Source organism: Pteropus medius, unplaced genomic scaffold, assembly GCF_902729225.1.
Source record: "Pteropus medius unplaced genomic scaffold, Ma_sr-lr_union100, whole genome shotgun sequence".
NCBI lineage: Eukaryota > Metazoa > Chordata > Mammalia > Chiroptera > Pteropodidae > Pteropus > Pteropus medius.
This window is the reverse complement of record NW_024350319.1, coordinates 10758153-10902331: the sequence shown is the minus strand read 5'-3', so window position 1 is coordinate 10902331 and position 144179 is coordinate 10758153. Positions and strand designations below refer to the sequence as shown.

Here is a 144179-nt window from a genome sequence, read left to right as displayed (position 1 = left end):
TCTTGAAGCAAAATTCGAAGTATATTTTAACAAAGATAGACAAAAATAAAAGCTATAACAACAAAAAAATAAGACTACTAACCAGCTGACTTTGAAATGAAATTATCCTATATTCTCTGGGTGGGCCTAATGTAATCACAGGGTCCTTACAGATAGAAGAGGGAAGCAGAAGAGAAAGAATCAGAGAGATGTCACAACAGTAATGACTCAACCTGACGTTGCTTGCTTTGAAGATAGAAGGGGGTCACAAGCTAAAAAAAAGGAAAATGCCAGCAGCCCCTGGAAACTGGAAAAGACAAGGAAACTGATTCTCTCCCAGAGCCTTCAAAAAGGAATACAGTCCTGCTAAAATACAGTCCTTGATTTTAGCCCGGTGAAACACATTAGACTTCTAATCTACAGAGCTCTAAAACAATAAAGTTATATTGTGTTAAGCTGCTAAATTGATGGTACTTTGTTACAGAAAGAACAGAAAACTAATACACTTCTTCTTGTGTTTCTTGTTCAGAGTCATGTCACCTCCACTCTGGTCTCTGGGAGCTGATGCTTATCCTCCCACATGCACTCCCCTCCCTGTCAACCACAGACATGATATATCTATACGCCATCACCCAGAAGCAAAGCTACGAAACGGATAGAACACTCAAATGAGACTTGATCAAAATTTGAGGAATGACAGTAGCATTTACCTTAACAGCATACCATAACTCACAAACTATCTTCTACTACATAAATATGTTGTGTTTATTAAATGACATAATGGATGTTAAGTGCTATACAGTCCAGCCCAGAGAAAGCAGTCAACAAATATCAGCTGTTACTGTTGCGGCGATTGTTGTTTGTAATTTTGTAGGGAAGCAGGGAAGCTTTGGCCATAAGCACCTGAGAAAGCTATAGCTATCATTTGATCATTTTGAGACAAACAAAGGAGATAGGGCTGGATTTGGATGGAGATGATACAGAGTGTGGAAAGGGAGAGGGCTGCAACACTAAAGACGACAGTAGTGACATAAGCCTTCACACTAGGAAACAGATCAAATGGAAACTTAGTGCATGAAACATAAAGCACAAGTCAACTGTTCTTTCACAGGTCTTTTTAGTAACTCGCATTTTCATATAATAGGTATCAGAGCATCATGATAGAAACAGACCTAGAGAAGAAAGATGCAAAGAAAAATACTTTAACAACAACAATAGCTAGCATTTATTGAACACTCATTTTGTGCCAAACTATGTGCTAAGTACTTTATAAATAACATGAGTTACTTTTGGTCGACTATTAAAATTAAGAAAACATTTAAATGGAAAGCATTCCTCAATGCCCACAGTTATGTATCAATGTGTTATTTTAACTCCCTTTTAGGCTATGCCTGAAATGCTTAGAAACAAGGCTAATTATATCTACTAAGAACAACTTTAGGCTAAGGTTTATCTTACAGGTCATTTCACAATTTTTTCAGTGGAGATGGAAATCCATAAGCCTAACAATGTTGCTTAGAAACTGCAAATCAGCGTAGACTCGCACCTTAAAAGGACATTAGCACTACAACAATCTGACAAGTTCTGCAAAGACATAGTCCAGCACACTTTGGATAAGTGGATCAGGGCTAAAGCCTTCTCTAAAATCTCCCTCTAAATTCCAACCTTTAGCTTCCTTTAGGTGGTAGAGCAGTCCCAAAATAACCATCTCCTAAGGTGAAATTTACAGTATAAACAGTAATGAAAAAACAAGAATGTTATATAATTATAACAAAATTAAGAAAGGCTGAGGACAATGAGAAGAACTTTATTGAGCTATGTTCAGGCAGAAAAAAACAGTGGTGGGATCGCTTGAGGGTAGACGGTATATGCTCATTTGTTTCATAAATTTGCATATAGATATTAAGTCCCAGGTACTTTAGGTGGTGAGAATACAGTGATAAATTAGACACTGCCTCTGCTCTCAAGGAACTTACATTTTAATATGGTAAAGGGGCATAAGATAAAACAAATGTAAATTGAATTATTCATCTACTATTTTGTTTCTATAAAATAAAAAATGGGCTTTGTTCTGCATCAGGACTGTCACATCCAACAGCTCGTCTAAAAAAAAACTATTCAGCATCTGGTTGCAGATGGGGCAAGTGCATTAAATCTTGTTTTGTATCACAGAATATATTCTACTACGTCCAGGTATTTCAATCAGAAGAGGACATTTAACAGGAGGGAAGCTCATCTGTAAACCATCTGCAAAAACTAAAGCTAAAAGATTCATATAAAATGACAAAGGAGCAAAAAGGAAGTCACCCTGTCAAGGAAACAAACAATAATCAAGGAAAAGCAATAAGTAAATATAAATCTGGCACAGAAAGACAGAAAGGTAATAGAGGATGTAAAAAGACACATCTAAAAACTTTAACTTCTGGTCAAGATGGAGAAATAGGGACTAGATTTACCCTCCCATTTGAAAAACCTAAAAACCCAGACAGACATATTAAATAATAGTTTTCCAGATACTGGACATCAGGCAATGAGGGCCACTAATCCCTAAAAGATAGTAAAAAACAAATGAACAGATAAATAATCCAATTTAAAAATGGGCAAAGGACCTGAATAGGCATGTTTCCAAAGAAGATATTCGAATGGCTAACAGGTACATGAAAGGATGTTCAACATCACTAAATATTAGAGAAATGAACATTAAGACCAAAATGAGGTATCACTTCATACCTGTTCAGATGGCTATCATCAAAAAGAGATTACAAATGCTGGCAAGGATATGGAGAAAAAGGAACCCTTATACATTGTTGGTGGGAATATAATTGGTAGAGCCACTATGGAAAACAGTATGGAGTTTCCTCAAAAAATCAAAAGTAGAATTACCAAATGATCTAGCAATTCTGCTTCTGTATATACATCCGAAGGAAACAAAATCACTATCCTGAAGAGATAGCTACGCCCCCATGTTCATTGCAACATTATTTACAATAGCCAAGACATAGATACTACCTAAGTGTCCAACAACGAATGAATGGATAAAGAAAATGTCACACTGCACACACACACACACACACACACACACACACACACACACACACACAGAGGAATTCAGCCATAAAATAAGGAAATCTTGCTATTTTTCACAACATATATGGCTCTTGAGTGCAGACAAAGACATGTACTGTATGATACCACTTGTACGAGGAATATAGAAAACCCAAACTCATAGAAATAGATATCACATTGGTAGTTGTCAGAGGCAGGGGCTGGGGAAATAGGTGACTGTGGTCAAAAGGTACAGACTTCCAGTTATAAGATAAATAAGTTCTAGGGATGTACAGCATGGTGACTATAGTTAACAATGGTGTATTATATATTTGAAAGTAGCAAGAGAATAGATCTTAAAAAATCTACTGGAAAAAAAATTATGTGTGGTGAGGAATGTTAACTAAACTTTTTGTGGTAATCATTTCACAATATATACATTTATTAAATCATTGTGTTTTACACCTTAACTTATACAATGTTATATGTCAATTATATCTAAAAAACTGAGAAAAAAAGATTTTAATAGACACTTGCAGAAAAGAAGATATATAAATGGTAAGCAAGCACATAAAAAGATGTTCGACATCATTAGTCATTAGAGAAATGCAAATTAAAATGGAATGTAAAAGAACTACACTAAAATAATTAAAAATTAAAATGCTGACCATGCCAAGAGATGTAACTCTTATACTTTGCTGGTGAGAATGTTAAATGGTATAACCACTCTGGAAACATTTTGGCAGTTTTATAAAAAGTTAAGATTACACCAACTACATCATCCAGCCATTCCACTCCTAGCTATTTACCCAAGAGAAATAAAAGCCTGTGTTCATACTCTCTCAGTTGCGAATATTCAACTCTGCCCTTGCAGCACAAAAGTGGCCATAGACTATACGTACACAAATGAGCTCAAGTATGTTCCAATAAAATTTTATTTATGAGCAAAAAGAAAAGCCTATGTTCATATATACAAAGACTTGTACACAAGTGTTCATAATACCTTTATTTGTAATGGTCAAAATCTCAAACAATCCAAATGTCCATCAACAGTTGAATGGATAAACAAAGTGTGGAATAACCATGAAATGGAATAGTACTCAGCAGTAAAAAATAAAGTGTTGATACACACAATATCATGGATAGATTTCAAAATACTTATCCTGAGTGATAATAGTTGCGGGGTGGGGAGTACATACCATGATTCTATATATAAAAGTCTAGAAAATATAAACCAATCTACAGAGAACAGATGGGACAAGGAAAGGTGAGGGGGTAGGCAGAGAGGAGAAGAGAAAAGGGATTAAAAAAAAGACAAAAGAAACTTTTTGGGGATGATAAATATGTCATTGTCTTGAGTGTGATAATGGTTTAAGGTATAACATGTCAAAAGTCATTTATTTGTATCCTTATATATGTATAGCTTATTGTATGTTAGTTATACTCCAATAAAGCTGGTTTATTAAAAGAAAAGAAAAAAAACAGTGAGTCACAGATCACAGTCAAAATCGACTAAGTCAAAAACTGATGTGAAACTAAGCAGAAGATTTACAAATTCCTTCTACTTAGGTCCTGCTCACAGACACCAGCCTCCATGAAACCCACTTCTCTGTTCTATGAGCTCCCTTTCTTCCTCACTGCTACCTATGCCCTTACAATAAGGCTTTTGTCAGTCTAGAATTAACCTGATGGGCTGTTTCTTAAAACCAAAAACCCAAACTAAAAAGTTATTTGATATGGAGCTAGAAGGTCAAGGTAGGTGGGCACATTGTAAGAGGTATAATTTAAAAAGTTGATTTAAAGGAATTCATATTTCTAAGCCTAAATGAATTCCTGTCCCAGAAGGCAAGAACTTGCAACTCTGATTGAGAAGTATACTGTTATTTGATATTCAATAAATGTTTGTTGACTAATGCAGATCTCTGAAGAATCAGTTTGAAGTGAGAAAGGATCAAAAGATAAGAGACAGGGAAATAATATCTTGAATTTGAAAAAGATAGCTCTGTAACTTTCAAATCATGAATTTGACATCAATTTCAGAAAGAATTCGGGAAGACACAAAATAAAGAAGCATCATGAGTACACTCAAAAGAAAGCAATTGTCACTAAAAGCCAATATAGAGAAGTTATAGCAAGTCATACTACTCTGAAATCATTTCCTTTATGACAGAATTTACATTCTGGAATATCAAAGTGTCTTTCTCTTCCATTAAATATTGGCTTTTCTCCAGAAATCTGTCCTTAGCACTGAGTGGAGTTGCTAATTTGATAAGATGTAAACCTGGAGCTTCTAAGAAGAAATATTTGGAGAGAGCTTTCCTGGGAGTGAAGAAAACACAAAGGAAAACAGAGCTAAGCAACAAAGAGAGTTCAGATGATATTTGAGGCCCTGGATCTCTAGCTCTACGTAGAAGTGGACCTACTTCTGACTTTTTAGTTGTTATTCAGTATACCTCCTACCCTTACCTACTTACTGACTTACTTTACTTACCTACTTATGTATTTATGTATTTATTCATCATGGTAAACCGATTTGAGCTGGATCTTTTGTAATCTGCAACCAAGAGTCCTTGCTAATACAAACATTGAGCATATTGCCTTATTAAAATTGATTTCTCTGCACTTCATTTTATGAGACTCGATTAGGAGTGCTGTGAAACACTTTGGCCACTAACTTCTTAAAACTACACTGTGAAGTTGCATTTTATCCAAAGCAGGGTGATCAAGAGGGTGAAGATTCTCAAAACTAAGCTAGATAAGAAACTTGAGTATGTTTACCCTGCAGAAGAGAAGACATGATGGGCATCTTCAAATATTTGAAAGGTTCTCATGTATAAAAGTGAATAGATTTGTTCTGGAGTGCCAGAAGGTAAAATTTAAAGAAAGGTAGATTTAGCTCATCTGTGCTCATTTTTGCACTCAATTCATTTTTACTTATCCGTGAAAAACATTGAAGAAAATGTACATCACTCCAATCCTTTCCAAATATAAGATTCAGATTCTATGATATATTCAATATATTCTATTACATATTCCTCTGATTACTTTTACAGGTAAAAATATCCCTGGACCTGGGGTGGCTCCATGTGCTAAAGCAGTCGTTAGCACATCTGCTTTACACTCAGAAGGTCCTGAGTTCGTGCCCTGGGTGCACCTGGCCCTGGGTGCACTCCATGAGCGTGTGGGAGGAGATGTCCGCCTTCAGAGATACAGATCTTAAGGGGAAATGGCAACATCCATAGGTCAGGGGTGGAAGTGGGGGCGTGGGGGAATTAAAGAGGGTGAAAAAAATATCCCTGGACAAAATTCAACAGACATTTAGTGAGTGTTCCCTATGTGCCAGGAACCTTTTGCCTTTATACATATTCCTTACATCATTCCATCCCTGATAATATGGCATCTCTGCGAGGCTTAAATCATTTTAATGCTACCACTCTTTCATATAATTGATAAAGACGCCCTACTTTTCTTCTTGTTAAAAGTAAAATAAGTTTTGAAAATAAAATGTAGCTTCTGATTAATTTACATTCCAGATTTGGGAAAAGTTTCAAATAACTCCTCAATCAGTCCACGATCCAATTTCCCCTAATGTGTAACTGGGCATCCTAGAATCTAATGTCAGATATTGCCAACTGCACACCCAACAGTTATTCTTTCTTGCTAAGAGAATCCTGATTTGATTTGATCAACAATGTGTTCAGCCTCAATGGGTGAATTATACATCCATTCTATAAAATTTTTTTTGAGTACCTTCTATGTGCCAAACACTCAAGACTCTAAGGATACAAGTGAGAAAGGAGACAATCTCCTATCCTTTTAAAGTTTCTATTCTATTAGAGAAAGACAGATCAGAAACAATAAATAGAATATCTAAGTAAACTATATAGTTTATTAGAAGATCAATGGCATTATGAGAAAAAAAAAAAAGCAGAGTAAAGGGAATGGAAGAGCCAGTGGTAAAGGAGAGGAGCAGATTGCAATATTAAATCGAGTGGTCAGAATAGGCTTTACCAAGAAGGTGAGGTTTGAGCAAAGACTTGAAATAGATGCAAGAGAGACCCATGCTGATATCAAAAAGAAAAGCATTCCAGATACAGGGTACAGCTAGAGCAAAGGCCCTGAAGTAGAAGCATACCTGACATATCAGAGGTCTAGCAAAACGGCTGGTATGACTGGAGTGGAGTGCGCATAGAGGAAAGCAGTTGCTGACAAGGTCAGAGAAGTCACAAGGGTCCAGAGGAAGTAAGACCTTATAGACATAGTGAAGTCTTAGGTTTTACTTTCAGTGAAATGGGGACCCTTCAATGAGTTTTGAACAGAGGAGTGACATATATAACTTCAATTTTGAAAGGATCGCTCTGACTACCATGTTGAGAATAGACTGTAGAGTGGCTAGTATAGATACAGAAAGACCAATTTAGAAGCGATCACAGTGACCTGAGAGAAAGATGATGGTGTTTTGTACCAGAATGGTAGCAGTAGCAGTCATTAGTTGGGGTTAGATTCTGGATATGTGTTGGAGGTAGAGCCAACAGGATTTGCTTGTGGATTGGTTGCAGAGTATGAAAAAGAAATTTTTAGCCTGACCAACTAGAAGAATGAAGTAGCCCTCAACTGAGAAGAAGGCTGAGGGTGAAGCAGATTTATAAAGGAGCAGCAAGAGTTCACTTTTAGACATAAATTAAGTGAGAGATCTGGGCTGGAAATATAAGTGTGGGCATCATTATCATATAGCTGGTGTTTTAAAGCACAGAACTGGATGAGATCTCCAAGGGTAATTGTAGATACAGAAGAGAAGAGAATCAAGGACTAAAAGAGCTCAGGGAGAAGAAAAGGAACCACCAAGGGAAACCGAGAAGAAACAATTAACGAAGTTAGTCTCCCTGCTTCCCATTTATACATATTAACATATTTAACAACATGACAACCCTGAGAATTAGGTATTATCATAATTCCTGTTTTATAGATGAGAAAACTGAGGTACAGAGAATTTAAATTATCCAACTATTAATTGTAGAGCCAGAAATGAAACCCTGGCCTTCTGGGTCCAGAGACTAGGCTCTTAAACATTATATTAAACTGTTGACACTAAGGGGTAGACACACTGCCAGAAAGATGTACAGACATTTTCCCATCACATCCTTCCCTCCATCTTGACTGACCAATCACCCAGACCAGTGACCGAGCAGACAAGAGGCAAATCTCCAGAGAAGCACATGTCCCATTGGGGCAAGGCAGGGGTAGGGAAGAGGTTTCAAGAAGAAAGAGGGCCCAAATGAAGGAGGGAGGAAAAGTATCTAGAACAAAGAACTCATTCTCTTTAAGAAGCTGGGCAAGCCAAATCAAGCAGATCAGCCATTCTAGAGTTGGACCAATACCCTGGCTGGAAGATAAGACCTGGACCCAAAGGAAAGTATTGTATGTTTGCCTTTTTCTCAAAGATTTTTATATGATTGGCAAAACTAACTTTGTTAATAATAGGCAGTAAGACACCCCCTCCTACAAAAGAGCACTCCTGTGGTTACATGAAGAATGTGGTCATGCAGGAAACTCGGCAGATCAGGACATTTTGCCCCAAACCTGCTAGTTTCAGCCTCCTCATAACACTAACAGGGAGCTTTTTGAGTTGTCATGTGTCATGTCTCATACAGTTATTTTACCTCCCAAGAGATATTTTTCTCAAGAGGAAAAAAAAGCCTAAAACAAAAGTTGGGTTTTGTTTTTCTGCCAAGGTTGGTTCCTCAAATGCAAAGCACAAATTTGTTCAGCCAAGAGGACAAAAAATAACTTAAAAAAAAAAAGTCCCTGGAAAAGCTCAATTCCTTGGGTAAATTAGGTCAGATTTTTTGAAACCTAACATACAGAAGATGGGCTATTGAAAGATTCAATAACTCTTTCACATTCAGGCCCAGTAATGATGCCCTGAGAGTAAATAAGCCCTTCAGGGAAAGTCAATCACTAGGGCTTCCTTGCAAAAAAGAAATCTGCTCTTTATTGATTTCAAATATTGTCCTAAAATAGAATTCATACCAAACTGTAACCTACCATAACACATACAACTTTTTAACAAAACAACATAATTCCCTGACACAAAGGAGAAAGAAAAAGAATGGAATTTATAATAAAATAGGCTTAGGCACAGCTATATCAGAAGACTAGTGAAGCAGTCAGTGCATCTATATGTGGAATTCTTAGGAATTTGACTTCTACCAGCATAGACCGATTTGAGTTTGTTGTAATGGTGATTCCAATGCCAGAAGCAGCCTGGTTGTTGGTGGTAATGATTTTCCAAAATGGGGAACAACTCTTTGTAAAGCATATTCTTTCTTTAATTTATACACTTGTTATAATCGTGAAAACTTCAGCCTATTTTTAAACTATGCAAAAAAAAAAAAAAAAGATTACGTTTATATGTAAAATGTTATTAGGCTCTCCACTTATAATTATAAACAAGATTTTCACCTACCTGAGTGACTGGTGAGGCATTCAAAAGTTATTCAGAACATCAAATAATTCTTCTGTATGTAGGATTGTCTTCCAAGGTACAACTTTCTCGCATCCCTAGCCCTTGCCCATTAAATGCCTACAGCATCCCCTCAGACAACCAAAATATCCCCATTTTCTAAAATGCCCTCTAGGGGACAGCATCATTCCTATTAGTGATAAGGCATATTTTTATCCATGTGCTTACGAAAAAAAAAGCATATTTTAAAAGAAATCTCAATTTAAAATTCAGTTTTTAGGCTTAGCTTTGACTTTAGTATCATCTGCGTCAGAAGAGTGGAAACATGTCTGAGTTTTGGAATCATTCCTGGGTTTAAACCTCGATTTAAACCACTAACTGCCTAGGTGACCTTGGGCAAGCCCTTAACCTCTCTAATCACCACTTTTTCCATCAGGGAGAAAATGATGTCTTTATAGCAGGACCACAAGTTTAATTCGCGCCCAACTCAGTAATGTTTTAATTGTCTATAAACTAATCTGGCATTTCTCCCAGGCTCCCATTCACTAGTTAATAGGGAAAGAATTAACTATATATCCGATGCAATTTAAATTTAATCCAATCTGATCATTTAAACAACCCTTTGGGCAATGTTTAGAATCTCTAGGAGAAAAAACTGTTTAGGCTTTCAGCAGGGCAGTTGCACAGCCTTCTGCATTTAAAGGGTCCCCACACCTGGTATAATATTCTGTTGTCACAGTGTTAAAATTCTTGATTTTTGAACAAGGGGCTTGGTTTTTTCACTTTGCATTGGACTCAGAAAATTATGTAACTAATGCTGGCCCTCAGACAGTTGCCTCCTTCCCCTGCTTCTCTCCGGAAGATATCTGGATATCTGAGGAGAAGGGTATTGATGGGTCCTCATGACACTGAGAGAAGGACCTCTCAGCCTCATGCAGATCACCATCATGCATTGGGAAGTTAATACCAGTCTCAAGACAATAACTATTATTCACCGGGGGCTTCTTGCTTGGTCAGGAAATACCTCTGTGTGTCTCAGCCTCACCCTTGCTATGCTGGCTGCAGACCGTGGAGTGAGTATTCTGTCCATTACCCTGTCTATGGGCCTGGTAGTCTTCCCTGTTTTATCAAGACGGAGTGTGCAGATAGTGGCTTAGAAGGCCCACTGGCTATTGCCACACTATCCATAAAACATGAGAATGAGAAGCAGCACAGGAAGACAGAATCACAAGCTCTTCTCTGTCCTTCGTGCATGGCTAAGTTGTTGTGGTCATGCCCCCAAGTTGGTACAGGCAACCAGGATAAGAGATGAGCTTTCAGGGCCTCCGCTTTGGAAATGGGCAATATCTTCCCTCTTTATACTTAGTATTACTCTCATTTTTATAACACAACTCATTTCTAAGTCATGGGAGAAAATTCCAGATCTTCTGCCTGTGATCAAGACCCTGTTCACCCTGCCAACAAAACTGATAGGGAAAAAAAATAAAAGAAAGCACATACTAACCATCATTGGCATCGTAAGCACAGCCATAAATACAGCCTATACAAGACAAAATATAATTAACCCTTTTTTACCTATTTCCAGAGCTTTAGAAAATATAGGTGATTAAGAAGAGCAGACTATATAAATATATGTGTGTTCATATGAAAAATGCTACATAAGAGTCTTCTTCATTTATGAATATATACAGCAGTGGGATCATTTTGAATGAATGCTTCATATTCAATTTTATAGACATAACTTTCTATTGATCCCATAGTTTTGGATATCCAAATTTTATTTGCTATTATTTCTTGGGAGTTCAGGAACCTTAGTTCAATACTTATTGAACTAATAGAGAGGAGTCAGAGAGATGGAAATCAAAATATCAGCCTTACTTTTGATAAAAGTTGGACATGGATCAGGTCTGCAGCCCAATGACATGGTAGCTGGAATTAAAAAGAGCTCACCAGACAGACACAGGCAGAACTGGAAAATTCCAGGCCTCCCAATGAAGGGGAGCCTTCCCCATGAAAGCTTCACTTGGCAGGACACTGATGACAGCACATGCTCGCTGTAGGAAGACAGTCCCCAAAAAGTGAGAACGAAGGTGGCAGAGCCCTGACTTCCCAACCAGTTACTCCTTTTCCCCTGGAGAGAAGTGTGTGGTGGGAGGAGGGCTGGAAATATTACAGAAGTGGCTCTCCTTCCACACAGAAACCAGGCAAAAGAAAGTTACCCACTCAATGCCATTTTTAAAACAAGGTTGCCATGAATATGCTTAAATTTACACCTTTCTACATGTGTCCTATTATTTTCTTAGAACAAATTTCTGGAAGTGGGATTCCTAAGTCAATAAGCATTTCTAAACCTTTTCACACATACTACTAAATTACAGAGAAAAACAATATAGATTTACACTCCCAACAGCCATGGATGAAAGTGTCTACTTCTTCACACCCTTTGCTACTGTGATAGATTCAAATGATATCTCATTAATGTTTTGGTTTGCATTTCTTTATTGGTAAGGTTAAAAATTTTCCATATATTTATTGGCCATTTTTTTTCTTATTTTCTGACTCCCTTGAGATGTCCTTTGCCCATTCCTCTAGTGAGGTTTTCATAATATTCTTATTCATTTGTAAGATGCAAAAATATTTAAGCAATTCATTCTTCTTAATCTTATAATTACAATGCATTGAGTGTCAGTTAGAATCATAAGCCTAACAAAGCATGATACTGATGTTGAGAATGATTATTTCCATATTTATTACAAATGTTATTTATAACAAAGCAAGAACCTATTTAAAAAGAAACAGATTTTTGGAAAAGGTCAATATCTGTAGCCCACAGAAGACCTTAGACTTAATATCCTTTTATATTAAGCCTATGCACTGATATTTTTATTCCAAATTTTAAGAAACTTGATAATTACTGGTCCAGAAATTTCTAATATGAAAAAAGAAAAATCCTTACAGATGTGCTTTATTTCAACATATTCAGTACATGGAAATCTGAAATTTTGGTGGGGGAGAAAGTCAGAGTAATTATTTGTTCTCTTTATTAGAAAGATCTCTAGAAATTTCAGGTATAAACTATTGACTGAGGCAAGGTACACTGTTAAAAATGATTGAACTCATACATTCATTATAGAATGAATAGAATAGATAGTTCCTAGGCTATTGATCCAGAGTTTGCCAAGGATAGCTACTTTATATTTTTAGGTATTACAACTGACCACTGACAAACAGAATACTCTTTAAAGAATGGATTATTCAATAATATTTTTGTAAGAGGTCTTAAAGTAATGGATATTGAATAAATGCTAGTAAATGATGCCTTGACCAAAATGGCTATAGTCATTCTTTCTATTAAAAGAATTTCCATTTTTAACAGAAACATGTATACCTTAAAATCCACCAAAGCATTAAACTCCAAATTTCTAGAATTCCTATTATGAATTATCTCTAAATCTCTCCACTATCTTTATATGTCTTCAGAAATATAACAATGCCTATTTGAGCCCTCATCATGCATGCATCACTATTTATTAATTCAATAAACATTTTTAAGAGCCTGCTTACAAACATTCTTAAGAACTTAGTCTGAGCTACATTAGGAACTAAGATTACAAAGACAAGTGAAACAGTTCCTACCTCCAAGGAAAATATGATCTAAAGTCTATGGTCTATCAGGGGAAATAGTCTATAGCTTATATAGTGGAGGAGATGGGAAAGTCACTGAAAAATAGAATTCACTGTGATATAACCACTGACTGCTAAGACAATCCAAGGGAGCAGCTACTAACTGAGGCTGAGGGAATCAGAGGCTTCTAGGAGGAAGTGGTGAGTCACTGAGTCCTAGAGAATGAGCAGGATCTTGCCAGGGGGAGTAAAAACAGGTAATTTAGGGGGTGGCTCCATAGTGTAGTGGTTAGCACATCTGCTTTGCAAGCAGAAGTTCCTGGGTTTGTACCCCAGGTAGAGCCACGTGCCAGACCCCCCAGGTGCGCCAGTTCTTCCAAGTAGCCGGGTGTGCCAGGCCCCCGTGTAGCTGCAAGCGTGTGGGAGGGGACTCCCCGCCTTCGGAGATCTAGTTCTTAAGGGGAAATGGCAACATCCATGGGTCATGGGTGGAAGGGGAGGGAAGCAGGGGATTAAAGAGGGGAAAAAAAATTTTAAGAATTTTTTAAAAAGGTAATTCAGGCATGTATAAAGGCACAGAGGCAGAATGGGTCATGACATGGCGACTTACTACAAGGAGTTTTGTTTAGCAGAAGTATAAATTGGGGGTGGGGGATGGACAATGGTGAGAGATTATACAACAGAAGGAATAATATTTCAAAATTCATTATTGGAAATTTAGCATGTTCCAGTCAATATAGTAAGTCCTTGACATCTCAATGAATGCTGACAAAAATTGATGAGGAAAGAACTATTCTTACCCCACTCTCCCATCTCACAGTTAAAGAAACAGAAGCCCAGTGAGATTAAATGACTTGCCTAAGATCATATATTTTGCAGGTGGCTAAAATATATTCCAACTTGGAAATTCTAATTCTAGATCCCAGGGTCATCTTCTAATCATGAATGAATTACATGCTATGCTAAGGAATTTGAACTTTACCTTCAAGGCCATGGAAGGCCAAGAAGGATTTTAGGCAGGAGAATGACATGGTCGGTTTTGCCTTTTAAAAGAATAACCCAAGTTACTGGGTGGAGAAAATGAGTGTAGATCTGAACTGGAACTACTATGTACAGTTCTGCATGTTGTATCCTGTACAACTCCAGAGAGTGCCGTTAAATGTGGTCTGTGAATGGCAACCCTGCAATTGTGCAGGGCACAACCTACATGTTTATACTTAATGTAGCTGCAAGTCACATAGGAAGCTATTACAGCAATTCAGACGTAAAATGTATGAAAGGTGGAACGAAAGAAGGACAATGACAGAGAAGAAAAGGAGTCCTAAGCAGAGATAATGATGTAGGATATACAAGAGTTGATGGCTGACTGGATGAAGATGGCACTGAAGAGAGAGCAGTCAAAGAAAAAGTGAGTCTTTTGTGTCAGTCTAAGTTTAAACTACATTTTAGAATCCCCTTTCCAATTTGGCTCTAGGTTAGATTGAGAAAAGAGAAATTTGCACAAGTTTTGCAAAGTGAAGTAAAGCAGCAGCTATTATGTTCTGAAGATCATCGGGGTTAAAAGTGAGGAGAGATAGACGCAGAGATGCCAGCCTGTGCCAGTCTATCCTCACTCTTCCCCACTCTGCACCCTATTTCTCCTCTTCTGGCTCTTCTTCCCATCTTCCTGCCCTGCTGACCAACAGCAACCTACTACCATATGTCTGACTGCAAATGCACAGGCAATAGCTAGGACCAGATCGCAGCCATCCATAGGCCTTGACACCATCCCTGTTTGTGGTCCCCGTCAGCAGATTCCCCATAAGCTCTCACTTGTCCACCATGCAAGTGCTTCAGGAGGGCTACTTAGTGACTTCTCTGATTTTCAAACTCTCTTCCTGGACCCCCTACTTCTCCAGCTTCAGTTTTTTATCCCAGCAGGCTTCTTTGTAGCAGTTGAAAAGATGAGTCTAAAATTCATATAAGACTGTAAAGGTCCTATAATAGTCGAAACAGCTTTGAAAAAGAACAAAGGTGGAAAACTTGCACCATTTGATTTCAAGACTTATTATAAAGAAATCTATAACAGATTTGTAAAAATGTACACCCAAATTATACAAAGACCAAATATCTGGTAAAATTGTTGCCTGAGATAACTTGGAAAGCAGGCCAGGTGCCTAATGAATCTATAGCTCTGGGGGAAATGGTTGGCAAGAGAATAACTGTCAGCTTGCTTTTACTTTGTACTTCAGGCAAAGTATTATAGGAAATGAGCTCAGGAAATAATTGGCTAGTTTGCTAGCAGAAATGAAGGTCCAGAAATTGGAGGCCTGACTAGGAGAGCTGTTCAAAACAAAAGTTATTAGACCCTAAATTTTAAAAGACAATTTTAAAATTGTCTTTAAATGTCAAATTATAACGTATACCTGAAAATTATATAATTGTATTAACCAATGTTACCCCAATAAACAATTAAAAAATAATTTAAAAAAAAAACACCCTAACTTTACTGCTGCCATTTGGTCAACCAAAGTTACCTGTAGTGGTATTTGAGTGTGATGGCTCTGAATGAAGTGGCAAGACAGTGTCTCCTGCTGTCCCTACCACCACTGTGAGGCCTCTAACCACTCACCATCATGGGAGGAAACAGCCATAACTCAAAGATATTTGTATCAGAGAAGTATTCAAGAGCTATACCAGTCCTCCAAGAACTGTTGACAGTGAAGCTACAGCCTCACAACATGGGCATTAAAAAAGATGGTTGGGAGAACGGTCTTGCCTTCATTCTGAAGATATTTATATTCAGATAAACTCCATGCCTAAAAGATGTGCGGAAAATCTAAACTCCAGAATTATATGGAATTTCTCTTGGAACTGGATTTTCACAACAGATGTGTATGCAAAAAAAAAAAAAAAAAAAGGCATTGTAAACCGGGTTTTGTAAGAGAAAGGTGTTCAGAGATTCAGTGCTCTTGGTTACTGGTATTCTTAGCAAGATCTTCTGTTCTCTTACATTCTTTTACTTTATTATAGTTTAATCTTTTAAAATCCTACCTTGGGTCATTTGAGCTTCCAGGAAGTACTTTAGATTATTAGAATTAGACTTCATTTTGAAATTCCTTTCCATAGGCTCAAAATGCTTTATTTTATTGGTGCCTTCTCTCATCAGGCCTTTTAAATCCAAGGGTTACTGGTATATGGTTTTAGAAGAATTATATCGGTGTCACTGAATTTTGTTCCCATTCCAGTTTGGTCTGTTACCTTTTAGCTATAGGGAATTCAGTAATATAACTAGATAAATTCTTGCATTATCACTGGCTTTATTTTATCTCATTTTAAAGCTTTTGGGTTATGCTTGTTTGTTTGTTTGTTTGTTTGTTCATCTAAGAACTTTTGGAGAAGTTTTATGAATTTTTTACACAATCACTTTATGGAGTGACTTGTTCAGATGTGGATGACATTTGTTCAATATGTCTAACTGAATTTCAGACTTTTCTTCTCATCTATAATATATCTCAGCATATATTTTCCAGAGAGTGCATTACCTTATGATTTTAACAGAGAGAAAACATGTCTACTGTGCAGAACTGTGATTTAAGACCATACAAATATATGGAAAGATGGGGCTACTTCATCACACTTTCAAATATAATTAAGTCCTATAAATTATTAAGAGCACAAAACATTAATTTCATTGGATTGCAATGACTATTACTAAAGCATTAGAATAGATTTCAGTACTAAAAATTAAGAAAAAGTTTTCCTTAGGATACTAGAAGATTTAAATGTATATTTCGATTTTTTAATTAAATGAGAAACAAGTGATTTTTAAAATACATAAGTAATAGTCAATCTAATGTGTATGTGAACATTTTTTCTATCCTAATTACTTGCCACTTAATTGCAGTATACAATTGTAAATGTGTTTTTTCTTTTTAATGTCACCAAAAACAGCAACTACTTAATGTGCTACTAAGATTCCTCCTGTGATACCTGCCCCAGTTCCAGCGAGGTGGGTTCTCTCCCTTCTCTGAAGTCCCATCATCTCTCCCCTGTCCTTCAGGAAGTTACCACTCTGTTTTGCATCTTAGCTATTTTCTGACTTCCTGGTCTTGTCCAATCTCCACTCTAAACTGTGAGCTACTGAAGACCAGAAACACGTCTACTCCGTTTTACAGATCCAGTGCCATCTATAACACCTCGTATGTACATAGTGGATGTTCGATAAGTATTTTCTGAATGTTAGAATTTTACACCCACTCCCTGGGAATGCTGACTCTATACACACCAGTAGTCCAGTAGTCATTACACTCTGGTCCAGAGCTTTGGGTGATGTATGATGTTTTCTTATGGGAGAAGAGCAATTTTTAAAGAGGATTCAGCGATAATAAACAGGGAAAATAAAATAGTGCTATACCCTGGCTCCAAATAGCACCTAGTTGTATCACAAAAACTAGGACTGTCCAGTGAGCCAATATCTTTGCTTACTGATTAGAAGAAATTAAAACCCAATTTCTCCAAGTTGTCTTAACCGCAAAACAATCTTTTACAGAAGAAACTCAATTAACTTTTAAAATGTCATATCAGCATTTTCTCTTTCAAACAATCCAGTGAGGAGAAAATGGGCAGTTGCCTGCCTTTCTAATATCAATACCATTAGCAAACGGTATTGAAATCAGGGCAGGTGGGTGGGGAGGAAATATTGACTATCTGCAATGTTCTCACATTGGTGCTGTAAGAGAGCTGAAAGCTGAAACATGGGGACGAATCAGCATTATTCAGTATGGAATGGTCAAAGCCAAAAGTAGAAAATAATCAATGCCTATAAAATATTGAAGTATACTAAATGTGTTTACTAAAATCTGGAGCATAATAAAGGAGATATGTGCTTAAAGTTTAAGTGGGAACAGATTTAGTGTAAATAGAAGTGTAATTTAGTGTAAGCGGGGTAAACTTTAGGCTTTTGGTAACTTAAGAGACAAGTGCAGATAAGAATGAAAATATAAATAAATCAAGCTTTGCACAGTGGCAGTATCAAGCCAATGACATTTATTCAAGGTACGATTATTGGTAATTGAAAATATAAATAAATCAATAGATAATATCTTCATAGTTTATTGATAGTAGAGAGATTTTTGTGGAAGTGGTCCCCAACCTGTTGGGTTCTGGGGCATGTTTGTCACTGTAATTACTATAAGAAGACTTTAAAAACATATACAATGTAAGCCTTGTCTGTGGATTGAATAAATATCATGCCTAACACATATACTACTGTTTGATGCAGATAAACAGATACTTTACTGATGAGTAAATGTCAGACAGGTTAGGGAAGCCAAGCAGACTGATCTAGTAGGGACATATGTGGGAAGAGCTGTCAGAGGGAAGGAGAGGACTCTACTGTCAGGGAGACACATCGTCAGTGGGAGGGGTCGTAGCAAGAGCATAGGTTTTGAAAGGCACTGAGCAGGAAAGAGAGATGAGTATAGCCGGCAAGAGGGCACAGGTTATGTGGTAAGCAATGGAACCTCTCAGATCTTTAGGGAAATGACCACATTCATAAAATTCTATGTATGGTTAAATTTTTTATAGGAATTGGTTAGGAGGCTGAGTTTCTGGATTTGACCCAGGGCTTACCCGAAACAGCAAAAATGTGGGAGTAAAGGGAATCATGAGGAATTAAAGAGTAGGAAACTCAAGGAAACATGAGCAACATATTGTCTGTTACAGACCCTGGAAATGGAGGTCTAGCCTAATTTGATCTGATCTTGAGGAACTTGGGGAGCTTTGGCAAAATCTGGGTTTCTTATATAAATTCACTTAAAAGTGTTCCTGAATCCTTAAAAGCTTTTTTCATTATGTGTCTCCTCAGTTGATAGAATCATGCAACAATGAAAAAAGTTTTACATTAAAAAAATCAATTGTGATACTACAAAAGTTCAGAACTATTATTTTCAGAACATTGCCTGTTACGATTAATGTCAAGAGGAACAAGAAATTTTTAGCTTCATCAGAGAGAAAAGGCTGAGCTAGGTCCACTGCAGAACTCTAAAATGCCACATAGGCTGCCATTTTTTCTGAGACCACATCACAGCCCATGGGTGAATGGGAATGCTGGTCACAGGAAGGCCCAGAATAGGTGAAAAGTCAGAGCTTTCATCAAAGCTTCTACTTTCTTTCCCTTGCTCTAGCTCATTTAATCATCAGAACAACCCCATATGGAAATTAATATTATTATCTCAATATTAAAGATTAAGAAACTGAGGCACAGAATTGACCAAGGTAATGGTAAGTAGAAGAGCCACAGTCCAAAACAATTTATTTGACTGTAAAGCCTATGAGCATAACGATTAACAAATCAATTAACCAACTACTTACTGAGCATCTAGAGCAAAGTATTAAAATAAAGACATTACTACCTAATGTTACATACATTACTGTATCACTCAGGGTTCTCCTAAGAAACAGAACCAATAGGATGTATGTATATGTGTATGTATGTATATATGTGTATGTGTATACATATATATAAAAGAGATTTATTATAGGATTTGGCTAATGAATATATTCAGTGTAGATTGGCAGGCTTAAGACTCAGGAGAGCTGACAGTGCAGTTCCAGTCTGAAGGCCAGCAGGTGCAGGCCCAGGAAAGCTGATGGTACAGTCAAAATCTGAAGGCAGTCTGCTGGAGACTTTTTCTCTTACCCAAGGAAGGGTCAGTCTTTTTGTTCTGTTCACGCTTTCAACAGATTGGATGAGGCCACCCACATTATAGAGGGCAATCAGCTTTACTCTACCTATTCAAATGTTAATCTCATCCAAAACTCCCTTGCAGAAACACCCATAATGATGTTTGACCCAATATCTGGGCATCCTGTGGCCCAGTCAAGTTGACCCAACAAATGAACTATTACAATTACATTTAAAAATGAACCTTTCTCTCAACACTTTATCCTTATAGTAACTTTATAATTTATATATTTTACCAGTCTGGCACTTAATAGAAGTACATTTTAGTCTCAAATACTTAAGAACCACAGCTTCTTTATAGCATTTAGGATATCATTTATACTTCTATCTCTTATTTTTAAACTTTAAATTAGATTTTAAATGTAGACTTCTACTTACTATATCCTCAGGGAACTCTTAAACCTACTAAGACATAAATTAAGCTCCTTTCTGATAAAAATCTTACTTAAATTTATTAGTTTTCACATTTACCGTATAGGTAAAGACAAGAAAAAAATGTCTGAATCAGAGTAATGAGTACTGAGGAGGCAGAAATGACAACTTAAATCAGGTGGTGAGAAACATTAATGAAATTACAAAAAGGAGTTAATAGAATGCCTGGTAAAAAAAAAAAGAAAGCAAACTTTAGAACTATGAGAATGGTATCTAGAACCAACGATGAGGTCCTACCTTCCCATCCAGAGCTAAGGGTTAGTGTTGGGCTTAGGACTAGGTCTCAGTGTTTAGGGTTCTCTGAGGGCAGGAATCACACCTTTATTTACCCCATATGCAGTATAATACAGGCCTTACATAACACGTGCTCAATAATTTTTTTATTATTTTTATTTATGCCTACAGCACCTGGTCTCCCATCCAAGTCTTAACCAGGCCCAATCCTGCTTAGCTTCTGAGATCAGACATTGGGCTTGTTCAGGGTGGCATGGCCATAGACCATGGACCATGGCTCCACTGGGGCATGAACCCAGAACCTTCTGCGTGTAAAGCAGACATGCTAACCGCTACACGTCCAACTCAATAATTTTTTGAAGTTTAAAAAGAATGGATATTTGGATAAAAGTAATTTAGCAGAAGGGAATAGAAGGAAAAGAAACTTATGTGCTATCCAGGCATGTGGCATGGCCTTGTTACAGGATTACTGGGTACTGAGGCCGATTGCAAGACCTCTTTAGATCATCAAATAAATAATGTTTACATGAAGGCAAGTTCCCAAGGCCTGATATGCTTGCTTAGTTCAGACAAAATATTATGTTCTGTATGACAATAGAAGATATCAAAAATTAGTTATTTAAGAACCCTCACTCCAACCACCTGGCTATTTTTTTTTTTAAAGGCTAATCACTTTTCTAGGTTAATTAGCGAGAAAGAAGGTTTATTCCTAATTCTCCTTTTCTAATCTTTCTTCTTACCACCTTCAAATATTTGGGCTGTTTTTCAACTTGAAAAATCCTTTTTGAAACACATATAGGTGTGCACACACATGCTCGTACACACACACAAACACAGATTTATATTAATCTCAGTTTCGATTAGAAATGCAAATTCAGCTTCACTTTATGTGTTGTGTTATGGGGAATTCTGATGCAGAGGTCAGACACTCCTTTAAAGCCACAGAATTCTTACATAGGTATACATACAGCAATTCAAAACCTTTTCTTTTCATAAAGCACATTTTCTAGGAAGAAACCCCAAAGTTTCATAACCAACATACGTAAAGCACCAATTAAATAAAGCTGTCAAAGCATTCAGAACAAGACAGAACCTCTGGCCTAGGACAGAGGGTCCAGAATATTACACCTGAGAAAAGTGCCTTGAGCTCCTTCAAACTCCCATATTCTGTCTGAAATAATAACTACAGCTAATTGTGTGGACACAGAGTCAGCTCAACACAAATAAGATATAGAAGGAGAGATTTCATTAGAATTCAGCTCTTGTCAGAGAAGAATGAAAATCATTAACCCCAAGGTTTGGAGTCACCTAGTAATTTTCTAACCACTCCTACTTACTAATGAAATCATAAAATCATAGCATCTTAGAATTGGAGGAGGTATTAAAATAGCATCTAGATTCTAGAGCAAAACATTGTATAAGACCCCTTTGAATAAGACAAAATATCCATATTTTGTTAATTCATTTCTTATGATTAATGAAATGTATTTAGAGACAAGTGAGAAAAAGAAGCCTGAATTTAGCATTTTTTTAAGTTACTGGCAATTTAACTTCCAGTTTAAATTTGAAAAAAAAAAAAAAAAAAAAATTTGCTAAAACCCAACGAAGTACAGTATAAAACATTTAAGAAGGTGGTTATCTGGAAAATTCTGTTTTTTAAATGTTTCAGTACCCATTTTGAGACTGATTTCAAACAGAGAAGATAAGATTAAAAATCAAAAGAAAGAAGGCTAAAAAGGGTCGCATCACACTACCTCTCTATCAAATGTGAAAACCATGATCACAGTGTGTGTCCCTGCTGGTTCTTGTGCCCACAATAGGATTCTCTGTCCCACTGGCACAGGTCAGCTGCGTGATCCTTAAAGCTCTACTTGAAGGCCAACAGAGGCAGGTACTTTATTATAACATTTCTTTATTTCTTTACATTAACTAGATTTCAAAAGATGACTTACTTTTCCTCTGGAATCTAAGACTGTTTAAATGAGGTCATAGATACTAAACACCAAGCTCATTTCCACTAGTCCGTCACTGGGTTCAATTACCTAAGTCCTTTCATTTAATACTGAACAGAAATGCCCCTGATGAGATCTTCTGGAGAGTAACAAGCTGTAAGGCTTTAAAAGTTATGTCCTCCTTTAGCTCTGAAAATTTATCACTTACATCTCTGAGATAAAGCAAAGCATGAAAAAAAACCCACGAAAGTCATCCACGTAACCTTGATTTTCTGAGATAGTACAGATTTCACATATTAAAATAAAGTATTAAGTGTCAAATAATACAAGTTTGGTCAAATAAATTGTAATATAAAATGGGCAACTATACAGCCATTTAAAAGATGTGTGAAAGAATATTAAATGGAAAATGTAAGACATGTTTAGGTTAGAAGTCAGCTTATAAAACACTATTAGTGTATAATCCTGATTTTGTAGGGACGGGGAAAGGACTGAAAAATGTATACCAAAATAATAATTGCAGTTATATTTGAGTGGTAAAATTATGTGTGATTTTTATTTTCTCTTTAAACTTTTCCATATTTGCCAACTTTTCTATAGGAAGTGCTATTTTATCAAATAGATTAAAAATAATTGTAAAAAGAAAATACAGTCACTATCACCCACTCTGCAGAAGATATCTGAAAAAATAAAAGTTGCAATATTTTCTATGACCTTTAGCATAAGCATCTTTTCCAAGGTCTTTGAATACATTCTTGTCCCTTCTTTCTAGTCAAATCTGTATTACTTACTATTGATGCATAACAATTTGCCTCTAAACTTAGCTACTTAAAACAATGCACATTTATTATCTCACAGTTTTCATGAGTCGTGAGTCTGGGCACAGCTTATCTGGATCCTCTGCTTCATGGTCTCTCAGTGAAGGGATTGACCCAGGATATACAGTCTCATCTGAAGGTTTAACTGGGAAAAGATCAGCTTCCCAATCTCACCCAGGGAGTGTTAGCAGCATTCAGTTCCTCAAAGGCTGTTGGACTAAAGACCTCAATTCCTCTCTGGCTGTTGGCCAGAGGTTTCTCTCATTTCCTTGCCACATGTGCCTCTCCCACCCAGCAGCTTGCTTCATCAAAGCATGCAAGCCAAGAAGGCAACAGAGAGGATCTCCTCGCAAGGTGGAAGTCACAATATTTTGTAACTCAGTCACAGAAGTGACAGCCTGTCACCTTTGCCATAGTCTATTGTCTAGAACTACGTCAGTAAGGCCAGCCCACACTCAAGGGGAGAAGATAGGCATAGGCACGAACACCAACAAGAGGGCAAAGCTGAGAACCATCTTAAAGTCTGCCTACCACATCATTCTTTTCAATTAGCCTTTTTGTGATTTCTCTGATATGCCCTAGAATCAGTTCTCTTTTACATCTCTAAAATCTCTTCATTCACAGTCTATAATTTATAAAAATAAATATAACAAAAATCAAGTGTTCTGTTTTACACTGTAAGGTTTTTAGATAAAATAAATAATTTTAAAATCATTTTCCTGGTTATAAATTGATGTTTTTTTGGTATATATATGTCTTTAAGGGATTTTAAAGTTTTTTTAATGAGAAAAAGAAACACTCTAATACCATGTTATTCATAATACCGGTAAGCAATTTTAAAAACCAAAATTTTTAGTGTATTTAAATTATAATGCAGTTATCAGAGGAAATATTATTTGATCATTAAAATTATGTTCTAGAAGAACATTTATGACATCAGAAACACCTTCTATATTGTTAAATGAAAAAATCAAGACATAAAGCCACATATAGGGTATGATCACAATTTATTAAAATATGCAAGTAAACAAATAGGAATATTACTGGAAGTATACACATCAAAATATTTAGAAGAGTTTACTTTTAGGTATTAAAATCTCAAATGATTCTCCCCATTCATAATCCTTTCAGAATCTGGATATTTTGCTAATATATTAATAATAAATTATTATATTTATTAAATATTATGCTTAGTATTTATAAATAATGAGTAATAACATTTTCTTCTTTCCTCTCAAAGCAATATCTAAAACACTTTTATTACTAATATTTAGTTAATATATGTGAATAATATTATCCACAAATTTCTAATAGAGTCTTAGAAAAATCCTTAAAATACCAAACAGTTTTGAAATTCAAGTAATGTAAATAGATTTTAAAAGATGTAGAATATTGAGAAAGTTACAATGATCACTGTAGAGAGAACATTATTACACTGGTGAGAATGTTATCTGTTAAGCCTAAGAACAAAAGAGATAACTGAATACTCTAAAAATCCTTCCAAATGAAATCTCTTCGGAGTATGAGATGAGTATAAATTAACAAAGTTTTCAAACAAATTTATTTACTTTTTTCATGTACTATTTGAGTGTCCATTGTGTGTAGGGAGATACCTCTATAGCTCTAAATTCAATTTGTTAATTTGGAAACATAAAATGTAAGTTAGCATATAAAATTCTCCTGTTTGCTATATTGAATCATTTTAAATGTCTAACAGTATTTTCTAATTAATTTATTTAATTTGTATGTACCTACCTTAAACTTATGACAGAAGTTATTTGCTACTGAATTTTCAGTAAACCAGGCTTCTTCCCTTTCTGTCACATTATGGGAAGCAGACAAAAAATTTAGAACAGAAAGTTCATCGACATTTAAACATCTCTTAGAGAATACTGCTATCTTCCAAATTAGGTTCCTCCACAGCTTCTAGCAGATGCAATTCACTTGCTTTAAAATTTTTTCCCAATTTTTAAGGGACTAAATAGAAAATGAAGAAGAGAAAAATTAGAAAAGCAACATCTCAAAACTTTCTGAAGACAAAGTTAGCCATGTGAAATTGTCTAGCCAATCTTTTCTTATAAACAGTATCAATTTTACTATGTCTTTTATGTCTATATTTTGATATAGCCACTGTCTTCCTTTTGAATAATGTTCCTTTTCTGAGTATAGAAATAATGTATAATTATTGTAGAGAATTTGGAAAATAGACAAAGGCACAAGGAAGAACACACAAGTCACCCACAATTGTACTACCCCAATTTTATATTGTTAATATTTATGTTGTTGTCTTTTATATTTTTTACTAACAAAATGGATCCTGCTGAATATAAAGTTATGTGCCCTCCCTTTTCACTAAATATTATACATTTTCTCATAACAATAAACCTCTTTTGAATACTATGTTTTAATGATATTCCATCATGGTGATCATATTTGTATCAAAATCTTTGTTCAAGTATGCAACACTTTTTACAAAGTTTTGTATCAGTATATGCTACATTTGTAAATTAATTGATAGAAATTTAGCATAATGTCTGTATGCTCTGCAACAGTTTCTATGAAATAGGAATTATCTTTTTCTAAAACTTGAAAGACTCACCTTTTCTGACTATCTGCACATAGAATCATTTGGGAGTGAGTGGAATTTACCATGGTTATTGAACTTTTCAGGTTTTTTACTCACCTTGAATCAATTTAGGTATTTTTTTCCAGAAGATTATATATTTTCTCTATGGTGGAAATTTCTTTTCAAGTAGGGCAGATTGTGTTGAATATCCTAGTTTTCCGTATTCTTCAAAATTATTTAAATAAGAAGATAGAAGACGGCAAATCAGATACTTCTAGCCTAGCTGCTATCCTATTCAGAAGTCTCTCTACAAGTTTGTGAAAACTCAGTGTCTGCCAGAAAGTAAATCAACAATAATAAATAAGTTTATTAAAGTATTTACTATGTTCCAAATAATATGCTAAGTGCTTTAGGTATATTATCTGATGTAATCCTTACAACAACCTCACAACAAGTAGGTATTATTATTCCTATTTAAGAGATGAGAAATGGAATATTGGAGAAAAATAATTTAGCCCACCTGTAGGTAGTAGAGCTAGTCTACTACCCAAGTCTATATGACTTGAACCTATTTCCTGAACCATTATGCAATATTGTATCTCATTATGAGACATATTTTTCTACTGTTCTTTAATGTTCTATTACTTAATTTGATGTATTTGCATATATTGTTTCTCTCACCTGTTGCAGATGATGAAAGAATCTGAACTGAAAAAGTAGGAAAAAAAATATGATGCTATTAAATACTTTACCACCATGTTGCTAAGGGGTTAGTTAGGAAACGCAAGACTTTTCCAAAACTGAAAATGCTATACATTATACAACATTCCTTGCCTAAATGAAATTCTAAGTATGGGGTTTATTTTGTAGTACATTAAATGATATAACAATGATATTTTTAGTCACCTTTATATCTTAGAGCCAAGATATTTGCAGCAGCATGAGTTTCTCAGTGCATAGGATATTTAAAACATTAATTACCTATGGTTTTTAAAACAAAAAGGAAAATACCTAGTATGATAATGGCTGAACTAGTGCCTCAACAATCAAATACTCAGGGATGGAATTATTACACTAATTAGGAGTCAGCGACTAAAATAATTTTTTAAAAAGTAAGTGTTCGCTTAGTTCAGTGCTTAGCACAAAGAAAGGAAAATATTACTACTGTTTTAGTTTTGCTTGTAAAATCCAATTTGGAGAGTGATGTCTAATTCATTGAGAAGATGCTTTAGCATGGACAGGAAGGAGGCAAAAAAAGCTATTTGCTCATTTAAATCAGCTTATTAACAGTTTATTAGTTCCTTAATATGATTTGTTTATATCCTTTGCACTGAGATGCTCTATAATAATGAAGTAAGCCTAGTAAAATTCTTTAAAGTGAACCATCATTTGTATAGGAAAAATTTTTCTAATGAAAAGTAAGATAACTGGAACATTTCAATCACCTAGTAAGGAAAGTAAAATACAAATGAAATAAAAACACAGTAGATGTTTGCCCACTCATTGAATCCTAAACTAAAAGCAGCCCTGATATGTGCCATATCACCAAAGAGAAATGCAGAGAAAGGAATGTCAACATGTCTCATGACACACAACTCAACAATTACTCTATTAAACTCACTTCTACTTCATGTCTTTAAGGTTAAAATCCTCTAATGTAGATGATTTCGCCTTAAGACTATGGAGTCTGCTTGGGTGGTACTGTTTTATGCTATGTCTAATATTTTACTAACTTTCAAGAGCCTCAACAAAAGATGTTAGCTACTTCTTATTCATCAGACTACTGATTTTATTTAAAAGTAGAGCATGGCAGCATAAAAAAAAAAAAAGAAAAAGAAAAATAGTTTACCAATCTATGTAAATATGTCTGGCTATCTATTTTGTATCATGCCCCAAAAAAGGTTGAATGGCTTTTGTCCAATTGAGGAAGTAGTTTTGTTGGTCTGACTTAAATATTAACTATTGGTAGTGGTAAATATTGTGGATTGGCATGCTCAGCATCTCTATTCCAATCTCTTTGCGTTATCTTTCTGATACTAGAGTGGCCATAAAGCTCCTCCCTCCCCCACACCCCACAATAAGTTCCCTTGCAGCTATGCATTCTGGATATGACTTAGTTCTGCCAACCGCATGCACTCAAGACTTGAATTCGGAACCAAATTAACCATGAGAGAGGCAGAGCATGTGGCAGTGCTTATGCTGGTGCAGACAGAGCAAAAGCGGTACTGATTTAGCGGAAGCAACTTCCTGACCATAGTAGCAGCTCTTTTAATAACTCTGCTGGGCAGCAAGGCTTTGGGAATTCATCCCAGTGTCTACCTCCTCAGGTTAGAGTCTCTTCTTGAGTCCTTCTAACAATTCTGGGGCCCATTTAATAACCTATAATATATCCCTTTTTATTTCCAACAGCTACAACAGAATCTGTTCTCTTTAACTGAATACTGACTAATAAGATGATTTCTACATAATTCAGCTTAGAGGGGCCCAAGGACAATGAGAGGTTCCATATCATCAACTAGGAGAGGCACATCCTCTTTAGGGCAACTGAGACTGATGCTTGAAGTGGAGATTTTGCCCTCAAAAAGATAAGCCATAATCCTCCAGATCTGTAGAAAATGAAACACATAGACTCTTGTGACTGTCAATCAGGAGACATGGTCTCTCACAGGCTACTGAAATCCAAGTCCAACATTTGGTTGTGATATTTGGTTCCAACTGGGAGGAAAATGCAATATCTAACACAGAAAAAGCAAACAGTAGTGCTAAAATGAGCCACAAATCCGCTATGTTAAGGGATCCAACAATAGTTTAATGTCCAATATTCACCATCTAATTAACCATGCTATTCCTGGAACCAATTACTAAGCACCAGAGATTATGAGATCTTTATTAAAGCAACATGAAGAGTTTAGACATTTACAAATAAGATCAATGCTTAAAACAGGGCCTTTCAATAGGTCTAGAAAAGGGAAATTCTCTAGGAACTACTGTTTCCTTTCAACTTCTTTGATTTTACATCTCTGCTGTTCTCTATGAGCCTCTATTATACCATGACCAGTTATAAAGCCCAGAGAAAACGTTTTTAATTGAGGGTGACTTATGATTCAACTGCTTCTCTCGTGGGCCACTCTATCTCACACAGCGGCAGGAAATCATTCATGTAGACCCTGGACCTGATTACAAGTATGGTCAAGTATGGTTCATAAGAAAGCAGTTCTATATTATTGTAATTATAGGAAAAATATTACGATTCCAACTTTACAAACTCTCGTTTCTAACAAATGTCATAAAACTTATAGCTAATGATTCTCTCAAGTAACATCAGATGATAACAGAGCTAATATATAATAAATAAAAGAAAAATATCATAAGTAGAAATTACTGTACCTCGAAAGTGTTGATAAATTACATAAATGTGAAAAACATTGCAGAGAAGAAAAGTTAGTTTAAGTGACAGCTGTCAAACTGTAATATATGAATCAATTTCTGGCCCGAATTCTAGCTCAGTGGAAATGTTTTTTTTCATGATGTGAATCATCCACATAATGTTATTTACTAAATACAAAGAAGCTCAACTTGTTTTACCTATTCAGGCAAAACACTACTTGCTTTTTACAGCTTGCTTGAAACTTATTTAAAAATTTTGAAGTCAGAATGAGGTTTTAAAGTTTCTAATGCACCTATTTAATTTTATGTTTGGTATAAAGCCATCTATAACTTTCATGAGATGTTAACCATAATCACCTTTGCAGTACTTCAATGCTCAGTCACTCTTGACCTCTCAGGTCTATAGGAACCTTGGTTGGTTTTATAGAATTCATCATTTGCTCTGGATACTCTCTGAGACCATATGATATAAACGCTAAGATTCCAAAGAGAAGTTATCTGGATATCAAAAACACTTTAGCTGTCAAGGGGCTACCCTTAGTGGAATCACAGATAAGTTCAAAAATTAGACTGGACAAGTCAGAACAAATACAAAAATATAGCAAACACCTGACTTGCTATTCAGGTTTAGATAGACTTTGAGATAGCAGCCAGGACAGGCAATGCTACCTACTGGTCAGATAAGGTAGACTTTAAAACATTGCCTAGTGAATTCACTTCTGCCTTATTAGGCAATGAGGTGGTGGAAAGCTGAGATATCTCCTTCTAATCAATGAAATAAGCTTTAGATCACCTGGAGGAATCTTTCTGGGAGCTAATTTATTTTGAAAGATCAAACCAAGGTGATAAACAATGTTTATCAGGAAAGTCAAAAAAAGAAGAAAGACATATTCCATAGAATTTTAGGATGATACCCTTGAAAATGCCATCTGTCTCTATTTCAGGTAGTATACCTTCTTACTTCAGAATTTCGTGGACCTCATTTAAATAAGAATTCAATAAACATATCCCAATTATAACGAATGTTTGATCCTCTGGGTGGGGGAGGGAACATGATTGATTTCATTTTTAAAATCCCACAGTTACAAATAAGACTACTTTTGATTTAATATTGAGTGAAGCCTCACAAATATTCCCTATTCATCAACTCATAAGTTAACATGTTGAAATTCACCATGCTTATATAGAGAAAAGAACTGAGTAGGGAATATATTCAGTGAATTTATAATCATCTTTATAAACTCATCCCTTTGGCACATAAATTGACCTTTTGAGGCAATATAACCTCCCAAGTCATTTCTCGGAGTTCAAGTGTCTTAGAGGCTTAAAAATAGTTAATGATAAGATTTCATGCTCCACAAAACATCAAATGCTAATGACATTTTCAAATAGTAAATGGTACACAGAGCATTTGATAACAAGTTGCTACTTTTTAAATTTTTTTCATACTATTTTTTAAAAAGTTTAAATAACACAGCAATCATCCCTTAATGGTTTTCTGAAACATAAACTAACCAATAATGACTTCAGAAGCAAAATACCCACAGACCAAGTCAAAACAATTAAACCATGAAATCATTTTAACCAGAAGAAGCTTTGAAGGATTTCTAAAGCCAGTACTCATTTTCCAAGAAACGGTCAGAACCTTTCTTGTCTTATATCTTTCTCTTTTTTTTAAGTCAAACTAGCAAGGACTTGTTTTGTCAGTGATTACAATGTTGTTTTTTTTTTTAATCCCGACGATTGTTACCAATTATAATTTTTTTAACCTAAAGAACAACTAAAATCCTTCAGTATATGGTTTCTAACTTAAAACTCACCATTCATTTAAGCCTACTTGTTGGCCTGACCTCTGTGTAGCTGTTCCCTTACTCCTGCTGACAAGAGCAGTTAACTGAGTCTCTAACCCTGTTCTCCAGGCTTTAATCCCCTCCAACAACTTTCCTCGGTTGAGTGACTCAGAACATTGCAATGGTAAAGTATTAACAGTAGTGATTTTGAAGTGACCTCAGGACTTAAACTCAAAATTGGGTTCAAATCCCATCTTTGCCACTAACCAAATATATGCCTCAGAGCATGTTACCTAATTTCTCTAGACCTGTTTCTTCATCTTTAAAATGGAGATATCATTATCTACCTCAGGGGTTGCTGAGGGTTATGTGAGGTGATCCTGCAACTGGGCACACAGTATACACAACAAATATTTGCTGAAGTTCCTCATCAATAATTATATTTTTACTGCTTAGTGTATACCAGACTCCATGCTAAGTGCTGGGGATACAACAGCAAGAAAGAGATAAACAATCCCACCCCAAGAAGCTGATATTCAAGTGGGGAATATAGAATAAAAACTAATAAAATAATTACAAATAATGATGTATTAGGTGGAAACGAACAAGGGCTAAAACAAGCATACAATAAGGGGAGGAAGAAGGTCACAGTAGACTTCTCTAATGAAGTGGCATTTAAACTAATAACCAAAAGATGACAGGGACCTAACTATGCAAATAAGTGTTCAAGGCAGAAAGAAAAATAGCAAGTGGAAAAGCTCTGAGAAAGGTAAGAGCTTGGAAGTGAAAAGAAAGTTTGATGTGACTAGAACACAAAGCTAAGGGGAGTGTGGCAATGAGATGGAAAGGGCTTTGAAGGCCCCTATAAGGAGCTCGAAGGGGAGTGGTGTGATCCCATTAAATGTAGCAGAAAGGAACATTTGTCCATGTCCCAGTCAGGGGACTCGTGCTAGTTCAGCTCAGCCTCCCACATACAGAAGCAGTGGTTTCCCTGACCACTCCACCAGGCATCCAAGGCACTATTTCTCTTTTCTAAGGTTTACGTGTATAGGTTGTATCGCTGCAAAAAAAGATCCTGGGGTAGCTACTAATATAAGCCAGAGGTTTGGGCTGAGGGGGTGACACCCCTGCTAAACAATAATAGGCAAGACTGGTGACAAAATTCTCACCAAGCATTGATATGGAAACAAATAGGGGGTGTGAAGTGCTGATTCTGGGAAGACTGGCAGGCTCTGGGCAATGAGTCATGCTTCCAAAAGGATCTTGGGTGCTCAAACACCCCTCACTATGGGTCTTACTGCCTTTGCCATAATGAGAGACTAGGACTCATTAGAAGGCTTTGCTTCCTGTTGGTCTAAACATTCCATCTAGCCATAATGTACTTGCAGGAAAACAAGGCATAACCCTCCTCTGTTTAGGCCTCTAAAGACATATCTCTCTTCCTCCTCCTTCCCAACACACACACACACACGTGTGCTTCATAGCCTTTTGTCTCCACCTGTGAAAGTTCTTCCTCTTGTCTCTGCTTCTTCCTAGTTCTTTTACAGGTCTCTGTGGGCCCTTTAGTAGAAGCTAAATCATCCAAAAACTGGTGCCCCTTCCTTCAAAGACAAAAAAGAGCTTAATGTTAAACCCTCCCAGAGAAGAAAAAAAAAAATGAGACACTGACATTTCCATTACAAAGAAAGCTGAACATTCATGTCTTTCCATAAACATTTCAGAGCACTTTCATTACAGTATAAAATATAAATTGGAGGATGGCAGGAGTGGAAGAAAGGAGAGCATTGCAGAGCCTGTAGCAGCAGCCCAGTGAGAAATGAGGTGTAGATTAAACACATGACAGGAAACTGGAAAGAAGTGGACATATCTGGGAGATATTTTGGAGATACTATGAAAAGGACTTGCTGCTAAATTAGATGTGGAAGGTGAAGCAGCAGTGAGGTGAATTATGACTCCATTTCTTGTCAAAGAAAATTGAGGAAAATAAGACTTTAAAGTCTAAAGTTTCTTCTAGACATATTGACACACGAAGAGGTGATGTCAAGGAAATAATTGGACATCTAAGTATAGAGCTCAGAAGAGAGGTAGCCACTGGAGATATGTATTTGAGAGTTGTAAATATAAAGATGTTTAAAGCCACAAGAGTGGATGAGTCACCTAAGAAAAGGGTAGAGTCAGGGAGAGGAACCCAGGTCTGAGGCCTGAGGAACTCCATGGAAGGAGGTTGGGTAGAGCAGAAAGAGCCAGGAATGGAAGGAGTGGAGAAGAGGGAAGGACACTGAAGGAAGTTGGCTACGACATTCCCATTGTCCCTCTCCCAAAGCTAAAGTATGTGATGGTTCTTCCACCATTCCTTAAATTTGCAGGATTTCATTTTCTCATTTTTCTCCAATACCATTGCAGAACATGGAATTTTCTTTTCGTTTTATGAAACAGAAAGTCTTTGGTTTATTTCATTTTTATATCTGTTTACTTTTCACTGGAGAGCTATTAAAATTAAAACCAATTTGTTTTTATAATAACCTATTTCAACAAGGGAGTAGAAATTCTAACTTTTAGAAAAATCATTTTTTCAAGGTTAAATTCATCCATTGGACCTATAGTTTTTTAAACATAAACATTATTTCCCTCATATTTTTAGATGGCACACAAGATAATGAAGTATAAATCATGTTCTGTACTCTATCCCTACATGAAGGGACCTCTCGCTAAAAGAAAAATCTATTCAAGGAGAACTCAAATAACATTTTTAGAAGCTTAGCTTTTCCATATTCAAAACCACAGCACCCACTGAAGTTATTCCCATTGAGAGGTCAATTTTATCATGCATGTCAATTCCATTCTACTAAAAGTAAAATGTTCTTTAGAAACCGTTGTTTCAGAGGATCCCTATCTACAAAACTAGAAAAGGATAAAATACCTAATAAGGATAAGATAAGTAGCCAATATTTATTTGTATCAACAGTAAGCATCAAATGTTACATGTAAACTGAGGCAAAACTAGCCCATGGGTTAATTTATAGTGTGCTGATTGGGAAGTCTATTTCTCTAAGATGACGAATTCTTCTAGATACCAAGTTACAATTAGAAAATAGCCAAGTTAATGAAATGAAATCTTACTGTCACATACACCTTTTCCCCATACTACTTTATATACATTTTAGCACTTATCTAATTGTTTTAGAGATCATTTACATCTCTATTTACCTTGATAGACCTTGAGTTCTTGAAGTCATAACTAGCATTCCGCCCTAGAGCTGGACCAGGACCTTCAGAGACCTCAGAGTAAAGGTCTGTAATTCACTTTCATCGTAATCACCTGGAGGATGAGTCAAAATGCAGATTCCTGGACCCCACTCCAAACACATGAAATTAGCAGGATATCTGTAAGGAGACCATGATATTTTAATAGCTCTTATAGGACCTTTAAACTGCATCAAAAGGATAATGAATCCAAAAGGCATAACTACCTAAGAGCTATGGGCTGATATTTCTACTTACTCACATTATTGTTTGGAAACTACAGCGACAAAATTGTTTGAACAAAGGGGAAAGTGTCAACCTGACTAAACTTCCATCTTACAACAGAAATAACTTACGATTATTTTATCCTAGAGTATTGTGGCAGTGCATATCTGTTTTTACTGAATCAAAGCAAATAATTTAGAGGTTATACTTTGTACAAAATATGCTGAGAAAAATATATACCAAAGATGTGTTAAAAACATAAAGGCCTGAACCATCACATGTTATTCCCATCATTTATTCAAACAAAACTAAAAAGTCCAATATTTAAAACCCCAAATTTTTATTTTTTCATAATAAAACATCCACCACTTTTTTCATGAAAACGTTTTTATTTTAAGGAGTCATATTTGAAATATATGAAATATTATAAAATTATTATAGCTTTATAAGTAATTTACTTTTGATCAACACATGAAAATTTATATATCGGTAAGGAGAAATATAATAAATAACACATTTTCAACAATATCAAAATATAACTTATAATTTCATATACTAATAGTTACTAAAATTCAATCTCAAAAAAATTTAAAGTAAATGCTATGATTTTTTTATAGACAAGAAAAAAAATTTTTTTCCAGAAAAGTAGAATAATTTACCTGTAGGTAGTCAATACTATTGCATGGCACAAACAGTTCAAAATATTAAATGTTTACTTAAAACTATCTTTCAGAAAAAAAATTTTAATTCCTCCTTTTTATTACTGCCTGGAAAAAAAAATATCTATGATTGTACATAAGTCTTATAGAGACATAACATCTTCAATTTAAATAAGATGTCATATTCAATACTCACCCTTCTAGGAGATAATAACCATGAGTCATTTCTTAGATCTAGGTTTTCAGGTAATAGATAGGGACAGGCTGTGCCATTTGTACCCTTCACAATCTTAGAAACCTTTTTAACCATGATATGTGTAAGGACTTGTAATTACTCTGATATCTCTTTCAACCTGTGTCAAGAAAATAATAAATGTGTATTTTATGCAGAGTACTAATACTTGGAACTAAGAGTGGAATAGCATCTATTTCTTTTTCACTCATAGCTTCTAACCTATTCCTTTCACCAGAATAATAGCAATGCTATTGGCATCCATATATTTTTAGATATAGCAGAGTGTGAAAGGGTCATTATATAACCAAACTTTTATATCTTTGGTGAATAAGTGTGCTCTATTTAGAACTACTATTTTGAAAACTCCATTTGCAGACGAAATTTATTCTGCTACTCTGCTAGGAAGTTATTATTAGAACTGAAAGATTATCATTATAACCAGGAAGGCTCTCTCTAAACTTGAGGAAGGTCTAGCAATAACATGGACCTAAATAAAATGTGCTTTCCTTGGAAAATGTCTATTGTTAAAGTTATGGGGGAAATATTACAAATAAAACATCATTTGGAAAACTGTCTTTATTTAATTATCTGTCACATTACAATACTGTATATAGCAGACCAAACAGAGATTAACTGATTACTGTTTTTATAATTTTTATAATCTTAGAGTTTCACATCATATAGTTACATAATTATATTTTTGAAGCATCACAGAAACCCAAAATGTGTCTATTTGTAACCATCAGAATGTGTCCACTTGATGAGGATCAAGCTACGTTCAAGGCGCCATTGAGCCTAAGGTTCAATCATCATCTACATGCCCTGCCGTGAAGAAAACAAAGTGTGCTCTTAGTGACCACTGAAAGATGCTGTTCTGCGTGGAAGGAAATCAAGAATAAAATAATCATCCTCCACGGGGGGCGGGGAGGGGAACTATAGTACAAGAGAAAGTGACAGAGGCCTTCTGAAAATGTTCAGTGGTGCCAATGAAATGGTATATATTTTTTAAAATGATTTGTCTCTTTGTAGCATTACAAGGGTAGCCCACACTTTGTGACAACTAAAAAGAGATCCTGGTCCTTTTGTGCACTGACTGTTACCAAAAGGCATGAAGTTCACAAATAGATATATTTTCAGGTAAGGGAACAAAATGACAAAGAAACTGACTTTGTTTTTATCAGTTTAGTAATGGAGGTAAGATAAAGACATATAAAGGAATAAAGCACCTGTGCCCAGCTGAAGCCCCTAATAACAACTGACCATTTAACGCTAACAGACAAGTATAGCTACAGCTGTACATGAAGATTGGTACCTGACACACGAAAATTCTAGAAAGATCATGGTGAGCACACTCACTTTGTGAATTTGAAATTTCATAAATCACAAGGAATCGGCGCCAAGTGTCAATCTTCATGCATGCCCAAAAATGAAGGAGAAGTTGACATCCATCAATAATAAACTGACTCATCATTTCAAATCTAACATCTAATGCCAAGAAATTTATTATTTTTTTGTTTAAACTAATATGTTTCTATGGGCCTCCTAAGTCATCTAAAAGTGTTCCCGTCCCTAGAAATATTAGCTCCTTTTTTGTGTATCCTTCTAAGAGAGACAATATCAAGAATAGATATTTGGGGACCTCCCAAAAAAATCCTTGAAATGAGTAGCAACATACTATAGCCTGAGCTGGATCCTATTTCCAAATGATAGGCAAGAGCAAGAAAGAAGACAATCGGCATTGTATAAACTACTTCGCTATACATTAATCACTAAAATAGCTTCTGTGCAGGTTTCAGATTAATAAGACAAAGAATATCAGCTTCGTAGTATTAAACTTATGAGAAAGGTGAGTGAATGGTAGTAAAAGTAAAGGTACTCCAGAAAACAACAGTTATTCTAATAACAAACACAGTATGGAAAGGGAACTACTTCTGATTTCCTAGAATACATCTCTCATAGGTTATAATTTCTGATTACCATTGCAGCACACACCATTTTCCAGCACTCTAGAAGAATGCTTGGTCACCCCAGGCTCTGCCTTATTAAGTGATCTATGTTCAAACCATTCATTTCCATTTCTCTTATATCTGTACAATGTCAAACAAAGTGATAAGACAGTCATTTACTCTCAATTTCCTCAATAATGTATGGTTTTAGAGAAGATCTGTTAGAATTCTAAAATAATAGGCTAATATATTTTCTCAATTCTCTCTTCCTCCTTTATTTCCACTGGAGGGAAATCTATTTCTGATAGCATCTCCTCTAAAGTTTAGGGGGTTTAAAGGCATTGCTCTTTCACCTGAAAAGTATTCTCAAACATAGTTATTTTCTTAGTAAATCTCTTTCAAAGAAAAGTTCTATAAAGACAATAAAAACCTTCCCTGGAGTGCTTATAAAGAGTAACATAAAAGTATGTACAGGTGGAAAAAGAAAAATGTTTTAAGAACTGCTGTAACAAAATCAAATATAAGTGGTTTCTGCCCTATCTGTCTTTTTCACCTTTCTTCCACACATGCAAACAAAGGCACAGCACAATAGATTTCAACAACAGGTTTTAAAAGGCAAAGAAGCAATCATAAATAGGCAAAATATAAAAGTCAATCAATCCTTGTTTTACAAAGAGAGAAAGTAGACCATAGATGTCAACAGGCTGTAGAAATCTTCCTCCCCTTAGTGGAGTAAAAAAATTAAAATGATACTTCTAGACTTATAGTAGGCATAATTCACATTTCATTTCCTGAACGTATCCTGTTCAAGCTACTTAACAAAATGAAGGTGCTATGAAGCAAATCATACACCAATCCTAATTTTCACTGAATCAGAAATTTGCAGAAGAACTGCAAAGTTATTACAATCAACTATTTATATGTAGAAAATAAAAGATGGGTATTAGTGGGGAGCAAAATCATCTATCTATAAATACTCCCTAAAACTTATTTTTAAAAAAGCTTTTGAATGAATATTAAAAGTGATATTTTAAGTAATATATCTTAAGCATACTAGATATACAACTGCATTAAAAAGTACCTAGAAATCAAAATTATATTTCAAAGAATGTATTCTATACACATAAACAAAACTAGAGTCCACAACAGTGTCTAAAAGCAGGTCTTACAGATTTTTTTTTAAAAGGAACAAAATGGTTCATTTTTCCAGTGATGGAACATCCACATCATAATCTTCCTCCTTTGGCATCACCGATGGCTCCCCAAACATCAAAGACAAATTCATCTGGGAACGCAAAGTCTCCGAGAGTTTGGTCAAGTGCCACAGCAAATTCATCTGGATTACCTTTGTCTCTTCCAGCTTCAAACATTGTGGTAGCTATAAAAAATGATTTTTAAAAATTAATGATACATGAGACAGCATCAGAGAATTAAGAAAAATAGCACCAGGAAAATTACTTAGGAAAAGTAACATGCATAGAAATCACATATTTCTAGTACAAAATAAAACAATAAGATACTCTCCATCACGTATTAAGGTAGCAAAGATATTTTTAAACAATCTGTCCACTGCACCCAGGTTTGTAGCTGCCACCCTGCCCTCTCCTCCACTGTGGAGCCCATCGATCGGGAACCTCTAGCATTCCTGTGTGTGGAGCAAGAGTTCCTGAAAGAAAACCTGTGGCTAGCCCTGTCAGGAAACTCAGGTTACATCCTACCTTCACTTCCCCATAGTCACTAGCTCTCCCTCTGCTCTCTCTGCCCCCTATACCAGCCTCCACCCTCAACGATGATGGCAGCAAGTCCTCCCTTCCCAAAGGAAAAACAAAACAAAACACAATAACAGCTTGCAATGGGGCAATCAAGTCAGAGAGAAGAGGAGGAAGAGATCTTTCTACTCCTGGAATCGAGGTAACATTTTCTGAGCCCCTTTCCAGTTTGGGACAGAAAATGAAGGTGGTGCCCTTGTTCTGTTTTTCTAGAAATTGCCTGGGGAACCAGCATTTCCAGGTGTACACATTCCCATGGGACCTGCCCCAGTTGGCTGGGAGCCCATGAGGCTCAGCTGGTGTTTTTCTCAGCCCCCTATAATACCAGCAACTAGAAAGAGACAGTGCAGATATGATGTGGGATTTTGGTAAAGAACTTGCAGGTAAAAGGTAAACACCACAGCCCAGCTTCTCTTTTCCTCTCACGTTAAGGTTGAACAAATCAAAGGTTGAATAATTTCTCTGAATGAGTCAAGAGATCTGGTCTTTTAGCTAAAATCCACTAGGGCTCTTAAGAGCATTTATGAATTGTTCCTCATCTCAAACAGTTTAGCATCAACACACGCAGTCTATGGGAAAGGAAGGAGATTCCATAAAAGGGCACCACAATCAGAGCAGATGTGAGATGTAGATGGGGTAACCTGGCACAGGAAGCAAAGCCCTAGTAAGGTGAGGAAGGCTTCTACATGGCTGGACAGCCTGGGGTAGGGTGCAGAGTCCAGGCATGGTAAGGATGGCATGGCTGGTGACAGCAGCCACACTGATGAGAGATCGGTTACATACATGAGGAGAGATCACATAAATGTGTGTGTAAAGAATAACGGGAACCAGGTTTTGACAGGTTTGTCACTATCAGAGAAAGATAAATAGGGAAAGGTGAGAAAACTAGAATGAACCCTGTGGACTTAGAATAATAGAGATCAGTGGAGATATAAATGTATATATTTCAATAGAGAGATTACAAATATAGAGGTAAATACCTGAACACACATTCCTCAATCCTATGGGGGCCTGAAAGCAGTGACAACCTCATAGTAATGAACACACAAAGCACCCAGATCTTGGTTCTTACACATCATCCTGCACTAAAAAGTCTCAGAGTTCCTCAGAGAAATGGCTGAAACAGGCAAAGTACAATATGAACCAAGAACATCTTCTGCCAGAAAGTAAAGAAGTGTCAAAAAATGATTGGAATGTGTGAAAAAGGCAGAGAAGTCAAGAGTGAAAAGCTCCCACTAACCAAATCAGGGACAATTTGAGGCATCAAAATAAGTAGTATGGTAATAGATTATAATCTCATTGAACAAAACAGGAAACCATAAATCCAAAATGAAATGATTGAATAATTGGTAGATGGAAGGGAGAGAAAGAGAGAAGTTCCGAAGGAAGGTTGATTCAAGAGGGAGAAACAGGATATTTACATAGTTTCAAAATATCTCCCTACCAAATTCTTATTAATTACAAGGAGAATAACTTTACAGTAGGGCTTAGCAAATACCACCTTAAACAAGTCATCAATATGAACAATGCCAGTAATAAAACAAATCAAAGTCCTGTGCCTCCTGATAAGATGTAATGAAAAGAACATAGATCACATTTGTGTATTTCTGCCAAAGAGGTGTAGCGTGAATGTAATTTTGAAAAAAAAAAAATTAGACAAACCAAAATTGAGGAACATTCTACAAAATAACTGGCTGTACTCTCTAAAACCACTGAAGCCATAAAAATCAAGAGTAGGGAACCATTCTAAATCAGTTTAGATTTAGAAGTCAAAGTAACACCTGATTTTGAACATGTTCTTTTGCTGTAATGGATATTAAGACATTTATATCTTAACATAAGTAAGATATGAATATTAGATGGTAGTAATGCATCAGTGTTAATTTTATGATATGTGTGGTTATACTGTAGTTAGGAGAATATCTTAGTTTTTAAATTATTTTTTAACTTATTTTTAATTATATTTGACATGCAATATTTTCTATATATATATATATATATATATATATATATATATATATATATATATATATAAAATATTAGCTTTGGATATACAACATAGTAATTCAACACTTATCTACCTTACAAATTGATTACCACAGGAGTCTAGTAACCATCTATCACCATATATAATTATGATGACATTGACTCTATTTCCTCTGCTATATATTACATCTCTATGACTTACTTTTTAACTGGAAGTCTGTACTTTTTAATTCCCTTCCCCTTTTTATAGGAAATATGCATTAAAGTATTTGAGCAATGAAATATCATTAAAGTAATAAATTCCCAAAGGGTTCAAGAGAAAAAAGTGTACTGTATTTGTAACTTTTCTTTAAATTCGAGATTGCTTCAACAATTTTTTTAAAAAAGCGGTAAAGAGTGAGGAGGAATTGAATCTCTTCTCTTCATCATCATCCCTCCCTCTCCCACTTCTTCCTAAGCCTCAGCCATGACCCAAAAGCTTCTCCATTTACCATCAATCCAAAAGTAAACACTTTAAAAAGGAGGGAAGTTCTCATCTGCATCTGGACCAGCCCCATGGCCCTGCCAGGTTTATTAAAATTTTTATATATTATTTTAAATTATATGCCCAGGCTGGTCAGAATATAGTGAAGCAAACATCACATACACTGGTTTGACTTGCAAGTTTGGCCTCTGAAAAACATTTAGGAACAAATATCAAAATCCTTTTAAGTGTTCATGTTCTTTGATCTACTAACATTTCCCTTTCTGGGAATTTTTTTCTTCTAATTTTATTGAGATATAACTGATATACAATACTGTATAAGTTTAAGGTGTAAAGCATAATGATTTGACATATATGTCACAAAATGATTATCACAATAAGTTTAGTTAACATCTATCATCTCATATAGATACAAAAAAAATTTTTTTTTCCTGTGATGAGAACTCTTAGGATTCACTCTCTCAACAACTTTCATATGTACTATGCAGCAGTGGTAACTATAATCGTTGGCAATATATCCCCAGTACTTACTTATAACTGGAAGTCTGTATCTTTTGCCCACCTTCATTCAATTTCCCCTTCATCCATCCCTACCTCTGGTAACCACAAATCTGATCTCTTCTTCTATGAGTTTGAGTTTGGGGCTTGTTTTTTATTAGATTCCAAACATAGACGAGATCATATGATATTTGTCTTTCTCTGCCTGGCTCATTTCACTTAGCATAATGCCCTCAAAGTCCATCCACGTTGTTGAAAATAGCAGGATTTCCTCCTTTTTCACAGTTGAATATTCCTTACACACACACACACACACACACACACACACACACACACACACCACAACTTCTTCATCCATTCATCTGTCATAGCACTTAGGTTGTTTCTATGTCTTAGCCATTGTGAATAATGCTGCAGTGAACATGGGACTGCAGATATTTCTTTGAAATAGTGTCTTTGCTTCCTTCAGATATAAGGAAATCTATACTTTAAAAAAAAACTTAAAAATAGAAAAGAATTTAGCATAAAAATGGACCTAACAGTATTTTTTGTTAAAAAAAAAAAAAGCCTAAGATGCAGATCATTAAGTGACCTCAAGTATGAAGTATTTAATAAAATATTTTAAATTAATTTAAGCAATGTTTACAAATAACTTTGTAATAACTTGGGGAAAATCTTTGTTTTAATATTTACTAAAAAAGCAATATATAAATTTTGCATTACAAGTACAGCTATGTTTTTACAAAAATCTCTGCATAGAAATAAAAAATGGGGAAGTATGTGATAAAGCAATTACTGTAAAATAGAGTAATAGTAGAATCTAGGTCATAGGTATAGAAGTAATCACTAAAAAGTCATTCAACCATACTGTATGTTTGAAAATTACCATGATAAAAATTAGGGAGAGGAACCTCTGCACAGAGAATGGAAGAAAACTTGAAATGTAGCAGATACATTCAAATTAAAGAGAGAGTTTACTGTTGTTGCTGTTGTTTTTTAAAGTTAGGGCCTGTTTGACACAGTAAAACTATGGCTGACTTGTAAAATTTAACCTGTATGCTCACAGGCACTAGCTATATTTTGGAAATTATTTCCTAAGCCATTAAGAAACACTTTCATATACAGAATGCTTCATCTCTTTTAGCAGTCACATAGTATGATAGTCAAAAAAGAGGAAAGCTGCTCTCATAGTGCACTTTCACACAATGAGATATGAAACCAGGTGCTCAGGAAACAGTACTCTGTTGCTATTTCTCATAAACCTGGAGGTTGTCTGTGCCCCTCCCTCCTCTCCTTACATTGTCTTGCCTTGGAGATCTTAGCCACAATCCCAGCAAAACCATGACCTTGCTACAGAGAATTCCCGAACCTTTGCTTCCATCCCTGACTTCTATCATGAGTTCCAAATGCTCGTTTCTGAGTAAAAGTAGACAAGAACTTCTAGGTGTTCTGTTAGCACATTAACCAACATGTCCAGAAATCAAACATCTTCCCTTCTGAAGTAATTGCTACTCTTTCTCCTGTTTCCACCATCATCGTCAGTGGTATGATCATTCTCGCTGCTACCTTTCACTTCTCGCCTGTGTACCAAATATTGCCTCACCACTTCCACCTCTGCAATTTCTGTAATCTGCTCCTCTGCATTTCATTCCCACTGTCACCATGCTATGTCCTTAATCTCCAAGTATAGTCAGCAAACCATCCATCATAGACACATTAGATTTCTCTTCCTAAAGCACAGCTCTGATCCTATCAGGTAATAGACTACAGAACCAAGAATTCCTTTTCTACTTCTGAGATTGTCTGTCATTCCCATATAGAAAATATTCCTTGGGTCACCAATATTTATCTTTAAAGACTCTAAACCTTAGTCTGGCATTCTGACCCAAAGCACTCCTGGCTCTCAAGTGGCTGTACTCCTCTATATTTATGCTATGCCCTCATAAGTCTGACCACTCAGAAATGAACCTTTCTTCCTTCCTGCCTTTGCCCCAGATAACCTCCTCCTAATTAATCACTACCTCTATCGTCAAAAACTTTTCTCTCCTTCAAGGCTCCTTCCCCCAGGAAACTCTGTGTCCACAACAGGAAGTGATATCTGCATTCCTTAAAGCCTGTGCCAATGTTCTTTCTAACTGAATGCTTGAACTGCCGGGAATCCTGGCAAAATGCAGAATCTGGTTCAGCAGTTCTGTGGCCAGGCCTGAGATTCTGCATTTCCAACAACTCCCAGGTAATGCGAGTCCCTGGACCACAGCTGAGTAATATGGTCTTACGATACATATTTAACTTTGCTCTGTGTTGTCTGTATTGTCATTATTTTCACCCACATGTTTTCTGTCTCATTAGAGAATAAACTCTCCCTGGATCTCACTGGATCAGTCTTTTATCCCCATAGGAACTAGTCCAGTGTCTCACTCATACTAAATGCTGGTATACGGGTAGGCAAAGGGGACTCTCTGTTACAATGAAATAATTTTTGCACTGGCACAATTAGCATGTACTGGGGAAAGTGAAGCACAGAACTCTGGTGCTATAGCCAGGATGTGAAAAAAGAGTCATCAAAACTTAAAGGTAGGACCTAAGTTCAGAATTTTGCTAAGTCTACCATTTTAAATACTTCTCATAGGCCCTACAGGTAGCATGTATTGAGACAATTATCTAAATTTATGCTGACATATGGGTGAGATATAATCTAGTTGATGAAGAGGTAAGATACACACAGAACAAAGACACAAGAAAATCTATGGACCATTCTAAAGTGGCAACTGACAGTGCAGATAATTAGTTGATTCTTTTAAATGCTGGGGGAAACGACGACAGGGATTGGATGTTCACTGATGGACACTGACTCCTCTCTCTCTCTCTCTCTCACACACACACATGCGTGTGCACGCACACGCACATACACACACACATACATACCCTTGTAAGAAACAACTTGGCACAGGTTTTCTGGTACCTCAGGAAGCTCAGTAGCAGTGTCTTGTGCACCGAGCCCAGAAACACCATGTGTGGACATGGCCTGCTCTCACTTGCAACTTCTGATTTGAGTTCCTTAGTCACAAAATAAGGAAAAACGATGGTTTATGATACCCATACTATAACTTCACAATCCAAACTGTATAATCTCACTCATGCATTTATGCTGGCACAGCAGAAAAATGAAGAAAAACTCCCACACGAAATATAGTCCCAGAGTTGGTAAGACCTCCAGCTACCTGTTCTACCTTCACTACCATTATTATTAGTAACAATTAGTAATGGTCATTGCTAAGTATGATAATAGCTATATCTATTATTTATGATGTGGGAACTTTATACATATTATTTATTTGAGTGCCTTGCGACTCTGAGGTTGTTTTTACTGTATCCCTTTTATAGATATGGAAATTAAGGCTCAAAGTTTAATAATTTGCCCGTGCTAAAGCTTCACAGTAATGAAATTAGAACTCATACTCCTCATGAACTATTTGGTCAACAAATATTCAGCAAGTACTTACTATGGGAGAAATGCTATGATAGAAGCTGGGATTAAAAACTGGGTAAAACATAGTATCTACCTTCAAGGAACACCTGATCTTATGGAAGCAATAAAAATACCAATTAGGCAGCTTCATAACTGTGTTGTATTATAGTAACAAAGTGTTCCGTAAATCTTTCAAAAACCAGTAATTTAATACATAAATTTTAACAGAAATTAAGAATGTCCACTAATACATAAAGTATAAACATAGATTTTTAAACATCCTTATAGGAGAAATAAACTGTATAATTTTATTCTTTTTGATAAAAAGTTGTATCTCTGATTTAAGAGAAAAGCAAAAGAAAGTAGGAAAATGTATCACATTAACATAATGACAGCCACTAAAATGCTTCTCATCTGTTAACTATAATAGATCTGCAATATACTGCAATAATATTTAACATCTGAATACAAATGGGCAAAAAATACTCCAAGAGTAGTATTGTTATACCACATATAACAGCTAAGTGCTGACCTCTTGTGGCCATTTTAAGAATATCCTTATACCATTACCACTACTGAACAACTCTTAAATTATTTAAGATACTATTTTGGTGATATTGATCAATCTATATTTTCCACTAAGCTCTTAAATACTTAAATAGAACTTTAGACATACAGGATTACTGCAGTTGAAAAATCTCAAAGTCCTAGAATTGAATCTCAGCTTTTGTTAGCTGACTTTGGGCAAGTTACCAAACTTGTCTGAATCTGTTTTAATATCTATAAAATGGCATGCAGCAGGATTTAGATAAAGATTAGTCATTCCATTGTTAACTGAACAATTAAATCTATAACTATATCTCTTGCTATGGAAGTTCTTCAGCCCTTACTTTCCCAAATACTTTTTATAAATATCAGATCATTTCAAGCAACTCATAAAAGTCAAACATCGAAAACACAGCCAATATAGAATTTTTTTTAATGTCAATCAATTTCCAAAACTTCATTGGCTTCCTCTGAGAAAGATAACTTTCTATAATGTTTATCATTTTGAATTCACTAAAAAAAGAAAATAATTCTAGAAAAAACATGTTATTATCTCTACTAAAACACCATTATTGTATACTTTTAGAAGAGCTATAAAAAACTTTTATAGAAAAAAATGACTTAGAAACCACCCTTCAAATTTTCTTTCTACACATTTTGGATCTCTTAATAAATTAGAAATCCTAAAATTTTGATGCTGTTATAATGATTGCCGAACTCCTAAATTGGTATCAGAAAATATTGTAGTTCTATATACAGTTTACATACTTCTTAAAATTCTTTAGAAACTTAAAATAATATAAGTTTTCATGAAGTCAAGCCCATATAGATCTTAACTCAAAATCTAGAACCTATTTTTTTCCTGGTGGATAACATTCCAAGGCAACCAATTGGTATTGGGTCATTTGAAAAGTCACAGTTTGCAACTTAACTTTACAACCAAACAGAGCACTTTCATCTTCAGGGTTATTGCTATCTAAACTCATTTGAATTATTTTACATTTTCAAATGGTAAAATGAATCTCAATGCTTTTTTTGAGGTTACTGTTTTGGTTTTAGTCATTTTATTATCATATCACTTAAAAAAATTTTGAATACAAACTTATATTAACAACTCCAGAATAACATGTCATTGTAATTTTCATTAAGAATTAACATTTCTGAAAGCTAAGAAACACAAGAATACAAACAAATAAATATATTCATTTGTTTTTGAATCAGTGTCACATTTGTGATTTATAATTCATGCTAATCGGATCTGAATGACAGAAATTCCTTATTTAACAACGGTTGCATTCTTCAAATAATTACTTTCTTTAAACTTTACCTCCCTGGGTGACTGATCATATTGCTAATCATGTATAATCATAATGACTTTTCAAGTCTTTGGAGGAATTTGCTACAGATAATTAATTACAAAGGGATTACTAGTTAATTTACAAGGAATTTTCCAGGAATGTTTAGTGTTCTAAATTTGTCAGAGTGAAAGAAAATTGATTCTTAAAGAACTGTTTCTTAATTCATTTATAATTACTTATACCATTGTCCAATGCTCTTCCCTGTATACGTGTGTATTTTTAATAACAAGAGTAAAACTAATTTACTTAACTATTCCCAATTTATACTTAAATAACTACAAGGCCTATACCTAAAATTAAGTTTCGAAGTTGAGTTTTCATCTTTGGAAAGTGTGGTTCTCCTAAATTTGAGCTTATCAAGATCCAGCAATTTATGTGCTACTTCCTGAATCTCATATTAACATAGTTATTCAACTGTATCCATATAATTTTTCCAACACATACTACCTAATCTGAGTTTAAGAGCACTGCCAATTCTAAAACCCCTTCACCCTTCTTTGTATATGCATTTGTATAACTGTTGCAGGCTCACATCATTTATGCAAATCTCTGTATTTTTCCAAATGCAAAAGGCTTGGGAGAAAAGTTTTAAGACACTGGCTTTCTATAGGATCATCTCAGCTTTAACTTCTTATCTGTGTGGAGCTATTACATGCAAATATCATATTTATCTTCAAGGAGCTAGAAACAAGTACCGCTTTGTTTTCAATTACAGATATCATTTGTAAATCCAACATAGAAATTGTATTTTAAAAGTTCAGACAGGCAAGAAAAAATAAGAAAAAATTCTCTAAGGAAAAAGGAAGATGAGTGAAAATAGAAAAGGAAGAATGAGCTTCAAATATTCTACCTGAGGGTGAGTAAAATACTTTGCCTGGTAACAGATAAACAAAGTTGTCCAAGTCTTTGACTTTAAGAAATTTATTAAGTACTTGATACAACACACACCTATGCACACACATACAGGTAGGACGCATACAGGTAGGAATTCCCACTAGTAAATGCACATTTACTCTTTTCCCATCCAGCAGCTGCCTGCCTTTCTTAAGAGAATATTTTTCTTCTTCATGAATTACTATCAACTACAGACATATGACCCAGACCTATGTGTTTGACACCAAGTTGTAGAGGGTGAAGCCTTGGCAGTCATTTTGACTCCATGAGGGAAGGCCTGAAGCTACCGAGAGTTACCATAGAGGCCTGAAATAAAACCAGAATGCAGAGAAGAGAAATTTCCTCCTGACGACAGCATGAGAACTCCAGATCTAGCCATTCTTGAAATCAGGATCTACCTCTGGATTTTTAGTTATAAGAACCAATACATTTCCCCCTTTTTTTCTTAAGTAAGTTGGAGTTCGGTTTGTTTCGTTTGTTGTTTTGTTATTTGTAACTGATAGTCTTAATCGATAAATCAAGACTGACATCCTAATGGTGACACAAGAAATACACAGAAATTCACTGCTCAGCTGCCCTTATTAGTCATACATCAGATGTGTCTTTTATCTTCATATTTCTGATTTACTTTCACAGCACTTCATTAACCATATTAAATGTGTGTAACTTTAATATTATAACATACAATTTAATCAATGTACACCTAATATATTAAATAATACCTTTTATATGTATCATTTACAAAATTCTTTTCATATTTTTTAAATCCATAAAACAAGCCTATGAAGAAAATATTATAGTTTATAGATTAAAGTTCAAAAAAGTTGACTTGACTCTAAGTTTTCACAGTTAGTAAGTGGTAAGGGTCTGGTCTTCTTTTCATTATTCTTTATTATCTTTATTTTCATTACTTTTTTCATCACTATACAAATACTTTTTTTATCTTGAAAAGTATCATTGACTATAAATGCCAGAAAGACATAAATTAGCATTAAGTTCCATCAAATTAAAAAATATAAGACTTTATAAAATAGTATAATCTTACCTAAATCAATATCTCGAATTCCCATGTACAACTCAAGAAGATCATCGACCTTTTCAATTGCCTTGGCTTTGGTTTCAGAGGGCTTTATCAAAGAAAAGAGAAATAGATATTATACTTTTATATGCAGTCTCTTGAATGTCAAAGCACACAGAGGGGAAAGTCTGATGTGGAGCCAATTCATGGTTGTAAACTTTAGCTAATTCGAACAGAAATATATCTGTAGAATGTGCTCTGTAACTCAGTAAAAATCTATACAGTAAATATTTATTTTTAGTGTCAGTGTTAAGTGTTACAGATTCAAAGAAAAGCCAGAACACAGTTTCCGAGTAGCTAACAATCTAGAAGGGGATACAGATGTGAAAATAGCTATGTGATAATAACAAGGACAATATTTAATAAATATTTAAAGTACAGAGGCATCGTGGGGGTTTAAATTTAAATCGCTGAGTTAGGGAAGACTCCAGAAAGAAGGTGACAAGAATTGTATTTTCAAAGATGAACTGGTGTCAGATGAGCAGGAAAGGGCACTGCAAGTAAGAGGCAATAAATACGCAAAGTCTATATGAGGTCGCAGAGTCTGATAAATGATAGCAGGTTATAGGAACTACAAAAAAGTCCCATATGATGAGAAACATAGTGCCAGACATGACTAGATCTTAGAGTCCTGGGTGCCAAGAAAAGGGCTTTGGTCTTTGTCATGCAAGCCAGGGTTTCCAGACCTTTTAAAGGGTCACCCTAACAGTAAAACATTTCTGATCACGTACTCTTATTAGTTATTTTTATTTAATGTTTTTATTTGTAGTTTTCATAAATTATTCACATGTATTACCATTTTAATCAATTGTACACATAAAATACACAAAAATAAAATTTTCCTAAGGATAAAATCATGATGAAACATTTTTTGTCTTACATATTAATGGTAACAAAATATTTTTTCTTCCCAAAAGTGTTATTAAAAGTTCCACTGAGAGTATTGGATAATATTAGAGGACTATTGTTAATTTTCTTTAGTGTAATAATATATGGGTTGCAATACGTAGGATATCTTTATTTTTAGAAACACCATTGAAGTATTTAGAAGTAAAAATCATGATATATCTATAACATACTTTCAAATGATTCAGCAAAAATATATATGGATAAAAGTAATATAGAAAAATGCCAACAACTGCTGAGTCTAAGAGGTAGGTGTACATTGCACTGTTTTTCAACTTTTCTGTATGTTTGAAATTTTTCACAATAAAATCCTGAGGAAAAAATCTAAAAATAAAAAGTTTCAGTGAATTGTAATATATACAAATATCAGATCATTATGTTGTACACCTGTAACTAATATAATGTTAAATATTAATTATAGCTCAATTTTTTTAAAAAGTTTTAGTAAAAAAACTTTGGATATATATTTTCATTCTTTTAAAATCGTGATTTTATATTTGGTAAAATCTTATTCAATGCTCAGTTTGTTTTATTACTTGATTTAAATAGATTCATAACTGAAAAAGAAATTGCCCAAAGATGTTAAATAATTGTAAATGCAAATGTTAAATTCATAAATGATTACATTGTAAGAAATTCATAACACTTTTTGTTGTTTTAACTTTACTTGTTTTTCATATTTTCAATACTATCATAAATGTATATTGCTCCGTATTCTCAAAACTTATTAAAAATATACATTTTATTGCAAAATTTATTTTTATTTCCTTGCGGATATTGTTACAACTGTCTCATATTTTTATTTCAAGTAAGTCTTTAAAAACAATAACAGACATAATACATATTCACTCATGCCTTCTTTATAGTGTCTTTTGAATAATCTGTGTAAAGCAAAAAGCTATGCAAAGTAACTAGGTGTTTACTTTTGCCCATCTAGCCATTTTGTAGGATATTGTAACAAGTATCAGTCCTTCTTATACAAAGTGGCCACCACTATTTTACTATTCTAAATCGCTCTTGATCTCATCACCTCTCTTCCTTTCACATTCTGATTGCTTGGGTTCAGCCCTCATCTTTTCTTTTCTTTCCATTGAGACATAGTTTATATATAACATTATAATTGTTTCAGGTATACAACATAATGATTTCATATATGTATGTATTAGAAAATCATCACTGCAATAAATCTAGTTAATATCCATCACCACACAGAGTTGCAATTTTTTTTTCCTGTGATGAGAACTTTTAAGATCTATAGTCTTATCAATTTTCAAATATACAATATATTATTAACTTTTTTTGTACCTTTTGACCACCCGTACCCATTTTGCTCATTTCCCCACCCCCACCTCTAGCAACCATCAATCTGTTCTATGTATCTATGAGTTTGGGTTTGTTTTGATTTTTCTTTAGATTCCACATATAAGTGAGATTATACAGTGTTTGTCCTTCTGTGTGTGACTTATTTCACTTAGCACAATGTCAAGTTTCATCCATGCTGTCACAAATAGCAGAATTTCCATTTTTTTATGACTGAATAATATTCTTTCATCTTTTGTTATTTGCAGAGGTTTCCTAATTTGTCTCTCTGCCTACAATCTTCACCCCCTCAAATTCATCCTGCTCAACAAGCCATCCCCCAGAACCAAGGGATTTTTCTAAAACACAAAACTGATGGTGCTACTTCTTTCACAGTTCTTAAATTAACCACAGGCCCTTCACATCCTGTATCTCCAGCCTCATCACCTCCCCCACCAGGTACCTCCAGCACTCACAATCTAATCCCTTGGATGCTTATAAGGTGGCCAAGCCCATTGCTGTTCCATGCTGAAAACACTCTTCTCCCCATCTTTAACCAACTCAGTCACTTCTTCTGGAGGGAACTCTCCATGACTTCCCCTCTTCCCATCCCTGACAGCAGCTGATCAGCCCCTCCTTTGTGATATTAACCCTATCTCCCTGGTTTGTACTAGCTTCTTCTCATGCCTCTCTCCTTTTAGAGGAAAAACAGGTCTTCAGTCATCTTTGTATTACCAGCACCCGGACTGTGCCTGTTCAAACAAACACATATTGAATGAAGTATGAGGTATGCAGGTGGAGCGTCTTTCACAGTTTTCAGAATTTGTGCTAGTCTATGGGGGGATGATTTGTTTCAAATCTATAAATCTTTTGGTGTTTCAAAGAGGTTGCAAGTCATTTGTATCAAATTTAATATTAGTACCAAACTAGCCTTTACTTTCATTATGATCCATTTTAGTTGTCCTATTTAATGAAGGAGGCTATATGAATAGGAATGAAGTTTTAGATGTTTATCCTGAATTTTTCCTACTCCACAATAGATCTTCAGCTACTCTTTTCATTCCAGAAGCTTATATACACAGCAGGTGCTCGAAAAACATTTATTAACTATATTAACTATTAGAAGGTGACCCTCCTCCTGAAGTGCCATGGAGTTTTCCTACCACCCTGCTTCCTTTGCAAGCAGTTTTAAGGTCTATCCTTTTATCCTCACAGCTTCCTTCCCCTAGCTCCTCATTGCCGGTTCCCTCCCACTGTTCTTCCATTCACTTACACATTCCTTTCTTCCACTGAGGTTTGTTCATTCATTCAATAAATATTTACTGACCTTCAGCGGTATGCCTGGAAGTCTGCTAGTCACAGGAAAAGTAAAGACTCAGAATGACCAGAGGTCACCGCCCTGGATTTTTTTACATCCCTCATCATCTCTCGCTTTCAAATGCTTTCAACTCTCCCAGGTCTCTTCATTGCCCTTTGTCTCCAAATCGATCCTTTCATTCACCTAGGACCAAGGCACCAGACTCTAGATTCCTTAAAACTGACGACATCTTGGAAGTCTCAAACCTTGGCCTCATGGTTCCTTGAGTGTCTGCTCCATCAAACTACCCCATGACTGACTTGGATCAGGGTCACAGCATAAACTCTGGGATCCTGCTCTGTGAAAAGAGCCTCCTACCTGTTCACCTGTCTCATTCTTGCTCTTCAAATATATGGGGACTCCTAGGACAATGTGCACATACTGGGGGACTAGACAGGCCTGGTGCCTGTGCCCCTGCCTGCAGAAGCTCCCTGGCCTCAGACGCCTGCCTAATCTCCCCTCTGCCTACAAAGTGACTTCATCACCGCTGTCTTCACTGTTGTGAGCTGTGAGCGGGCCTGACTTGCCGCTTGCCACTTCAAATCCTTACCTCTGCACCCTCTAACCCCTACTATCCTCTTCTTCTACCCGTCTTCCCTTCATTTGTCTCTCCTACTTCTGGTGTTTTCCCCTCAAATATTGACCTAGTCATTCAGTGAAACCCTTACTCTCCTCAAGTTTAAGTGAATCATTTATGAATTCATTAATTCAGCATTTGAACTCGTTTGATATGTCAAGTGCTGGGAATATCACAGTGAACAAGACAGGTGAGCAAAGGAGATAGACAACAGATAGAAAGGAAACAAAGATATAATGAGTCCTATTATATTTAGCGCTTTGAAGAAAATTAAGGGCAAGGAAGACTGAGCAGAGGGAGGGGCGGCAGGAATTGGTATTTATGAAGGATACTCAGAGGCAGCCTTTTAGACAAAGTGATCTGTGGGCAGAAATCCGAAGAAGGCAAGAGGGTGAACCATGCCCAGAAATGGACAAAGTGTTCATGTAGAGGAAACAACAGTACAAAGACCCTGAGGTGACATACATCTGGAGTGTTTGGGAACAGTGAGGAGACCCATGTGGCTGAAGCAGAGGGAGCCAGGAGGAGAGTGGTAGAGAGTGAGATCAGAGAAGAATGCAGTCAGATCACACTGGTCACTCTGAGAACTTCTGCATTTATTCTGAGTGACTTGGAAAGCTTCTGGAGGATTTTGAACAGAAAAGCAACATAATCTCACTTGCATTTTGAAATGATAATTCTGGATGCTGTGCTCAGTGTAGTGGAAAAGAAGAGCCAAGGTGAATCCAAAAGGACTGACTAGAAAGTGATTGCAGTGTTCAAGATAAGATGTTGGTGCCTTGGGCCAGAGAGGAGAGGTGGTGAGAAGTTGTTGGATTCTGGTCTGTGGTAGAAGTAGATCCACCAGAATTGACTGGTGGACGGAATGTGGGACACAAAAGGGAAGAGGCAATGGTGACTAAAAAATTATTTACCTGAGGAGACTGGAGTTCATGCGTATTATCTTTCATTATCAAAATCTTAAGTATTTTTACACCTACTGGTGGCTCTGAGACTTCCTCTTGGCTTTGGTTGAGATCTACATTTTTGATCCAGTCCAGATATCTCCAGACTCTACAAAAAGTTGTCTACAGGTAGCTGAGGAATGCTATAGATCACAATCTCTTCTCATACACTTAGTTTAGTTCCTTCCTAAATCCTTTCATAATTTTCATGTTAAGTAGGCAATGAATTAAAGCTCACTCTTTAATTAGAATGTATGGCATTTTATTTAACCTCATGATTTTACCTTTATTTCTAGCTAATAAACATAAATGTCCATATATATGCCCAAGCAGAACAGAGACTAAATGAACATCACATACCACTTCTTCCACGGTGGCAGGACCTTTTGATCTCAGGCGAAGTGTCTCTCTTCCAGTACCAGTTTTTCCTCTTGAATTTCCAGCTTTTGACCTTGGCTCTATTTCTATAAATATACAGTGGATGGGGAAAGGTATATAAATTCAGAAAGAGTTCCAACAGACTGCTGTAAAAGTTAATGTCGTTTCCATCACAAAACTATGTACAATTATTATACAAATTTGATAAAAAGTATGCCTTCTTATAGAATTTCCTAAAACAAATTCACCTGTTATTCATTATTCTCACATGGGGGTCTCTATGAGAGGTGAAAGAAGGAAGGAAGGAAGGAAGGAAGGAAGGAAGGAAGGAAGGAAGGAAGGAAGGAAGGAAGGAAGGGGGAGAGAGAAAGAGAGGGCGGGAAAGGGAGAGAGGGCAGAAGAGGGAAAGAAGGAGAGAGATAGTTGAAACTGTATAGATGGGAAAAATGAAGTTATAAGGAATAAAAAATAAAACAGTCAGCTTTATTTTAAGGGTAAAGAGGTGTATGTGGCAGGACAGCAGAGGCAGAAATTCAGCTGGACTTCATCAAGGTCACGAAGAAGAAGTCATGTCTTGACAAAAGAGAGGGACGGAGACACTTGAGTACTTACCTTCTGCTTGATGCTTCATATATAAAATCCCATTTAATACCCATATCAATCTATGAGGCAAGCTATAGCCTCATTCTACAGAAAAAGAAACTGAACTAAGGAGAAGAGCTGGGATTCAAATCTGTATGCTTTCCTCAACGACACTGTAATATCACACCTCTTGGAAGCATAAGGGATAAATTCAGAGGTGACACACTAAGAGAAGCAGGGTTCTAAAGAAAAAGAAGCTGGAAATAGTTTCCAAGAAAGGAATTGCTTTCAGGAGGCAAGCAAGAGACCATGAAGCAAAAGTCCACAGGAAGTCACTGCTTTCCTTACACCTGTTCTGTGTTTTATATTTGTTTTTCCAATGCACCTAGAGTCACTGCCCTCCCAATACCAAGCAATAACATAAATGAGTGAAAGGGTAGGGTAGGGACTGAGGGTAACTGGAAGGGGTGTGTCCTAACTAGGACACTCCAATAACTTATTGCCCTGTGGGAACGTAGGCATTGCACAGCCAGATCAACTTGTTTGCAAAGAAATTGGATACTCAGAGTTTTTTATGAATCTCCTGATTTTAAAATTTTGGCAATTGAGTCAAAGTTTTAAAAACAACATTTTGGCAAAAATAAAAGAGATCTGTGGATCAGATTCCAACCGCAGGCCACCAGTTTATAACTTCTGCAAATATCCCCCATGTCTCCTTGAGTGAGGTCTCTATGTGGCAGCAGTTTGGGACAAGGACGGAGGAGGAGGTGGAGAAATGCTGCACTGAGTTCCAAAAAGGAATCACAGGACAGACTGGTAAATAAAGAGATAATAAGGTCTCAAGACACAGGCATCAAGTGGCTGGCATGAACATATTCTTACTGACTCTGAACCTAGAATAATTCCCATCTTCAGCAAGTACTGTTTGGCTGTGGGAAATCTACTCCCAAGTGATTAAGGATTTTACATAGTAATTTTAACCTGCATTCAGGGACAGAATCACCAAAAACAAAAAACATGTTTTCCTCTGAGAATGAACTTATTTAGAATTATCATAAGTAGACCAGATCCCCCAAGCAAAAACCTATAAATGGTGGCTGATGACGCTAATACTAATCATGGTGACCAGAGAGATTCTCAGGAGACCAGAGCTGCATCAGCAAGTCTACGATGTTGGCCTTGCCAGTGACACTGTGACTCGACCGAAAAGAATGGAGCCACACAAGCAAGATGCTCAGCATAGACTTTCCAAAAGCGTGCCCAAAGAAACAGACAAGATCTGTCTGCCGTCTGTACTGTCCAAGATTCTGTACCACTCAGCAAGGTGAATATTCTCAGTGGAGTCATGTATAAACCTAAAGTGGTCAAGACAGTGTCAGCTTGATGGCAGCAACCTTCGGGATAAACAACCTTAGGCGCCCCCACTCTCCTTACCACACACACACACGCACCACCCCACTGCGATTTCACTAAGAAATCTACTCAGTATAATTGGCCCTCCCATAATAATTTCCTGCAAGGTGGGAGATGAACTGCTCGTCCACCACTTCACATACATTTCTAACGGTAAAGGTGAAACACCAGCATTCTGACTTAGCCATAAGTCTCTTGTAAGTTTGGTGAGCATGATATAACCCTGGAAAATTGAACAGCTCTGGAAACACTGAAAAAAATAAAAGGTTTCTGAGATTTACAAAGCTAAGGACCTGGACTTTGGAACGTGAGAACTTCATGCGGGGATTGTCATCTGTGCTTGAGAAGTCAGTCAGCCTCCCTGGAGGATGTCTCTATCGTACCTTGCCCTTAACCTGTAACACCAGTAGTTCAAAGGGAACATGTGTGTAGAATGGAAGGTTTTCTTAAATTAATAAGCTTTATTTTTAAAGCAGTTGTAGGTTCACAGCAAAATTGAGCAGAAAGCACAGAGAGTTCCCATACACCCCCTACTCCCACACACACACGGCCTGCCCACTGCCAACATCCCCACCGCAGCAGCACAGTTACAGTCGATGAACCTACACTGACACATCGCTACCACTGAGTCCACGGTTTACATTAGGGCCCACTCTTGGTGGTGTACATTCTCTAAGTTTGAACAAATAATGACATGTGTCCACCACTGTAATGTCATACAAAATAGTTTCACTGTCCTGAAATCTTCTGTGCTCTGCCTAGTCAACTCAGACTTCTTTTTATCATTATGTGTTTCTTAAGCCTTCTTCTCCTGGAGAGTAGTCTCTCACAACTAACTAACCACTTGGTGGCACCAAAGCAAAAGTTAAATTTTAAGTTCTGACTCCTTGGAGGCCTCCAAAAAGGCAGTTTTCACTACTAAGGAAACAAGCTACTTTTCTCTATGATCCTATGATTCAGGGATATAAATCAACCAAGTTACGTAAAAATAGGCAGGATAGTTCTGTTTACCCACAGGGCAATAAACAAGTTCTGGGGGTTTTTTGGGTTTTTTTTTGTTTTTTTGTTTCTTTTGAAGATTGCGAATGTTTCGGTCTGGCCTACTTTCAGGATGCTGGCCTGTCTGAGCATGTCTAACCAGGCCAAGCCCTAAATCAGTCACTTCACTTCTCATGAATGGATCTGCATGGGGCCTTTCTCAGGGCTAAATGATGAGAGGGATGTATTTCAAACAGTAGATGCTAGTAATCGGCCTGCAGCCAGCTGGATTCATTGGATTCCCCAGGGGTCTCCACTCCTGTGAAGCACAGTGACTATCAGCCTCCTGCAGGTCACTTAGGGCACAGGACACTCATAGCTTTTGGGCACACAGCTGCTCCCACAGTCATCAAGCAGCAGTTATGTTTGTTACCAAACACTTTTGTGGCAATTGTATCTGTTACTCCAATTATGTAATTTAATTTAAAAGTGTATGAGCTGATAAGTGTGAAACTTAGAGTTATTATTGCTAGGAAAACTAGGTTAACTGCTTTGGAAAGACTCCATAAGAGTAAGTTGGAAAAAATTTTTTAGATATGGGCAAGATGATGCTAAGAGATTAGAAAAAAAATTTAAACATTTCACATATCTGATTTTCAAAAATAAAACAAAACCCATAGATATGCACTGAGGGGGTTGTAATTACATAAGAAAGACAACAGAACTTCAATTTGTGTCCTCTACTCAAAGAAAGGGTATTTTACAACAAAAGAGTGGTAAAAGAATGTACATTTGTAAGTCTTAAATGTTTACATGTACTTGCATCTTTTTTTTTATAATACCCCATTTCAATTGGCATTTTCAATAGACCAACCCACAGTTTCTACTATATCATGAAGGTCAGGTGGAGAGATGGAAAAATGGAGAAGGCAGAAAGATGTCTGTCTCTAGTCATACCTTGAACCCTAAGGAAAGAAGAGGGGCTGACAGAAGCCAACACCCTGTTTTAGCACATGCAATAGCACTTAGATCCCCCAAATCACACAAGATGACACAGTGGGGAGGCTGGGCATTCTCCCACTTCTGCATAGAATGAAATCTTGTTCTAGTCTCACAAGGACCCTGGTTGGGCTGGAGTACAGATCATAGCATTCATAGCAGAGGCAGAGCCATAATCTCAATGAGAGGTGGGCACAGATGGACACAGCTTAACACCCAACAGTTGCTCAGACATGGACTTGAGAATCAACTTGAGTTAAAACCCCAGCTCTTCTACTTACAAATTGTGTGAACTTAAAGAATAAGTCCTTATCTGTAAAATAAGAACAACACCTGCACATGGTGTTGTTTTAAGCATCTGAAGAGCTAGTGTATGAAAGGTGCTGAGCCCAGTGGCCTTGCTCATGTTAGAGAGTGTTGCTGCCACGTTTCTTCTGCTGATCCCTTTCAGCCTGGAGAAATATCTGCTTTTCCCACTGCCTCCCCACCAAAACCATATGCAGTAGTTTTCTCTCTCAGAACAAAAAACATGCAAAAGTCTCTCTTCAAATGATCAGAAAATTGTCACTTCAAATACAAAGACCTATTTTTTATTCTATTTTCTCTCTTCTATAAAACTATGATTTCCCCCCTTCAATTTTAATTATAGGAGGGTAAAAACAACAGATGACCTTCCCATGGCTCCACACAGATTCTACAAAGTGGCCAAGTTTAAGCCCAGCCCCTCATGGGAGCACTTGGCTATGAAGGCCCTCCAGCATCCATGTCATTGGACGACCTCCTCTCCAGCCAAAAAATCCCCTATGAGAGTTACAAGACAGCATGTGGGCAAACAACCAGACATATCACCATTCCATCCCAGAAAAGGAGACATATAGCCCCTTTCCCCTAACTACCCATGTAGGATGAACTAAGCTTCCTCACCAAATTCATTAATCCATTTCCATAATTCCATCTCTGGAGTTACAAGGCATCAAGAGAACCATCAAAACAGTGGCCTAATGGCAACTCAGGCAGGACTTCGTGGGACGTATATACCAACGATCTTCAGCGTTACAGGCGCAGAAATGCTTTTCTTTTCTTTTTTTTTTTTTCTTAGTGTTCCTAGAGCTGACCTGAATCTAAGGGATTGATTCACACTAACCAAATACAGATGTCATCACATCAATTTATTAATCTATAGGGAGGGATGGTATCAAAGGTCCAAGTAGGCTTTCATGCTTCATTCTTAGGAGCCTAAAACATCCTGGACAAAGTGATGTCCAAGCAGAGACCCAACCACCCAAAATTAAGACAGCAAGGCTAAGTGGGAAAAGGGAAGGGAAAGGGAAAACATTGCAGGCCATGAGTTGAAAAACTCCAGAAGCAAGGAATGGAGAGTTTATGCTTCAGAGTCCCTCCCAACTGGGTGACTCAGTTCACGAGGCCTCTAATCCCTCTTGGGAATGATTCACTTGAAACTTTCTTCCCACGGAATACCTGAGAAACTTAATATGCACAGATGCTACCAGAGTAAAGGACTTGGGCAGGAAAGACAATTCTCTTAGGTCAAAGCTGCAAACAAGTAGTTCGCAGTTATATGTGGTCCAGACATGTTTATGGAATGTGTAGTATTTTCAGATTTTTTAATTATTTGCCAACTTGTAGAAGTTATGTGATTTCTAATAAAAATGAAAATTTTAAGTTTTTCTTGGGGACTGACACATTTCTACAAAACAACAGTAGTTAAGGTCAACAAATTTCTTGAGATCTACAGCTCTTAGTTGTCATTTTTAGACAATCTTTCAAGCTGTAGTTTTCACACTACAAATGGATAGCAAGTATTATATGGATAGCCATTCTCTATACTAGTGTCATTCTTAGAACAAAATCTTATTTTAAAGGAATAAATATGCACACACATACATACTCTATAATTCATCTAAGGACAACAATGTAGATCATCTGGGGAAAGTCCATTTCAAGGTAATGTCTTTTTTTAACTGAGCATTTAATATGTCCCAGGTAACAGAAATTCTTTACATGTTCTTATTTAATCTTCACAACACTATTATGAGATAGGTATTATTCTAATGTTATAATTGAGGGCACTGAGGCTTAGAGAAATAAAATAATTTCACCAAGGTCAGAGACAACATGGTAAGTGGTAGAGCTAGGAAAAAATAAAAAATAAAAAAGCCAGGCAGGTCTATTCCAGAGCCAGTACTTGATTTTGCATTCTACTAAAGATTATGAGTTGCCATTGGTAATAGACATTAGTTTGTCATCTTCTCAGTACCCACTGGTCATTTGAGGATCACTGGTTCAGGGGAAGCTGATTGCTCCCATCTTCAGGGATGGGACACAAGAATGAGCCAAGCTAATCGATCTCATTCATCACAGTGATTGTTTCAGAGTTGGACATGTGACCAAAGTTAGTGAAGTCTGAATGAATCCAAGGACTTTTGCTAGAAATTCAGAGACAAGGACACTCTCCTTTTCTGTTCTTTGTGAATAAGGAAGGACATTATCCCAGCAGTTACTGACCACCATTTGGGGACCTAGTGTAGAACTAGCCTTAAGATGATCAACAAATGATGAGCTGATGCCTTGGGCAGTAGAGAAGAAAGAAAGGGCAAGAAACTGGGTCCTGATCACACTATCTGGGTCCTACACAGACCTTTGTTAGTGCCAGCATCATTCATGGACAGTTGATATATAGGATATTCTTTTCTGCATAAGCCAGTTAGGTAGGGTTTTCCACTATCTCCATCTGAAAGACACCTCACAGATACAGAATTCTGTCCAAGCAGTGAAGCAATCCTTTTTAAAAGACCTTTCAATGCTTGGACATACACAAATGGCACTGTCCATAACAGCTCATGTGCTCCCTACCCTATTTCCACCTTCCACATACATACAATACACACAAATACACACACATGCACACACGCGCGCTCGCGCTCGCTCGCGCTCTCTCTCTCTCTCTCTCTCTCTCTCTCTCTCTTTCTCTCTTTCTCAGAATAGATGACAAAATCTAGCTTATGTCCAGGAATTTAACATTTTAACTAAACATTCCCTTTTTCCATGTGTTCTTCCTCTCTCCAACATTTCTCAGAATATCTATGGGTTTGGTTTTGTTTTTTTTATTCGGCTAGTAGGATGCTAAAGCAAAGCAAGGAAAAGTAGACAAGAGGATGCCACGTGCACAAGGCGTCAGTTGTCTATTGGATCAAAAAAGCTGGCAGCATATAAACCAACCCCGTAAAAATAAAAATAAAAAACACAAAGTTGCTCTTAACTGTTTCTTTGATGAGAATGAGCAATGCATGACAAGTGTTAGAAGTAGAACAATTGTGTCCAAAAACTTCTTGTTCTTTAGTTAAGGTGTCATTTGAGAAAAACTCAGCCCTGTTTTTATAACTGCCTGAAATTACATCTCTGGGAAGAAGTTTCATAGCATTAACCCAGAGAGGACTATGTTTAAAAAAAAAAAAAGATTACAAACCTCTAAACTCCAATGTGTGAAATTAAAAAAAAAAAAGTGATAGCGAAAATATTTTATTTTTACCCTTTTATTCTCCTTTTATTCTATAATATGATGTTATCGTGGGAATTCAAAAAAAAATTGTTCACATTTATTTATTTTTTTATTAAGCGAGGCAACCTTTGGTTGACCTCACAAATTGCAAGGACCTTGTCAGTTTACAGTCCCTTATTTTTATTTTTTTTATTTTTTACACCTACAGCACCTAATCTTCCTAGGTGGTCTCCCATCCAAGCACTAACCAGGCCCGACCCTGCTTAGCCTCCGAGAGCAGACAGAATTGGGCTTGTTCAGGGTGCCATGGCTGTAGAAAAAAACTTGTTCACTTTTATTATGGTTTATTACACATATTTTTCCCCAGGGTTTTAAAAGGTTAAGGAAAGTAGTTACAAAACAATTCTGCCAATTTAAAGAGTCAATACGATGTAATATTCTACCACATTTCTAACGTGAAACCACTTATAATGATATTAAAGAAAACTGTTTACAATGAGAATAATCATATAGTTAAAAGTTATAAAGCCACTAAAAATAGAATGATTCAGTTTCTCTACTTCCTAACCTAGGAATGCTAGCTTTCTTTTATAAAATAATTGTTTTCTGGTTAAGAAAGTTAGTATGTTCATTTTATATTTAAAATGTAAAAAACACAAGAAGTCTAAAGAAAGAAGTTATTCATAAACTCAACACCTAAAGAAAACAACTGTTAACATTTCAATATGCATATACTACAAGTCGTTTTTCTCCTACATTTAAAGACAGTCTTTACAAATGAGATATTACTGTACATTGTTTTATAATCTGCCTTTTCACTTAACATATCAAAAAAAATTATACATAAAGGGAAGTGCTTTTTTGCTTAACTTTTTCTGAAAACATACTCTGACCACAATTTTGAGCATAATTTGTTAAATCCATTTTCCTACAATTATATAACAACCCCCATTGTACAAATACTTTCTGGTAAAATATGTATAATTGGTATAATTGCTGTTTTTCTAATAAGTTACACTATATCTATACTAGTCAGACAAATTAAGAAAGCCACCTACATTTTAGCCTCATTTTTGACCTTCATTTTGCATTGCTATTTTAATTGTTAAGCTTAAAAACAGCTGAATGCTCTTATTTAGCTTCTACTCATGGTTGATATTCGAATGCTCCTTAAACATAGTTCTAAGAGATCAATCACTGTTTAGGGTAAGTGTTTTGAGAAATACAGATTGCAAAGTTTTTGGTATTACAGGTTACAATAATTGCATTTTCTCAGATTAAAAATATGAGCATTTAATAAATTTTCTTTTAATGAGAGTTCACAATGTGTATGAAAACGGGTTCAATGGAAAGTGATCTCAGAGTGATCTGATCATAAATTCCTAAATGGGTAGTCATGTCCTAGGCATATAACTTTTCAGTAAAAGATTTATCTTTGCTTAATTAAGCAAGCCTTGTCCATTGTTTCTATGCATCTAGGTTAACACACCTTTAAAAGGCCTCTTTTCAGATCCCTCAGAATTAAAACTACCCTCAAGAGAGCACGTGTGATTTTGTTAACTATCTTGTAATCCAAGCACTACCTTGCATCCCCCCACCTTCATGTAATCATCCTTATGTTCCCTCCTTAATTCCAAATGGATGCAAAAAGCTGCAAGCTGCCATGCTGAGAAGCATTTTTCTCAGTCTGTTGAGATCTTGCTTTCAGGAGTATCCTCTATTTGGCTCAAATAAATTTTTATAAAAATTCTTTACAAGTTTGAACTTACTTACATAGACAATAACTATAGTAGAAAAGAGTGGATATTTGCCTAGGTGTTTATCCAGCTGGGTTTTTATATTGGACTTATCAGTTACATTCAGCATTCACCTAACACATCTGCCACACCCTGCAAAAGAACTTGGCTCTTCATTTATCTTCTCCCACAGTATCTTTGTGATAAATGCCAAATCCATGTCTAGCTAGATGTAAGAAAGGCAGAACAAACTTTATAACATAAAAAGATGATTAAGTGGCATGTTCTATCCCCAAAATTTATCATTGTAAACCCTTTCAACCTTTGTCAAAAAATACATGAAAGAGTGCCATGTCAGATAAAATGCAAAACATCTGAAACTGAACTTCTCTCCCTGACTTTCCCTCTCAAATTATTTCTACATCACGACTGCCTCATTTCCAATTATCACTTTTATCACAAGCTCTGAGGATAGAAATCTTGGGAGTCACATTTGCTTCTTTTGAATCTCTCCTCTCCCCTTTAGCTAAACAGCAAACCACCTCCTACTTCCATTTCTGCCTTTGCAGTATTACTTGGGCTTTTTCCTTTCCTTCAAATTCCCACTGCTGCCCCTAATCCCAGCACTTATCCTTTACTCCCGAACTGCTGCAGCAGCCTCTTACATAGTTTCTCCTCTAATATAGCTACACTGTTCTTCTGGTCTTAATTCCCCAAATTCTATTTCGTCGAGTCACTCTTCAGCTCTAATACCTAAATGATTCCCTACTGTCCTCTAAGCTCAGGTCCCCCACCTAGTTTTTAGAGCTCCTCTGAATATGGCCTGGAACTGCTTTTGCAGCTTGATTTGCACAGTCCCTCCAAGGTTAGGCTCTTTCTTCACTGTCCTGAACACTTCCTGCAAAAAAAACCCTCCTTCCTTATCTATACTTTCCTTATCCTCCAAGGCCAAGTTCAAGTGCGATCTTCTCTAGGAATCACTTAACCTAGTCCAGCCTACTCATATCTTTCCCTTCTCTGAGCACTCATTTAAATTTCTGTAGTAGATTTAAATTTTACTCCACAATTCTGGAAAAAAAAAAAATGTTGGATTAAATCTAACTTTAAGCTTCCTGCTCCACAAGTTTGGTGAGAAACTGAGTCTTGATTTTGCTTTAGAAGTCTCTTTCTCCCCCCTCAGGATCCAGAGGGCTGATGTTATGCACAATTTAACACAAATTCTACCCTGAAGCTCTATGCCCAAGTCAGCATGACCAAACCCAGGGCACAGGGAGTTTTTCACCTCAAATTACAAGGCCACAGCTCTTAAAGCTCTAATATCCCTATGCTACTCTATCAGGAATCCTGTCACCTCTCAAGGGAAGTTACATGGGAATGGGACACTGGTCTCTTACACAAGTGGGACCTGCCAAAACCATCTGTCTGTGGCTTTCTCTTTGGGGAAGTTCTTCCCAATCTCACCACTTCTCCCAACCACCATCACTCTCTAAGCCTTAGAGCGCCTCCCAATCATGAACGAGTCTGCTCTCAGATGAATTCCACTCTGTTTAAATCTGCATTCCAGCACATATCATAGTTCTAAAGAGGAAGTAACACATAATGTTAAGAGCACAAGCCCGGAAAGCAAGCAGGACTGGAGTGTTATCTTTGCACCTCCTACCCACAACTGAGTGACCTCAGTGAGGTATTTAACTGACCAAAGCCTCAGTTTACTTATCGAGAAAAACCATCATAGGAATGGCATGAGGATTAGATCAGGCCCTAATAGTAGCAGTCCTAATAGCAATGACTAACATTTATGTAGCACTCTGTGCCAATCACTATTCTAAGTACTTTGCATACATTATCTCATTTAATTCTCACAATACTCTATGGATAAGTAAATAGGCATAGAGGAAGTAACTGGTCTAAGATCACATTGGTAATAAGCAGCAGAGACAGGAACTAAACCCAAGCAGTTTGGCTCATTGTCTGTGCTCTTGACCACTATACAGTATTGCCTCTAATAAGCAGTCAATAAAAAGTAGTTATTACTGCTATGAATAGAATTACTTTACTCTTAATGTATCTACTTCGTTACATAAATTGTAAGCTCCTTGAGAACAATAAACAGGCTGACAACATAACAGTTGTGACAGAGACTCACTGCTTGGGTTATAAGCCTCCCTCCGTCACCCACTAACTAGCTCCAAAACTAATTGCTTAACCTTTAGGACGGTTGCAAGAATTAAATGATTTCCTACTTAGCAAGTACTTATAAAAGTGAGTAGCAGCTATGACTATGATATACTGATATATTTCATTATTTGATATGAGATGTGATATTACCATCTGTCTTGCGATCTGGAAGAGTGCCAGAATTCTCAACCAATACTTGCTAATCACCATCTCACCCACATTGTTTTTCCTGTTTCATGTGAGTTCATCTTGTTTCTGAAATTGCTCCTTAAAGAAAAGGTTGCATCTTCATAATAACAGTAGTAATAACATCTAACTTTTATTGAAGACTTACTATGTACCAAAGACTGTATAACTTTTTTCAGATGTTCAATCATTTAAAACTCACAGCGACCCAATGTGGTAGATACTACTATATCATCACCTTCAGTTTCACGTATGAGAAAACCAAAGCACTGAAAGATGAAGTAATTCACCCCATCGCATCATCATCCAGGCTCTATGTGGCAGTCTATAAAGTTAACTACTTGTGCTTTTGTTGTCTCCTCTGTAACTTTTTTCCTAATCCCCAGGGTATTTGGTAAAATACAGTATATATGAAAAAGTACCAAAAGCATTTGTTGCTTAAAAGTTTTTCACTAGAAATAGCATGGATGTATTTTTTAAATGTTTGAAATATCTAAAATGTCATATAAACTTAAAAGCCAAAGTTTCTCTTCAAAAATCAAATAGACTTTGTATTTGAAAATGAGTATATCAGTTAAGCTGAATCACAAAGATGAGGTCCGACTTTTCCAGCTGTGAATGACTCAAAGGACTCAGACGTACCTCACATACTGAACATCCTATTCTGATGGACACATAGCACAGAAATGAAGCCTCTAAAAGCAGACATAGTCCAGAGATCTGTTACAAAATCTAACCCCAAAATAAAGACTATCAATGCTTTGGGAGGTAAACTTTCTTTTAACTCTCTGATTTTCAAAACACTTTACAGAAACATTTCAGGCCTCCTACTACAAACCTCTTTCCATAAAGGGCAACAATTACTAATTAAAGAAACTCTCCAGGATAAATCAAGTAAAGACTCCTCTAAGTAAAAGTAAATCAAAAGCCTCAAATATTTATTTTTCTGCAATTAAAAGGCTTTAAGGGAAACCAAACCAGTTGAATTAGTCTGGTCCCACAGCCAGTTAAATGGAAGAGTAAATTTTCATAGCCTTGGGAAAATCTAGGTTTACAGGGCAAACTCTGCAGGGTTGAGCTCATTGTGGAGACATGTTCCTTTTCATTGGCAAGAGGAAAGGAAGTGAGCCATGCCCTAAAAAAAAAAAAAAGAAAATACCACTAGAGACATTCCAGCCGGTATTTGATAAGGACTGGGAAGGCTGCCATCAACTTCATGGCTAGAAGAAGGAAAATTTGGATCAGAAAGCAGCTGACCAGGAGAAATCACGTTAGTTTGCAACACCAGAGTCATTTAAACCAGTGGCTCTCACATGTTTTTTTGCTCTGACACCCAATGAGAAACATATACATTATATCATGACCCAGAAATATATACAAATACATATACGTAAATAAATACACACAAATATTTATATATAACTGAAACACATCTGAAACACATCTATGTACACTGAAACGACATAACTGAAACAATACTTCCCCTTAATAGGCACAAAGCATTACGAAATTTTCAATTCTATTTTACTTTGTGTTCCAAACACACTGGTTGGGGAAAAAAAGTGATTTAAAAAACCAGCACAGGGGATTCTGAGAGTATGTATTATGCTGGCCTTTATTCCTCCCTCAGAGCCCCACAGCCAATTTAAGAAAGCTGTAATGGAACATCTGCTCTATGGACAAGTGACTTGTTCTTAAGTGCTAGAGCAAAGGCCTCCCAGAAACTATCTTCCTCCATGTCTGACCATTCCTTACTATTCTGACTCCTTCTCTTTCTACCCCTTAAAATGCTGGGGTTCCTGCACAGCTCTGTTTCTGGTCACTTTCTCTTATTATTCTGAGTACCTAGGTCTACTTCCATGGCTTCACATTACATTCATGCTCCACTTAACAACTTTTAAGTCAATGATGGACTACATATATGACGGCAGTATCATAAAATTAAAATGAAACTGAAAATTTTCTGTCACCTAGTGATACCATATCTATCCTAACATTGTAACACAACACATTACACAAATACCATTGTGTTACAGCTGCCTACAGTATTCACTACAGTAACAGGCTGTACAAGGTTGTAGAGTAGGAGCTGTAAGGGTTCAGAATTAGTCACCCTAAAATATGTCTATTTGGCATAAGGATTATTTTAGGCTGGTTAATTTTAAGGAATAGCAGACCTGGGAGAAGCTCTGAAAACCAAGCAGAAGTTACCCTTTGTAAAAGACATTTACATTTGTAAGGCAAATCTTCATTTGTAAGGGTGCCCCCAAGCAGTACCACAATGGGGGAAGGTGTGTGACCTTATCTCTAGAAACTCTAATCAATGCAGAAGACAATCAGAGGACTTAAATCTGCATAACCTTATCCTTGTTTACAGAGCTTTTTCCCCCATCACCTCTCATAACCTCCCATAACGAACTCTCCAGACTCCCAACATCTTCCTCAGTCTTGAGCTGAAGATGGTACTTAAGGCGGTGACTTCAGCCATTTTGGCAAGTTACTCAGTTTTCCTGGGTCTTGGTATACAGGAGGTATAAATGTTATTAAACTTTTGTTTGTTTCTTTCTCCTATGAATCTGTCTTTTATAACAGGGAAGTCTCAGCCAAGAACCCAGAAGGGCGGACAAAAAATTATGTTTCCTCCCCTATAGAGCAATAGGCTATACTATGTAGCCTCGGTGTGAAATAGGATATACCATCTAGTTTTGTATAAGTGTGCTCTGATGTATGCACAACTATGAAATTGATACAGGATATCACTTGTAAAATTCTTAATCTTTTAGCAGGAAATGAAATAGGACATCTCTTGCAGAGTTCTTCATCTTTTTAGTAAACCTAGTTTTCTCTCCTTCTTTCTTTGGGAAAAAGGCCCTCTCCCTCAAATCCTGATAACTGACCTGAAACTGGTGACTCAGATCCCCTGGTTATTAATAAGGATCATCGGCCCATTGTAAGCAGATATGACTTTAGGCCAGACAGGGCCCTTAGAGTCGGAGAGGGGAGGGGACTTTAAGCCAAAGGTCTTTTTAACTCTAAAAAATATATTAACCAAGTCTGTTTCCCTTTATTCACTTAATAGGCAAATCAATAATAGAAAATTAATAGATATAGGATTTCCTATTAATTTTAATAACAAATTCATATTTTCTTTTCCTTGTCTAGGGACTGAGGCAGCACTTCAGAAGGAAACCAAAGACCATACCCTGACTAAGGCAGATAGGGAAAGAGCTCCATGAAACCCCAATGGGCAGGGACTATGACCCTCCTCAGCAGGAAGCAAATACAGAAGAGACCTCTTGTCCCTCAACATCCATACTAATAATAAGGAGGTTCATGGCTCTTAGAAAAGAGTTAGGCAGGAAGTTAGTTAGAGGGTTTCGAGTCTGCCTGCAAAGACGCTGAGGTCATCCTATTCTAGAAGGAGTCCACCCTAGTCTGCCCACTAAGCAAGCCAGAAGATATTTTGGGGCTAAAAGCAACTCATAGAAAGAATCAAGTGAGCAGGAAATTGGGTACTAGTTTCAGCCAGTTACTTGCACCTGCACAATAAAGACCTCAATTTACCTAAGCTTCATTATACTATCATTATAATATAATGCATACACCCGGAAGTTCATTAATAACATTATAACAGACAATTCTGGGAACCAACAGCACAGAAAACAAATGATGAATCACTGAGCCCTGTCAATGTTAGTTGTCAATCAAGGAAGCCCACTCCTCTAAGAAAAGTAACCACCCACAGCAAATAGGAATAAAAACCCCAAAGGCTTTGTTACCAGGCCTTTGAGCCATGCTTCTCTTGCTCAGGCTCACTTCCACGTCTGGAAGTGCACTTTCTCTTCTAATAAAGCTTTTCTTTTCTGCTGTAATTCGGTGTCTTGCTCAATTCTTTGTTTGAGACATCAAGAACCTGGACAACATGCCAGCAAAGGATCCTCACTTCCCAGTATCAAAATCACCTAATGACACATTTCTCAGAATGTGTCTCTGTCATTAAGTGGTACATAACTGTATTCATAATTCTCATACCCTTGGCCCCAATTCTCAACACCCATCTACCTCTTACATATTCCCAAGTGAACTGTCCCACAGATTTCAAACTCAAGGTTCAAAATTGTACTTTAAGCCCAATCTCTTCTCTATCTCCTCACTCAAGCCACAAATCTGTGAGTCATCATTTGCAATTTCTTTTCATTTACCTCTATATCCAACAGGTTACCAATTCTACCTTCTTAATATTCAGTGGTATGCAGGTAATAAATATTTAACAATTTTTTTTTAAGCTCTCCTGGCTTAAAAAAAAAAAAAAAAAAAGCCCTGACTTAAGGCACTTGCCTATTTCTGTGATGTAAATACCTCACCATAGCCAATTTCAAGCAACCAAATTGATGTTGCTGAACATGCAGTTGGGAAGTGATGCGTACAAATGGCTCCAACACACCACTATCTGTTCCTCAGAACCATTTCTTATCTCCATGCCTACTGGTATTGCCCTAATTCAGGATTTCCTCTCTCCCCTCAACAAACAACAGAATCTTCATGGATTTCCTGACCTCTGTCTCATAACCTATCCCTCCATTTGACACAGCCTCCAAAATATCTTTCTAAAATCCAGGTATCATCATGTTACTCCCCTGCTAAAACCCTTTCATTCGTTCTCCGTTGCCCACTCTTTATCTTCATAATAAGGCCCTTGATAATTTGGTCTTTATGGACTCTTGAGCTTCATGTCTTGCCACACAATCATCTATAACTTCTATTCCAATCACAATGACATATATCTTATTCTCAGATATATGATACTGCTCCATCCTCCTGCACCTTTGCTTATTCTGTCCCCATTCCTTAGGACAGCCTTTCCCGATTTGTTCACTGAACAAGCCTCTTTTAAGATCAGCTCAAATACCTTCTCCAGGAAGCTTTTTCTGCATTTTTTTAGGTAGACTTAATGTCTCCCACTTTTAAACCTCCAGTAAGTTTCAGTACCTCTCACACTTCATTGAATTGATTTCTTTTTATATTCATCTCTTCCCACTAGACATGAACTTCTTGAAGGCAAAAGCTGGATCTTATTCATGGATATACCAAGCATGTAGTATGGTAATGGGATACATACAGTAGGCTCGCAATAAACAGTGACCATTATCCCAACAACTAGCGCCGAAGACCAAAATATTCTAATTACTCAAACATCTGTTGAATGAAAACATACCAGTATCTTTTTGCCATCTGCTCAAGGCCAGAGGACTAAGATACTCAACCTGTACCTTCCAGATTGTTAGGGAGCCCAAGATCTACTGCCACAGTCAAAGAAATTGCACTGTATTTTCTTTTATTTTTTTCTTTTCGGCCTCTGTATTACTTTCCTAGAGCTGCCATGACAAAGTAATACCTGGCTTAAACAACAGAAGTGTATTTTCTTATAGTTCTAGAGGCTAGAAGTCCAAAATCAAGCTGTCACCAGGGTTGCTTTCTTCTGAAGCTTCTCTCCTTTGCTTACAGATGGCTGTCCTCATGCTTACATCGTTTTCTCCCTCTATAAGTCTCCATATCCAAGTTTCCTCTTCTTATAAGTATATCAGTCATATTCAATCAGGGCCCACATTCATGACCTCATTTTAACTTAATTACTTCTTTAAAGATCCTGTCTCTAAATACAGTCACATCCTGAAGTACTGGAGATTAGGACTCCAACATATTAATTTTAGATGGACAGAATTCGGTCCATAACAGCCTTCTACTAGATTGTGAGCTTTTCAGAAAACAGGAGCTAGATCGTAGTCTGTCTTCTTTTTTGTATCCATTATTACTAGAAGAGTACCTAAAACACAGTAGATTCTCAAATTATTTGTGGGATACGTAAATGAAAGTCATTCCCAGAAGTATTATCCATATCTGTGGAGTATGGACCCTTCCGAATCTGGTGGTCATCACCAAGAAGAATACGGCTTTACTCTTCCCCTGAAAGGAAGCTTTGATGCTGTCATGATCTCTAGATTGTCCATTGCCAAACAGCCATTTTTATAGCACCCAACACCCAGCAGAAAAATAAAATTTTAAGACCAGACACCTAAAGCCAACTAACAATGCCCGCCTTCCTCCAGATTTATTCTGCTATACCCAGACTGGCAGCATCGTGCACACCTAGCATCAGATTCAAAGTCAAGAGAAAACTAACACTGCTCTGCCTAAAGAACAAGGTGTAACAGCTTAGCAGAAAAGATAAAATGAGCATCTGCCTTTTTCAACCCAAAAGGAAACTTCTCCTTCACCATTCTGTGTGATTTTGGTGGGCCCATCAATCATGCAGCTTGCCTTCCTCACTACCAAGGTGGGCAGTTCTCCACTCTCTCCCAGGAATTTGAATCCTGAATGGAGCAACATAAGACATAAAATAATTGGAAGGAGTCAATTAAGCAAGTACCATGAAAGGTTCCTGGTTTACACATCCCTGAAACAACCTTGGTTCCTGATCATCCCAAGGCTTAATCAACAGCCTTGTTTTTGTTTCTTAGACCTACCTGATAGTCTTTCCAAAAATCTGCCTGTTTCTTAAATTAAATAGTGCTTATTCTTTAGCTCTCAAAAAATCTTGACACATATAATGGCCCCCAGAAGTGAGATGTGGCTAGTGGTGGACCTAAATATGGAAATAGGAACAGGCAGCGAGGATTCGCTATCCATAGCCGAGAAGTTGTGCATATCATCCTTGTTATGCCATTGCAAAGCACCAACTACACGACTCCCTTCCGTCTTTTGGGACACAGTCCACATGCTTCTGTTGGCTAATTCTTTAAGGAAGATGGTAGGAAAATATTACGTGTGGCCATTTCTGATAAAATCCCCCAAATGACTAAGCTGCAGCCAAAAGAGCCTATCTGAATCAGAGAAGAGAAAATTCTATCTCACCTAGACTGGTCCTTTCTCCTGAGAATCCTAGATGACAGAAAGTCAGATAACTATGAAAGACTATGAAATTTAAATCAATGCATCAATGATAACACTAGAAAAGCACAGGAAGGATGGAAACAGAGCAAAAGATAAGATTGGGACCTAGAAAACTGAGACATACCTAGTCCCCCACACACCCCCTGATGTATATTTCCTCCATGACTATGAGCTAAGCACAGGGATAAAGCCAGAGGATGAAGAACAAACTTGCCTTTATCCCAGAAGCAAAAAGATAAGCAGCAAAATTAAGGGCCAATAAATGGGCAGGGGAAAGTCCCCAGGCTGGGTCCCAGAGGCAAGGGCCAACCCACAGAGTGCAAAACTCATATAGATCAGCAGACTTAAGTTGCATTAAGCTGCCATAGAAACCTTAGAAAATAAAAAACCTTTCATTGCTCCAAGTATCCTAAACCACAGCACCACCAGAATTTGGGATGATGAAATTTCCCTCATTAGGAAAATCCTACTCTGTCCTTCTCAAATCTGTCCATGGAATTCATATGAGGCAACAGAGAGCAGGTTCAATGGTAGGCAAGCACATAAGGCAGTGAAGTACACTGACCACCTACATATGTGTCTTAGGAACTGAAGGAAAGAAATCTAATCACAGAGCAGTAATCGCTAAATATAATGACCTCTGTAACATCCAACCTAACATCCAAGTTAAGGGGGATCAGCAACTTTCTGCTACAGGGAAAAAATAAGAAAAGATTAACCCCGGAAAACAGGATTACGTGATAGAGATAAATGCAGAAAGGAAATTATATACCTTGAGTTGCTCTAAGAGAATGACTTTGATTTACAAAGAGTCTAAATCAAGTAAGAATATTTCTTTCAAACTACCTACATCCTATTGGTTTATAAGCTATGATACCCAAGACATTGGTTACCAAACAAAGCCACTTCAAAGGAGCTTCTGGATAGAAATCTGAGTGTGGACCCACCTTCTTCTGTGAAAAGTGAGCTCAGATGCTGCAATGCATCATGCAGCATCACGGTATCTATAGCAGTAGCTCTTAGAATGATCCCTCCAGGAGCGGCCCTGGCAAAAAGCATTCTTTTCCTACATCTTGGAACTCTGCCTCAAGCAGTATAACCTACACTGTACTTCTACTAAATGGCACAGAATCACTTGGAAGCAGAGAAAAATTTCCAATTCCATATGTCTAGGCTTTGCTAAAGAAAAGGGAAATGTAATTCTCCAGACCCACTGCATTTTCCCATCACTGCCATCAACTGCCCTGAGAAAAGACCCACTAGAGACAAACTATAAGGAATATTCATGTTCTGTGAGCAAAGAAAAGAAGATAAAGTGGGTAGGGTCACGGACCAGTAAGAGCAGGCCCAGAATGACTCTGAAGATATTTTAACACTGATAAACACTAGGCCATCATTTGGCTTATTAAAATAGTGCTGGATAGTGAGAGAAGCTGGCACATTTTCCTGTAGATGAGATGGCCCCGGGGGGTTGAACAAGAGTTAGAACACAGCTGCCATGGCTAAAACCAAGCAAGTACAGATGTCACACCAAAGTAATTTCATATCATCCCATGCTGCCAATTTGAAATGCCAATGGAGGAAAAGTATTGAAGGAAGTCTTTAAAATAGACTAGATAACTGTTTTAAATACCAATTTTGTGTGTAACTAAAGTTTTTGCTGTTGAGGTCCATGAACGACAGTTGTTACAGTTTAGAGAGCTCAATAAAAATCTCTCTGCTCAGCAAGATGAACACAATACAATGTGCTGTTCTTCGAGTTTGGAACAGCCATATCAAATTCAAAGTCACTAGACATTAAATTCCCAATTCCAAATGTCTTTTTTAGGAAATGTTCTAGGCGATTTATTTCTCTTTCAGTAGTTGTTTTCCTTATAAGAAGTTCTGTATATTATTTCTTATGTTCATAACTGATATACTAAAAGCACATGGCACCACACTGTAGTAACTCATTTCTCTTAGAAAGATAAGACAGGGGAAGGGAACATTTCACACACACACGAAACCAACTTACCAAATGCCTTCTTAGGTTCTATTAACTTCATGGTAAAGAGTTCCTCTTTATTCAACTCCTTTAACTTCTTAGCAACTTCAAAGTGACGCCACCCAACAACATATTCTCCATTTATGGATTCAATATGATCACCCACACAGATTGTTTTAACTGAGTCAATTATGCTGCCCTCTTTAATTCTCTGAAAGAAAATTAAAGGTAACACTTAAAAAAAGAGCTGTTTAACATTACCTTTCATGTTCTTGAGATATTATATGCAATATATTGACATAGTAACAATGCAGTTTAATGCTCAAAGTTGGAAGAGCAAGCAACAAAACACAACCATTTTACCTCTAACCATTCTTCTTCTCGTTCATCATTCAGAATTCAGCTCCATCACAGTCACCACGTCCTTTGAGAAGCTTTTCCTACATCTGCAAGCTGCTCCCCCAAGATTGCGTATGGTACTACTCTCACGCTTCTATAATACTTTTTACTATATATGCTGAGCTCTAAGCTAAGCACTTTACATTCACTATCTCATTCAATTTTAATAATCTTAATGAAAGTCTCATGTCATGGATCAGGAAAACTGAGGTTAGGAAGATCAAGTAATTTGCCAAGTTCAACATAACTACACTGCAGTTGTTCATTTACCTTTCAGTCTCCATTACTGAACTACAATACCCTTGAGAAAGAAGGTGGTTTTATTCACCATTGTATGCCCTGTACCTAGCACAATGCTCACAGGGAAAAGTCCCTCCATAAATGATTGTTGAATTGTTTCAACAAGAGACCCATTACATAAGAACAGAGCTTGAGCTTTTTCTACTGGCTACGTTTTTTAAACCATAGTTATAAATGCAGAACACTCAAGACTTGGTACAACCTTAGCTAAGAAAACTGATACGTAGTAAGAGACAATTGTGGTTACTGTTTGGGGAGCCAGTAAGAATGATTTTATACTATCATTTTTCATTTATATATTTTAGGTGAGGAGAATATAAGACGCAGGGAGAAACTTCAAATGGTCTTTCTTAAACCTACCTTGTTTGTGTATAATACATCTATACTACAGTCTTAAAAAGAGGCCTAAGACTCCCAAGATAGCATTAGGAATATCTGAAAGGATTTTAGGGACAGACACTCCAGATAACTGCATAGGGAATAACACTGCAAAGGATGTACAAGTTCCTCCACAGAGGTAAGGAATGGAGCAAAATGAAGGCCACAATCTGCCTCCAGTATCACAAATCCTTCATGGGAATGATAAGATAGAAATATAAGGGACTGCTGCTATGTGGCAGCAGGCTAATTGACCTCTGTGTCCACATGTTAAGAGAAAAACTGATCTCATGCACCCCAGCATCTCCATAACACTACCATAAGAAAAAAATATATAAAAGACTAAACTCGGAAGGTTGAGCATTTTTAAATTTTATTACTAATATGCCAAAACCTCACAACAGATTTCTTTTTCACCCCAAAACTTTAAGAACACTGCTATGTTCATTGTAATAGCATTAATACATCTTATGCAAATGACACAAAATGCCAATTCAAACACAGCTTATTATTTATCATTACAAATAGTTAATTAGAAAGCAAAGAAACCAGAAATTTCATAATCTAAATAGCATTGTTTATTATGTCCATTTAAGCTATAGAAACAAACAAGGGTAATCATTCATAGAAACATAAACAAGATTAAACAGAACACTAGAGTCCAAAGCAACAAAGAAAAAAAATTCTGCCACCTAACCATTCTTAAGCCATTAGAAAATGTGAAAATCTACATCTCTGACTTTTTTCTTAATTTTTATTCTAAGCTACTTCTTGATACATTCCAAACCTATTTTTTCTTTGATCGACTACACCATATGAATTTCAGTTTCACATATTATTTTAAGACTTAACGTCATAATTTTATTTAAAATAAGCATTATATAAAACTAATTTAATGAAAGACTTTAAAGACATATATGACTCTTACCAGTAAATTAAAGTGCAGAGTAACAGAAACCTAGGGTCGCCTGGGCCTGTAAGTAGCCATAGGACTCACCAGAAGGGAGCCCAGACAGAGGGAAGAAAGGCAATTACCACAAGTCAATGGGCAGCAAGGTGAGAAATCCAGGTGGGCAAGAGAAAAGTCAAAGCATATGTAATCAATGGGGGCAGCAGAGAAGGATCTGGGATGAAAAGACAGGAAAATCAACATAAGAAACATGGAGAAGAGCACCAAAAGGAGAACCAGATATAGAAACAAAGTATAAGACATTGATTATATATTTTGTGAGTTACCTGAGCCTTAGCTTCCTAATTAGATAGGATAAAGAATGAAGTAGCAATTGAGACAAATTTCTGAAATCTAATATATTTTGATAATCACACCATAACTTGATAGAGATTAATAATATTGCTAAAAGTGCTACTCAGGCACAAAAGACTAGGAAGGAAAAAAAAAGAGGTATTAATTCTTTACTTATATTTATTAAATCACTTAATATCATTTTCTATAACACTTAGAACTTTCATCTGACTTTGGAGCTTGATGCTGAAAGAGGCAAAAAAGACATTAAATATTTTTTAGAAGATAGGGTTTACAACATTATTAAATGTAGAGGTTCCCAACCATTTCACACCATTATTATAGTATTTTTCATTATTCCATCCTATATTTACAGAACTCTGTCTTCTCATCATAGATATCAGCAGAATTCAGAGTGGCATTCCAACCTCCTCAAAGTCTTAAGCATCAGATTCAAGATTGTTTCAGCTAGATGCCCCACTGCCAGGGTCAGCAGCTTTGAGATCTGTGCTGCTAACTCTCCCAACACTGTCCTCAAATCTTGTTCATCATAACAAAGTAACATTCATATAACAATTGTAAATAATTATTTCATTTAGTCTTCACAACAAGCCTAGGAGGGGTATATTTAAGATTCCATTAGTTAATGAGGAAATCAAAGCACAGTAAAACATAGCTTAACCAAAATAGCACAGCTAATAAACAACAGAATTAGGTTTCAAATGAAAGTGGTATAATTATAAAACTTCATGCTCTTTCCACAAAACACTCAGAATCAGACTAATCTAACTAACTTAAGATCAAAAGCTAGTTTAAAAAATAAATAAATAAAAGTTAGATGCCCCCAAGAGCTGAGTTTTGGAGTATAGCTGTCCAAAATGACCTATCACTTTGGTAATCATTTTGCAATACATAGTGTATTAAATCAGCACATTGTACACCTTAATTTACATGTCAATTAAGTTTAATAAACATGATGTGTCAACATTATATGCCAATTATATCTCAATAAAGCTGGGGGAGAAAATGACCTACATCACCTTAGAACTCTGAAATCTCTTTTTTGACAAGCCCCATCTTTCCTTATTTTTGCTTAATTCTACTAAGCTATTCTTCATCTATAGTATGGCCTGCAGATCGCAAACCTTATCTATTTTCTCAGATCATCACTTCCATTCTGGCTTTACATTCCTCTTCTCAGAGATCCTAGCTTCCATCCTAGAATCCTCTGCCCATTTGAACTAGCACATTTCCAACCTTGCTGGATAATTAAGTAATCACAACGCTAGAAATATATAAGTACCATATTTTTCAGAATGAAAATTATGCTAAAATGTAATTAACTTAGTTCTACTAAAGTAAAAGTACTCCAAATCATAAAGATTTCTACAAGAGGAAAATCTGAGAATGACAGTTTTGTGGTTATTTGTAAATTACTTAATTAAAAATGAATTGTTTTTTAAGTCAATTTAGCCTCATTTCTTAATTACATGGTATGAGCCCTTATTTTTATTTTGAATCAAAGTATAAGTCTCTTCAACTAGGGATCAGCAAATAATGGTTCATACAGCCACTTGTTTTTATACAGCTGATGAGTTATGAGTGATTTTTACTTTTGTAAATGGTTGGATGTGGGGGAATGAATAGTGTGACATGTGAAAAGTATACTAAGCTCAAATTACAGTGTACATAAATAACGACACTGTTTTACTGGATGACACCTATGCTCATTATTTAAGCATTGTATATAACTATTTCTGTGCTACAATGGCTGAATTGGGTAGGTGCAACAATGATTGTATAACCCTAAATCATAATGAACCCTAAAACATTTACTATCTGGTCCTTTATAGAAAATGTTTGTCAACTCCAGTTTTAAACTGGAATTTATAGATTTTGTTATTTTATTATTTAAGTATACTCTGAATTTTCTGATTGAGTTATATATATACTTTTTCCTGGAAAATGTTGAAACTTGGGTAGTAAAATGTTTAAGTATGTTGTTTTTTTACTGAAGAGTTTCATCTGTTAGAATCATGCAGTATGAATACATTTCTCTGCCACTGATCTCATTTCCTAATTATGTGATGACTGTTATTATTACTATTAAGCTATTAATTATGAGTACTGTAAAACATTTTATATGTGTCATCATTTTATACTCAAAGAGTCCTATAAAGTAGGTACTAATATTCCCATTTGCAAGAAGGCATAACGAAGTTTAATGAGTTGTCCAAGTTCACATTCACACACAAGTGGTTGAATCAACACAAAGCAGACCTGATCGCTTCTAAAGCCCATGCTCCCATGCATCTTACTGCACTGCCTTCCCAATCATGGAATCCTCCCTCTTTACGTTACCCTTGTCTGAATCCCTACCACACTGTCCTACTCTTACTTCAACCTACCCTGACTTCAGCCACTGCTAAAAGCATACAAGTATTCGCTTCAGCAGCACATAACGTAAATTGGAACTATACAGAGAAGATATACACATCATCCTTGTGCAGAGCCCATACTAACCTCTTAGAAATTACCATTTTATTTCCTGCTTATCTTGGCAAAAAGAAACACTGGAATGGTAAGCCAGAAATTGATGAAATTGATTACTTCTAAGGAAAGTGAGAAATGAGTAATGAGATAAAAGGTATAGAAGGAGTGACACATCTCTGGATATATTTTTTAATATCGTTTTGACTTTTGAATCATATTAATATTTTACAAAGTTGGAAAAATTTTAAGTCAACAAGAATGAGGGGGGAAACTCAAACTTAATTCAGGGAAGCAACTGGATTCAACAGTATTTCAAATGAATAACAATCATGGGTTGGGGGTGGGGCAGGAGAAAATCTATTCCAAGTAACTTTCAAATAAAATATTCTGAATATATACATACATTTTGTTTAAAGATGAAAAAATTCATACAAATCTTGAATTTTTGTTAACAAGTTTTATTTTTCATGTATGAATATAGTAACTCTAAAACAATTTTGTGTATATTGTAGAACTAAGCAAATGAGTAAATTGAAATTTCAATGATTTTGAAAAGTAAATATCTTAATGGGGAAGCCAAGAAGAATCCTATGTGGCAGGATTAGAATTTGAGGCATAATTATAAATTTATAATTTCTAAAATACATGTTTTCTAACTCTACACTGAAAGGACCTAGAAACAATGACACTCCAATAGCAACGACAGAGTACAACTAACATCCAGCTCTTGATTTTGAAATAACCAGTCCTCACTAAAAAGACAAGAGCTCCTTAAGGAAATGGTTGATTCCAGACTTGGGGAAAAGAAGATAATGAGATGAGCCTAGAACATTTTGTTGTGCCAGAAAAGATGAAACCGCTAAAATGATGGGAGTAATGTCAAAAGGATACAGGAGCCGGCTGAAAGGGACTCCTGCAGGCCACGTCTCAGAAAATTTGAGCATTGACTATAACCCAATGAATAAAATAAGATATTATGGGCCCATGCTGATAACAGATAAGCAAATAAATATAAGGAGTGATTTTTTTTTTTTACAATAGAATGTTTTAAAGAAATATGTAAGGAATTATGGAATTACAAAAGTCACAATTTTGCAAGCATTATAGTAAAGACTGATTCAGATAAGACTTACCAATAGATGTGAAATTCATGGGATACAAGTAAGAGAACAGGATATTTTCATAATCTCAAAGTATCTCCCCACAAATTATTACAAAGAAAAATATAACTTTGCATTGAATAAGACTGGAAGACTCTACTTTAGACAAATGACAAAAATTAACATCATAAATAATGAGACAAACCAACATAATGTACCTTCTGATCTAGTACACTGAGAAGGACACATCACTTATCTAATTTCCCTGCCAAAAATGCATAACCTGTTTTTCAACATAAGGAAAAATCTGAAAAGCCCAAATTGAGGGATATTCTATAAAAGGCTGAGGAACTTTTCTAGAATAAAGATAACTAAAAAGCCATGACAGCTAAATGAAATACATGATCCTATATTGGACCTATACTAGGGGGAAAAAATGCTATAGAGGACATTATTAGGACAACAGATAAAAATTCAATACAGACACATTAGATTAATTTTAAAGCATTATATCATTGATTTTCTGAATTTCATTGCTGTACTACAGTTATATATAAGAGAATATCTTTGTTCTAAGTAACTAATTCTGAAGTATTAACAAATAAAGTGATAATATACACAATACACTGTTTCAAATGATTCAGGGAAAATTACATATATGTATGTGTGTATATATATAAACACAATATGTGTATGTGAGAGAACAATAAAGCAAATGGGGCATATGGTAAAAAATTGGAGATCTGAGGAAAAGGTTTTATGGGAATTCTTTGTGTTATTACAGTCTTTCAGTAAGGTTGAAATTATCTACCCCTCAACTGTTTAAAAATCCTATCACCATGTACACAGTATAATATTCATTTCTCTTCTGAGTTGAACTACATATTGGCAGTTTGACTTATGCACCACTTCTCTTTGCCACCATGTTCTCTATCTCTACAGGACTAGTGACTTGTACTCTGAGGAAGGCACGTTTGACGAGGCATTAAAAAAAAATAGAAACACAAGCTCTGACCATCAGAGACTAAGATCTAAAATATCCATGCATATTTGCAAAACTTCCAAGCCCTTCCCTGCTGACATTAGAAAGGCATTGCTGAGTGTGCCTCATGTCCTGAGCTTCCCCCAGATAATCCCACATGACTTTCCCAACTCACAGATTTTCCATTTGGTCACCCACTCAACCTTCAGCACAGTCATATCTTCTGCAGAGCTAAAAATAGCCATTCGAACAAGTGAGAAGTTAAATAAGGTATTATTTACAATTAAGAAGATAACTTCCTTAAGACCATTTTTTAATAATTACAATGCATCGGTAAATCGAGGATTTGAATAAAATAAAGGCATGAAAACATGCTCTGTTGCATGAAGTTTATCGTTATTCTTAGCTCAATGGGTAGGACTGCCAGCTCTGGACTCAGATCTCTTGGATTCAAATCCTGAATTTGTCCAGCTGCAAAGCTTTGAGCAAGCTACTTAAACCTCCTGATCCTGTTTTCTACTTCTGTAAAATAGAGGTTAATAATGGTGTCTACACACAGATGAATCTCAGACATTACCTTAAACAAAAGAAGCCAAAAACAGTAGCATACATAATATACGATTCCACTTATATGAAGTTCCAGAACAAGCAAAACTATGGTGATCAAGACCATAACAGTGGCTACTTTTGTGGAGAAAAGTATTGACTGGGAAAAACACAAGGAGTCTTGTAGGTGGTGCAAATTAAAATTTCCTTGATCTGGGTGGTGGTTACACAAGTGTAAGCAAACATTCATTAAGCTATATATTAAAATTTTATTAAACCTCAATAAAAAAGTAAATAAAAAGAAAAACATAGGATCGACCAAATAGAATTGTTGTGAGGATTGAATGCGAAAATATATGCAAAGTACCTGGTCCACAATAGGCATTCAATATAAGTCAGGGTTATGACAACTAGTTATTTCAAGAATAGAAATGTTATTTTTAAGAGATAAATTTTCTTTTTACCACTCCTCAGTTCTTATAGTTTTTCATACCATTTCAAACTTCCTTCTCTTGCACTTGCAGCTCTACATTGCTCTCTTTGTATTACATAAAGAAATTATGTAGTTTATACAATTTGAAGAGCATTTTTAAAGAAGTAAATAAGGTAGCCAAAAATAAGTATACTTGGAAATATCACTAAATCAATGGAAATCAGCATGGAAGTCATCAATCAGGTGTTAATAAGCTACAGATCTACGGGAAAGTTTGTATGGATAATGAGGCACCACGGCCAGGTTGTCAGTAAGTTCTAAATTCTAGAGGAAGTTTAAAATGAACAGAAGAAAAGGAAAGGGTAAACAAAAACTGATGTCTTTGAAACATTTTTTAAACAAAACATTACCAATCTATCTATCCCCGCTGAACCAGCTCTCACTCTGAAGATCATTTCCAACTTTGTTTGACCTGGCAGATTTCCTTAAATGTTTCCCTCAGTTAGGTCACAGTTATTTTTTAAGACTTACCTTTATAAAAGCATAGCCAACACCATTATCTGTAATGGTGAGACCAAGTGAATCCTCAGATTTATACACATTCACTTCTTTTTTGATCCCTTTGACATGTGCAAATATGAAATCTTCAAGACCTATTTGTGCTCCTAAGAGTTTTTCCATCTTAGGTTTAGGTGTGTTTAAAGTGCAATATAAGATCTGCAAAGAGAAAAAAGTATTTTAGTTTCCATCAGGAAAACATTCTGGTCATTAGTTTACTGAATAAACACTTGAGTGAAATAGTCCTTAATTTGATATAAGAAGTTACATCAGTAACATTAGGTAATATGTATTGTTTGTATAGGCCAGACTCTGTGCTAAGCAATTTACATCCATTATCTTATTTAATCCTCACAATAACTTTATAAATACATTATCATCTCCATATTACAGATGAGGATATTGAGTGAGTAAATAATTTACCTAAGGTTACTTGTCAAAGCCAGGATTCCAGTTCAGGTCTCACCAATTTCAAAGTGGTTTAAACTTGCTACCTCTCATTCATAATGCTGAAATCAAAGGTTGTGCTCCCAAAGGCAAGGGTATAATACGCACACCACAATGAAAATAAAGGTAAGGCTACTTTTGAAAACTAGTATAAAAAAATGTAACAAGGAAAATTGTATTTATCTTGCATTATAGTGCTTGAGAAAAGTAATTTAATTAGTGAATGAGGTGCTAAAATGAAAATATCTAAAACACACAAAAAAATAGACCTTAAAGATAAGCTAATCCAAACTCTTAACTTTAAAAAAGAGGGACAGAGAGGAGAGGAGGGAGGGAGGAGGTAGACAGAGGGAAAAAATTCTAAATCATTTCTTCAATTAAAAAAATAAATTAAAAAAAATAAAAAACAGGGGGTGGCTCCATAGTGTAGTGGTTAGCACGTCTGCTCTACACACAGAAGGTTCTGGGTTCGTGCCCCAGGTGGAGCCACGGACCATACCCCAGGGGCACCAGGTCCCTAGGGTATATGCGGGAGTATAGAAGGAGACCCCCTGCCTTCAGAGATCCAGTTCTTAAGGGGAAACAGCAACATCCATAGGTCAGGGGTGGAAGTTGGCGGTGGGGGTAATTGAAGAGGGGAAAATAAAATTAAATTAAAATTAAATAAAAAAATAAATTTAAAAAAAAGGAGGGAACTGAGGTCTGGGGAGCTTCATGCCACTTCGTCAAATTCACATGATGGTAGAGACAAAATAAAAAAACAGTAAAAAGTTGTGTGGAGATTTTAAAGGGACTTGTGTTTACCAAGCCTTTATTTGACCTCATTTTCCATCAAAAACTGATTCATTTTACTAAAATCTGCAGTGCTACTCTTAAGTTTGTCAAGCCATAGTTTGGGTAATTTGTGGGACCCAAATACAAAATTATGCAAAAGGAGAAGGGTTGAGAATATATCACTGGTTTAAAAATAATGTTTCAACAAACACTTATTGAGTACCTTCAATGTATCAAACCAAATAATTAATACAGTTGTTTTATATCAAAACAGCTAAATGAAAAAAAAAAAATTTTAACTTTTTTATTAAGTCACATTTGCCACAGATATTGTTAGTCCTTTCTTCATCCCTGAGCCTTGTCTCAACCCTCTCCCTATATTTCTAAGTTTCATATCATTCATAATTCTCAATGGAACCTTGAGCCTTAACACATCTATAAACCTCATGAATTTCAGAAACGGTGCTATTACTGCATATTAAATAGCTTTCTAAGCTACATCAAAATGTATCTGAATTGAAATAGCTCTTCCCTGCTACACAATTAAAGGTCCAGCATGGTCAGCAAAGCTCTGAGCAAACCAGAGGTGTATGAAAGAAGCTACTGACGAGGACAAGGAAGTATACAAAAGAATAAAGGCCTGCAAGGACAAACTACTGCCCCCGCCCTTTCCTTTTTTCATCTAGTTCTGTGGTGAACTGTGTTAACTCGTTGGTCTTTAAATTTAACCCTTTGTGTTTTCAGGGAGGACATAATATATTTGGCTTTGTAGTTAGTAAGTTTTTGCAAATATTTCTAGTGTAAAAAATGTATTATTTACAGAAAAAAAGTCATTTAAGCCGACAATGTTTCCTATTTCTTATTTTAATTGTGAAATTAGTGGTATAATTAGTCCATTAACAAAAATCATTAATAATGGGTAGAGGATGAAGTGAGTATGCATAGAAAACAGTTTCTGACTTCCTTTCTCAAAATGATGGGAAGGGAATAAAGAAATAAACATAGTTGTCTCCTTATTCTTTTTCCAGTGAATCTGTTAATGGTATTCATAGTGGATCCCAAACACCACTAATATAAAAGCAATTTACCAAGTAGACAGGAAATAAAATGTTAAAACATAATGATGATATAAGAGAAAACAGGGAAAAGCCTTCAAAAGGAAATCCCACACAAAGTGAAATTCTTGTTACTAAGCCGCTTCCTTTCTTTCAAATTTTTGCATGCTTTACTGTAGAGCAATTAGATTTCCTGTAGATATAACCCTTTTTCATTGTGTTTCCTCCCCTGCAAAATAATGTTCCATTTCAAGAAGCTAAAAGTTGGCAGGCAAGACATCATTTTTTTCTGGAAGGAGTGGAGCTGGCGGTATCCTTCGTGGAATGGAGCTCCACAGAAAGCTGTGTTGAAAACCTGTGGGAATGCAATGGTCACCAGGAGGTCGAGTAAGAGTCCTCTGTAGCAGCAGATAACTAAAACTCCATGACTTCAGATCAGTTCTCCATGGGAGAATAAAAACCTAACACTCACACAACCTCAATGCATAGCGATCAGCAAATATATCTATAAGCATGTGATAAGGGTATAAAAATTCAAACACATTCTCTGCACTGTATTTTGAACTGAAAAATAAGAAAATGATATACCACTTTCTATGTTGCAAAGATCATGCTCATTCATCCACTCACCAATTACCTACTGGACAACCTGCTTTTTGCCCGGTTCTGTGCGGCACGCTGGATGTGCAATGATGAATATGACTAGCCCTTATATGCAAGAAACTCCTCAGCTAGCAGATGCTCCACTGAAGTAGTGAGGCACATGAGCCAGTTGTATGTAACATATTAAAATCCATGAATATTTAAACAAAAGGAACCTCAAATACATGCTGTATATTTCTACCTTCATTCATACTTTTTCCTTCAATCCAAAATCTAAAATGCCTGTCTGTCCACTCCACTCATATGCCCTTGTCAAATGAGAGACTGTGCAAACGTGACTGCCCAAATGGAATCAATCACTCTTTCCACTTTTCTCACAGAGTTTAATTCTAGTACCTCATTCGAGTGTCTGAGTCACCTTGCCTTGAAGTCCAACTGGTGTAACACATACCTGTCACTCTCACTCTGAAAGAGATATCTTAGTCATCTTTCTCTTTCCTACAACATCTAACAGTGCCCTGCTCAGTTTATATCTTGACGGCATTTACAGCACACATTCACTTTATTTAATTCAACATATCTGTGTATTGGATTTTATTATTTTCATTTTGTAGATGAAAGAATTACGATTTTTATCCAATTAACATCATTAATAAATGTGTGATGTTAAAAGATTTAAAAAAACAACAACAAGAAAAGAAACAATGAAGCAGTCATATTACCAATGTCCCTTTAAGAATGTTTGCTTCCAGCATATAAGTATACTAGATAAAAGGCAGTAAAATGTAGTACTTAACATCGTTTTTTATACTCTTCAATGAACACACTAAGCTAAATCAAAAGAAAGCAAACTCAAGGCAATTTATCATGTAAGGAAAATGATCCATTCATTAAATATTCACCATCATTACCAACTTTTCTAAGACAGAAAGAGTACTCATGACTATTCCGTTTTCTAGAGTAGCACTGCCCAATAGAAATGTAACTTGAGCCACATAATTTTAAATGTTCTAATCATCACATTAACAATAGTAAATAGGTGAAATTAATATAATTTACTCAATTAAATAACCCCTTATATTCAGAATATCATTTCGACATATAATCAATATAAACATTATTGAGATAGTTTACATGTTTTATTAAGTTTTTAAGATCTGGTGTGTATTTACCCTTATAAATATATCTTGTACCTTACCTCAGTTGGGACTAGCCATATTTAAAGTACTCACTATTCATATCTGGCTAGCAGTTACCATACTGGGCAGCTCAGTTCTAGAATCTCATGTTTTTATCAACTTTATACCTTGTATTTTCCCCATCTCCATATATCTACATGTCATTCCCTTCTTTAGCCAAAAATGCTATAGCTTAAACGCAACTTTTAAACCCAGTCTATGTCTGTCAAAATCTTCCCCATTCAATAAAGTCTGGCTAAACTACTATATTTTCTATTATTATCATCATGGACTAACTTTATTTCTTCATCTTCTACATACCTATTAAATTTCATACATCTCCTGTGAAACTTACCATATTTTGCTCCATAAACTTTTAGTAAGTAAAGATTTATTATCTTATTGTATGCCTGTCACTGTGCCTTATCTACAGGAGAGATGGATTAATGGAAGGAAAAATCTATTACTCTTTGAGGCCAGATGATAGAAGTCCTTGAATTGTTATTGTGCTGGACATCAATATCTACAGTATCCATTCCCCTTCCCCTGATTTTTCTTTGGAAATTTCTCCTTCCTCATTTTAAGCCATACGTTAGCTTGGATGGGAGTGATCCCATTCTCAGTTTCAAGAGAAATGAATCATGACTGGGTTTAAATCGGTTAATGACTAATTCATAATCCAATTTAGGCCAAAGATTAAAAAAAAAAAAAGTTTACTGGGGTTTCTGAGGAAAGAATCTTCTCTTTTCTGCTGTCTGTCTGTCTCTCCATCCATCCCTCGCTCCCTTCCTTCCTCTCTCTCTGATGTGGAGTCTAAAACTACTGCAGCTATCACTGCAACATTCGAAGAGTGAGCCTGGGGACAAAGCTGACAGATGGAGAAGGGCAGAACCTCTAGATCCAGTCTTACCTAAGGACAGTACTGGACACTAGAAGTACTCTACCCTTTTCTCATTTTAATATAACCTTCAGATATCATCCATACCTTTTATGTGTTTTGAAGGAAAATGATTCACATCCCCTGTTCCAGGCATAATACTTAAACTAGTCTAAGTGGTGATTTAGGACTAAGAATATGGCTCAATCCTGGCCAACAAGATATAAAAGGAAAATGCCCAGGAAGCTTCTGGAAAATATATTTTTTTTTACTAAGAAACAAACAGAGTAAAACACAATTCCTTTCCTTCACCTGGATGTTGCCTTACCTATATGTAGTCTAGGAAATTCCAACACCATCTTACTTTGCAACTGAGGAAGAGACCAATGCCAAGAAAAGTAAAGCAAAGAGATGGAGTAAACAAAGATTCTTGACATTGGTGAGCTGCTCCATTAACCATCTCTGGAGCCCACTCTACCTCTTCACATAAAATAATAAATTATCTTGTTTTAACCAGTTTGAGTAGTTTTATGTTAATTGTAGCTGAAAACATCTTATCTGATATATAGTCCTATCCTGGAATATTTACATGAGCCAGTAGTTTCATCAACTTATTCTAGGTTGGATTTTCTGTTGCTTTCAACTAAGATTCCTAACTGATATAATCATTATTCTTTCTATTGTCATTCTTCAAAGTTAAAAGTTCTTTATACCTACTATCTAATTTTAACCTTAAAAAAAAAAAACCTCCGAGGTGTATGGTGAACTGTGTTCCCTTCAATGCATTGAGATGTAATGCATCCTTGTCCTAATTTCATATCCTATCTCCTCTATTGAAAATTTCAGGCACAAAAATAAAGTGTCACCCCCCTTATTTCCAATATCAGGAAAAAAAAAAAAATCTCTAGAGAGGAGCTATATCATCCTTGCAATGGTTGTTAAAAAGAAAGAAAAGATGATGAAAGGAAAGAGAAGAAAACAATCAATTAAGAGGTAAGAGACCTTCATCAGACTCCAATTCTGTATTCAGTGACAGTCAAGTCATTTGACCTCCTTGGTCATGGCATCAGTCAAGTTTGGTCTACATCACACAGTTGGTACGAAAACTCAATCAGAGATTATATATAAAAGTGCTTTTTAAACTAACAAGCTCTATATAAAGGCTATTGTTATTCCTAGAATACAGGTGCTTCTTGAATAATATTTATACCTATGCTTGACAGCTTCTTAAATTGCATTACTTTTTTTTAAAGATATCAGATTTTGCTCCTTTTTAATGTCATAACCAGGATGGATTTCATTTTCCCTCATAAATTACATTATCCTTCAACTTCTTTTCATTGTTGAAAAATAGCTCATGGACAGTATTCTTACCATGGATTTATATCTCAACTGCTGTTTTCTAGTTCTTCTTACATGGTTATGATTATTCACCCTTGAAATTCAATACGGCTAGGATGATAAAAGTCTGAACTACTGTATAGAGCCCATTAATATAAATTAATACTGCTTTTTTCCTCTGATGGCACTATTATATATTCCACAAATGTGTTTTATGAATAGGGTTAAATAAATCATTTCTTATCAGTGCTTCAGAAGATTTTCTGGCCCACAAACAATTTACACATCTCTCAGAAAACACACCAAAATTCATTTTTAAAACTCCAGAAAGTCCATTTGCAACTTTCCTTTGTTCAATGCTTTCCTTAAACAGCAGCTGAGTTGGACCAAGATTCCACATGTTCCAAAGATCTCTGGAAGAGGTTATGGGCTTGTGTAACTGGCATTGAGTGTGTTACATTATTTGTGGATATGATTTTAAATATAAGCAATTAGAACAGTTACCTCTAGTGGTTATCTAAAACAGCAGCATTACTAAATATCATAATACAACTTTTCCTATATCTCAATCTACCCCAAGAATCTTACTAACTTTTTACATGTTTTCTAAAATAAGATAATAAGAAATATCAGCGAATGTCATTATAGAAAATAAAGAAGAGAACATGCATAGTAACGAACCTAGTGATTAACTAAGTCACACTCTCATTGGAAGTTAATGTCACACCTTTAAACACAAGAAAACCACTTGCATTATGTTTCCTTTGTTAATGACTAAAGTTTTATTGGTGCCATTCTTATTATCTAAGTCTCAAAGTCCTTCTCTTAAAAAGAAAGGAAAAAAAAAGGTTATCTTACCTCAGTCTAGTTAATTGCCATTAAAATAGCAGGAATTTTTAAAAAAATCTGAAACGAAGAGCAAAATAACTATTGGGGGTAAAAGATTACCAATTTACCCTGAATGCTTGAACAGAAGGAAGTAATTCTAGCCAAGCCACAAGGACAAAAAAAAAATATGTTACTCAAAACTCTTTCCAAAAGCTCTAGGTATCTTATCTGACATGATTCCCCCAAAATATTTGGTAAATGTGTTGTATCAGGGTACTTCAAACGATTCTTCAATTACATTCACAGCTGGGACACCTTCTCATCTCTCTTTGGATATGGTGAAGTGAAAGAACTGGGGAGATAAAGTTCTAAAAGAATGGAAAAAAATCAAAATTAAGGTTCAAGTCTATGGCCCTGCTACCCTGAACAAGCCTGATCCCATCTGATCTCGGAAGCTAAGCAGGGTTGGGCCTGGTTAGTACCTGGATGGGAGACCACCTAGGAAGACCAGGTGCCGTAGGCATAAAAAATAAAAAATAAAAAATAAATAAGGGATTGTAAGTTGACAAGGTCCTTGCAATCTATGAAGTCAACCAAGGATTGCCTCATCTAAAAAAAAAAAAAAAATTAAGGTCCAAGAAACATTAATTGATTACTTATATGTACTAGGTACTTTCACATATTATCTCATTTAATCCTTACAATTTTGTATGAGGTATCATTTTACCCATTTTTTACAGATTAGAAAATAAAGGCTTAGAGAGATACAATGACTTGTGGTTAAATAGTAGTTGGTATAAATGTAACTCCAGCTCTGGTTGTTGAACTCCAAGTTCTTTTCCTTGCAATGTTGTCTCTCTGACACCTAATATCTGCATAGAGACATCTAAATTACTGATCACTTCCTAAAGCATTAGCTCAACTAATCCCTGTGTGTCAGGTCATAGGGCAGGCATTACTACGCCCTGGGCAGAGAAAACCAGCTCAGACCTATTAGATAATTTGTCTAAGGTCACATGGCTAGTGATTAACAGAGTCAAATTGGAATTCAGACTTTTGAGCTTTTTCTAACCCATTATACTGTAACTGTGTTGTAAATATAAACTCAGCTTTGAATTTAAAACTCCTAGAAGGCAGACTACATAGTTTTTTCTTCTATATGAAGCCATAAACACTGTGTTTATTTAATAAACCATTCACTTCCTAAAAGGGGCGAAGATAGCTTACCAAAAAAAAAAAGCTATCTGTAATTGGACTTTAAAAGTCAAATATATTAGGTTAATAAATATTAAAATATTAATAATATTGTTTAATTTGATTTACAGTAAATAAGTAATTAGTAATTTATTTCCTCTTGTTAAATCATTTTAAAACTGACCAGTTACATTCATTTCTTTGTATTATAAACACACACATTTAAAATCTCATGTCTATTATTTCCCAGTATAATACATGAAATAAATTTCTAAAGATTTGTTTTTAAAAACGCACATTTTATTATACAGTGGCTTTGCCTTAACCTTGTCAGTGGCTATAGTCATCTAGAAACAAGTTTCACAGTTTAGAAAAGATAAAATTGGCAACAAGACAGATAGTTAGAAACCTGACACCATATGCTCTATTTAGACCTTCATGAGGATATTGTACAAAGCCCTGCCTCGAACTGTGTAGAACTTTCTATAAATGATTCACTTCTAAATTAGCTGTCCTGGGTCAGCAGCAGCAAGTCTTAAATAAAAAGTGAATCACCCTTTGTACTCTTTCTTCTCTGGTACAACTATTTTTTTTCCTCCAATGTTTTTAATGAGCAAAATAGTGTGACAAAAATAATTTTATCCAAAAAAAGAAAATCAAATTCATATTTTTAATCTACCAAATGACTTTCCAGAAAGACCAAAAGAACATTTTATTTTCTTTTATTAACAACATCTAATCAAAACAAGTATGTATCAAAGAAAGTCAAAATCTCAAAGCAATCCTTCAAATACAAGAAAAGGTTAAAAGAATAGGGATAGGTTTTAGTCTTGCCTTTGTAAACAAACCAATGAGTAAAATAAATCAAATGTGTATAGCTATATATATCATCCTCTTCCGCAATATTCTTCCAGTCAGAGGAGATACTTAAGCTTTAGCCTAGACTAATAATGCTGCAAGGTTACATGCCAGTTTTAAAGATATCACAAATCACTGCTATTCCCCTTGTCAGGTACGGTCTCAAATTTTCAGCTTTCAGAACCAATTATCTTCTCAAAAGTCTCCTCTTGTTTGACACTTAAAATGGCAAAGAACCTAAAAAGGTATGGAGAGACTATAACAAGGAGACATTTTCCATCTCAACGTAAACAATGGGAACAGTGTAGTAGGGTGGTTTGTGAAACATACATATTAAACTGTTAGGACCAACAAAGACACTTGTGATTAAACTTTCTAGTCTATCAAATACTTATACAAATATAATTTGTTTTAAAATGGCCATTAGGTCCCAAACGGTCCTTAAACAAAATTTTAAAATTTGTTTGTCAGAATGTTCATGTAGCACTGTTTTCACTTAAGCCCAGGAAGCAGACTTATAACCCTTACAATGAAAAGTCTACAAAGCATGTGATATTTTAAAACCATCCAAATAAATCATGGAAAACTGGAAAGCTAGCATGATGAGCCACTCAGGTGTCAAGATGGAATGACAGGGGAGGGTGGTCTATTCCTTATTATTCCCTAGGACAGAATTTCAGACAGAGAAATGAGCACTTTACAGAGAGGGGAGGGGTGCAATGTGAGAAACTATAAACATTTTGAGAAAGATTGAAATTGATTTTTATTCTAAACTAGGACACCTGAAAGACGTTAGGAAAATGTACTACAGAGTGACAGGGTGAGAGGTGACAAAGGAAAATGTACTACAGGGTTCCTTAGATAAGAAGTGACAAAGGGCTGGGAGATAAGGGTGGAAGCAAACTCATTGACCACTGTAGACATTTAGTCATTAGAAAATTTGAGAAGCATAAAAAACTTCACCTATGGGTAGGGTCGGTGTTACACAGGTGAGTTTAGCCATGGAAACGGAGAGTATATGTAAAGATTCTTCTAAGCTCAGGGTTGCTCAACTCTGAACTATTTCCACAGTAGGGATAGAGTGCCTCAAGAACAATGACCTGGAAGAGGTGGAGAGAAACTGCCAGGAACAAAACTCAGTCACAGAATCAGAGATACTTAGGCACAGCGCTAGTGAAAGACTCTCATCTTTGTTCAGAGTCATTTATTACCAGCTCCTGCTCCACACTCTAAGCAGCTTCTTTCCCACCCTCTGCTTGCAACATGACTGTGTTCCTGCCTGTAAGGCTCCTGGGACTGGGCAGGCAGAGCAGACAGAGGGGAAGGGAGGAGGCCCCAGCAGTGTTAGGAGGCTTCCCAAAGAAGTTGGCAGGCTGCCACAGAGCTTCATCCTCAACTCCCAGGAATGTGTCACCACGCCAGAGCCAGGACAAGGAGTACCAGAGTCTCCTGGCTCCAGGCTTGGTGCTGACACTGTGCTCTCACTACCTGCTTCTATTTTTATGATTCCACTCTCCTCTCCCCACCCCCAGCCTAAATGCCTGTAATTCAAAACCTTCCTTACTGCCCAGGAAACTGGGCTTTTATATTGTTGGTGCTTAATTAACAAATGTATAATAAACCTTCTCACATATTTTTCTTCTTTCTCCTTTTCTAGTAGGCAATTGGGTTATAATTAGTATGACTCCAGGTTCCAGTTTACCCCTTTCACTCTGTGAAGTATCTAGATTTGGAATATAAATTATATGGCCACCAATTTATGCATCTTCTATATGATCAAATAAGTGTCTTCCCATTTCAGGAGGGTAAAAAAAAAAAGTATCAAGAAATTACCCCCAAATCTTTGAGGAAAAGAGAGACAGAGAATTAACATTTATTGAACCATTGTTCTAGATACTTAACATGCTATTTCATTCGATTCTCACAATGATCCTATAAGACAGGTATTATTTGTACATTTTCCCCAGTGAGAAAGTTGAGGCTTCAAGGAGGCATCTCCAGGCATCAAACCCAGGACATGCCACTCTACCCTGAAACCCACCTCCCCATTGAACTGACCTCAAACATTTCTACATGCCACCCTCTCTTATCTATCTTAGGACCCTGTAAAGCTGTGAAGTTGCCACATATGTAGCTTTGAAATATTACAAAAACTTGAAACTTCACAAACTTAACAAACCAATCACATGTATAATTCCACTCTGTATAACTACTATATAGTAGGTCTTTCTACTGGTTTTCCCTTCTTGTTGCTTTCACACTTTTTCCCCCTTACCTCCTAACTTCACAGCGTAGAGCAAGTGCTTATCCTCAAGCTACCCGGCTTAAGCAATGTTGCTAGGGCAAGTAGGGTGATACCGCCCTCTAAGTAAACAGTTGGAAATTTTGTGAGGCATTTTCATTGTTACAATGATTGTGTGAGCCTGCTGGCACTTGGGAAAGACTGGGGATGAGGTAAGAATACTGTATGAACTCTAATGCTCAGAGAGGCCCCACTCAGTGAAGAACTGACTGGCATCTCACATGATTTTCAAACGTCCTACTAGAGATTCATGCGGGGAAGAGAAAATATATGTATATAATTATTTAAGCCTAGAGCCTAACTATGTGTTACAGATAAATTATGTTTTGTTAAGAATTTTCCTGGACTGCAATTATCATGTAAATTAAGGAAGCTTAATTGTTTATGCAGAACCTTACCAAGAATTGTTCATCATTGTAGGAAATCAAGTCACTGACAGCAATGCCAACTATGTTATTTGAATTTTCTTATGAAACATTTATATCGGTCCACTCCTATTGTTATATTATGTAATTCTATGACTATCTACAAATATTATTTATCCTTTATTTCAAAATTTAACATATTCAGAGTCGACAACATCCAGTTGAATATTGTCTTATTCTTACACTTTTTAAATCTAAACTTATTCACCAGAAGTTAGGCATAAGCACCTAACTGCTTCTTTATATCTTCTAAGATAGCTTTCTCAAGTATTTGCATATTAAACTCCATATTTATTCCCAATATTAGAGGTAGGAATATATTAATTTTTAAAAATTATGTGTATAGGTAGGTAATATTGTTTAAAACTTCATATCAGGATAGTAAAAGTGGTATCACAAAATATTTATTATTAGAGGGGAAGTTTGAATACAATAAGGTTAAAAATCACTTATATAAAGGAAAAGAGCATAGGCTTTGGAATTAAATTATCAAAGAGATACTAACGCAAAGATCAGAGTATCTCTTTGAACTGAATGGCTTGAGTAACTTTTCTGCTCTGAGCTCCAGTTGCCTCATCTATAGATCATAATCATTTTTGGGGGTGGGGGGTGGTTGTGGTAAGAATTACTATTTCAGATAAGATAGCACAGGTTAAGAGAGGTGATGGTAGGTATTCAATGATAATTTCTCTCTCAATGCTCAAGATATGCTTCCCTTCTCCTAATCACCTTTACATACAGGTGGGAAAATTAAGATAGAGAAGGGACAGTGTAAAGAATACAGGCAAGAGAGAGTATCAGGAATCACAGCCAGCACCTAATACCTAGCCACACCCAGACACACTACGGAGTATCAAATGTTAGAAGGTTCAGGAGATTAAATTCAGAGTCTGGCCCTGGATCATAAAGGACATAGTAATAATGCCAATCTCACTACCACTACTAGATTAATGCAATATACAGATATGTAAATTGTTCCAAGTATAGATACAGAATGATCATTTCCTCAACCTAGTTACTGTGTAATCTCTTTAAAGCCACTTAAAGTTAACACTGCAATTTAAGAACCTGTGAGTTTTACAGACTGAGATGTAGATCCTGGATTTTAGCCATTTCAAAAAAAAAAAAAAATTGGAACTGTTCTTCTACATGTGATTTGATTATCTCCAAGGAGATTTTTATAGAATAGTAAATATACTTTCTAAATGCCCTAGGTCTTGAGTCTCCTAATGACTACTTATCAAGGGTCAGATATGTTTCTAAAAAGCAAATATTCTATCATTGACAGAGTCAAAGGTCCCTTCCTGCCTTTCACTGATTCATAGAAGCCGCAGGACCTCCCCAAGCTTCAACTTCTTACTCCACATTTTAATCACCAAAACCTCAGAATATTCAGCACACCCCAAACAACAGAGCTAGAGTTCCTGAGATGAATGAGAAAGACCAAGTGTTTTAGGTATCAATCCAGAGAAGCAGTGACAGTCATCTGCTCTCAGTAGCTACCTCTTTTCTTTGTCTATCCCAGCAAGTATCTAGCCCAAAGTATTTGTTAACCCGTAACTTCTATCTGAATAGTTTCAGTGAATACCTTTGGTTACCCCAGGTGATGAGAGTTTATCATAAGGAGACACAGGGAAGCAAAGAAGCACAGAAAACCTTTTCAGAAAACTTGTAGACTTCTTATAAAATATTAAAATTAGCTCAGCGCCATTAAAGACACAATCTCAACTATCCTGGCATAAAGAACACTCCAGTAACTCTCTGGGACCCTTCAATGATGCCAGTGACTGCCATGCCCAAGCCTCAGCATCTCTTTCATTGCCTTGGCTTCTGCCATGACTAACTGTACAGAACAGATATACATATATATACTATACTCCTAATTAGGTTAAAAGTGAAAGGGTGGGGGTTATACTTACAGAGATATGCATGTACATTTATACATATACACACATACTTGCAAATTCATAGAGCATTTTTCTGTAAGAATGGTCAAGAAAGTGGCCACAGCAAGTTTCTGGGGAAAAGGACTAGGGAACCATGGTAATAGAGTGATCCACTTGCTTTCAATTTTTACTAAGTGCATATATTATTTTTCAATAAAAATAAAAATTGGTTTTAACTGCTTTTACCATGTAGCTCCACTGTGGACTTCTGCTTCTGCTAGTAAATTTAGCGAATAAATAAAACACAGAAGCACAGAGACCAGTTTTGCCTTGGTGGCTTTGGTCAAACATCATGGATACCCTCATTAACTGAGAGCCAACAGGTGGATGGGAAGATGAGGACCTGAGGTGGGTTGCAAGTAATAATACTGAGAAGAGTCAAGAAATGAGACAGGTTAGATTGGAAAAAGATCTAAATTGATAATATTTATCCCACCTATATCTAAACTGTTTTGAGGCAACTATAAAAGAGTTTGATGATATCACCCTCCCAAATTTCCAAGCAATACATTCGGTGTCAGAAAAGCAGGAAAATCTTAGCTTTTAAAAAAGTCTTTTTATTTCTAATTTATACTACTGTGTCTTACTGAATCATATACATGGAATTCTATTTTCCAAAATACTTTTATTGAGGTTAAAATATTTCATTTTTTTATTTATCTCTGATTGACAGGGAATACTTTGAGCACTTCAGTTTAAGTTCTCCATCCAGAACTTCTCTAACAAGAAGGAAATTATCTCTAAATGACCATTGAATACACAAGGGTCTACAATTTCAAGGATTTCTATAGCGCATCCGCTTGCAAAGCAGAGAGAACTTTTCTTATGTTTTGTTTAGCTAAAAGTAATGTAGAAAACAGTCTCTGATTTGAAGTCTTTATTTATTCAGGTTTGTGACCACACTTCCTGTATAGTTTAGTTTTTAATCTGTGGAATCAAAATTACATGCTAGGTATATACAATGAGCAGTAAATGTACACATGGCTCAATAGTTTTGAGCTCTGCCATAATTTTCTCACCCAGATTCTATTTTACCCTTCTTTGATCTCTGCCAACCAAATCCCTATCAGCATCTTTGGTATCTCTGACAGCATTCACCTTGTATTATCAGCATATGTACACTTCTTTTAGTTTACTTTTACCACCACCACTCCTATACATTTTAAGGTCCATGAGATAGGCACTTAGTAACCTTTGTATGTATTTCAATACGTTGTACATACAGATGATACTCGAATAATTTTAATTGAGTACATAAGCTCTGAAGGAATGTTCAAGCTGAAAAGTATCTTGGATCTCCTCATTTATTCCAGTGGTTCTCAAACACTTATCTACCAATAGATGACAAGACAGCTGCACAGGAATAATCAGGGAAACTTTTAAAAATTACAACATTCTCAGGCCATAGCCCAAATCTATAACAGTGGAGCCCAGAAACCTGTGTTTTCGTTTTTAAAGGTCATCATGTGATTCTGAGATGCAACCAGGTTTGGGAACCACTGGTCTAATCCACCCACTCATATTACATATGAAGAAAGTGAAGCCCAATGAAATGGAAGACTTGCCCAAAGTTGGATAATGAAGTGAACAGAACAGCAAAAAGATCAGTAGAGGACAAGGATGAAATGAAAACTATCTTGCAGAGTTCTTCAGAATTAAATAAAAGATAAACATTAACTAGATAGAACATTATTATCACAGAATAAAACAATTGGTAAATAGCTTTTTAAAATATACAAGTATTTTTTTAAGTATGTGCCTTGGAATACTGGCCCAAGGAGTTATGCAAGAAAAAGGTGTGTGCGTGGTAGGGGGCAGGGGGGACGTAGTCAAATAAGTGTGGAAAATGAGGAAAAAAACACCTTTTAAAAAATTTTGGTGGACTTCTTGGAAACTTTAATGTGCATTACAAACTTACAAGATACATTTCTGAAAGTTATTTGACAACTGAAGGCATTTTTCTATAATATTTGAAGAGCTAGTGTTCCTTAGAACACAATTTAGGAAACCTGTCTAGCTTAACTAGAAACTGGTTAAATTTGTCTTTGAACTGAACTCAACTGGAGAAAGGAGCTAGCTCCTTTATGTTCCCAGCATCAAGCACAATACTGAACTCATAATAAGCACTCAGCAAAAAATAGTTAAAAGTAATCAGGCACGGGTGATTTGGTAGTTAAACAGGTTAAAAAGTTGGAATACAATAAAGGCCATTTCAGCTCTAGAATTACGTTTGATAAATACCTATAATGTACCAGGCACTGATCTATGTGCTTACATACATTATTTCATTTACTCCTCACAACTATCCTTATGGTAGATACTATCATTAACACCATTTTACAAATGAAAAACAGAGACAGAGCAGCCAGTAACTTGCCCACGGTATCACAGATTATAAGTGGCGCTCCCAACCACTAAGCTATTATATGGTAATTCAATACTTCCATAAGCAGGAGGGCTAGAATGAAAGCTCTACATGGGCACAGATTGTTGTCTGTTTTGTTCATTGATGTATCCCGAGATATGAAACAGTTATTGGCACAAAGTCAGTAATCAAAAAAATTCGTAATGAAGAAGAAGATTGAACAGGCCTAATATGTGTACCTTCTACTTAAAAATTATAATTACTTTCCTATTATAAGTTCATAACATGTACAAATGATAAAAATATACCTTTATATGATGAACACCTCTTATTAGAGGGCTTTATCATCTTTTTTCCCTGTACTTGGTTCTCTACACACATACCAGGAAGAAATATCTCCCCAGTGAAACCTTTTGAAGAATTAAAATTCTGCCAGCATTCCAATGCAAGAAGGAGCCCATCTGGCTCTGCCAAGGGTATGGCTGGCAAAGTTTTTTGGGACGAAGGGCTCTCAAATAGTTCTAACCATAGTTCCAAAAAGTTCTAGACAGACACAGCTGCTTCACTGTACAGACAACAGAAAAAAAAGAGTATAGAAGGGAGTTTTCAAAATGGGCTAGCCTATTCCAGCAGGAATATTGACACCATTATAAAAGGACTTATCCTATTTTCCCTGTTGGTTTTATTTCATTCATTCAATCAGTAAAAATTTTAACTATACTTTGGTTTACGCCTCATTAGGAGAAAAAAAATCGAACCTCATCTAATTATGCCTTAAGCTACAACTATCGGTTTATAAGAAATACAATGACAGAGGATGCTGAACTACGTAATAGGAATGCAATGAGCAAAATACAAACAGTAAAAAACTATATAGGATAAATGATCTGGCTTCATCAACAAATACATTGGAAAGGGAAAAAAATAAGATGGAAGGGGAACTATAGATTAAAATACATATTTAAACACAACCAAAATTAAATTATGGCAGTTAGGAAAGCACACTTCAGTGATAAAACTATTTTTTAAGAAAGACTTGTTACCACAAAAGTCAGGAAAGTGGTTACTCTTAGGGAGCAGGTGGGAGGGGGTACATGGAAGGTTCGGGGGTGGCTGGCGAGGACAAAGGTGTCCTACTTACCCATTAAGTTGTACATCTATTTAATGTGCTTTTCTCTACTTGTGTTACATTTAATAATACTCTTTTTAATAGGGAATGAAAAAAAGAAATGTTGGCAAATGTTGATAACTGTTGAAGCTAGGCACATGGGAGTTGCAGCATTTTCTTTGCTTTTGCATGTTTTTAAAATGTCCATAATAAAAAGTTTTAAATGGGAATTTTTTTTTTAACTACATACTAACTACTAGTCCCTGCCCAGAGCAGCAATCAATATTATGAAGGAGACAGACTGTAAATGAACAATTACCGTTCAGTCTGATAAGAGTTATGCAAGCTCAGAGGAGAGGTGCAGAACCCAGGCTTGAGGTAAGGAAAGGCTTTGGGTAGTGACTCCTGAGTCCTGTAGCATAAGCAAGAGTTAACTTAAATTAATTCAACAAGAAAGCCATTAGACTGAGATGCCAGTAGCCTGCAAAAGCAAACCAAAACCTAAGCATATAAAATGCCTTAAGAAATCAAAATCCAGGGACAACCAATCACAGTGAATGAGGCTTTCCCAAATAATGCAACTGCTTAAACTACAGCCAATCATATAAAATCCTTGCTTTGCTTCCATGTCTTTCTATAAAAACCTTGCCCCTAGCCCTTGTCTGTGGAGCACTCCAAATCATTTCTGGTTTGACGCTGACCAATTCAAATCAATTTTTGCTCAAAGAAACCCAAAGTTTGTCATATGCCTCAGTTTATCTTTTAACAAAGTTAACAGGGACATGTAGGGGAAATATTTCCAGGAAAAAGGAAGAACAATACATATAAGTCATAGAGAACTGAAAATGGCTTCATGTTCTGGATAAGATATGGAAGATATTTGCCATACCCATAATTCAAGAAATCTGAGAATACCTGATATGCCCATGTATCCTCTCCAACAGGACTCCTTACCCATTATTCACCTGTCTTTGCACCACATAACCCAGCAGACTACACCAGAGATGAGCCCCTGACCCACAGGCCAAAGGGTCCTGTCCCACCTGTACTATACCCTGACTCACCAACACAGAGACTCTCTCTCAGGGAGTCTGAATTTGATAGAGTGGCACGAAAAAGTAGAGAGGCAAAGAAACAAAAGACAGGGAGATGAGGCAGTGAGGATCTTAAACAAAGTCAAAGGAATGAGAGGAGAGAATCAGTCAAGAACAGAGTAAGATGTAGGGAGAGAGAGACTAAAATGCAAGGTGAAGGACAACCAGACATGCTCTTGGTTCTCCAGGGTCTAGAGTTACTGTTTTCACCTGACAGCATGAATGATATTCCAGTTTTCCATGGAAACTAACTGCCCAGCCATAGAAGCTATCCCAAGCTTCCTTACCTCCCTGCAGAACCTAGTAATATAAACATACATACAAGTTGCCCAAGGTAACCTAAGTGTCTCCATCTCTCACAATCTGCAAGAGGCTTCCACATCCACTCAGGATGGCTGGAGTGGTGAGAACAAGTGAGGGAAGGTGAAGGGGACTGCCATCGGCCTATGAGGTAGCAAGGACAAGGGAAGTGGTTGTCCCCTTCCCAGGAATTTGGACTTTATTCTAGAATTGTTCACATGCCATGAAACTTCAGGGGATTTTCAGCACAAAAAGCAACTATCTTATCCATTTCTTATCTTCCTGATAGCAATGAGGACTATAAAGCAGCTGGTTAGATTATCCTCCCACTGCTGAAAATGAGTCATGTTTGGGATTTTTTTTTTTTTTGCTTGAGTTTTTCACATAAAAATGAGGCTTATGCTCATGAGGGATAGTAAGCATACCTCATGAGTGTAATATATTTAGAACTTCTCAGATGATACTGTGCAGTTCCAGAAAATACCATTATATTCAACTTAAAACCAAACGTTTATAAAGAAAACACAGCGAATGAATGGTTGATTATGTTTCCACTTTATAAACACAAGAATCATTCCTCTACTGAAAAACATTTGAGTTATTCTCACTGTCTATAAAATAAAACCCATACAGCTTCAAAGACATTTGTAGTCTCAGTATCCATATCTACATCTTCAGCTTCATCTCCTAGTGTATCCATCATTTTGTATTTATCAGACTTTATGGAGCAGCTAAACCATCTAGTGACTCTAAGAAGGAGATTTTTTTTTTTTTTAAGTCTCTGCCCTCAAAAAGAAGTAGAAGAGTAATTAAATGCAATGCCGTGTGCTAATGCAATGTTAAATCATGCAATCGTGGGTATTACACCTCATCTAGATTGGCAGATTCACAAGGAAGGCTTCTTGGAAGAAGTGACAGTTGAGACTAGAGAGGTGAGTAGGAGCTACGGGAACAAAGTGAGAACAGCATGAGAAAATGCACTGAGGAATGAAATAGCTAAATATTCTGGAATGTAAAGAGGGGATTATTAGATGAGGTTACAGCTGTAAGCATAGGACAGGACCCAAGAGGCCAGCAGGAACAGGAGACATTGTTTGGCTGGTGGGAGTTATTTAAAAGTGCTATGGTCTGAATGTTTGTGTACCATCCACCCACCACCCCCCCTCCCCCAAAATTCAAATGTTGAAATGCTAACCCCCAAAGGGGATGATATTAGTAGGTATGGCCTTTGAGAGGTGCTTAAGCCATGAGGGTAGAGCCCTTGAAAATGGGATTAGTGCCTCATCTGAGAGGTTCCAGAGAGACCAGTAGCCCTATCTAACATGTGAGGATATAGCAAGAAGGCATCAATTATGAACCAGAAAGTGGGCTCTCACCAGAAGGTGACCATGCTGGTGCCATGATCTTGGACTTCCCAGCCTCCAGAACTGTAGGCAACAAATTTTTGTTGTTTGTAATCTTCTCAGTCAGTGGTATTATTATAGCAGCCCAAAAGGAGTAAGATAGAAAGTAGCTGGGAGTCCCGAAGGTTTCTGAAACAGATATGATCAGAGCATCAAAATATTAAAATAGAGGATAAGTGGGATTAGGAAAATTAGATTCAAGGTGCCTCTTTAGAAACTGCACTGTAATCATCCAGCAGTGACAACTGTCAATGTCCTCCAGCCAAGAACCACCAGGAATTCTCATCTCTAGTTTCTTGCTCCTTGCAACAAGGGGAGACAGCACACCATGGGGAATGGTGAGGGTCTCAGTAAGAGGGAGTTCGAAAGGACTTGGGCTGTGTTAGATGATTTGGGGGCAGGTCCAAGGAAACCCTGGTTTGTCTGGATAGGGTACAGTCAGGAAATGGGGGCAGTTTTATGACTATCTTAGTAAATCTATCTATAAGGTAGACAAAATCATCAAAGCTAAAGTTGTGACTGATAAAGAAGCAGCAGTTATATGTGGCAAGGCAGGGGACGCCTGGTCATTTTTGTGGTTTGGACAATGCTCATGTTTGTGTTTCTGTTCAGACATGATTCCAGAGTAGTCTTATTTTTGTCTTGATCCATCACAGTCACAGAGTGGTCTTATCGATGTTCTGTGAAATCATTTGTGTCCAACAGGAGAATGCCAAGGCCTGTGAGTGTCAGGCCAATTCTCAGTTGTCAGAGGCTGCTTTTCTCATAAATACTCTACTCTGATTGAGCTTGCTTCATAGTCCTCAGAGCTCGATGGTAAAATTCACACTGAATTCTCAATTCCTTCACTTTTGGTTTTGTTCGTTTGTTTTGTTTTGTTTTGTTTTGTTTTGTTTTTGCTTAGGGACCTCTATGTAAGTAGTGAACCCCATTTTGCTGTTCTTCCCAGATTCCCATTTATGAAGGAGAAAAGACACAGTTCCACTTGCCAATTATCTGCATTGCTGAGAACAATAAAGTATGCAGTGCTGTTCATGTTCTCCAGAAGTGCCACACAAATACAGAATATTGACTTTCATGAGAGCTCAGTACTGGTGCCAGCAAGTTGGGAAAGGAAAGCAGTTTCTCGGAACCTTCACAAGGCAGCTCCACATACACTGTAATTGATCTGAGGCAATTTTGCTTGCTTCCAATTTCATAATTTCTTGAATTTGTAGAGATGTACACTTTTGATACAAATACTTCTTACTTAGCTTCTCCCTCTTACTCTTCCCACTTCAAGACATAAATGATGCTCCTCACTCCTACCCCCATCACAGGCTAGTCTCTTTGTTCACATTACAATATAAAAAAATTAATACCTACATAAGATATCAGTATTGTAACTGGTACTAACGCTTTGTGCTAAAGCTACTGGATTTTCTGTGCTGTATTTGTAAGGATTCTTTTATTCAACAGATATTTTTGAGCTGTAACTATTTTGGATCTAGGCCCTTGGGGCTACATCAGCCAACAAAACAGACAAAATCCTTGACTTTATGTAGCTTACGTTCTAGTACAAGGAAGGAAAAAAACTGAACAAAATAAGTTAAATGTACACAGGATATTTGTGCACTATGGAGGAATATTAAGTGAGGAAGGGAATAGGGGTGCTATAATTTTAAATAGGACAATCACTGCCAGTTGCATTGAAAAGGTGATATTTGAGCAGACAAAGAAGAGCAATCTGCAGGAAAAGGTGCTGGTGAGACTACAGCCAGTGTAAAAGCCCTTAGGCTCCAGAGTTCAAGGAATAGCCAGGACACCAGACTGAGCAGAAAAAACAATGATGTTAGGTCACAGGGCCTATGTAGCCCATCATAGGATTTTGGCTTTTGCTCCAGGTGAGATGGGGAGCTATTAGAGAGTTTCCAAGCCAAGATGAGATACAGAATGTATCTCACTGGAGACAGGAACTTTTGAGTTTGCTACAAGGGAGAAATGGAATAACAGCATAAGGGATGAAGGCAGGTGACAGGAGAAGGTTTGTTTTGTTTTTAAGAAAAATAATAGTATGATTTTATGTTGAATAAAGTAGGACTTGAAATTAAAATCACGTTTCTTAAATTTCTCCCTAGAGGACATACAAATGGCCAACAAATATATGAAAAGATGCTCAATATCTCTAGCTATTAGGGAAATGCAAATCAAAACCACAATGAGATACCATCTCACACCAGTTAGAATAGCTATAATCAACAGGACAAGTAATAACAAATGTTGGAGAGGATGCGGAGAAAAAGAAACCCTCATACACTGCTGGTGGGACTGCAAATTGGTGCAGTCACTATGGAAAACAGTATGGAGGTTCCTCAAAAAACTAAAAATTGATCTACCATATGATCCAGCAATCCCTCTACTGGGTATTTACCCCAAAGACTTGAAAACCCATATCTGAAAAGATATTTGCACACCGATGTTTATAGCAGCATTATTCACAATGGCCAGGACATGGAAGCAACTGAAGTGTCCTATGCTAGATGATTGGCTAAAGAAGCTGTGGTACATATATACAATGGAATATTACTCAGCCATAAGAAGAGATGAAATACTGCCATTTGCGACAACATGGATAGACCTCAAGATAATCATGCTAAGCGAAATAAGCCAGACTGAAAAAGTTGAAAATCACATGATATCACTTATATGTGGGATATAAACCTAAAAGCAACAAATGAACAGGACAAACGGAGACTCAGGAACTTGGACAATGGACTAGTGGTTACCAGAGAGTAGGGAGTGGAGAGGTAAACAGGGTAAAGGGGGTGAAATATAGGGGGTTGGGGGAGGGCGAAGTGGGTAAAGGGGATCAAATATATGGTAGCTGAAGGAAACTGGACTTTGGTGGTAAACACACAATAGAATATATAGATGTCAAATTATAATGTACACCTGAAAATTATATAGTTGTATTAACCAATGTTACCCCAATAATCTTAATAAAAAAACCATTGAGAGAAATTAAAGATAAATAAATAGAAAAAAATAAAATAATAAAATCACAATTCTTACCTTTTCTGCTTTTCAAGTGCACTTATTTATTTGACTGCTTTTATGTATTGAGAGAAAAGGGATTATATTTGCTTGATCCATTTATTCAATGAACTATTTAGTATAACCAAGTCAAAGGAAATAATTTCTGAAATTTATAAAGAAACTTGAGTTTTCAGTTTCTGGACATGTAAAATACCTATTTACAAAATTGATTTCTTAAAAAGCTCTTTCAATTTCATTTTCTTTTCTTACAATCTTTCCACATAATAGAGAATTAAGAAAACATGTCATGGCACAAACTACTTGCTAAACAACTACAGTAGTCACTTATTCAAAATGCCCCTACGACAAATTTTATGACTATAGCTCGAGTTTAATGATCGACCCATTTATAGAACCTAAATATTTTAAAAGATAGCATTAAACTTTTATAAAAGTGTCCTTGCATTTTTATTATGAGTTAACTGTTCTTTTAGACAAGATTAATTTACTTTCTTTCTTCTTCTTACTGAGTTGCTCACTTAGTTGTTTAGGAAAATCAATGTCAGCTGGAAGGGATTTTTTTTGCATAACTGGCCATCTGTTTCAAGGCAATGATCACAGACTGCACCCAGCAAGATTCAAAGGTTTCATAAGCTTCCTCCTTCAGGTACGGGGAAATAGGTAAAATCCACAATTGTCAGTTTCACAATAGCATCTTTTTGAGGCCACAAATATTTCTGTGGTTGAGTCTGAGGCTTTAACTGAAAAAGCCATTTGTCTAAAAAAGGTTTTCCTGATTTGTATTGGAATTTGAATACTGTTACCAAGAATCTCACAGCTGCTATATAATGGACTTGGAACCAGAAAACCTGGATTCAAATCCTGCCTCTGCCCCATACCAGCTCAGTGACACTGGGCAAGCTGCTCAAAGCTTCATTTAGCTCAACTGTAAAACGAAAGGAATCCTTACATCTCTGCTATGATGAAGACGGAATGATCACATTGGAGACTTACATGGGCACATCATGGACAACCAGTAAATTTGCCTGAACTGGCTACATCAGATACCAAGTCAAGCCAAGTCCTTCCCCTTTTTTATTCAGTAAAGAGAGTACAGCTCTTCATACAGTGCTATTTATATCCTTATAGCCACCTCTCTAGAGAAAAGGCAGAACTTCTGAGTTAATCATCTATTTAGCCTATTAAGTGGAAATTTTTTTTGTCCCCACTGACATCTCAAAAGTTTATATCACTATTACTCTTGCTAGAGGAATGGGATGTGAAATGGGATCTCATTGATGTGCATTTTATTTTAATAAATTTGTTTCAAAATTAACTATTGAGATACTTAAAACATATTATACTGTGATAAGCAATAGTTTATCCTAGATATACTTAACTCTTTTTAATCCAAATGGAAAACTTGCATTAATGTTGATTATGTCCATAAACATACTAATAAGCATATACATTTGGGGTTATACGAATTTATAGACTTTGATATAGCACATCAAAACACCTTGTTTATATTATGTTGAAATTTTATCTTGCAAATGAGTGCCTTGAAAACTGAAAACGTTGAACATGGCTGTAAATTTATTGCTGGGACACCATTGAAAACTTAGGAAGCAATATACCTTCTCAAGGTTTAAATACAGGCTCTGCCACTTATTATGTGTAATTATGAAAAATTTCTAAACCTCAAAGCCTTAGTTTCCTCTTTGTGAAGCAGGGATATTAATAACAAGACTTCTCAAGGGTTAAGTAGATTGAATAAAGTCATACATCTCGAGCTCAAAATAATGTTATATTATGATCAGGAAGACTGTTAATGCAAAGTAAATAAATCTGGAGTCTTCGGTTACAAGAGGGACATTGGCTGTCAGTTAAGTACGCTAACAATCTCACTTAGAAACCAGAAGATCCAAGTTTAAATAACAGCTAGCTTTTTTTTTTTCCTAGCTATGTGACCTTGGCTTTGTACCTCAGCTCCCTCATTTAACTGTTAGATATTAATATTAGTTACAATTTGTTAAGCACTGACCATCTCCCATGCAATTTGATAGTTTCTGTGGGGGAGGAATAAACTCCTCTATCCTCAAAGTTCTTTCAGCTGGTCTACTAATCAAATAGACACAAGATAGATTAACAAGAGAAAATAACCAAATTTAATACATAGATGCCCATGGGGACCCCACATACATAAGAGTCAGAGACCCTACCCTACATACATGAGAGGTTCAAAGACAGAAAGAGAAAATGAGGTATATATATGACATTCTGAGCTAAGGATCATCTTGGGGCTTGAGAGGGGAAGAAGGTCATTGCAGGACAATAAGAGATGTTCAACAATTGTCCTACCCTATAGATGAGTCTAAAATGGTTCTCTCTGGCCATCTCTCATTACAGGCAAGTCCCTAATTGAAATTCTTCTAGGTAGTTAAGGGGGGCAAGAGTTTCTCTTGAGCCCAAAAGGTCTTGGTTGCCTTTAGCTCAAAACAATCCACATACTACAGAGGCAGATCTTGGAGTGACTCGTTCTGAACCCCTACAGTTTATATATGAACTCCAGTCTTTATAATAACCCTTCACAATAGATGTTCTTATCTCTATTTTATAGATGGCTGAAACTGAGGCAAGTTAAATTTATTAAAAGCCACACAGCTAATATGTGGTAGAACCTGGCTCCACATCCAGGTTTACCAGTATCCAAATCCTGTTCTTAAGGACCTAGTGAACAACCTGCCACCTACCTGTCCTAGAGAGGATCAAAGGACATTATTTCTGTAAAAGTGCTTTTTGAATTGGAATGTCCTGTTACAAACATAAAGTTTTGTTACTACTCTATAGCAATATAAATAATTCACAAAATAGGTTTGTGATTTGCCCCTTTGGTGCCTGGGAACCTTGAAAGAACAAAAGGTTACACTTCAAGCTCTCTTTCATCTCCTCTTGGAATTTTGCCTTGACCTCAATTTCACTTGAACAGACCTGATAAACAACATTAAAGGACAGATATCCAAATGCCGCTCTATGCCACTCAAAGTCAGCTCCCTGCCCTGGGGAGTCCAAGGCAACATGATGTCGTGCTTTACCTTGAAATGTGGACAAAACACTTTCTTGGGCTAACTTCTTACACTCACATTTGCAATTCCCTTGGGTAAGCGTAAAGGAAGTGGTCACATAAATGTCCACATAAACTAGTGCTTTCTAAATCACGCCAATATCGAACTTCAGTTTCGGGACGAATGTAGTCAATTTAAGGCAAATTTCGGTCCCCTTTTCAAGGTTACGGTGTAAAATTTGGAGATTTCCCCCTGTGAAAATTTTGGTAACTAAGCCCATGTAGTTAAAACTTCGTAAGTTACCGCCGCCCCGCCCTTGGTAGAATGAACTTCTTGGAAATACCACAAAGGATTTGCAGTGTTGGTGCTGGACCAGGACACATAAGCAGCAAAGCGGATCTCGGTGTGGTATGCCCCAGAAGGCACTTCGTTCTAGCTCCCTCCCTACCCTCTATCTCGGAGATGCTCAGAGTGGCTGTCTCACCCCTGCAGAGGAAATAGGAGAGTAAAGTCCTGATGAAGTCCTGAGTATTCATTAGCCCAGCCAGATCTTGACTCTGGGAAAGGCGCTCTGGCCCGGAAAAGCTGAATCTGGGAATACTAACGCATATAGATTCGCGTTAGGAAGGAAAAAAGGTCACCCCGGGTTTCCCAAAAGCCGGATCTTCAAGCATAGGGAATAAGATTTTCTCCGGTCCTTAGCTTACCTTTTCCCTTCCCAGTAAGGCCCTCTCACCTCCCCTGGGGCGCTCCCGGCCGGCTCCCCGCCGCATCCAACGAGGGGCTCAAGGCAGCGCCACTCAACCAGCCAGGGCCAATTCCCGCCGGCGCTGCGCCTGGGAGAGGCAGTGAGAGGGCGAGAGGGGCTGAGCCCGAGCACTTGGCCCTTACCTCGGACGGCGAGATCTCAAACACGCCCGCGATCTTGGTGTAGAGCTCCTGGATGCTGGAAAAACCCTCCACTCGGCCTGTGGCGCTGCCGTGCGCCAGCTGCGTGTGAAAGACCAGCCTGCGTGGGGGTTCCTCGGACGTCTCGAGGCTGCCGCCGCCGGCGCACGCCTGCTCGCCCTCCACCAGCCGGGCGGCCTCCTTGGACTTGGCTTTCTTCTTTACCCTTAGCCCCAGGGGCATCTTGCCTAGCCTACAGCGGGCGCCCACCTGCGCTGCGGACCGCCGCCTCCTTGGCCTGGTGTCGCGGACTTTGCGCTCAGGGCCCCGGGGCTTCGCGCAGGTAAAAGCCGCCGCTGGACCAATGGCTGTGGCGCTTCCGCCTGGTCGCTCCTGGGCAGGGCCCCCTCCTCCACCCAGAGGAGAGGCGTCTGGACCCGGAGCAGCCACCTGCCCTTCTCCCTCCGGATGAATCCAGTAAAAAGAAAAGTACCCATTCCCGCATCTCATCTCCGAGCCTCTCATGGCAACCTCGCTTCTTTTAAAAATGGCTCGATTTCCTTAAAAGCCTGAGATGCCAAAGCTACAGAATAACACGTCTTACGATACAAACACGCCGGCCTTTGTGGTGCCTTTCACAAACGTGTGGTAAGCGCTCACACCACTGGGACACACGCCTTCGTGTCCGTACGTCTGAGCCATTGGGATACGAATTTCAGTTAGCAGTCTACCTTCATCTGCCTTCTCTGTGCTTTACACCCTGCGGGGCAGAACTGGGGGGAGGGGGGGAGTTTTGAGATGGGTGCCACATTAAATTCATTTTCAAACACCCTCAGCACCTCTCAGTAATCCTTTATACTTTGTCCTGGGCAGCTTTCTCTCTCAAACGTTCAGCACTCTCTCAAGTCATTTGCCCCACCTTCTCCCTTCTCGGTCTTCGCAGAGGACTCTCCCTCTTTTATTCTACGGAGAAAACCAAGGCCATTGGTGTGACCTGTGAGCTCCCTTAATTCTCCACCCTTTGTCACTCCACCCACCTCCATTCTCCAAACTCCAAAGAAACCTTTCGTTTGACTCTTGATCTGATCTCTTCTTAAGGATCTCTGTTTTTAAGCTGCCCCCTGTTTTCGTCCTTCTCCTCTCCACCTGGTGTCACTCATTGATAGTGGAAAGCCCAAATCTCATATACTGTCTTCAAGTATTCCCTCTCTACAATTGCCTTTCGCTACATTTTCTCAATGTAGTCTTGAATTATTAACTGCATTTCCTCATTTCTCTCTTTCCTCTTAGACTCACTGTGATCAGACTTTGCCCCTATGCTTCACTGAAATTGCTCTTGCTCTGGTAAGCACTTCTTAATCATCCGACATGATTAACTCTTTAAAGTATATTGACCTTTTAGAGTATCTGACTACACTGACCTCTTTATTCTTAAATCAAGCCTGTTTTGACTTCCTTACCTCTCTCATCTCTTTGCTAACTGCTACTCTCCAGGAACTATGTTCTCCAAGGCTGTTTACCTTGGCCATCTATTCTTACTCTGCATGCTCTCCCTGAATGACCCCATCTAGTCTCTTGGTTTCAGTAGTTGACCTTGATTTGTGTTGTTGACCTCCAAATTTATATCTGTAGTTCAGTCTACCAGAAAGGGAATGTACTGCAGGAGACTCAAGTTGAGATTGTACAAACTCATCCTTTCTCTTGAAAGCATCTTTTTTTTTTTTAACTCCTGATTTCTGTAAACTGAATCATGTACCCAGTGGCCCTGACCAAGTTTCTTCCTTTTCTCTCACCTCTAACATCAATTCAGTCCTAAAAACCCAAATTTCTTAAATTAAGGTTAGATGGCAGAGAGGAGGGGAGTCTATTTAAAGTTATTTTAAAATTTTTGTTTTATGTTTCTGTGAGTTAAAATTTTAATATGAACATATTCTGGTTTGTATTCTGGTTCATACTCCCTGAAGATAGAACACTGTTATGGAGTCTCAGGGCTTAAATTTGCTATTGTGTTTATGATTGCTATAGCACCAAATAGTATTATTTTAATTGTCTTGGGCTAATAAGAAAAAGTTAGAGAAAATCTAATAAGTAAGGGATGCAGTCCCATCGAGTGAAAGCCAAATAACTTGACAATATAGTGTATGAATAAAAATCTTACTGAAGTTTGATAAAAGAAAAATAGGAAGAGGAGTCATCTTAGGGTATATGGCAGGTACATTATCAATACCTAAACAATGAGGGAACACAACAGGATGTGAAATTAAGAAAAATTTCAAGGAAGAGAATGCCTTTAAGCTGTATCAAATAAAATACCAAATTGGGCAAACATATTGGCGTAGGGTGGGGACAGTTAAATTCTATAGCCTTTCAATTCTCTTCCATTTCTAAATCCTATTTTTTTGTTATTGTTGTTTAGAAAGTGAAAGCTTCCCTCGAGGCCTACATCAAGTTTACCTATACTGTGAATCTCACTTAAGGAATCAGCTGTATGAGCCATAGTCACAGAAGGAAACAAATGGTATTCAAATTAAAAATATTGGGTGATGATTTGATAAAGGGATTGGGCAGGTTGTGATCAAGGTATAATCATAACATAGCCTGACTATTACCCTTAGACCCAAGCAAAAAGAGCTCCTTCTGTGGCCCTCCTTCAGCTGCGCAAAACCCTAAAAGATGTGGAATCCACAGGGTCAAGAGGGCATGGCCACCCAGAACTCATGCCCATCCTTCTAGACCATGCTCTGGATGCACAGGATCCTGAATTTCCCTGCCCAAGTGCCCCCAAATCTGCTTCCAGAAGCTGCATAGGCTTTCTCAGGGTCCAAGCAGCCAGCACCACTAGTGTTCACAACCGTATGTGTTGGGGGTGGCCAAGGAGCAGTTTTTGCCACAGTGGGGGCATGGGCCACAGAGCAGAGCTGGGTGGGAAAAAAAATGTAGGCTGTGGGCAGAAACTTGCTTCTCCCCATGTCACTACATTCCAGTGTGAAACTCTGATGAACTGTAAATTTGAACTTGGCCTTTCAGATCATTATGAAAACACATTGGTTAAAATAGGAGAATAGAACATATATTTAACAGTTAGTTTTTAAGCAGTCAGTTTTCAGTAGTCAGGATATGGTATCTGGGCCTCCATTTGTACTCTTGCCCCAGGTACCACAAATGAGAATGACCTCATTCTCCTCAGATCACATACCCAAACACAACATTGAACTAAATCAGGTGCTAGGGGGAAGAGAGTCTCTACTGATACACTTAGGCTGCAGATGCCTCTTTCACCTGAAAAAGGTGAAGGTGGGCTACAGCAACCCACCTAATCTCTAATTTTCTTGAATTACTAATCCACATCTACTGTACTAGGAATTGTTCTTTACCACAGAGTTTTTTATTTGCATATATGCTGACATTTTTCTCCATGTGGTAAATTGTCTACTGAACTGCACAGTTCCTTGATGTAGAGAAGGTTCTTTTCAGCTGGTCTAATAATCAAATAGACATGAGACAGATTAACAAAGAAAATAACCAAATTTAATGCACAGGTACCCATGGGAACCCTACAGACATGAGAGAGTCAGAGACACTACATACATGAGAGGTTCAAAGACAGCAAGGGAAAATGATGTATATATGACATTCTGAGCCAACGATCATCTTGGGGCTTCAGAAGGAAGGAAGGTCATTGCAGGACAATGAGAAGAGATTTTCAGTAAGTAGAAGTTCGTCTTGTGCTATGGATGGGTCAAAAAAATGGTTATCTGTGATAATCTCTTAATATGGGCAAGGCTCCTAATTTAAATTCTTCTAGGTAGTTAAGGAAGTGGGGGAGTGCAGAAGTTTTGCTTGAGCCTGCAGGGTTTTGGTTGCCTTAGCTCAGAACAATCCACCCCACAGAGGCACATCTTGGGGTGACTCATTTGAACTCCTACAGTGGAAATCATGTTTCATATTCTTCTTGGATATCCTTTCCAGATTCTCACGTAGTGTCATGTATGTAATAGATATCAGTAAATATGTTTGGATAAAGTAAAATGACCTTCGTTACTACCTACGATAAATGAATTAATTACAATTAGTCAAAAGTTTTGTCTTCATTTTAGGTTTACAGTTCAACCCAGATTATTGATCTACAGTATTTCCATTCAGTAATATTTAATGTTTCTATCAGTCTAAAAGTATCAACTATAAAATCAAATATGATGAATCATAAAAAAAAATACTAAGATTGAATTAATGTAACCTTATATGTCTGTCAAAGGCAATATTAATGCTAATATAATACTAATTTATAAGAAAATATGTAGTCATCAAATGAATCATAAGATAATTTTACTAACTTGTTTTTCCAAGCAAATATAACCTTTAATTACAACACGTAACATTAGGACTTTTGAAAAAACACATATTGCCCACCCCTCTCAACACCTTTTTCCTCCCTCACCCCAGTTATGTATGTATCCAGTAAGCAAATACTAGGGAGAAAATAAATACTAGGAAAAAAATAAACAATAAAAATATTGTTGCGTGGCAACAATAAACAACTAAAGATGATAAGTGGGCAAGGAAATAATGCTTATTTAGCCAAAATTCAAATAAATTATTTTAGGAATAACTGAAAATAGAGAACTGGAAAATGCGATGGTAAAGCAGTGAGAAGAATAAAGTTAACAATCAATAATAACAAGTGGTGTTCACCAAACACCTACTGTGTTTCTGGCTTTCTGCATTTTACATGCATTATCTCATCCATGGACACTTGGAAGAAACCATCTGACAAAGAGTCCAAATTACTCTGCATCTCCAATGTTATGGTAAATAAAACAGTAAAGAAGAGAGATCAGATGTGAACAATAAGCTAATTTAACACAAGTTCTTCTACAATAGCAAATACAGAAGGGCTGCATGTGATTTAGAAGGCAGCCACATTCAAAAGTCACATATTTCAATTATTCAAGAACTGTATACAAAACTGAAAACAGTAATAGTAATTAGTTCACATGTAAGATTTTGATTACTCTTTCAGAGTTGGGCTGATAATTTACACAGAACCCAAAATAGTAGATAGAGTAAAACAAATATTTTCAATGAAAACCATAACCTCAATAACCTTTTGAAGACAATCATGGTGATTTTAAGGTCAAGATATAGCAAAGACAAAAAGAAATGTAATTTCTCTATGGATAAATATCTCACATAAGAATAGAAATTCTGGAGTAATGATATTACATATCAAAGATATAAAATCTGGGGTCATTCTATACATTTGCTGGGGGAAAAGGTAAAAGATTGTCAGCACCTGAGAGTCATTAGCTGGAAATAATTGTCTCCAATTCTTTCATTTTGAGCTTGAAATACATACAAATAGTTTCTCATGCATGGCCAAATATTTTTCTTATGTTCCTTAGTTTTATTGGAAAAATTATACTAGTAAATGTTATCCAAAAATATTTTGCCACATTTGGTAATTAAAATTAGAAAACAAGTTACTCAGAAAGTTTTTAAAATTAGGATTTTTTTTTAATCTAAAAACTAATCATTATAATATAACTTCAGTAATTGAAGATAACATAATTCAGGTTTTGCTATAATTTTAGCAGAGAAATGGCTAAAGTTTATACCTGCTAAACAGAATGCAGGGAATGTTGATTTACAAGAAGTTCTGAATGGAATTTTAAAGTGGAAGGCATCTTGCCTTCCACTTTCCTTTTAGAAGTCAAGTAAACAAATAGAAATGGTGAGTTTATGCATATAAAAAGAAGAAAAAAGAAAATATCAGACACAAGGGAATGACAGAGTCGGCATCACTTCCTATGCTTTCCACAACTGTTATGCATGAGGGAAGCTGTTCAGGATACCGATTAAGTACATGAGTTTTGATTTAATAGACTTGATTCAAGTTATCAGGCTACTACATAATAGTAGTTGACTATGATTTCAGGCAAATCTTTAACCTCTCGGCCAATTTTTTTATAGTTAAAGATATTTACTTCTTATGAGGATTACGTAAAATAACATTTGTAGATCAGATGGCATAGTACCTAGCACATAGTAAATGATTAAGAAATTTTAGTTATTATTGAACAATAGGTATTCATAATGAAAATGAATGAAATACTAAAAGATCCTATAGTATTTTCTGAATCAAGTACGTGTTCTGTGTTTGATAATTTTCATGTGGCATATTTCATTATACTCTTAAACTTTGAAAATAGGCTATCTCAACATGGTATATATTTAATTATTCAAAATAATGAATCAGAACATTTTATTCTAAACTTTTTTTTATCCCTACAGCATCTTGTCTTCCCAGGTGGGTCTCCCATCCAAGTACTAACCAGGCCCGACTCTGCTTAGCTTCTGAGACCAAACAAAGGGGCTTATTCAGTGTGGCATGGCTGTAGACCATGAACTGTGGCACCACTGGGACATGAACACAGGACCTTCTGTGTGTAAAGCAGATGTGCTAAACGCTATACTATGGAACCATGCCCAATTGAAAACATTTTTGATCAAGAAAAGTTGGTTTAAATAGTAAATGTAAGTTATGAGAAATTTTAAAAACACTTCCAATCCAATCATTTTAAAGTATAATAGGAAATTTCAACAATTGCTTATGTTAATCACATTTTTATCTGCTCATTAAGTCAAATCCTGAAGTACATTTACTTAGCAAATGAGTATTTCAAGTTTTAAACTAAACCAGAAAATAAATAATCTTTGTAATACATTGTATTTAATATTTCTTAAATTCAGAATAGTCTACTTCCAAATCATTTATTTATTATATTTCAAAACATTTTGCATTATCTGCCTCTTTGGACATCTTTCTTAAATAAAAAGATCAACAAATAAATTCCACAAAATGTCTACTATTATAAATTATCCAGCATAAATTCCATCCAACAGTTACTGAGAAATTGTTTTATATACAACCTGGCCCAAATGCTAGGGAAGAAAATTCTGTTTTCAAGAAGACCAAGTCTAGGGAGGAGGACTAATTCTACTTCAACTTTTTATTAATGTGTCATTTAGAAGGCAAAAATGTATTATTCCCACTTAAATATAGAATATTTAAATTTTACCATCCTGAGGTTGTTAAAATAAAAGATGGTTTAGTTTTGCTGATATCTGGTTCTAAGTTTGTAACAGACATTTTCTTTCTGGGAATTAAAATATATTCCCCCAAAGAAAGTTTATTTTATCCTCTGCCATTATAGCACTTCCTTCTCTGCCAGAATCTCAAATGTTTTGAAAAGATCTGGGGTGCTGTAAAAATTCAAGGAAAAATACAGTATCTGGCATTTGATAAGTGCTAAATATTTGCTGAAATTAGTTTTCTCCTTCTTTCCCATTTCTATTGCTAACTTTAACTTGAGCCTTCATAATCTCTTAACACAATCATTTTGATTGTCTTCTGACTGCTTACACTTCTCCAGTGCTTTATCTTTTCTATCCATCTGCCTTTACCTAGGAGTGATCTTCGTAAACTTAAATCTGATTGTATTACTTCCCTGTTTAAAACTGCTTGCTTTCCGTTGCTTACAACAATAGTTCTCCAAGTGCGGTCCCCAGACAAGCAGCATCGGCATCACCCAGGAACTTTTTATAAATATAGATTTGCAGATCCCACCTGAAACCCATAAACTATGTTTTAACAACCTCTCCAGGTAACTCTGATGTACCCTAAATTTGGGAACCACTGGCTTATAGCATAAAATATAAATATCTGATAGCATATATCTAGTACCAGCTCCCCATTTATTTCCTTGCTTCTCTCCTTAATTAAACCCTATCTTTTAGCTCTGTTAAAGTGCTAGCAGTACCCTAAGTACTACTAACCTTTGCTCATGGTACTCATAGAAAGCACTTTCCTAACATGGCAGCCTGATAGCCCCCTGCTCACTTTTCAAAATTCAGCTCAAGGGTATCTGAAGTATTGTAGCAGATATATAGATACATGGAGTATCTGATAAGTCCCAATAGGAAAACGATAGTGCAAAGCCCTAGAATTTTGGAGTAAGGGCATGTCCTTTGCTGCCAACAACCATTTTCCCTTTGAAAAGCTCCTGACTTGCTGATGGGTGCTGGTAGAGACTCACCACTTGAGGGTGGGACACCAAGTAATTATGCAACCTGAGCTGCACCTAGTGAGTTGACTGTTACTTGATCAACCAAATCATAAAGTTGAAATAGTATTCCATTATTAATGGAATTGATAAATAACATACTCCATTAAAAAGAAATTATATGGCAAGACTGGCACCAAGAAAAGACTAGTTATAAAGGGGGAAAAACGCAGGACTGGATCTGTGCAGTATGCGGCATCAGCCAGAAATAGAGAGTGACTGCATTACATCCCACTTGGAGAGGCCTTGAAGCACATGATGAGGGGAAATCCCCTCAGGGTGCAGAACTTTGGGCAGCACACTTGATTATCCACTTTGCATGGAAAAAAATATCTATTGACTTTGGCCACATTCCGCTAGCTACTCTAGCTGATAATGTAAATTGACCAAGAATCAGTGTGTTTAAGGCCTTGGGAGGAGCCCAAGAGCACAGAACCCAAGGCGCTGCCTAAACACTATTAATCATTCTGGTTTGCTGCTATCCATTAGACAACTCCTTTGTCAAAGTTTTCCCTTTAAATCCTTCATGAGAAGCTCATTGGGAGAACTAATTTGCCATGTCAAGGGTTTTAAAGAAAAGGAGGAGGAATAAATAGCCAAGGACTACCAGTCAATCTACATTTGTTTTCATCAACACTGCCCAACACCAAGGCTTTGCGTTGCCCCAGTAATACTTGGAAGTTACTAGCATCTGTAACCTGGGCTGTTGCTTTCAATTTCAGAAGTAAAGTTGCCTGCAATGTTACAAGGTAACGCAGGAAAAAGTCAAAAGCAGACTTAAGCTTTCCTCCAACTAATTCTCTCACTGCTGTCTCTTCAGTGCCAACCATCAACCCTGACAAACTAGTTCAAAACAACTTAAATCTCTATAGGGTTCCTCCTGTTTCCATCAATAGTTTTCCTAGGGTTGATTTATCAGAAAAGGAGCATGTAGCTCCTGCTGCTTTCCTATGTTGGCCAGGAAACAGAAACCCTCACATTCTCATGAATCTAATGCCTGGCATATAGTTTGCTCTTAAAAGTTTAATTAATATTGAATGAATAAATCCTAGCACTGAGGCCCAAAACTAGGAATCTATATTTTTCAATGGAAAAGATGTTATGACTAATAATAGCTAATATTTACTATTGAGCTAAACACTATTATAAGTGCTTATGTAAGTGAGGTAATACATTTATTTAATAAATGAAACAACTATGATTTCCTTTTGTGTTCTAAGTGGGAAATAAGCATACTTTTTTACGATAATTACATATGATTTAAGTGTTTACTATGTGTGATGGTTAATTTGTCTCAACATGACTAGGCTAAGAGATGCCTAGATAACTGGGAAAACATTATTTCTAGGTGTGTCTATGAGAGAATTTCTGGAAGAGATTAAACTTTGCTTGAGTAGACTGAGAAAAGAAATCTACCCTCAGATGTGGTGAGTGTCATCCAATCCCCTGGGTACGATGCAACAAAAAGGGGAAGAAGGGGCAAATCACTCTCTCTCTTCTTGAGTTTGGACATTCATCTTTTCCTGCCCTCAGGACATCAGAGCTCCCAGTTCTAGGGCCTTCAGACTCTGAGACTTAAACCAGGGGCCCTCTGACTTCTTGGGCCATTTGACTTGAAGTGAATTATACCACCAGCTTTCCTGGTTCTTCAGCTGGCTTATGGCAGATTGTGGAACTTCTCAGCCTCCATAACTACTTGAGCCAATTCCTATTATAAATGTATATATATATAATTTTTTCTGTTGCTCTGGAAAATCCTGACTGAAATACTATGTATAATAATATACCTAATAGGGCTAATATTTTCCAAACACATTTAATCGAGCAGCGCTAAGATTTCTTTTTTCTAGGAAAAAGCAGCTTTAGCTTTTCTGAAAATATATTTTCATGACTTTGGAAATTACACACACATACACACACATCCTTTAATGCAAATTAATTTTCTAATAATTTCTATTTTCTATAAGAACAATTATTAGACAATTTCCTGGTGCTGCCTTAGATATATATGTATGTGGCCCATTTAATTATATCCCAGAAGCACACCTTGGACTGAAATAGCAGTAATAAAGAGGACACTTACCCAAAAGTCTATGAATTCTGATAGACTATAAATAAATACACTCTCCTAAAACATCAAGATTATGCCTAATGCTTACAAATGAAAGCCATTCAATATAACAATTTAGGAAACATATTTTTTCTACATTGTTTTTGTAGTCACTATGATAACCATAAAATTAAGAAATAATGTGAAAATAGAATTCTGTTAGACACTTTTGATGATATTTTGTTTCCTCATATATAATTCTGAGAGGAATGGTTGCGATGCTGGCAAATAGAATAAAATTATTTTAAAGTTAAAGTGTTCTTCATTTAAAAGTTGTCTTCCCTGCAATTAGGGTAAAGCACCACATCAAAATTAAGCTCATTCAAATCCATTCCGAAAAAAAAAAAAACAACCATTCTGAACTAATATTCTAAATAAATCTAAATAAATGAGAAATTTAAGACATTTCTATGTTTCTTACTGAAACATCCACCTCTTTTTGTAAGATTGTCATAAAGCCTTCGGTTTGTAAATTTAATTTTTAAAAATGTTACCAACTAATTTGTTTGTTAATGTATAAACAGATATTGAAAGAAATCTGAATGTTATTGCCGCAGCTGATATAAGCCTTTAACATGGTAACTTTAATATAAGTTTACATTCTTATCTACAGTTATCTACAGAGAGAGGAATGAACTCTATCTATAAATTAATTGAAATAGTAACGGTCTTTTATTAGAATTTGTCTCATGACTAGGAACAGCTAGCTATACTACTGCTGTTCCAACAAACAAATAAGTTAAAACTTTCCAAACAATAGTTTAAAAGTGAATTTAAACAAATTGACAATTAAATTTTAAATTTTGGCAATCACTATATTTATATCCTTATGTGAACACCTAGGAATGTTATTCAAACTGACAATTAAATGTAGAACTATTTCACAAGTGTAGATCGTGAAAGAAATGTAGTGGAATACAATCAGAAAAAAATGTAATGAACTAGAGTGAAATAGAAAATATCTGGGTCTTTCCATCTAAGAAGGGTAGGTAATATTTTATGAAACTTTAGTTTCATCTACATGTATGTGTGTGTGTATGTATATATAGATATAGATATAGATTTGTACACGTGTATGAGATTCTTTTCATTGGTCAAAAAATCAGATAATTTTATATTGCTATTTTTATAGATAAAAAGCTGAATATATATGGTTTCATATTGTTCAAATTAATACACATAAACATTCATATATAAATGTAACCAATTAGATGATAGCATAATATGTATTCTTACTGGCAAAGAGTAAAAAATAAAACAAAACAGAACACTATTACACATTACATAGTTCTAGAAAATAAAGAATTTTTTTCTATTCAATTACACAATAGTTTTACTTATTTATGAAATTTTTATAGTTTTTATTATAAAATGGGTTATTAAAAATAAACTCTAACAAGCTCTTTGATATATAGATATTTTTAAGTTTCCAAGCTTCTATAATTTTTATTATCTCTAATAACACATTTTAGAAAAAAATGGTTAAGGTTAAATGAAGAATAATCAAGAGACATAGACAAACTAATTTTGTTCCCTGTACCAATTTTCCAAAATCATATTCCTATTAGTTTAAATTTCAAAGCATTATGAAACAGCAACACTACCTAATTTAAGTTCCATACATTATTTACTGTGATTTGTTATAATTATAAAGAGAATGCATTATTCTTTTCTACCCTAACACTATTAGTACTTAAAAAAAAGAAAAAAAAGAAACCTGTAGGACTTTCCAGAGTTGTTAAGAGTACAAATAAACCTATGGTTTTTAAGTATATATATATACACATACTTATGAATTAAATGTATGGTATGCTCACTAAAGGCAGTTTCATCTACAGGAGGATAGACCTCATCTAGTGTCATTGTCATCTAACAGCAGTCACCAAAATTACAAAGTCAAAGGCTAGTGGCTTCTAATCTGAGGTCTCCAGGGACCAAGGAAACTACAATGTTCATTCCCAGATTCCTGGATTTCTAAAAGATGAAATACATGAGGTGGCACAGCTGAGCAAGAATGGCTTGTTGAGCAAATGGTACTGAGACAATTGTTTATCCAGGTGGAAACAATGAAATTAGAGCCCTGCCTCACACCATAAAGGAAAAGCATTTCTAAATGGTTTAAATTCTTTTAAGTGAAATTTGTAAAAATCTTAAATACTTTTAGAAAATGATAAAGAATATCTTTTGGACTTTCAGGTAGGCAAAAATTTCTAAAGGCATAAAATGTCCAAACTATAAAAGATTGAGAAACTAGATTACATTAAAAATTTAGAGTTTCTATTTATCGAAAAATCCCAGTGGTTACATGTGAAAGAGGGAGGGAAGAGGTTAAGATGGGGAAGGACACACAGGATGCTTCTGGGGCCTAGCAGTGTTCTAATTCTTATCTTGGGAAGAAAAATAAGTTGGATTCTAAGTGCCCTAGAAAGCAACACACTGTTTACATTGCCTGAGTGAGATTTCCTCATGTGGTCACACCTAACTGCAAAGGAGGTTGGGAAGAAGTGGTCTAGCTGTCTGTGTCCACTGCTGCCTCCCCCATGCCCATAACAGCACCTGGCATCTGGGTAGGTACCGGCCAAAAATCTGTTGAATGAATATTGGCTGTGTGACAGCACAAGCAAATGAACTTCTGAAGACATTGGTCCCCTCTTTTGTCTAATGCAATTTGACTTTAAACAGGGATCATTATAAAATAATATATGGCAATAAATGTACCATTGCTCTTTGCAGAACATTTTTTTAAATAATGGGAAAGGATATAAAAAGTAAAGCAACAGTAACCCTTAACCCCACCATCTCAAGATCATCACTGTTAAACATTCTGGCTTGTTTTCTTCCAGTCTTTTTTCTATAGATAGCATTGTATCCTAATTAAAAAATTTCGACTTGCTTTAAAATAAATTAAAAAGTAAGAAAAATAAGAAAATTTAAAAAGTCATCATTCTATAATATTCCTTGTTAAAAATACAACATTTTCAGACTATGTAGGACATAGAAATTGTCTTATTTTCTTTTCTTTTACCATCGAGGAAAAGGCAGAGAGGTTAAATAGCTAGCCTGCCCAGAGTTACAAATGTTCCTTATTGAAAAAACCTAATGCCTAGTCATATTCTTTCCACTACCACTTTGCCTTCCTTCTTCAGAGGGTCATATTTTAATAGACCGCCCTCTAGTACTACATTATTATGTACTTTAATTACTTCAGCTTATGCTTCAGAAGTGAGTAAAAACATTACTCATTAAAAAAGAATAAAGATATACTGATTCTCTTTCTCCAAACACATTTGTTAAGACACATTATTGCGAGTTTAGTAAAAAATATTACAAGCAGCTTACCTACCATCCTTTTAAGAAATAATTTTTTTTTTTTTTACCTGTTAGGATGTGAACTATGAGGCTCAGGTGTGAGACAGCATGAGAAGCTCTGCAGACCCACTCCCCAGTGTAACTGGTTAAAATTATTTTTTAAAACAACTATTTTAGGTCTCTGGAAATGTTTCTAAGGGCATACAGCAAATGAAGAAACACCTATTTGAGAAAAATCTATTAAAATTTGATAAGAATGGTGAGAGTCTGTGGTATGTGAACCAAGACCCCATTCTATGTCTCCAGCTTTCAGTTCAGTGAGGTGGAAACTCAACTCCAGATGCCACAGCCCAGAATATCCCTGTTCCTCCAATTGGAGGAATTATAATCCAATCAGAGGGTTATCTTCCTGGAAAGGATAGAACTTCATCATTTCTCATCCTGCCCCAGCCATCTGCTGCTGGGGCTAAGTTCTGGCGAGTATGAGGGAGACTTTGGGGACTCCATCTTCCAGCCCTCTCTACTGGGATGGAGCGTCTTCCTTGGGCACAACACTGCTGAAAATATTGGGGCCCTTATACTGACTGGTTCATGGGGTTGGAGTCTCATGTTATGAGAATAGACGAGGAGACCTGGGGCTATTCTTGAATTGTCTCCCACCTACCCAGCACTCAGCTCCTAAAGCAGGAGTGTCACTCAGAAAAAGAGAGCAACATTGCCCCTGCCACCACCACCCCCAGCACTAGTTTTCCAGAGAGATAAGAGGAAAGAGACATGTAGAAAGAGCCCTCCTGGGGTCAGAACAAATCTCAAACAAAATTTCAGAATTATCCACTCCAAGGAGTCCTAATTTGATTTGATCGGTTTGTGGAGTAATTTATGGCCAAAGGCATTGTTGAAAATAAGATTATCAGTCAACAATCAGTGTAGCTTAACAGATGGGTGTGGTTAGGGAAAGAGACTATCAATGAGAGAGCCTTGGAAAAACCACTGTCATCCCAGGGTGACTGTAAGCATATCCAAGTCTGCAACCTCTGAAGAGCAATATCTGGGGCTTCATATTATAGGGGTAAAATAGACTTTGCTGAAATAGTTCAGCTAGTCACTAAACAAGTAATAGCAACAAGTCCTAAATGAGGGTAGGGACCAGTATCCCAAGTTGCTATATTATTAAATGCCTAATATCGCCTCAAAACAAATCACAAGACATGCAACGAAATGAAAAGTATGATCCATACACTAGAAAAAAAGAAGACAAAAAAACTGCCTGTGAAGCAACTGGATATTGGATTTGACTGACAAAACCTTCAAAGTAGCCATTATAGATATGTTTGAAAAACAAAAGGAGACCATGATAAACTAAGTAAGGGATGATATGATAACATCTCATCAAATAGAGAATATCGATAAAGAGAAAATATTTTTTTAAAATGGATATTCTAGAGCTGAAAGGACAATAACCAAAATGATAAATTCACTACAGGAGCTCAACAATATATTTGAACTGGCAGAAAAGAGAATGAGCAAACTTGAAGACAGATTTATGATTATGCAATCCAAAGAAGAGGAAAAAAATGAACATGAACAGAGCCCAAGAGAAATGTGAAATACCATTAAACACACCGATATGTGTAAAACTGGAGTACCAGAAGGAGAGTAAAGTACCAGAAATACGGGAAAGAAAGAAGTAGAAAAAATATTTGAAGAAATAATAGCTGGAAACTTTCCAAATTTATTGAAGAACATTAATCTATATATCCATAAAGCTTAACAAACTCCACATAGGATAAGTGCGGAGATCCACAGACATCATAGTAAAAATGCTGAAAGCCAAAAACAGGCAGAAAATCTCGAAAGCAGCAAGAGATTAATGACTCATCACTTACAAAGGAACCTCAATAAGCTCAGCTGACATAACCAGAAATGATGGAAGCCACAGACAGTGGGACAACACATTCAAAGTGCCCAAAGAAAAAATACCTGCTAACCAAGAATCCTGTATCCAGCAAAGCTATCTTTAAAAATTGAAGGCAAAATAAAGACATTCTCAGAAGAAAACTGAGAATTTGTTGATAGCAGACCTGCCTTACAAGAAATACTAAAAGAAGTTCTTCACACTGAAAGCAAGTGGCCCCAGACATTAATTCAAATCCACATGAACAAAGAGCACTGGCGAAGGTATTTATGTAATTATAAAAGACAGTGTAAATGTATATTTCTTCTCCTTTCTTAACTGACTTAAAAAACTATTATATAAAACAATATGTATATTTGTTATTACTACGACATATAGGTATTTAGTATATTTGCAAAAACAGAACAAAGGAGGTGAGAACAATACTATCCTGGAGAAATTACAAATACTAAATCAGCCTCGCACACCTAGAATAAATCTCACTTGATCAGTTACCCTCTTCAAATTAATAAAAATAAACCTATATAATCCAGCAACTTTAAATTCTACTAAGGCCCCATTATCAGTTCAGGGTTCCAAATTTAACTTCTGAATCATTTCCTCCAAAATTTATGCATCAAATATTCTGGAATAAAAGACATAAAATATGTAACTATTCCTGCTGTGTAACTAGTACTCTGAAGTTGAATGTGCAATTTTCAAGGCTGCATCAATAAGGGAGTATAATTTATAAAAGCTACAGTAAGATATAATTTTCCTATGTATCAGGGTTATGTTTCTGAAAGCATTGTAGTAGAAAAATCAGCTAAGGAATTTAAGTTTTTATGCTAAAAAAATAGTTTTAGGCAGAACTCTAAGAAGTCAGTTTTTAGGTTCATTAAAACGAAGATTGTTTTAAATAAAGAATGATAGTCTATTCCTTTAATAAGTAATAATATTATGATTTACCGTTCCTTGATCACTAGAAACTTTTCAGGATCTCCCATTTTCATCGCTTCAGTAAGATACTTGCAAATTTATTTTTGCTTTGTTAGACACATAATAGTAATAATAAGGCAATTAAGAAAAAAATTGGTCTAACCACATTCCAAATGTTTCAAACTTTTCATAACTTATGATTTGTTAAACCCAGCTCTTGAACTCCACCATTCTCAATCCTAGAGATGCAAAATGTATTTTTGAGATTAAAAATATTTGAGATTGTGCAACTTGTAACCTGTATATTTGAGATTGTGCAACTTGTAACCTATATAACAAAACTATTTCTCAAGCTCTTCTCTAATATAGACTTCCTATTATAACTTAATGTCACAGTAGTACTTCCTGTCTAGATTTTTTTATATTTGTCTCAGTACTATTCCTTTAACAGAAACAAGAGTGGAGTTCTTTGCCTCTGGTTTTCTTTCTCATGTTTACAGCTACATCCAAAACTTCTCATTTTCCTCTGCTCTTCACTTTATTCTCCTTTCCTTATCCTAAACTCGTTTCTTTTTTTAAAAATTATCTCTATAAGAATGGCTCAAGAATTACTTTCACATAAACCAAAATTCTAAAACTACAGAGAAGATGTGCCAATTTTTAGTTTGATTACTACATTTGCAAATGATTGTAAAACTTCTGTTATTACTTGTTACAAATTTTTCTCAATAAAATCTGCAGGATTTTCTTATTCCTGTCTTTCTTCCCTTTCTCCTTCCTTTCATATCACTCACTCTCTCCCTTTTTTTTACAGTATCAATTCAGTATTTTTTTTACTTGAAAAACTATAAATCTTAATTTATAGTTTATCTAAAAGCTCAGTTGTGGCCTTACAGTATTTTTAAAATAACATTGGAGAACATTTTTTAAATTAATGATGGATACATTTTAATTTCAGGCCATTAGTTCCCTGTTTTTTTTTTTTAAAAAAGCCAGTTTTTATAATAAACATTTTAAAAGTTTTCTAGTTAATACCATTAAGTTATAAGTTTATATTCCACATGCTCATAAATGACTAAAAATATTTTAAATATGCTAAGTTACACAGACTACATGAGGAAACAGGCATATGTACTTTAACAGAATTTGACCTTGTCTTGGAAACTTCGCAACAGGGTACATCATGGCATACCAGAGCAAAATGGTACTGAGAACAAGAGACAAGAAGTCTTAGCATTTCCTTATAATCTTGCTCTTTAACCACTGGCAAGTCACTCTGGGTTTACTTCCTTTTCTAGAAAATGTGATCTCTAAAATTCTTTCCAGCTCCAACAGTTTTATGAATTTTATGAACTAAAAATAGCACAGGAAAAAAATGTTTAAAAGGCTGAAATATTTAATCTATAAAACATCTATTTAAATCAATATTGATTAAGCTACTATATAAAATTAATAAGTCATCTTTTCTTTCTAACATTCTCCATAAGAGGGGGTAGAATATACATCTGAAAAGCCAGATTTGTAGGCAGTACACTACATTACACATTATTGGATAAACATTGTATTATTAGATTAAGAATGATGTTTAACCTTAGCTCTGTGAGAAGTCCTTAAAATATGCGGACAGTCACCTCATCAATCACGTGTATTAATTTTATTTTATCCATCATAACTAGTCAAATGATAGTTTCTCAAAAATAAACAGGCAAAAGCATTTTCAACTCTTTGCCCCCTCAAAAGGCTAATAATAGGCAGGAGTGAAAGCTAAAAAGTAAAGTAGGAGTCACAAACTCAGATGTTTTCAGAGGCAGTGAGGCAAATGAACTAAATGGGTAAAGTAGCTTTATGTAACACAATAGAGAATGGTAGGTCGGTGGCAACAGAGTAGGGCACACCTTGCATAAAAACATCCTAATTAAAAACACAAGCAACTTGGGTTCTTCGTGTAGGGGAGATAAACATCTTTATCAATTAGTTTACTGGGATCTACAGTACTTCAAAACTAATCCAGGTATCCAAGAACCTGGTTGAATTTAAAGAGAACATTTTAAAATGAAAAGTACTTTCATAATTTAAATAAATAAAAAAGTTTAAAACTTTTACATTAATTTGACATTCAACAAATAAAAACTGGGCATTTAATTGATGCTAAGGCATTATCAGTATCCTTTAAGACAAGAAAGATATTGGTATACTATTTTCATATACCAATAGAAATTTTTTATTACTAAAGTTCTATACTTTTTAAAAATATTTTTTAATCTAAAGGTTATTTATCTATACAACCTATAAGTCCTTTAACTTAGAAGAAAATGCTTAATCAAGAAAATTACAATAAATGACAGTGGTTTTAAAATAGACACCACACCCACCACTCTGTTGCTTTTCAGCTGTCTTTAGACCTGTGAGAAAATTTCCATGTTCACAAACTCCCCCGCTCAGGAGTTTTAACTGTTATTCAGAGAAACAAAGTTATAAAGAAATCACTTTGAAATAAGATGGAATAAGTATGATTAGCTGAATTCTCTGGCATTTTCGAGTAGTTTCCATTTGCAACTAAAGTGTATGATTATTCCCAGCAATTTTATTTTAGGTGTATACCCAATGGAATTGAAAATTTAAGTACACAAAAACTTGAACAAAAATGTTCATAACATTATTCATAATAGCCCAAAAGGGGAAATAACCTAAATGTCCATCAACTAATGAATGGTTAAACAGATTGTGGTATACCCATAAAATGGAATATTTTTTGGCCATAGAAAAAGAATGAAGTACTGATACATAATGAAACATCTATATATCTTGAAAACATTATGCTAAGTAAAAGAAGCTGAACCAAAAAAGCCACATATCATTTGCTCCCATTTTTATGAAATGTCCAGAATAGATAAATCCATAGAGATAGAACTAGATTAGTGTTTGTCAGCAGCTGGAGGAGTGGGGAGGGAGTGCTGATGGATATGAGATTTCTTTTTGGGGTGATAAAAATGTTCTGCAATTGGACAATGGTCGCACAACTCTGTGAGTATACTAAAACCACTGAATTCTACACTTTAAAATGGTAAACTCTATGGCATGTGAATTTTATCTCAATCTGTAAAGTATATGATGACTGCAACCTATTTATTGAATTTTTAAAAGATTTCATATTTTGCTAAAATAGAATTTGATAGGATCCAGTATACCTTGCATATCATCCTGAAAATTACTTTTGAACCAAATACTATTTCATAACATCATTCTCACTATAGTTATAAAATAGAAAACAAAATTTTTTAAACGTAAATATATTTAAAATATTAAAACAGCTAAGAAATGCAATCTATGCATATGAAAAAGTAAAATATTTATATATATGCATAACAAGTAGTAGCAACATCATTCATAAGCAGCAATTAGTGTTTATTTTCCCCATATTTTGGTTTAACACCATAGTGGTAGTTTATTCTTTTTAGGGAAATTTCATAAGGTACATAGAGCATATTATGAGTAAGTTATAGAAGACTGTGTAATTGGAAAATTAATTCCAAGTAACAACATTTCCTCTAAAAACACATTTATTATTAAACAAACTATTTTAAACTAATGGACAATAAAATGTGCCTATAATTTATTAAGTCTAAGATATATACTCAACTTGCATAAAATTACATATGGCATTTTAAAAACAGCCTATTTCTAAAATATCAGTAATTCGGGCAATTGGGATTTCCACAGGAGATAAATTGCCATTAATTTTCTTTTTATGAAAAGGTCTGCCTTAAGAACATTATAACTATGTTATTAAGAAATGCTACAGCATATTTTAAAAATTAAAATGGTGAAACCTATGCATTAGGATATTATTTTATGGGAATCAGCCCTATAGCGTCATTTCTGATGGTGATTTAAATCTAGTTAACCATATTTCCAAATGATCTGGGTTTTTATTTTCTAGAAAATACATACCATATGTATGGTTCAGTTAGGAATCTAAATTTCCATTATGAGAAGCTATTATTCTAATAATGTAAAGATATAAGAAATAAAGTACTTGGATAGTCTAGTACTTTATTAGAAATATATTTAGTAACTTCACAAAAACAAATATTACATGTAAGCAAAATACTAAAAATTCCTGATTTGGGAGAAATAAAATAGAATGAATGGTTTTCTCTTCATCTCTAACTGTAAAAATCCCTTTTGCCTATTTATTTTACCCGTCTCAATTCATGCAATTTAATGAACCCTCAAAATAATTTACACATCTTTATACAGAATTCACATCTACATCAGTAAACTGCCAGTCCTTTTATATTTTCAGTGCCTTATCAAAATATGGATAACAAAGTTTTTCATTCTATGAGGCAGGAAGATGTTTCCTAAGTACTTCTTTGGATGATGAGGATATAGAATCTGGGAAGGACACCTCAAATTCTATTAGAAGGTCACCACGTTGGTCAGGATTTTTTGGAAACGGCAGCCCATATCCAATAATTCTTCTCCTCATTCCAGGTTTCACAATATCATTTATTGACATAGGTATGGTTCTTCCATCCATTGTTGGCACATTAACTGAGCAGCCACACAATGCCTAAAATGAACAAAATTAAATCAACAATCTTCGAAACTTAAAAGTCTAAACAAAAATATTACTAGGTGTAAAAGATGATACCACTATGACAAAATTTTAACCTCCAAAAGAGTATCAATAATTATAAGACTATTTCCCATTAGAAAATCCCTTTAGGACATGTATAATGAGATGCTACGAAAGAAGAAAAGGAGAAGGAGAAGGAAAGGAAAAGGAAAAGGAGAAGGAAGAGAGAAGTAAAAGATGTCTTCCACACTGCCCTGGAGTGAAATGAGTAGTCTGAGGCTATTACAATATTCAAGATGCAAGGATGGAATGGGAAAAGAGAAGAGGGAGAAATTCAGGACCGGAAAGAATAGGATAGGAGTAACTACCTACTTCTCTGAGGGAAAACGTTAGGATGAAAAATAATTGTTTTTCTCAACACATGTTTACTGAGTGCCTACTATATGCCACATTCCTCCTTGATGCAGACCTCAAGGAATGCAGAAGGAATACAGAAGCGAACTAGTAATTATAATACAGTATAATGTGCAGAAGTCTTTTGTGAGAGAAAGGGTACCCAGCATCCCCCCTTAGTTTCTGGGAGTACTGAATGCTATAGCTAAGCGTTAGACCAGTAGCCAGTATCAAGGCCAAGTGAAGAACAATAGTGTTCCAGAGAGTAGAGCTCAGATGATGATGACACAGACATACACAAGTTGATAATAGAGCAAACTTAGGGAAATACATATACATTTTGGGTAGAAATCAGATTTAAGATGACCTTTTCTCTTAAGCTAGAGAGTCTAGACTTTGTAGCAGATATTATGTGGAATCATTTAAGAATTTTAAGCAGGGTACTGACATGACATTATCTTCAGGATTATAATCCAATTTGAGAAATAGCACCTAAAAATAAGAACTCATGTATTAATGCAATTTAATGAACTCTCATCAACTAATTTGTGATTTAATACCTTTTTTTGTTATATAATTATTACTCCAAATTAACAATTTTGGCAAAAATCTTATACATGGACTAAGGAGATGAGATTATAATGCAGATCTCACAAATCACACTTGTGAGTAGAGTTAACTCACTATTAGGCCTCATAGTACAAAATCCAGTTAGCATTTAAAACTGGCATTTAAATTGTTAGTATAGGTAACTAAACTTAGAAAATATAATCCTATCCGTAAGAGAGGTATAATAGTACTACCACCTCAGGGAGTTCTTATGAAAATTTAAAAAAATAATGTGTGGTAAGTATTAAATAAATGTTAGCTATTATTTAAGTTCCCTAAGATCAGATGCATAATTGCTTGGTTTCAGAATCCTAGGTCTTACTTACCTCTCGTAAACTAATTTTAGCAGTATAAATTATATTTGATCCATCCCTTTTAAATTTTGGGTGATCTTTATCTTTAATGATAAAAACAATGTCTGCTGGAATACTAGTTGGTGTTTCATCTCCTTCCCTTGGAAAAGTAATTTTGGTGCCTTCTTTCCACCCTTTTTTAATCTCAATGGTGAGAATTTTGTCCTCAGATCTATAACTCCTTCCATCAGGGTTTAACCTTTTTCGAGAAATCTTCATCCGTTTGGTACAACCATTATATATTTCTTCAAGTGATACTCTAAGTTCATGAATAACTGGAGGATCTTGTTTGAGGCGGGATGGCCCCACAGAATTCCTGTCTCTTGGATATCCATTCATGCTGAATCCAAAGGCACTAAAAGGATCTCCATCTATTTCCATTTCTTCAGGATCTCTACCACCAGCCATCCGTCTTCCAAAGAAAATTTCAAAGGGGTTGGAACCTCCAAAAAATGCTGCAAATGTGGCATGAGGATCGCCATGAAAGGTGTACCGGAAGGTACCTCCTTGTCCATCAGTACCTCCTGCTCCTCCTTTCAATCCTAAATGAAGAGATAAGCATGATTAGAACAAAGCTTGCAACTCTTGAAAGTTAAACATTTAAAAATTGTATTATTAAAAACTTTGGCCAACTTAAGTTGTAATTTATTAATATTGTCCAGAAATGCCATTATAACTAAATATAGAACAGCTATATAATGTTTGATCCTTCTAAGTTAAAATTTCAGCCTCACATTCTTCCTCCAAATCCCCATTCTCTAATGATAATTTATTCCTGAATCTCTGTCCATGGGTACATAAGAAAATAAAAATCAGGAACCTCTTATCTCATGAACTACTAGTCTGACAAGCTGAAGTATATAAACTTAAGTTTTTAAAAGATGTCAATTGAAAGGTCTTCAGTAATCAATGCAAAATACATAACCTAAATCTTTAAATACCATTATCATCAATGAGCACAACAATCAATAATATAAAACATCATATTCATACTAACAAATTTTATTTCAGATCACCTTTTATATTTAAGAATTAAGACAGAACTCTTTCTGTGGCTGAAAAATTCTAATAATATGAAAAATGTATTTTTAGACACTACTATTGTTACCATTATCCCAGATAACAAAATTTTTTTATCTAGGCATACCATGTGATAGCATAATTTCAGTAGCATGTAAAAAGAGACTGAAATCAAGAGCTGTAAACTCTCTTGACATGTAAGAACTTTGGACTGGTTAATTCTGTCTACTGTAGACAACTGCTTCAGATACCCAGTCAGTGACCCTCTGACCCTGTTCTCTAAGGCTCAACTAAGTAATATGTAGCTCACAAGAGGTTACATATTTGAAGCATCACTTTCCGCTACATACCAAAGAAAGATTCTACTAAAACTCACAAAACAACAGTATAGTGATCTTTTAAGAACTAATACTGGCAAGGATTTATATCATTACAGCATCAACAAACTTTCTGCTTAAAACTTATGTGCATTGCTGACCAAGGAAACAAAAGGAACAGAATCTAAAAACTATAAAACTGTGAAAAACTCAAGAAATTAAACTAAGGAATCCCAATATGTTCAAACAATGAGTAATTTGAGGACAGGAAATATGTTTTATTAATTTCTGCACTGCCCATGCATACAGAGCTGAAAATGATAGATGCTCATATTTATTGAATAAAGGGAATGAACTAATTCTTAAAATCTCCTAAATATAAACTTTAAAAGGTGTCTTGAGTGTCAGGATAGAGAAGAAGCAGATGTAAGAGCAATATAATGTATAATCACACATACACATTTGTGAGAGATTTAAAAATAAAAAATTCAACTGGAATCACTCAGCATGCTTTCAAAGAGACTTATTGCATGTCTTATTCTACTTGGCTTCTTCCATTAAAAAGTATCCATGTACTTTACTTCATCGAACAGTCTTAGCTGATGATTAAATTTTTACCCTCATCCATGAATAGAAATCTGAAGAGAACGAGAGAAATATAATAATCGGAAAATCATCAAAAGGAGTATTGAATGATATATCCAAATAGCAGTTTGGGATATTCTTTGTAGAAACAGAATGACAAGTATAAGCAGGACAAGAACTTTTAACCTGCAGTTCATCCAAAAGTTCTTCTAGTTAAATTTTGGTGGTATGGATATAATTCCAAATGTTAAAAAAAAAAGAAAAGAAAAGCTAGTGACAGATATTTTTAAATGCTAGGCTATGTATATAACTCAGTCATGACCAATGTGACTAAACCATTAAATTGTTTCAATCATTTCATCTTTCATCCCAAAAATGATATAGTATAATAATTTAACAGTTAATAAAATAAATTGAGTAAATTAGCTTGCCGAATCTAACCCTCTACAAGGCAAAATCTAAATGTTTCAACCCATAATGAATTCATAAAAAGAAAGAATAACATTTTACATTATTACATCATGGGTTTGGCTTTTCCCTAAAATCTCTTTCCTCTTCTGACAAAAATGGTAAATCAGGATTACAGAGTCCCTGAGAAGATTCACATGGTGTAAAGTGATGTTTATCAAAGCTGACAAAAAACCTCCAATGGAGCTTTGAGGTTTTCCTTGACATTAGTCAAGTACATTGCTCAGATAAAGGTCAAGTCTACTATAATGACTGAGAAAATACTGCCAAAATTCACACTGCTACTATATAACATGAATTATTATGCAAGTATCACTTGCACTGCCTAGCATTTGAATTGTAACATGCATGTCATAAACTATTCAGTCAACTCTTTCACTATGTACATTTCAACTTCTCATGGAAAGTTTTAATATTCAACTGGATTTATTCTGCTATTCAAAATGTTTCCTAGACACCATCACTTTGTGTGATCAAGGAATGCACTCTAGAATCAACATGTGCCTATGCTTTATTAAGGCTGCTATTATTTAAAAAACAACCAACCAATTTGCAATTCAAAAATAAATAGGTGTTTGGGATACTATCCATAAGAATGACTTCCACTAGCTTCTTGACTAAAAGCTTATCAAAAAAAGCAGCATTGGAGAAAAATCAGGGCTTTAAAGACAAAATTTTAAGACTTTAATAACTCTTACTTTAAGATCTAATATGTAAGAGGGAGACGGGAGGTAGACGGGGTATCAGATGTTAACTATGTGGTGAAAGAAATCTATGGGTGGTGAGCACACAATGCAATACATACATAACTTACTGTTGTAACTTATTGGATTTTGTTAATGTCACCATAAAAAAAGATCTAATATGTAAAAATCCATGTTTATAGCAAGATTTAGACTTAGCATAATGAGATCCTTTAAACAGTTTTGATTCACAAAAGTCCAATTTACTTATTTTTAGAAATACATAGTAAATAAAAAGATCCAGTTGATTAAAAAAAAAATAAAAAACTGAAGAAGTAAGTCTAATCATATAAATACTATCTTTCAGGATTTAAAGTAAGTCACTGATTAAGTAAACAAAAAAGAAAGTATAAAGAAATGTTAAATAACTGGAATACTATATAAAAATGAGTTATTGAAAACATTTTTTTAGTCCTTTAAAACAAACTTGTGTTGACATCCACTGAACAACTCAGAACTTTACCTAAGGCTTTTTGGGAGAGACTGGTTCAAAGTCCCATTTTAAATTTCTGTAGTTCTCTGTTGTTTTCAAATGATTCAACTATGGATAAAATTTCTCAATTGTTTAAACTATTATTACATATTATAATAAAATTAACCCATTGAAAATATACAATTCAATGATTTTAGTGATGAAGTTGTAGAGTTGCGTGACCATCACAGTCCAGTTGTAGAACATTTACAACCCAAGGAGTTCTCCAATTTCTATTTGTAGCTAATCCATGTTCCTACTCCTAGCCCTAGGCAACCACTGATCTTTCTTTCTTTACACATTTGCCCTTTCCATGCATTTCATAGAAATGTAATCATAAAATATATAGTATTTTACATCTGACTTATTTTATTTACCGTTTTTTAATAAAAATTATTTGGGTGACATTAATAAAATCAATTAAGTTTCACATGTACGATTCGACAGTATGTTGTATATATATTGCATTGCGTGTTCACCACCCAAAGTTAGATTTCCTTCCCTCACCAAATATTTGACCCCTTTTACCCCTATCTAACTCCCCCTCCCTATTTAGCAAGGTTTTTGAAGTGTATCCATGAGGTAGCATATTTCATTAAACAGATCTTTTTAGTTGCTAAGTAGAATCCATTGCATGCGCACGTGAACATGTGTGTGTGCATGTACATACATATATAGCATGTTTTGTTCACCAAATGATAGTACTTCTGGATTGTCTCCAGTTTGGAACCATTACAAATAATGCTGCTGTGAACACACATGTACATGTCTTGGTGTGGATCTATATTTTCATTTCTCATTTATAGATTCCTAGGAGTGGAGTTGTTGGGTCATACAGTAAATTTAAAACATCTCTATTTTTATCTAACTTTTGAAACACTCAGCATTTAAAACTGTGTATATTGGATATTTTCAAAACATGAATAAATTGGTCATTAGTTCTTAGTTCCTAAATACATAATTTAGCATGTTCAACTCATACACTTCTCAGTTCATGGTTCCTTATTCCCACTGTCTCAGGCCTTGAAACAGAGTGTAACAATTGAAAAAAAAAGTATATCAGGTAAATTAGTAATGGCTCCACTCATAAAACAGTGTTTTGTTACTGCTAGAGAAACCCATAGGGATATGGAACCAGACTTGTAGGCACAAACAGATCTATGAAAGGCAAAGAGAAAAAATGTTTTCCCAAATTTTCACAGTATACCTAAAGATGATTTAAAAAAGAATTAATGAGACATTCTGAATAAAGGGCAAATAAATATACGCTTTTCTATAAAGAATAATTTCTAAAAAAGAATCAAATACAATAACTTTAACTGCATTTTCAAGTAACATAACTAGAGAATGACATTTCTGAACAATATATTTTAATACTCTGAAATATGTTATTAAAAAACTTTAAATTCTCCCCTCACTACTCTCTCTATTGCTTAAATCAATTACCTGAGTCAAGAATAAAAAAAAAGATTCAGGGAACAGAGATGATCCTGCATTAGGTTTTTTAAAAATCCACTCACTGATAATAATCAGTAAAAATCAAACTCGAGAAGTATCACTCAAGAAAAATCCTATTAAAAGGTAATGAAAAATGTATCATTTGGTGATTTGAAAATTCTGAAGACACATGTTTTCAGTAAACACTGAATCCTATGGCTTAGTCATAAACTTGAGCTATCAGCGAGAGGTGTAGATTAAAGCAGTATCTGCTTTTCTATGGGAATTTATATTTGTGAATTTCTTTATAAAATTACAAAATAAGTTCAGAAAGAACAGTGTACTGTTAGTAATATCTGAGAATCCTGTTTAGCTTTTAAAATGAAGCAAATCATAGTATTTTGAGTAGTATGGTCATAAAGAGCAAACAGGATTGAACTGCCTTTTTCAACGTTTATAAGAACTTGACACTGCAGGTCCTCATCACACTAAAACCAGCAGCAAAAACTTCAATTTTTGGCAGCTCACATCAAAAAGGAAAACAAAACAAGAAAAAAACCCTCAACACACAGTCCCCCTGCTTATCTTTATTTAATTTTTTAACTCAAATTGAGTAGTCACTGTTTTATTGTAATTTTAGGATATATTTCTTTTTAAATTTTTGTTTTTCAATTAGAGTTGACATTCAATATTATTTTATATTAGTTTCAAGTGTACAGCTTAATGGTTAGACATCCAAACAATTTAAGAAGTGATCCCTCCGATTAGTCCAGTAACCACCCAGCACCAGACATAGTCAAAGTCAATGACAATATTATTGACTATATTCCCTGTGCTGTACTCTACATCTCCAGAACTGGATATATTTCTAATTAGGAAAACATAACACTAAATGCAATAAAGGAAGCAAAGAAATAACAAAAAAGTTTTCATAACTACAATGATTTAAAAAAGAATATTTTGGGAGAAAATAATAAAATTATAGTCTTGTAAAAAATTGAAAATACCAGAACCTGTAGGAATTATTTTTGTTGTTGTTAATTAGCAATTTAAAACACTTACTTTATAGCTACATTTATATGGAGATGATAGACGAAACTTAAAATCCAGAATAAAAGGATAATCTTAAAATACCTCATTTACTAGTCAACTAGTTTCAGATCTCACAGTGCAAGAAACAAAAGTAAGGCAGGGAAAGGTAGGGAGAGGAAAGGGAAGTTGTCACGCTTTCCTCTGTACTTAGTAAATTTTCAGAAGAAATAATATTACCTAAAAGTGAATTAATAATTGTGCTAACTGGTATCCATTTTAGGTCAAAAATTGTATTTCTGAGATCTCATTTTCTTGGCACACAATTGCTGTTTACAATTAAGCTAAAAACTTGTTCTGGTATTTTATGACATCAGGAAAATTCTTTCCTCTCCAGGCAGAATGCCAAAAACAACTACAGCTAAATGCCTGGGCCTTCTGCTTCTCAGAGAGACGACTGTGTCTTGTTCAGTTTAAACTACCTTTGCTATAAGAAAGGCAAAAAGTTCTTTTGATTTTGTGAATAAAATACAAACTACCCAGAATCTGAACTGCCAATCTTAAGATTTTAAGTGACTGAAGGATCTTTTCTGGTTCTGGCAGAACATTCATTAAAAAATAAAACAAGTTGCATAAGACTTTTGACACAATTCATTAACATGTATGAGAATTTAAGGTTTTTTACAAATATACGTTAACATTATAAATCTAATGGTATAATATGAATATTACAAAATGCCAAAATCTAAAAAAGGCAAACAAGTACATTTCATTCACAGCTATGTAATTATTCATTCATATCATCAGAGATGAAATCTTGCTTTTATCCATTATGTCTTTCTACTTTTCATATGTCTGAGAATTTAATGATAACCAGAAGGCTGAGAGATAAAGGGGGAAAAAAAGAAAGACAGCTGGAGAGACAGAAAGGTACATAGAGAATACTTACCTTCCTCCCCAAACTGATCATATATTTCTCTCTTTTTAGGATCACTCAACACTTCATAAGCTTCTGCGACCTCTTTAAATTTTTCCTCTGCTTGAGGAGATTTGTTCTTGTCCGGATGAAATTTGAGGGCTTGTTTTCGGTAAGCCTTTTTAATATCTTCATCTGAAGCTCCTTTTTCAATTCCCAAAATGAAATAATAGTCTTTCCCCATTTCGAATGCCTTGAAATGAACTTAGGTTTCCCTTTGTGGAAAAAACAAAAACAAAAAACAAAAAAACAGCGTCCCCAGTCTTAGCAATACAAAGATTCTAAGAAAAATAAACCAAGCTGGGTATTTTAAAAGTTAAAACAAATCAGCAGTTCAGCTTCGCGTCTTACGGCAGTAAGCAGACAGCGTCTCCGTATTTAATTCCTTCCCCAACAGCTCACTTACAGATAAATATACACTACACAAGAGACGGCCTCCTTCTAGATCCTCCCATTTTCACTACGTGTCTCTGTACTTTCTAGAACAGCAAATGCTACAGGACGTCACTTCCCCAGCTGCCTCTAGTCAAAGTACAGAGCTAGGTTTTCTCCACCTCCATGATTAACTATTCATTTTCCTTTTGGCTCTACCATTTTTATTTCCTTTTTAAATGGCCAGGTAGATTGAGAAACTTATTATTGCAGCATAGAATGTCATAACTACATATTATTACTCCATTCTAGGTGAAAAAGCAACAAAAATAATTACAGCCATTAAGCATCCTATGTTAAAATTAGTTATTTATTATTCAAATAAAAGTACCCTTGAACTTATTTTAGGTATTTTCATTTCAATTTCAAGTTATTCAAATGTAAGACATACAATACTAAAATATGGTTTGTTTAAATTTTCAAATAATTTGTGTCATTTTCAAAATTCCTGGGGTCATCAATCAAATATGCCAGGAAGTCAATATACCAATTTCACTTTGTAAAAAGACTATCATAAACTTTGAAAGCAATATTTTAAAATAAGGACTTAAATATGATTTTAGCTAATGATTTTAACTAGTTTTTTATAGTATACATGAGTTAATAGCTCTGGCAAACTAATATTTGTGAAATCTTCATATCTGATTTTAGTTACTTCAACAAAAAGATACCCCCATTCCTAGGGTCACTATTTAAAGAACTTTTGTGCTGCAGGAAAGATAGGAGAAAAGCATCAGGTTACAGACAGTAAATACTCATGTTTCTTTTAAGATCTTAACTGGATCATCTAAAAATCTGGATATGCTATTTACAGGGCAGTAATATAAGAAATATTTTTTCTTTTAAAAACACATTTTCCCCAATTAGAAATATAAATTACTGTCAAAGGTTTTAGAAAACGAAGAAAAAAAAACCAAAAATCTCCCTATCATACCATTTCAGGTAATCTCTGCTAAATATTAGTATATTTCCTTCCAATTCTTTTTTTCCTATTTATGGTTACTTTTGGAGAGTTTTCTACTTTTTTCCAACAAATTTTATAGCATTTATATATCTTTTTGATGCCTGCTTTTTAATATATATTTTTGGATATTTATGAGAAATATTTTCAATGTATGTAACTAATCTTTTAAATCTCTTACATGGTTTCCTTATCTTTTCAAAAACGTTCCTATTTCAAATATAATATTGAAAAGATGAATAAGAAAATGTCGAAAGAATTGCATAGAGCTTTATACTTAAGTATCTTAAGTCTGTAAACTTAAAAACGAATATTTATGAGGAAACATAAATGTACACACATGTTTAGAGTATAATGAAAAGGTGGTGATCTGTGTTAACTTCTAATAATAAGTGAACACCTACTCAATATGCCAAGCAGCTTTAATGATTCAGCAATTCTTTCAGAATGTTCATCTTTGTTCTTTTTGACAGGTAGGATTTCTTATTTCTCAGAACTCTCTACTTTAAAAATACCTCGGTATTAGAAATTTATAACATCTATCTACTCAACTTACAAGTTATAGAGGTTTGTCAGCCTTTTGGTAAAATTTTTAGTCCCCTCAAAGAATACTCAATATCAAAAAGATAAACTTTCAAATCCAAAAAACTTAGGGAAAAATATTAATATGAGAAGTCACTTTAAGATTCCTACTTAAAAATAAAATCACATTCCAAGTTGTAGTCCAGTGCAGGGATCAGCATCTAGAGTAGGGGAAAATATTATAAAAACCATCTATTATAGAATTAATTTTCAAGAGAGTTCCTTCAAATATTCATTACCAAAGGAACACTGACATTACTACCTATGTAAAACTTAAGTTCTGGTGGGTAATGCTGTCGGGGAGAAAAGTAGATTCTTATCTGATTTAATCATTTTCAGAAAGCTAATAATATTATAAGGACTTGACATATTAAATGATTTTAAACCCAAAGACTAAGATTTTCACATTTTTGAGAAATCAAATGGAGAGAAATCTGGTTCTTCACACATAGAGAAGGGTGATAAAAGGATTTTTATAGTTTTCCAAGTATCTTAAAGACAAAAAAAATTACAGTGATAAAGTTGAAAGGCCAGGATTCACCTCAACTTGGAAATTTCAAGTTATAAGGAAGAAATTATAATTTTAAGACTTTAAATAATAAAACAATCTAGCTAGCCTTTGATAAAATGAGCAGGTACTTGTACACTTATAGCTTTGTAAATAATTTTTTCAAACATTTGCAGTTATTAAAAGTGATTTTAAAAGCCCTATAAATACCATATATGGAAATTTGTTCTTAGGAAATATTCAAAAAATAATATTATATATACAAATATACTCATTACAATTAGATGCAATAGGGTAATGTATCAATATGATCATTATTACACTACATAGTATTTTAGAGATATTTTACTCTTACATTCACTTTTTCTGACTGAGCTGTCTCTTCTACAACTTAAGGGTTGAAAATCCATTACACAATCACTTTGCATTAAATTTTCATCATCCAAGTTTGTATGAGATGAATGTGGGTTTGTTTTTTACAGGATTGTCATCCCTGTAAATAATTATAATGACAAAAATAGAGTATGTAGAGGAAACAGTAGTGGCAATCTTTAGGAAAAATGAAGCAGAGAAAAGATGTGAATAAAGTTCATTTAATAAATGTTTTCAAAAGAAAAATAAAAACAAAACCAAAAAAAGTATATAATAGTCTATTTGAAACATCATTTAAAAATCACACAAATCTCTACTTATTTGATGTTACAGGTATGTGTGTGACAGAAAGTTTGAAGAGAACAAAAACTAGCTAGAGTTAGGAACACATTTTCTTCCTTAAATTTCTTTAAGGCTGTTGTGTTTTTATTTGCATTTTAAAATTTTTACTACTCAAACATTGATAAGATTATTCCATGAAAATACAAATCTTTCCTTTACTAAAAGAAAATTACAGAGAGATAATTCTCAATGTTTACAGTTTATGAAATCAAGTTCTTATTCTAGGGGAGGGGCAGTTCATCTTTAACTGAAGGCAAATTACAATGTATTTTAAAGAAATGATTTTCATTTTTTCAACCAAATCAGAAAACTTAAGTTTTTGTGCTTAATAATATATTTGGGGGAAATGTGTCACTCTATTTTAGGGAGACGGGCCAAGATTAAGACAAAATTCTGATGATTTTATATTTTGTCCTCAATAACTTTAAAAAGTTTCCTTATTTGGGATATTATGCTTCAATAATAACTATAAAGAAATTATTTTTATAAAAATATGGGATTTTTAATTTTATAATCACAGTTCAAATATTAAATATGAAAAGAAAAAAGCAAATATTAAATATGTAAGCTTTCTCCAATTCACAATCATTTCTCATTTTACAATAAATTAATATAAAGACATTATGTCTTCTAGAATCTCAGAAAAAATTACTATTAAAATTCATATAACACTTAAATACTTGAAGACAAATGACTTCCAATGTTTTACCTGTTGAAAACTTTCTTTCAA

General features: G+C 35.7%; 2 protein-coding genes, 1 non-coding gene and 1 pseudogene across 3 annotated transcripts; 2 read left to right on the top strand and 2 right to left on the bottom strand.

The window, feature by feature from the left end:
* The first annotated feature begins 15905 nt into the window (after positions 1-15905).
* LOC120583137 (E3 ubiquitin-protein ligase RNFT1-like) lies at positions 15906-16742 on the top strand (annotated as a pseudogene).
* A 19195-nt stretch (positions 16743-35937) lies between these two features.
* GIPC2 (GIPC PDZ domain containing family member 2) lies at positions 35938-111418 on the bottom strand. The gene is made up of 6 exons (XM_039838669.1): positions 110897-111418; positions 83801-83986; positions 75426-75606; positions 54851-54954; positions 49375-49456; positions 35938-38703 (listed from the first exon to the last, which is right to left on the bottom strand). The coding sequence occupies exons 1-6, from the start codon at positions 111416-111418 to the stop codon at positions 38552-38554; spliced, it is 1227 nt and encodes a 408-aa protein (XP_039694603.1). The 3' UTR covers positions 35938-38551.
* LOC120583429 (5S ribosomal RNA) lies at positions 91335-91453 on the top strand. Its single transcript, XR_005647793.1, has one exon. It is a non-coding gene; the product is annotated as a 5S ribosomal RNA (ribosomal RNA).
* A 19124-nt stretch (positions 111419-130542) lies between the features above and the next one.
* On the bottom strand, positions 130543-140724 carry DNAJB4 (DnaJ heat shock protein family (Hsp40) member B4). The gene is made up of 3 exons (XM_039838668.1): positions 140226-140724; positions 133179-133747; positions 130543-131844 (listed from the first exon to the last, which is right to left on the bottom strand). Exons 1-3 carry the CDS (start codon positions 140434-140436, stop codon positions 131611-131613), a joined length of 1014 nt encoding a protein of 337 aa, XP_039694602.1. The 5' UTR covers positions 140437-140724; the 3' UTR covers positions 130543-131610.
* Positions 140725-144179: the final 3455 nt, after the last annotated feature.

What these genes read in the sequence shown, in the direction of transcription:
- DNAJB4 (XM_039838668.1), bottom strand. Translation starts at nt 140,436, where the DNA reads ATGGGGAAAGACTATTATTTCATTTTGGGAATTGAAAAAGGAGCTTCA. An exon ending in TGATCAGTTTGGGGAGGAAG is followed by an intron (nt 133,748 to 140,225) that starts GTAAGTATTCTC and finishes CTCTTCATTTAG; the next exon opens with GATTGAAAGGAGGAGCAGGA. An exon ending in CTAAAATTAGTTTACGAGAG is followed by an intron (nt 131,845 to 133,178) that starts GTAAGTAAGACC and finishes TGTTCATTTTAG; the next exon opens with GCATTGTGTGGCTGCTCAGT.
- GIPC2 (XM_039838669.1), bottom strand. Translation starts at nt 111,418, where the DNA reads ATGAGAGGCTCGGAGATGAGATGCGGGAATGGGTACTTTTCTTTTTAC. An exon ending in TTGAGATCTCGCCGTCCGAG is followed by an intron (nt 83,987 to 110,896) that starts GTAAGGGCCAAG and finishes TTCTCTTTGCAG; the next exon opens with ATCTTATATTGCACTTTAAA. An exon ending in AGAACCTAAGAAGGCATTTG is followed by an intron (nt 54,955 to 75,425) that starts GTAAGTTGGTTT and finishes GTATATTTATAG; the next exon opens with AAATAGAGCCAAGGTCAAAA.